Below are 136,846 nucleotides of genomic sequence, written 5' to 3'. Positions count from 1 at the left end.
TTCTACCCCCTACCCTGGGCAGGGACACTGTCCACTATCCCAGGGTGCTCCAAGCCCTGTCCAACCGGGCCTTGGACACTTCCAGGGATGGGGCAGCCCCAGCTTTTCACACACCCCCTCACGGCATTTGAGGAGATTCCATCTGCAGTTTCCTCCTTGTGCCTCCCAGGGCCAGAGCTGCTCCTGCAGACACCGTGGCTGTGGCTGTCCCCATCCTGGGGACACTGCTGTGCCCTGAGCTCCTAAGGGAGGTACTGAGGGATCTGCTGTCTGCACCTGCCAGCACCATCCCATGCCAACATCTCCTGCCCCAAAACATCAGAGAGGAGTTCTCTGAGTCCTGCCTTGTCCTCAGATGACTCCTGTCTCCCTCTGTCTTTCTTTCACCATCTCCCTCTGACCAGATCTGCTCTGCAGGGTCGAGTTCCAGTGCTGTATTAGGGGAAAAAAACCCTTGAAGGGCTTAGGGAAAGGCACAGGAATTTAAACAAATAGAAACTTCCCAGCCAAGCTGGCTAAATCTAGTTATTCCACACTTTGGTAACTTACGAGGCCTTGGTTAGAGGGTGCGAAAAAGTCACTCTAAAGGAAGAAAGACACAACTGGAAAAGGAGAAACCTCCAACGTTGGGCACACAGTGGTGGGCAAGATGCAATGAAAAAAGAAAACTCCTAGAAAAAAGGACCAGGAGCAGCTCCTGTCCCAGAGATGCTCTGCCCAGCAGTACCACCCCAGGCATGGAATCGTGGAATGGTGTGGGTTGGAAGGGACTGGAAGATCATCATGGTCCAATGCCAGCCTGTGACAGCTCCAAAATGAGCAAAAACGGGTTTTCCACCCAACATGTAAGCGGGGACTCAGTGCCACAGGACACTGCAGGTGCTGGCAGCTGACAGAAATCCGAGACTGATCCACTGACATCTATTAAATTCAAACTCTCTTTCTCCTGGGAAAGCTCTGGTGCTCCAAAAGAAGGCAGGACCTCAGTGAGTGAGGGGTGTGCAGCACTCAGAGCAGCCCCATGATCCAGGGGTGGAGGAATGCTCCGTTCTGCCACCAGGATTTTAAACTCTCCATTGCTGAGAGGTCTGGGCTGGGGTCAGGGTGAGGCAAAGGATCTCCCAAGCTGGGCACATCCGTGGAAAGGCATCATGTCCCCATGTGGGCTTTGTGAGCTGAGATCAGACAGAATCTGGAGGCCAAGGGGGAAAACCCCAAATCCTCAGGCCAGGACACCTCCCTGGCCCCCTTGAACACCACCTCCTTTGTCCCGCAGCAAAATGCTTGGACAAGAAGGTTGGCCAAGGATCATTTGGACAATGCTCTCGGGCACCAGGTGGGATTCCTGGGGCTGTCCTGTGCAGGGCCAGGAAGTGGACTTGATAATCTTTGTGGGTGCCTTCCATCTCAGGATATTCCGTGATCCTGTGGCCTGTGAAAGTGTTTGGCCCAGCAAGTGAGAGGTGATGTGTACTTAGGAGCTTCAGGAAGCAGCTCTCCTGCTGCCCCCAGATCTCCCGCAGCACACGGTGGCTCCTCACTGCACCAGAGACTCTGGCCTGGTTCACACAGCCAAGGCCACACAGAATATTGCAGAGCACTTTATTTTTGCTATTTTGTGGCAAGGAAGCAGCCCTGTCACACGGGACCTCTGAGAGACACTGCTGGTGCAACTGCAGCACTGAAAACACCAACTGCAGCACTTTTAGTCCAGGGACCAAAGCCACTTTTGACACCAGCCTGGCACTGGAACACCATCCCTGCAGGGATCCCTGGTGAAAGCTGTCACTGGGCAGCCTGCCCTCTGCATGAAGCCAGCAGCTCTACCTGCTTTCACAGGGCAGTGGCAAGAAAGGAAATTAAAGGAAGGAAGTGCTGCTGCCGTGCCCATCCTGCAGCAGAGCCAGCTCTGTCACGGTGCTGCAGCCTGCTCACAGCCATCACCCAAGGGACGCCAGGGAAAACACCCTGCTCCTGGCCTGGCTTGTGGCTGGGGACATGCCACAAGGATCCAGCCTCCATCTGGGGGCAGCTCTGGGCACCGCAATATGAGGAAGATCTAAAGCTGTTAGGGAGTGTCCAAAGGTGGGACACAAGGATGGAAAAGGCCCAGAGGGACCACACCAGGAGCAGCTGGGGGCACTTGGCCTGTCCAGCTGGAGCAGAGGAGGCTGAGGTCAGAGCTCCCCAGGGGCTGCAGCTCCTCCTGAGGGGCAGCTCCGATCTCTGCCCCCTGGGACCGGGGACAGGACCCAGGGAATGGCTGGAGCTGTGTCAGGGGAGGTTTAATCTGGATATCAGGAAAAGGTTCTTCCCCCAGAGGGTGCTGGGCATTGCCCAGGCTCCCATGGAATGGGCACAGCCCCAGGGCTGCCAGAGCTCCAGGAGCATTTGGACAATGCTCTCAGGCATGGGATGGGATTGTTGGGGTGTCTGTGCAGGAGCTGGACTGGATGATCCTTATGGGTCCCATCAAACCCAGGATATTCCATGAGTCCTTGTTCTCCTGATCTCAGCAAGGACTGCAGTGTTTGCAGGTTACTGGAGACAGAGTTGATTTTGCACACATCCTGGTTGGAGGTGCCGTGGTGCTGGTCCACAGAGGTGCCTTGCTGGGATTTTTTATGCATCTAAAATCTCCCAGCATCATGTGTGACTTCTTGTTTCCTCTGCTTGAGGGAATAACAGCAAACAGGGACAGAGAGACTGTCAATCAAGACACGATCTGGAAAAGCAAATTGTTAGCCTGAGGAAGGCCAGGGAGGACAATGGGGGCAGTTTCAATCCTGCCACTTGTTGGCTGTGCAGAGGCACTGGGTGGCACTGGGCAGCACTGGGCTCTCTGTTCCCAGGTGAGCTCAGATGTTGCAGGTGTTCACAGGAGGCCACAGAGATGTTTTGAGGGCTGGAGCCCCTGTGCTCTGGAGCCAGGCTGGGAGTGCTGGGGGTGTTCACCTGGAGAAGAGAAGGCTCCAGGGAGAGCTGAGAGCCCCTGCCAGGGCCTAGAGGGGCTCCGAGAGTGACAGGACAAGGGGAAATGACTTCCCACTGCCAGAGATCAGTGTTAGATGGGATACTGGGGAGAAATTCTTCCCTCTGAAGGTGGTGAGGCTCTGGCACAGGGTGCCCAGAGGAGCTGTGGCTGCCCCATCCCTGGAAGTGTCCAGGGCCAGGTTGGACGGGGCTTGGAGCACCCTGGGATAGTGGAAGGTGTCCCTGTCCATGGCAGGAGTTGGGAATGGGATGAACTTTAAGGTCCCTTTCCACCCTAACCATTCCATGGTTCGAAAATTCTATGAAACCTCATTCCTGGAGTTTAGACTCGCCTCTTGGACCATTACCACAGCTCTGCTCCAAACAGAAGTGAGACAAAAATATCGCAGGTGTTGGTGTGCTGAGGGGAGAACTGAAAGCCAGGCCAGGCTCTGTGGCAGAAGAGCCACCAACTTGGCTCTCCTCTTGGGGACCTGCAAGAAGGTGTCCGGGGAGCCAGGCAGCCCATCCACCACATGAAGAGCCAACCAGAGCAAGTCAGTGAAGCCCGGCTGGAAGGGGGAAAGCTTTATCCCAGTGCTGGAGGAGGAAGGGATTCACTTGATGTTTTAGCCAGCCTTTGTGTTTACGAAGCAAACAACACGCTGGCTGTATCCACAGGCCCTCCTGGGGCTGGGAACGCTGGCCAGATGGTTTGCTGGGGTTTCTAAGGTACCACTGAAACAAGCACCTCCCTGCCAGGCCCTTCCTCCTGCTCTCTGGGCTTGAGGATGCTTGAGCTGTGTCCACAGAAGGGCAGCAGAGCACAGGCCTGATGAGGAGCAGCTGAGGGAGCTTGGGGGGCTCAGCCTGAAGAAAAGGAGACTCGGGGTGTCTTGTGGGGGACCTTCTCTCTCCACACCTCCCTGACAGGAGGGTGCAGCCAGGTGGGGGGTGCGCTCTGCTCCCAGGGAACAAGGGACAGGACAAAGAGAAATGGCCTCAAGTCAGCACTTCTGGAGGAGCTTTATGCTGGATATTAGGGAAAATCTCTTGACCCACAAGGGCTGCCAAGCACTGGCCTAGGCTTCCCAGGGCAGAGATGGAGTCTCCATCCCTGAAGGGAATGAAAAGAGGTGTGCTCTTGGGGACATGGGTTACTGGTGCCCTTGGCAGTTCTGGGGAAATAGTTGGATTTGATGGTCTCAGGGGTCTTTTCCAACCTAAATGATTCTTTAATTCTATGATTTTAGTTAAATGTGAATCGTGAGAATGTCTGAATCAAGATCCTTGTGCTGTAAGCCTGTGACAGCCTCCAGAGACCCTGGCAATGTGGGTCTGTGGGGATTGTCAGGGTCTCCTGGAACCCAGGGGCATTCCTGGACAAAAAACAATGGGACCCTGAATATGTTCTGGACAATAATTCCCTTTCCCAGATGGTATCTACCTAGTTTGGCTCCACAGAGGCCACGGGTGACCATGCTGAGGGCTTTACTGAAGTGAAGGTTCTCCCCTCATCCCTATAGCCAGTTTTCTTGTCATTCCAGGTAGCTGGGTCCATCAGATGTGATGTGAAATCCCTGAGGGCTGTTCCTGTCTCATCCTTCAGGTGTTTGGCAGGGATTGCTGGGAGGATTTGCTCCATCACTTTCCCAGGGTCAGAGGTGACATTGAGCAGGCTGCAGTTCACCTCCTCAAAGCTGGGTGTGAGGTTTCCTTCTGTCACTCACCAGGAACCTCCTGATTGCTACAACATTCCAAAGAGATCAGAGAGGATCCTTGCCAGGGCACCGTCAATCTCCCTCAGCATGCTTGAGTGTATCCCACCTGCTCCTATGGGCTTGCATTTGTGTCTCTAATCCATGTTCTTCCAGGATGGAAATACCATTCCACTGCTTGGAACAAGGAACTGGAAGTCTTGAGGGCCTCACTGGCCACCAAGAGCTTGGCTGCAGGAAGCCCCTGCTGTGTTGCCAGCACTCATGGGCACTGCTTCCCCACCCGGCATCTCCTGGAAATGTGTGGGGTGGGAGCATCCAGGGCACAGTGAGTCACCTTCGGCGAGATGGAACTCAAGTCTGTTCTGCCCCTGGCTACCTGCTGAGCCGAATCAATGCAGTCTTTGAAATCTACTCCCCTTGAGGCATTAAATATCAATAAATTCTGCTTTCCTTCCTCATTCCAGTTCCATTCAGACCATGTCCTGGCATATTTGGGAATTTCCAGGACATGCAAGCTCATGGATATTGAAACCTGGCCCAGCCACCAGTGCCTGGATTTCCTGTGGACTAAGAGACCTCACGGATGCCCTGCGTGGGAAAGCTCTGGCACTCTACAGGCTGCCCGCAGCTGCCAGAGCTTCTTTCATTTTCACTTTTCTCCGCAGCTCCACCCGTGGCTCCAGAAGCCTGTACGTCTCAGAGGCTCCGGGAGTGTGTCTGCAGCAGCCTCTGGAAGGAGCCCCGGCTGCCCAGGCGGGAGCGCAGAGCCCGGGAACCGCAGCGCAGGGACCCCGGGGCTGGCGGCCGGGAACCGCTCCGGTGAGTGCGGCCAGAGCAGTGACAGCCCTGTGGCTGCGGAGCAGGGCGGGCTGGCATCCCCTTGGGAGCGGGGTGACCAGCCGGGCTCTGTCTTGCCGAGCCCATCTGGGCACAGGGGACAGCCCTAAGGTGGGAAGCGCAGGGGAGCCTCCCCAAAGGGCCGGGTGCTTCGGGGCGCTCAGCGAGTGCTGGGCGCACGCATCCTCCTGATCCGCTCTTATCCGCCCCTACAGCGCTGCCGTGGGTGCTGAGGACCAGCTGCTGCTCTGGGCGCTGGGGACAGGCTGCTGCCGAGCCCGCTCTCCGCCGCAGATGTCCCGGGAGCCGCGGCAGCGCTGTGCCCCGCTGATCCCGCAGGCCCGCGGCGGGCGGGCGCAGCGCGCCGTGTACCTGCTGCTGGCGCTCTGCGCCGGGGCGCTGCTCCTCGCCGGGCAGCCCCTCGTGTCCACCGCCCGCAGCCTCACCTTCCACTTCGCCACCCTGCAGATCGGGGCGCTGCTCAAGGGCACCTGCTACCTGGCCGAGGAGATCTTTCACCTCGACTCCAGGTGAGCCTGGAGCTGGCTGCCGGCGGCGCTCCTGGGACCACCCCGGGGCCGAGGGCGTCGCACCCTCGGGGTGTGCTGGGGTTTGCTCCTGGTCTTTCTGCCCGCACGTGCCCTCTGTGGCAATGATGTGCTGTGCCCAGCAGCACATGCTGCCCTCTGTCACACTCCTGTCCCTCTCATCTTTTGCTCCTTCTCCCCACCCTCTCCCCACCTGCTCAGCTCCCCCATGGATGTCTCCTATCCATGGGAACTCCCTGGTGTGCCCTTCTCCTGAGGAACAGATCTTGGCCCCCAGCCTTTCCCCACCACACAGTGCTGGAGAGCAGGGGGCTGTTGTCTCCCTTTGCTGTCCAGGGTGACATTCCATCTGCTCCCTCTGAGTCCCACGGGTGCTGAAAAGGACCCAAGCCCTCTCCTGGCTGGGGGCACTGGGGTGTGCTGGGCAGGGTCCCACACAGCTCTGTAGTGCTCTGGAAGGTTGGTGGCACTGGCCAGGAGATGGGAGCAGCCCTGGCCACGGCTGCTGAGTGTGGGTGGGTGGCCTGACTCCTGTCTCCCTGTCCCACCCAGGCACCACGGCAGCTTCTGGAGGGCCCTGAGCACCTGCTTCCCCCTGCGCTGGCACGGGGCCATGCTGCTCGTCTGTGGCTCAGCCTACGTGGCTCTCCTCGGTGATGGGCAGCCACTCGGCCTCCACCTCATCCTGGCCAGTCTGTGCCAGCTCCTCATCCTTGCCCTGGGGCTCCAGGTGAGGTTCCCAAACCTCCAGCCTGGCTGGCTGCCCAGGGAGCCCTTCAGCCCTGAGCAGCTGAGGGGGCACGTAGGCAGCTCTACATGGCCTCTGCATGTCCAGCCCACCCAGAGTCAGCCTGGTGGGAGGAACACTCAGCTCAGCCCTGCAGAGCTGCTCTCCCTGGCCCCGTGCTGCCAGGGGTGTTGGCAGGAGGGCCAGGCTGCCTCCTAATGAGCACAACTCCTCCAGGGGCTGGCACAGCCCCCCCGACATGAAAAACGGGTATTTTAAATCTGTCAGTCAGGCTGGCCCCTGAGGGGAGAGCAGAGCCTGTGTGTTCTCAATTATCAGTGTGGTGTGGGGGCAGAGCCAAGCCCCAGGAGCCTCTGCAGGGGCTCTGCAGTGCTCCAGCGGTGCTGGAAGGGTCACACAGGCTGCAGAAGGTGCTTCTCTCAGGTGGCTGTGGGACAGGACACCCATCTCCACCTAAGTGCACACACAGAGCAGGCAGAGGCCATTGGGAATCCCACCATCAGGCACTGGGGTGTCTCCTCTCCTGGAAGCACTGGGCAGATGCACAAGTTGCACTGGGACACACAATCCCAGTGGAAGGTGCAGCCAGGGAAATGCCTGGCTCACTCCAGCCCCAGTGCCCTCCTCTGTCGGGGCTGTCAGGTGCTCTGCCCTGCTGCTCTGCACAGGGGCAAGGAGCTGGTGGGGTTGTTCACTCTCCAGATCTCTTTGGACTTGTCCAATCCCTGTGGAGAACTGACTGTTGCAGAAGGGCCCAAGTGGCTGCTGTCTTCACCTGCCTGTCTGTCCTTCCCTCCACAGAAGCCCTCAGCAGTGGAGATGTCTGAGATGTCTGAGAGGTCCAAGCAGAACGTTGCTCATGGACTTGCCTGGTCCTATTATGTTGGATACCTAAAAATAGTCCTGCCACGTACGTAGCTGTTTCCCTGCATTCTCCTGCCTACAGACAGAAATAGCTCCTAATAACAATCCTCCCATTTTTACAGTGTTAGCAGGGAAATGGGGAGCAAGGCAGAATGCAGCTGTACTCACACCAGGCACCTCTGCCTGATGCTCTCTTCCACCAGGGATGAAAAAGTCCATGGAGGAATTCAGCAGAGCAAATCCCAACCTGCTGGCATGCAGGAAGACCTGGAAGCTCCACATCTTGGTCCCTCTGAGCTGTGATGTCTATGATGAGCTGGAGAAAGCTGACAGCAACATCCAGTACGTGACAGACCTCACTGAAACCACTCTGGCCCGAGCTGGCACCAAGAAGAGGGTCTACAAACACAGCCTCTATGCAATCAGGGATGAAGAAAACCAGGTATGCTGAGAGCAGCATTGGGAGCATCATCCCAAAAGTCTTGCTGGCCCTAGAAGTGGTCGTAAGGACAGGAGATTGTCACCTCTCCTATTAGATACTCCCAGCTTTCACCAGGCTTCCACGAGATGGAGAGATCCCATTCCTGTAGCCCTTCCCGCTGGCTGCTTCCTTCCAGGCTCAGCTGCACAGATGGTGGGTTTGCTTAACCCCTCCTGGAGCTGATTGAAGTCCAGAGAACAGTAGAAAACTGAGCAGAAAAAAGCAGATGTGGACTACAGAGCATCCCTTCCCACAGGATGAATGTTTCCTTGTGTTGCGAAGAGGTGCTTGAAGATGTCTGTGTGAGTCATTATTTGACTCCCTCCTTTCCCCCAGTCACCCCTTTTCTAGGTTGGTGAGCCCTAAATCTCTCCATCTCACATTGCATTAATCTCCTCCCACATCTCCTGGCAGACTGACCCCTGTCCCTTCCCCCTGGAGGAGGGAACACCCTGGTGCAGTGGATGGAGACATCGGCAGAGCTCTGCTCCTCCTCTGGGTCCCCTGCTTTGCCCTTTGGCAGTGGCTGGGCTCTGTGCTGCAGTTTTTAAAGCCCTGCCTGAAGGGACCCCGAGCCTCTCCTGGCACTGCTCCGGGGGAAGCACAGTCAGCTGTGGGTTTTCCCCGCTGTGCTGCACACACTCATGCCGTGTTCCATCTGCAGGCTCCTGCTGAGTCACTCTGCTCCCTGGGAGCTCCAGCAGCTCTCAGCCTGGACCTGGCCTTCCAGCAATATTTGCCCCTCAACTTCCTGCACCTCACAGTGACGCAGGGCCCATGGAAGGCACCTGCCCCAGGGCACAGCAGAAACTGCCTGCCAAGGCTGGGAACTTCCTGCTTCTCTGCATTTACCTGGGACCACGTCCCTCTTCCTTCTAATCCACTCCATTAAACTTTCCAGTTTGCCCAGTGTAAGACTTACTGGTAACACTGCTCCTCCTTGGCATGTTTACGGCTTTATCAGATTTCTCCTTGTTTCTTTGCTCAGCCTCCTTCCAGCTGTGCCTCCACCTTTCCAGTGTTTATGCTCTGCCCTCCAGCTCACTGTTAGGATGCTCAGAATAATGGAATCACAAAATGTGCTGTGTTTGAAGGGACCCACAAAGATTATCAAGTCCAACCCCTGTCCCTGCACAGACACCCCAGCAATCCCACCCTGTGCCTGAGAGTGTCCAAACACTCCTGGAGCTCTGGCAGCCTTCGGGCTGTGACCGCTCCCTGGAGAACCTCAGTATCCTCTGGGGGAAGAACCTTTTCACGATATCCAACCTAACCCTGACCTGACACTGCTCCAGCCATTCCCTGGGTCCTGTCACTAGTCACAGAGAGCAAAGATGGATGCTGTCCCTCCACTTTCCTTTGTATAGCAGAAAGCCACCAAGAAGGTGTGATCACAGGGAAGAGATGTCTCCCTAGGGGACCAAATTCCATGGGGAGCACTGACAAAGCCAGTGGCTGCCCCCCATGGGCAAAGGCAGCTCCCTGAGCCCACCTGGCAGAGGGGACACCTGGACCTGTCAGGCCAGCTGCTCTTTCCCTGCTCTGCAGAAGGCAGAGGGACACTGGGGCCAGACCCAGTATCCCTGTCCCAGTGTTCCCAGTGCAAGGCAGGCCAAGGAGCCACTGAGGAGTTCTAAGTGCTCTGCCCAGTCTCAGGGTCTCCCAGCAGCTGTTTTCCCACCCCTCCTGTCCCCATGTCTTCTCCTTCCACCCCTGCAGCTCTGGCACTGTGCTGTGGAATATGCCACCCCGCTGCAGTCCCTCTACGCCATGTCCCAGGATGAGTGTGCTGCCTTCAGCCGGGAGGAGCGCCTGGAGCAGGCCAAGCTTTTCTACAGGACCTTGGAGGAGATCCTGAAAGGCTCCAAGGAGTGTGCAGATGCCTACAGGCTCATTGCCTATGAGGGTGAGTGAGGGGAAAGGGCTTGGGGTGCCCAGGGCAGTGGCTGTGCTCTTCTAACCCCGAGTGACCTCAGATCAGTGTCTGTGCTGATGTCTCCAGTCAGGGGGCCATGGTGGCCCCTGCTGCCATAGGAGGAAGGGAGGGGCTGCATTCCCACGTGAAATAGGAATGTCACTGAGCATGGCATCACTGGCTGGGTGAGGGAGGGCATTGTCCCACTCTGCTCTGGGGTGGGGTGGCCTCACCTCGAGCCCTGGGGCAGCTCTGGGAACCACAATATGAGGAAGTTCTAAAGCTGTTAGGGACTGTCCAAACGAGTGATGTGGGGGTGGTGAAGGGCCCAGAGGGGCCACACAAGGAGCAGCTGGGGGCACTTGGCCTGTCCAGCTGGAGCAGAGGAGGCTGAGGTCAGACCTCCCTGGGGGCTGCAGCTCCTCCTGAGGGGCAGCTCTGATCTCTGCCCCCTGGGACCGGGGACAGGACCCAGGGAATGGCTGGAGCTGTGTCAGGGGGATTTAGTCTGGATATCAGGAAAAGGTTCTTCCCCCAGAGAGTACTGGGGGGCACTGCCCAGGCTCCTCAGGGCATGGGCACAGCCCCAGGGCTGCCAGAGCTCCAGGAGCGTTTGGACAATGCTCTGGGACACGGTGTCTGTGTGGAGCCAGGAGTTGGACTGGATGATCCTTGTGGATCTTTTCCAACTCAGGGTATTCCATGATTCCATAATTCTAAGGACTTCTTGCTGTGGGTCTGAGGAGCAGGGAAGGTGGTGGCAGTACTGGTTGTCCCAGCTGAAGTCAAGGGGACAAACCTGAGACAAGCTGTCTACTGCAAGGAGTAAGTATAACAGCAGGCACCCAGGGGAAGCAGCAGCTCCCCTCACTGTTGATGTTCCTGGAAGAAGTTGCTGGGGCTGTCAAGCCCTCCCCAGCAGTGGGATGAGTGTGTGCTGGCTCAGTGCCATTCCTACTGACAGGGGATGGGAGGGAGGGAGGCTTTCCCTATTCCCATCATCTTTTCATCTCCCATCTCCTCACCTTCACGAGGACAAAATCAGCATCTTGCTGTAATGAATGTTGGTTTTTTCAGAGGAAACTCAGCAGTCTAATGAGGAGAAGCATTTCTATCCAGTGAGCCAGTTCCTATCACAAGCACTATTGGGAATCCACAGTGCCTGTCATTTTACACTCCTCACCACACTCGGCATTTGAATTTTTCCCTCTGCCATGCTGAAAGTGGGAAGTAAAAGCTGTATTTTGACTGTGCAGGAAATTTTGCATATTTGGGGGCATCTCACAGAGACTTTGCTCCCTGCCCAGAGCTCTGCCTCAAGACAACCAGTGAAGGAAGGTTTTGTCTTTCTTCTGTTCCAGAGCCAAGAGAAGCAGAGACCCACTTTCTGTCCAGAGAGATCGCGTGGCACTTGCGGCAGGAGCATCACGAGGAGATCGCCGTGCTCGAGGGAAGTCACACGCACACCCCATCCACGGCCCTGGACTCAGCAGACCTCAACCTCCAGATCAGTGTGTCAGACCTGCCACAGCCACTGCGCACTGATGGCTTCTAACACACCTCCTCACCACGCCCTGGGGCTCGGGTCACCTCTCCCCAACCCCCTTCCCCTTGGAGCATGTGCTACGCATGGCTGCAACCCCCAGCTCCCACCCAAACCTCCAGGGCACCACGGTTACTGGAGCAGCTGACTCAGCCCACAGCCCTGTGACATGCTTCCCATTTTCTTTGTTATGTTCAGCTCATATGTTCTTCTGTGGGTGTATTGTTTCTTTTTATCTGCCTTCATTTGTGTCATATAAAGCACTTTCCTCTCTGGGACAAGTTGCACTATCCTAAATTTTGGGCACGATGTGCAGTCTTGCCCACATGGGATAGGAAAAGGTTTTTCTCTCAGAGGGTGGTCAGGCACTGAACAGGATCCTCAGGTAATGGTCATGGCTCTAAGGCTGCCAGAGCTCCAGGGGTGCTTGGATGACGCTCTCAGGGACAGGGTGGGATTGTTGGGGGTGTCTTTGCGGGGCCAGGAGTTGGACTGGATGATCCTTGTGGGTCCCTTCCAACCCAGGATATTCCATGATTCTGTGATATGCTGTGGTGTTGGATGACTTTGGAAATGCCAGCCACAAGTGTGCGTGTGTGTGCTGGGACAAACACACTCAGGCCACGTGGGGACACTCCTGGGGCAGCTTCTGCAGGCACAGGGAGCATGTGCAGGACTTCAGGGGAGCCTCCATCCTGACTGAAAGTGTTGGTGGCAGAGCAGGCTCACCCAGGATGGGGAGATGCTGGGCAGGTGCAGGCTGGAGCTGAGACAACAGCCTTGCTCCTGCCTTTGGCTGCCCAGCTCCTTTTGAAATCACAGAACCCTGGAGTCACCAAGGCTGGAAAAGCCCTCTAAGGTCATTGTGTCCAACCATTAACCCAGAACTGCTAAGGCTATCACTAACACATGTCCCCAGGTGCCACATCCTGTGGTTTTTTTAATATTTCCAGGGGACAGTGACTGTCCTGCACAGCCCATTTCAGTGCCTGACAACACTTTCAGTGAGTAAATTCTTCCTGACGTGCAAACCAAGCCTCCCTTGGGGCAGTTTGAGGCCTTTCCCTCTGGTTCTGTCCCCTGTTGTCTGGGAGTGGAGCCCCACCTGGCTGTTAAGGGGTTGTAGAGAGGGAGATGGTGCTGCCTGAGCCTCCATTTCTCCAGGCTGAGCCCGCCCTCAGCTCCCTCAGATGCTCCTCATCTTGTGCTTCAGACTTTTCCCCAGCTCCACTCCCTTCACTGGACATGCTCCTGCCCCTCAATGTCTTTCCTGTCATGAGGGGCCCAGAACTGGACACAGGATTCCAGGTGCCTCACCTGGGCTATATATGTAGCACTCCACCTTTCATGCATGTGGGAGAACATGGTAGGAGATTTCTCCCTAGCTCCAGCCCAGTGAGCTTTCAGGAGAGATTTGGCTGCATGTTTGTCCTGCTGGGACTGGGAATTGGAACCCATTTCAGGATGCAGTAAAACCTTAATCTGCAGCCTAATCTCTGGGTACTGCATCTGTGCAAAAATGGCAAAAATGGCAGATGAAAGGGCTGTGAAGGGGTTGGGACAGCAAAGGCCACTGCAAAGAGACAGCTGGTTCACAGAGGTATCAGGAATCTCTGCCGAGGCCTCTGGGATGTGCCAAGTGCCTGGTGCTGGACTGACTGGAGAGGGAAGACAGCAGGTGAGGGACCTGGCAGGAGACACCCTGAGTGCAGGGAGCAGAATGGGGGTCTGGCCCTGGGGTGTGGGCAGGACGTGGGTCCTGGTCACCTGAGCAGCACTCCCAACGGCACAGAGCAAATGCTGTGGGCACCTGCTGAGATGGCAGGGAAATGCATCAGGGCTGAGCTCAGCAACAAGGGAACAGCCAGCACAGCTGTGTGAGCAGCAAAGCCACTGCAGTTCCCCAGGGCTCGCACCCTCAAACCCATCCTTTGGGGCACAACTCCGTGTCCTCCTCGATGCCCTGCTCCTTTCTCATGTGGCAGCTCCTTATCTCGCCCATCACTGCAGCCAGCCTGGGCTGGAGATGCCGATAAGCTCAGGCCACATTAGAAGGGGACAGGTTGAAAGACAGGCACAAGCCCAGAGGAAATCTGACAGCACAACCTTGTTCCAGCAGCAGCCGTGCTGCCAGCCAAAGGCTCAGCTCCTGCCACTGCTCAAGGGCACAGCCAGGGCCAAGGTGAAAGCCTTTGCTGGCAGTGGGAACCGGAGGCAGGGCTGGATCAGAGGCAGGAAAATCAAACCTCAGAAGTGGCAGCTTGCTGCTAAGCTGGCAAACATAGGATAACCAGTTTCCCCTTGAGCTCTCCAACAGCACAAATATCTCCGTTTTAGTGCTAATCACAGCACCGCACAGCAGGTCTGACTCAGACTCAGGACTCTGGCTTGGAGGCAGACCCATCCTAATCCATGGGGAGCAGCAATGCCACCACACCTCAGCAAGGTGAGCTGAGCGGGTCCAGGGGCCACCACGATCCAGCAGGTCCCAGGTGCAGCAGGGAGGGAGGTTCACGGCCAGGATCCTGCTGAGCAAGGCACAGAATGGCTGTATGCTCCCTCCAGCCAGGGCTGGGGCCAGGGCTCAGCATGGACAGGGCTTCTCCCAGCCCTCCCTCACATCCCAGGTGTTTTTCCACCAGAAATCCCAGGAACCACCAGCAGTGACCCACTGGTGCTGCTCCACACAGCACAGAGCCTTAGTGTGTAACCTCGGGGGGCTCAGAGCTGAGTTCCCTCACAGACCCTCTGAGGAAAAGTGCTCAGCTTCTGCCATGACCTAGAAAAAGTGATCTTCAAGGAATCCCAGAATGGGTTGGGTTGAAAGGGACCTTAAAGCTCATCTCATTCCACTCCCTGCCATGGGCAGGGACAGCTTCCACTATCCCAGGGTGCTCCAAGCCCCGTCCAACATGGCCTTGGATGCTTCCAGGGATGGGGCAGCCACAGCTCCTCTGGGCACCCTGTGCCAGGGCCTCACCACCCTCACAGGGAACAATTCCTTCCCAGTGCCAGTATAAACCTACTCTCTGCCATGTTGTCCTGCAGCTGGTGAGGATGGAAATGGGTTCACCCCTCTGGACGTGAGCGCAGTGACTGATCACAGGGCTCTGCTGCCCTCATATGTTTTGTACCAATTACCCAAATTTTCCAAGTCAGCCTTGCACTAAGTGGCACTTTTCAAGTGTGAAAGGCCCTCGCACTCACTCACATAGTTTAATTTAATTTCATTTCATTTCATTTCGTTTTGTTTTATTTAGTTTCGTTTCGTTTCATCCTTTCATGAAGTAAAAATCCTGCTGGAAGAGTGGCTGGTTTGAGGTGGCTGAGGAAAATGTCAGGTTCACTAAGTCCACACCTGCCTCTGGATAAAGTTTGGAATCCTGCAAAGCAAGGAAACAGCAGCTCAGCACTCAGCCTTCAGCAATGGTTGGACTAAAACTGGCTATTAATATTAATAACAATATTAATGCTTCTTTTTTAGGCTGCACCTGCCACTGCTTCCCGAGTCCCTTTCCTTTTCCCAGCGCTCAGTGGGAGCAGTGTAATACGCACTGGGAATGGATCTAAATTAACTTGGAGAGCAGCAGCCCGACAGCCCAGAAGGCTTCACAGAGCTGCTGCTGTGCTGGCGTAGCACCCACGAGAGTAACACATACATAACCCCCAGCACCACAGGTTTTAATTAAATTGTGCCAAGCGCCTGAAAGCAACATTTCCCACAGTTCCTCCGTTTTGCCTGCAGTTCTGCAGTGCCTCTTTTCCAAGCTGGAAGTGCTGCAGTGGGGGTTTCAGTGGCTGTGTCAGCTGGAGCGTGGCCCCAGCACAGCTCTGTGGGGCTTTGGGCTCACACAAGAGTGGAACAGCCCCAGGTTGTGCCAGGGACTGGGTATTCAGGAGAATTTCTTCACTGAAAGGTGGCCAAGCACTGAGAGTCTGCCCTGGGTGATGGAGACACGGTCCCTGGGTGATGGAACACCCTAGGAGTGTTCAAAACACGTGTGGGTGTGGCTCTTGCGAGTTGGTAGCTTTTTAATGCTTTTTTGGCTTGGCTGAAACATGGCAGGGCTCTGTTGTTGGTTGGATTGGATGATCACAGAATCATTTAGGTTGGAAAAGAACTCCAAAGTAATTTTTTATTCGTTCCTTATTCTGTTATTTCTGGGAGTGTATGTGGAAATTCCTCCCTGGAGCTGAGGAGTGCCCATTGGAGTAATTGCTCAAGGCTGAGTGAGAGATCTGCCCCAGGCACTGAGGTGAAAAGCATCAATGTCTGTTCAGTAACTACTTTACTACCTTTAATATCATTTAGTATCAATATTGCTTCAAAAATATTGCACTGCACTAGTAGCTAGAACTACCTACACTGTGCATTAAAATAATTCTGAAGATCTTTTAGTGTAATCCTTACAATCATTAATTTAAATATTTTATTTATATAAATATTTTTGGGTTCCCATCCTTAATCCTGAAGGTCACATAAAAGCTCAGTTGCACTGCTTTAGACATATACCACCAGCCAAGCCTGGATCAGACTCCTCACGGAGGAAGAGCCCTGGGAAGCTGTCCCAAGGGGCGGGACGGTGGCTGTGTGGTGGAAGCCCTGACCGCGGTGAGGGGCGGCCATGAGCTCTGTCAGCCTGGCCCGGGGCAGCCCCGGAGGTGCCGGCGCCCTGCGGGGCCGGTACCGCACTAAGGCCGGGCCGGGACACAGGAAGAAACACCGCCCCGCCAAGATGGCGCCCGCCGGGACGCGTGAGGGGAGCTGCTTCTGTCACGTGACTCCGCTCCACCCAATCAGCGTCGGGTGACGCCTCCGTGGCGGGAAGGGGCGCGCGGGAGGAGTCGCTGCCTCCGTGACAACCAATCAGCCGCGGCTTGGCGGCGGGGCCGGAGGGGGAGGTGTCACGTGCCTCCTCGCCAGCCAATCAGCGGCGGGCGGCGGCGGCGCCAAGATGGCGGACGATAAGGTGAGTGAGGAGGGCCGGGGCTGAGGAGCCGCCGGGTCTCTGGGGAGGTCGCGCCGGTTCCTCCCGTGGAGGGGCGGGAATCACCTCCGTGTCTCCCGCAGGACTCGCCGCCTAAGCTGAAGGACCTTGCCTTCCTGAAGGGGCAGCTGGAGAGCCTTCAGCGCAGGGTGGAGGACGAGGTGCAGGCCGGCGTGGGGCAGGTAACGTGCGGGCTCGGGGCGGGCCGGCCGGCCACCCCCTTTGAGAGGGACTGGTGGGGGAATAAACTAATCCCCGGGAAAAAATAACCCACAACTCATTCCTGGGGCACGTCCTGTGTGGCCTCCTTCCCGATCCTTCCCGGCCGTGCCTCACTGTGCTCTCCCCTCAGGACGGATCGCTGCTGGCATCGCCCTTACTCAAAGGCTTCCTGGCGGGATACCTGGTGGCCAAGCTCCGCTTCTCCGCTGTCCTGGGCTTCGTGGCCGGCACCTGCACGGGGATTTACGCTGCCCAGAACTACGCCGTGCCCAACGTTGAGAAGACGATTCGGGACTATGTGAATTCACTGAAAAAAGGTCGGGACTAGCGAAGAGGAGGCTGGAGGCAGCAGGGACTGCAGAAATGGTGCTCCTTAGGTAGCAGGCACAGAGCATCCCCAGGGCTCTGCGAGGCACATCATCTGCACCTTTCTTTTCCCTGGAAAAGGGCTTTGCACCACATCACTGCGACACATCGGGGGGCTGGTGATGGGTGTTGGTTGGGCATCGTGGCAGCAGTGATCACTGCACTAACCCACAGCAGCTTGAGAGCACTGAGGGGCTGCCAGCTGCCTTTTCCCTTCGCCTTTCCCTGTGCCCCTGTGGACGGAGGGGCTGCTGCGCCCAGTCACCCGTGTGCCCTGTGACCCGTGTGCCCTGCCACCCAGCCCACGGTGTGCCCTGGCAATGTGCTTTGTGTGGCTTCTCAGGAAGGCTCATAGTTCTCCTAACGAGAGACAACACCCTGCTCTCCTGCTGCATCACAAATGTTGCAGGGAACATCCTGCTTGAATCAGGCTCATTAAATTCTTGGTATTTGGTCTCTTCAGTGTTGCAGGGTGAGAGTCTGTCTGGCCTCTCTACGCTGACAGCAGCTCGCTCGTGCTGGCTCTCGCCTGGAAATGGGGATGTTTGGGAACGCTGCTGGCTCTGCCAACAGGCTGCTCCAGAGGGGGCTGTGGGCACTGATGCTGCTGCTGTCTGTGGCCATCTACGGCTCCCACGCCCCCCTCCTGACCCTCTGCAAGGTGGACGGGGCCATCCCCTTCAGCTCCACGTCTGTGGTGGTCCTGGTGGAGCTGGCCAAGCTGGTGCTGTCCCTGCTGTTCCTGCTGGCGGGGCCGCGGGAGCCGCGGGCAGCGGCCGTGTCCTGGCGTCACGCCGCGCCCTTCGCGCTCTCGGCCCTGCTCTACGCTGCCAACAACAACCTGGTGGTGCACATGCAGCTCTTCATGGACCCCAGCACGTTCCAGGTGCTCAGTAACCTGAAGATCGTCAGCACGGCGCTGCTCTACAGCCTGCTGCTGCGGCGGCGCCTGGGGACGCGCCGCTGGCTGGCCCTGCTGCTGCTGCTGGCCGCTGGGGTCGCCTACAGCTGCGGGGGGCTGCGGGGGCCCGGCCAGCCCGGCGGGATGCGCCTGCACGTCACGCCCGTGGGGCTGCTGCTGCTCTCCGTCTACTGCCTCATCTCCGGCCTCTCTGCTGTCTACACCGAAGCCATCCTGAAAAGCCAGGCGCTGCCCCTCAGCCTCCAGAACATCTTCCTGTACTTCTTTGGGGTCTTGCTCAACCTGATGGGCTCCGTGTGGAGCGGCACGGAGGGCGGGTTCCTGGAGGGCTTCTCCCCCTGGGTGCTGCTGGTCGTGCTCAGCCAGGCTCTGAATGGCCTCATCATGTCCGTGGTGATGAAGCACAGCAGCAACATCACCAGGCTCTTCGTCATCTCCTGCTCCATCCTGGTCAACGCTCTCCTCTCTGTTGCCCTCTTCAACCTGCAGCTCACCCTCCTCTTCTTCGCGGCCGTGGCGTGCATTGGCCTGGCTGTGCACCTGTACTACGGCGTCACGTAGTCACTGCCTTCCTGCCACATGTCCGGGCAGCCCCAGCCCTTCCTCAGGGCTGGAATCACTCCTGGTGAGTGCCTGCACGGCTCCAAGGATCCCCCAAGGAGGAGTGCCGAGGGGGAGAGCACCCTGTCCCTGCTTCCACAGGGAAACTGCGCCCTGCTCCAGTCCAGCCAGGCTCTGTGCCATGGGGCTCCCGTGGGACCAGCCTTAGGGGGGTCCTGAACCCCTTGTGCATGTCTCATAGCCTCAAGGTGTGCCAGGGGAGGTTCAGGTTGGACCTTAGGAGTAATTTCTTCACAGAAGCGGTGATTAAACATTGGAAAGGGCTGCCCAGGAAGGTGGAGCAGTCACCATCACTGGCGGGGTTAAAGGACTGGATGTGGCACTTAATGCCATGGTTGAGTTGACAGGGTGATGTTGGGTTACAGGTTTGACTCGATGATCTCGGAGGTCTTTTCCCACCTAAATGATTCTGGGACTCTGTCTCAAGTCCTCAAGCTGCTTCCCCGTACCACAGTGGCCTGGGAGTGCCCTGGCACTAATTGGCCCTGCTGCACCTCCTGCCAGCCCAGCATGGGACTGGTGCTGTTTCAGCTCCCATGGATGCTGCTTGGTCCCTGCCATTCCTGGTGCTGCTTCCCTGGGCCTCTCTCACCTCCACGGCTTTCCAGCCTAGCCCCTGCCTGGAGCCCTGCAGTCCTCAGGCCCCTTTTCCCCTTCCTGGGCACAGTGTCTCTGCAGAGCAGACAGGGACTGGGGCATATGGGAACTTTCACCCGCCCCCCCAAATTGGTACCAAGTTTCTGGCAGGCAGAGGCCACGCGGGGTATTAAAGCTGCGGTTCAACAGTGTCCGTGTGTCTGTCCAGTGTCTGCCGCCCTGTGGGACAGTGGCTGTGCCCCTTGGGACAGGTTTGGGGGCCAGGGGTGTGTCTGAGCCTGAAACACTCATGGGTGAGGGGCACCCACTTTATTCCATGTGGCTGCAGCTGAGCCTGTGCTCCCACAGGCAGGTTCCCAGCAGAGCAGGGTTTTCCCTCGGGAGCAGCAGGCAGGAGGGGAGGCTGTGTGTGGGATAACTCGTGTGACTGGGGCTGGGTGCAGGATGGCTGGGTGCAGGGAGGGGCCCGCAGGGACGCAGTCCTGCCAGGCCAGCTGTCCCCACGCCTGGGCGTGGCTCAGGGGCTCTGTGTGGTGGCGTTGGCCGTGCCTGCCCGTCGGGCGTCCCGCAGGTGCTGGTTGTGCTCGGCGAGTTCCACAGCGTCCCGGAGCACCTCCTGCAGCAGCGCCCGCTGCCGGCGCTCCAGGGCCTCCCGCTGCTCGTCTGCCAGGCGCTGCTGGTCCCGGAGCACCTGCGGGATGCCCGGGGCGGTCTGGCACAGCCCTGGCACAGCCAGAAGAGGTGTCCCCAGCCCTGCGTGCCCACCTGCAGCAGGTGCTGTCTGCAGGCCTGCATCTCCTGGTGGTGACTGTGCAGCAGGGCCTCCAGCTCCCACTCGGCCGCCTCCCGCTCCCGCAGCGCTGCTTCCAGGCTCAGGCCCAGCGCGGTCACCTCCCGCTGCCAGCGCTCTGTGTCCCACTGTGGGGGACAGGGACAAGGTCAGGGCAGCTCCAGGGTGTCCCTGCTCCCTTGGGCTGCACTAGGGAGAGCAGTGCCAGGGGAGGAGAGGCTGGAGCTCGCAGTGCTGGGCTCTGCCCGTGCCCACCTCCCCGCTGTGCTCCTGGGCTGGCACAGCGCTGGCCCTGAGCTCTTGCTGGAGCTGCCGGCAGTGCTGAGCCCGCAGCCGCTGCCGCTGTGCCCTGGCCAGGGCGCGCTGCACCTCCAGGGATGGGCACGGCTGGCACCGTTTCCCTGCCTGGAGGAGAGCAGAGCGGGCGGGGATGGCACCAGGGGCCGGTGCTGGCAGTGCAGAGCTGGCTCTGTGCACAGACCCTGCAGGCTGCACTCACGCTGTCACATGCAGGCTGTGGCTGTGACACTTTGCTCTGGGATGGCTCCTCCTGCCGCCCCTGCCCTGCGCTGGCCAGAGCTCGGCTGCCCCCTCCCTGGCTTCTGCTGTCACCCCGTCCTGCTGTGTGGGGACAGGGGAGGAGGATGAGTGTGATGTGGGGGGCTGAGGAAGGACGTTCAGATGGAGAGTGAGGCCTTTCCCACCTTGTAAAGCCATGCTCTGTGCCCACGTATCCTTCACCCAGGTGTGGGATGCATGCCTGGCCCCACGCTCCGGCTCTGCTGGCTCCAGGCTGGCACTGGCCGGGGGTGTCTGGGTCCCAGGCCGCTGGCCTGGTGCTCTATTCCCTGCAGAAACCTGGTCCTGTCAGAGAAGGAGATGTTACAGGGTCACAGGGCTTTTCCTGCACCAGACTGCGCCTGGGTGAGGGGGCCTGGCCTGACCTCTGCCCACCTCAGCACTGGGCTGGTGCATCTCACTTGTCCCAAGCACCTCGGCCACCGCCTGCTTTTTCTCCCACCTTTGATTCTTCAGCACCTGGAAAAGGGGATCTGGAGGTCCTTGCTGGGTTGTTTCAGACCTCCAGGCCCGGCATGGCTCCAGGGACACATCTCACTCCTGGGGCAGCTTCAGCCCCTGCCCTCAGTGCTGGACAAGGATCTCGACACCAGGATGGGTCAAGAGCCTGCGCCTTACCCAGCCCAGGGAATGAGTGCCATCCCAATTCCATGGATCCAGGGGCATTCCCCACCTGCAGCTCCCTCAGGGCTCTCTGCAGCTGGGTCACAGCTGCCCTCTGCTCAGGGAGGCCAGATCCAGCCAGCAGCTCCATCCGCAGCCCTCGGATCTCCCTCCGGCGCACTGCCAGCTCCTCCTCAGGGTCCCAGAGTGTGGCAGAGATGGTCTTGGCCACTCCCTTCACCCTCTCAGCCAGTCCCAGAGCTCCCAGGATCTCCTCTCTGGAGGTGTCTGGGAGAACAGCAAGCCCTGGGCAGGGGCCATGGGGGGCCACCAGCACAGGGGGTCCAGGTGCGATGGAGATGAGCGGAGCTGGTGTCCAGCTTCCAAGGACTGCAGGTGTCCCCGGGCAGCAGCCAGGGACAGAGTGCCAGGTGTGGGACAGGATGGGGGGAATCCTCAGGGAGAGGGCATCCAGAGTGTGTCCCAGTCCCAGGGGCTACCTGGCAGCGACACACAGAGCAGCAGGAAGGTCAGGCTGTTCCCCTCCAGCAGCCGCTCCACGATCCAGGGCAGGCAGACAGCTCCAGGTTCCCTGCACTCCCTGCACAAGAGGAGACACCCCAGGAGAGGGCTGGCTCTCACAGCGTCAGCCAGGCTGAACCCCGACCCACAGAAACCCAGGCACGGGTTTTCCAGGGAGTGGTGACACCCCCTTGCCACGGGCTCCCACTGGGGTGTCCCTCCTGCTTCACCTCCAGGATGGAATTCCCTGACCCACAGCAGGCACACGGGTGTGCTGGAGTGGGAACAGAGCTGAGCCCCGTACGTACGGCCTGGGGCAGGGCCTGGTGGCTCCTGGGGACACCAGGATCCTGAGGGCTGAGCGCTGGCGCCTGCCACCCTCCAGCTCTCGCTCCACGGTGAGAGTGAAGAGGCTGCCGGCCCTGGGGAGAGGCCGGTGTGGGAGTGGGGCTGCAGCGGAGCCAGCTCCAGCACCCCATGGCCCAATCCTTCCCAACCTGTGGGATCTGGGCCAAATCCCTCACCCCTGCACAGCTGAGTGCCCGTCGGCAAGGGGCTGCTGAGCGCACCCCTGGAACAGCGCCGGGATGGCACCCAGCCCCCTGGCATAGGCACTGATGGCAGCCCGGGCATCGGGCACGGCCAGTTCTGTGGCCTCCTCCACCATCCTGGAAGCAGAGGGAGACAAGACCAAGTGAGGAGGGTCACACCCACCCCCTGGCCTCACAGAGGAACAGGAACACCCCCGGCTGTGCTGTGGCTGGGCACCGTGCTCCCTGCCCAGCCCCACTCCTGGTGTTGGGGTACCAGCCCCCAGGAGCATCTGCTCAGCCGTGGGGCATCAGGTACCTACAGGCCCAGGGGTGCCACGTCCATCACTTGCAGGGCTCGGCCGTCGGGACGGAGCAGGTCCCAGGCCTTGTCATGGGTGCTGACCTGGAATGAGGGGGCTGCATTAGGCAGGGGATCAGGAAAAGCAGGGTGCTGGCAGCCCACACTCGCCGAGGGCCCAGACTGCTTGTGGCCATGCACAGGTGAGGGTTGAGAAAGGCTGATTCTGGGGTAACTCCCAGCTTTTCCAGCCCTGGCACCAGGGAAGGGCAGAGCCCTGTGTGGAGTTTATCAGATCCCTGGCAGCATCCCAGAGCCAAAGGGCAGGACCCAGCCCAGTGGCAGGAGCTGGCAGCACTCCTGTGCCCATCAAAGCCACAGTGGAGGGACCTTGAGGCCACAGGGAGCAGTGACTGGCCCGGAGAGCCCAGCTGTGATGGGTGCAGGAAGGGGTTAGAGAGCTCCCCTGATCCCACCATGCTGCTGGAGCCTGGGAGGTGCTCTGTGGGCAGCTAAGGCTTCCCACATCTGAGAAGTGCAGGAAAGAAGTGAGAACACCTGGCATCCAAAGGTCTCCAGACCCTCTGGATGAGGGGACCGGATGCCAGTACAGGGAAATGTGTGCTTTTGGCACAGCAGGGTCTGGGGCAGTGGCAGAGAGGGAATGGGACCCTCATCCCTGTTCATCTTGCCCTGCTCCTGCCCTACCTGGACCAGACTGACGGTCTGCAGGCTCTGTGTGTCATCCCCCAAGGCCTCCAGTTCTTGGAAGACGGTGTCGATCACCTGTGGATGAGCTGCGAGTTGTTGGTTCCCTGCCCCAGTGGGATCGGGGTCTGTTGGGTGACCCAGGAGCCCAGCACTGCACAGCTGTGCTGTCCCCTCTCCCTGCCACCTGTCCCCTGTGCCCTCACCTGCCAGACAACGCTCTGGAAGGGCAGCTGTGTCCCAGGGCCATGGGGGTCCCACAGCAGCAGGGACACGCTGTAGCCAAGGGGAACCAGCGCCAGCTGGGGTCTTGCCAGCTCCAGGACTTTCTCCTGATAGGAGAGACAAATCCAGCAGGGCAGGGACAGCATGGCACAGCCACGGCACAGCCACAGCATGGTGCAGATGGCCCTGGCTCGTGTGGCTGGGGACAGGCTACAGAGAAGGACTTGGGGCTCTCGGTACCTGTCCTGCATCCAAGTGGAAAACACCATCGACAGTCAGGGAGCTCTCCTGGTGTGAGGGAGGGGGATAATGTTCGGCTTTCCCCTATCCCAGCATGACCAGGGCAGGGCAAAGGAGGGACTGGGTGCACTGGGATAGACATGGCAGGGGTGGCACAGAGGGCCTGGCACGGGCAGTGGTGAGGAGAGATCCCCTCCCTTCCCCTGCTCTCTGGGAATCCCAAAAATCCCCTACAAGGGGGGGGTCCATAGGGGTGTAGGGCAAGATCAGCCCAAGACCTCAGCCCCCCTCAGGGTCCCAGGGGTGGCAGGTGGTGGGACAGAGCCCCTGCTCCCTCCTGGTTCCCCAGGGACTGTCATAGCCTGGATGTCCCTGCCCTGCAGCTCTCACCTGGGGCTCCTTCCCAGCAAAGAGGAGCTGCAGGGGGTCCTTGCTGCCATCCACCCAGCTTTCTCCTGGCCCTGAAAACACCGAGTGTGGGATGGTGTGGGGGGTCACCCCCACCGGTCCCAGCCCTGTCCTGCCCCCCTTGCAGCCTGGAGCCACATCCCAGGGCTCCACATCACTCCCGAGCCCTCCCGCCGTGACTCAGAGCCACCAGGATGGGGAGGACACCCTGACCCTGCCAGCCCCACCCAGACCAGCTTGGCCACTGCTGCCGGTGCCACCACAGCTGTGGCTGCCACCCTGTCCCTTCGTTCCCTGGCCTGGGGTTCAGGTGAAGGCTCTGGCACGTCCTGAGCTCGACCTGCTGCCTGGTGCAGTCCCAGAGCGGCTCGCACGCTGACATCCTGCTCAGCCTGCCGGGACAGAGGGGCGGGGAGCCAGGCACTCAGCACCACCGGGAGCTGGATGGGACCCCAGGGCTCTGGGCAGCCCCTGGCAGACCCCTCCAAGCCAGCCTGGGCTATTCCCCACCACGGAACTCACCTCGTCCATGGGCAGCGTGGCAGCAGCGCTGTGAGCTGCTGTTTGGCAGGGCAGGGATGGGATCAGTTACCTGGGGGATCCAGTTCTGCTGCATTATTGATGGATGTGGGCAGAGCCAGAGCCAGCCTGGAGGCAGGTGGGTGCCTGGAGCCACTCACAGCACTCACCCCCGCTCCAGGAGCGACATCCCTGTCAGCCGTGGCTGGGAAATGAGGGACCTTGGGCAGCCATGAAGTGACCACAAACCGCAGAATCACTGGAGATCAGCCGCAGCCAGAGGGCACAGCAGGAAATGCCAGTGCTGAGGATCCCTGTTCTCTGTGGAAATGCAGATGGTGGGGCCAGGAGCGAGCCCAGGACAGTCCCAGCCCTGCTTTGGACAGGACCAGGAGGAGCAGATGCACACGTGTCCCTCTGACTGCCTGTTCCCTGTGTGGAACGAGAGCAGTGCCCCTGCCCACCCAAAACCCCCTTAGCTGTGCCTCAGGTGTGAGGCTGATGCCACCTGGGCACAGATGGGACAGGCAGCACTGGGGGCTCCATCAGGAGCAGGGCAGGGACAATAGGGGCATGGTGGGGCTTGGGGGGCTGGAGGTGGCCAGAAGGAATATTCCTTGGGAGGGTGGAGCCCTGGTACAGAGCAGGGCACAGGGTTTGAGGGGTTCCCCAGCACATGGCTGGGCACAGCCAGAGTGGGATAATGCTGGGGGAAAGCCCTGCTCCAGACTGGCACTCCAGGAGCCCCTCCCCAGCACCTGGGGGTCCTGTGAGCCTTCCCAGGGAGCCCCTGTGGGAATGGTCACACAAACCCCTCACATGGCAGGGGCTGGCCCTGACCCGGCAGACAGCCCCGTGTGGGAGCTCCCAAGGGACAGCACAGCCCAGGATTCAGGAGACAGGGATTTCTCCTTCCTCATCCATCAGCCAGCAAGGAGCTGCTGCTCCCTGTTCCACGTCCAGCCAGCCCAGCACCCCAGGGTGCAGGGGAACTGTCTTGTACACCCTGGTGAACACCAGCAGAGCCTTCCCCAGCGCCCTCAGCCACCAACCACCCTCCCACAGCCCGGGGCACGGCCCCACCCTCCCCTCAGGCTGCTCAGGGCTGGTGGCACAGCTCCACAGCCCCTCCACGCCGGGCAGGGGCACACGACACACCCTGGACGTGCCCCAGACCATCAGGATCCACGCCTGGACCCTGTTCAGCCGCTCTCCAGCTCCAGCCTTGGTCCTTCCCACACCCTGTCTCCCCTGATCCCCAGCCAGCAGGGCTGTGTTTGCCTGCAGGTCATGTGTACCTGTGCCCAAACAGAGAGAGGGAGGGACACAGGAACACCCAGGCACAGCCTTAATGCAGGGACAGGCCAGGCCCTGGGGAAGAGGAGCAGGGCTGGGCCAGGTGAGCGCTGCCTGCCTGGCACCAGCCCCTTCTTTGTGCAAGGATATGGAGTGAGACCATGAAGGAATGGCTTCCCACTGCCAGAGGGAAGGGTTAGATGGGATGCTGGGAAGAAATTCCTCCCTGTGAGGGGGATGAGGCCCTGGCACAGGGTGCCCAGAGCAGCTGTGGCTGTCTCATCCCTGGAAGTGTCCAAGGCCAGGTTGGACGGGGCTTGGAGCACTCTGGGACAGTGGAAGGTGTCTCTGTCCATGGCAGGGTGTGGAATGAGATGAGCTTTAAGGTCCCTTTCAACTGAAAGCACCTTGTGATTCTATGATTCTCCCCATCCCCATTTTCCCATGCCTGTCCTTCCCCCACCCAGCCCTTTGCTCTGAATATTCCCCAGCCCTGCATTCTCAAGCTCTCCCTCAGCATCCCATAATCCATTTTCTCCTTACTATGAGAACTTCTCTGAATAACCCAGAACCCAGGATAAACCCATTTTCCTCTTATCACTTAAAAAGTTTCAGGTTGAACCGGGACTCATCCGCCAGTGCCTCAGGTCGAGGTACAAGGAGCTGCTCCAGCTCATTAGCATTTGCGTGCAGGAGTGTTTAATTTACTCAATTTCCTCTTTTGTGGTTTCTCGGTTTTTCTCTTAGGCTGAAGGGCGGCCAAGCAGCATCCTGCCAAAGCTGACATCCCGGCCCAGCCGTGGCCTGAGCTGGAGAGGGACGATCAGCACATGGAGGCTCCAAGGACGGCGGGAGCTGAGAGGCGTGGGGGGCTCTGGGGCCTGGGGCCTCTGAGTGCAGCCAGTGGGAACATGACGGAGCTGAACTCCTCTTGTCCAGGGCAGGTGACAAGGCAGGGACAGGCTGGGGAGCTGGAGCTGGCCGCAGGGAAATCCCCTGTGGGAGGGTGCGGCTCTGGGACACGGCACAGGGCTGGGAGCGAGGGCTGCCGCAAACCTCGGCTGGGCGCAGCCAGAGCGGGACAACCCTGCGGAGAGCCCTGCTCCACCGAGAGCCCCGCACCGGCACCGGGACCCGGGAGCCTCCCAAGGGCCCCGGTGCCCCTCAGGCTCTGCGGCAATGCCCGGCCCTGACCACGCAGACGGCCACGGCCGCGCCGAGCAGGGCCAGGGCCACGCAGAGCGGGGCCAGCACGGCGGCCCGGTGACAGCGCAGCGCCGACACGGGCACCCGTGCCACCGGCCAGCCCTGGTACTGAGCTGGGGAGTGGCACCTGTAGTCCCCGGGCCAGCCCTGCCCCAGGCGCCCCGAGGCCGCCAGCGCCTGCAGCCCCCCGGCCCCCGAGCACGAGCAGCTGAAGGGATTGCCGGCCACAGCCACGTCCTGCAGGCGCTCCAGGAGCTGCAGCTCATCCCTCGGCAGCTCCGAAATGGAGTTGTTGTCCAGGTGGAGGGTGTCCAGCGCGGGGTAGTTCCTGAGGGAGGGGACGGCCTGCAGCAGGTTTTGATTCAGGAAGAGTTTCTTCAGGGAGCTGAGGGAGATGTCTACAGCGCGGAGATGGTTGTGGCTCACGTCCAACACCTCGAGGCTGGGAGGCAGCGGTGTCGGCACTTCATCCAAACCAGTGCTGGACAGGTTGAAATGCCGGAGGGACGCCGGCCACCGGCAGGAGGAGGAGGACGGGTCTGCCACGAGCTGGTTGTGGCTGAGATCGAGGTGCCGGAGCTCCGGCAGCAGCTGCACGCCCTCACACGCGGCGTGGTAGGAGCTCAGGTTGTTGTGGTGCAGACTCAGCTCCCGGAGCTGGGGGAAAGCTCCCTGGCAGAAGGCGGGGGTGAGGCTCCCATCGCTGAGGCTGTTCTGTGCCAGGTTCAGGGAGCGCAGAGCCCTGAACGCCTTCCCGATGGCACAGGGCAGGCTGCTGACGCGGGAGCCGGTGACAGCCAGCTCCTCCAGGGTCTCCAGCCACCTGCTCAGGCTGGAGAAGGCCTGTTCGTGGCCCGTCAGCGGGGCAGACGTCACGTTGTGGAAGCTCAGGGACACTATGGGCAGGTTCTGGCCGTCCATGTCGCTCCAGTCGCCCGTGCCCTGGAAAATGCAACTCCCAAAGGCCAGGTCCTGCACGTGGGTGTAGGAGAAGAACTTCAGCGCACGGGCGAGGAGTATCTCAGGCACCAGGACATTTTCAATAATTACTTTCTGGATGACAAGGGAGCCCAGAGTTTCAATGACGGAGGGGTCCGGGTCCCTGATGGGGAAGGCCATGTATTTCTCCACATCTCCGCCCTGAAACTCCACCACGGTTGCTGGGAGGCACTGGATGATGCTGCCGACGGTCTCCTCGGACAGGTTGTAGCACACGCAGAACTCCTGGGTGCGGTTGAAGTAACACCTGTTTGTTCTGCCTTCGGCCGCCAGCAGCCCCAGCCCCAGGAGCACAGCCGCACTCATGGCGAACAGCCCGAAAACTGGAGGAGAAAAGGTGAACGGCAGCTGAGGGGAGCGCTGTGACCCACACTGGAGGCACGGCTTGGGCAGGCTCAGCCCTGCAGAGGAACCCCTCGGGGACAGGGCACTGCCCTCATCCTCCTGCACCCGCCCAGACACTGAGCCGGGACTCGGGCCGGCAGCCAAACAGCCCGGAGCTGTGCCCTGTGCCACCCTTCCCTCGGCAGGGAGGCTCTGCACTGTCCTGCCCGGGCTGCCTCGCTGCAGGCTCCCGCTCCTAAAGGATCAGGAAATGCCTGGAGACACTACACGTGGAGTTACAGACAGCAAAGGATGTATCAGTCTGGCCAGGGAGAGAGTCCCGGCTCTGTTTGTTCCTCTGTAATCTGGGGCAGGAAATTGCAACAGAGGGCTTCATGTTTTCTCCTTCCTCAGCAATTTGATTTTCTTCTACCACCCAAAAGGGGTGGTAGAAAACGACCCCTGAGGGTGTGAACACATCCCTGTCAGCACCAGAGGCTGGTCGGCTGAGAGAGTCGGATCTCCGATCACAAAAGGAGCGAGCAAAGATTAAAGGCTCCTAAATATGTGCTGACTCGGCTCAGAGGGGGTCTTCGGGGGTCCCCAGCCCCGCCTCCTGCTCTGAGCGGTTCTGCCGCTGGCACCAGCCCTGATCAGCCGCAGCTTTCCTTGGCCACATCCCAAAGCCCACCGAGGACGGAGCTCTCCCTACCTGTCCTGCCCATGCGGGGCTGCACCACCCTCCCGAGGAGCAGCTCTGCTGCGGCACCTGCCCCGAGCGCCCCTCGCTGCGGCTTTGCCCAGTGACTCACCCAGCTCACACCGAAACCTTTCCCTGGCCATTTCTGCTTCCTCCAGCCGCTGCCAAATCCCGGCCTGAGGTGCCAAAGGCTCCGGGCGCTCGGCTCCGACCCTGCGCAGCCTCCCGCAGGATGAGCCCCGGCGCTCCAGGTGTGTTCCAGCTGCCGCTGCCGCTGCCGCTGCCGGCGCTGCCCGGGTCGGGGCCCCACGCCCGGGGCTGGGCAGACACCCCGTGCCCGGCTCCTTGGCACAGCCCTCGCTCCCGCAGTGTGACTTCCTGGACGGCTCGGAGACACCCAAGGCGCTTCTGTTTTGCTTCCCTGCGGCCGCGGGCTGGGAAAGGTTGTGGCCGGAGTGTCAGCGCTGCTCACTTTCCCAGGAAAGGTGACAGAACAGAGCGCCGCCGAGATTCCCCCAGCGCCCTTTCGGGATCAGCCCTTCCAGATGCTCTGGTATTGCCGTGCCTCGAGGCTGCCCGGGTGCTGAGCACCCTGCAGGCAAAGCAGGAGGGCACAGGACTGTCATGCCTGGCATCCAGACCCTGCCCAGGTGCCTGTGTTCTGTGTAGGATGGGGATGGCACAATTCCCAGCCGCTGTCCAGGCAGCCCGAAGCTGCACAGGGCATCCTTTCACCAGAAGGAGACAGAAGTGTTCCAGAAGCAGCTGGATGTGGCACTGAGTGCTCTGGTCTGGTTGACAAGGTGGTGATCAAAGGCTGGAGTGGATGATCTTGGAGATCTTTTCCAAGCTAAATGGTTCTGTCATTCCATGATCTCTCAGGAATTTGTTTTCTTCCCCAGAGATTTCTCTGCCTATGCTGGATGCAGAAGGGGCTTCAGAAAGGTAATGGAACTGCCTGGCTGGACAATGCAACTCCCAGATCGCTGTTGCTAATGTGGCACTACAGCTGGGCTGGGGTCCCTCGCTCTCTGGGACTCTTGTGCAGAGGTGCTCAGCAGTTCCATGAGTCCTCTTCTACATCCTCGGGTTACATGAAATTCCTCAGCACAAGAAGGATGTGGAGCTGCTGGAGCAAGTCCAGAAGAGACCATGGAAATGCTCCAAGGGCTGGAGCCGCTGAGCCCCAGATTACAGAGGAACAGGCTGGGAGATGGGGCTGTTCAGCCTGGAGAAGGCTCAGGGAAGACCTCAGAGTCCCTGACAGTGCCTAAAGGGAGTCCAGGAGAGGGACTTTGGACAAGAGCCTGGAGTGACAGGACACAGGGAATGGCTTCCCACTGCCAGAGGGCAGGATGTTGGGAAGAAATTCCTTCCTGTGAGGGTGGGGAAGTACAGAGGAGTTGTGGCTACTCCATCCCTGGAAGCGTCCAAGGCCAGGTTGGACGGGGCTTGGAGAAAGCTGGGAGAGTGAAGGTGTCCCTGCCCATAGTGGAGGAGTGGGAATGGGATGAGCTTTAAGGTCTCTTCCCATCCAAATGGGTCTGGAACTCCATGAAACTGCCGCTGAGTGCATGATGGAAAAGCCTCACCTGCTCTCTGCGTTCTCCACCCGGCCCCTTTAGACGAGCCCTGCCCGGGGCTGGAACCTTGAATTTCTGCCCTCCGGCTGCAAGTTCCCCAAACACCTCCCCGGGGAAGCACGAACTCCTCTGCCCCTCTGTCCCCATCACCGCGGCGGAAGGTCCGGGGGCACCGAGCCGCCTGATTTCATATTTCTGCCGAATCTCTGGGGGCTTTTTTCGGCCTCAGCACAACCCGCACCCATCCCTGCGCGCTCCCGGCCGCCCGTGCCCGCAGCGGCGGGGCGCTCCGCTCGCCAGCGGGGCTGGGATCGCCTTTTCCCCGCCCCGGTCCCGCCCCGGGCCCGGCCTTTTCCTGCTGCTGCTGCTCCGTGTGCGGCCGCTCTCCGCCATGTGGGGCCGGCGGCGGGCCCGGCGCGGCGGGCGCAGCGCCCAGGAGCTGCGGCTGCGGCGGCGGGAGCGAGAGGCAGGTCCGGCGGGCACGGCGGGCACAGCGGGCACAGCCCCGGGGGTTTTGGGGTCCCCCGTGGGTGGCAGGGACCCCCCCGGCTCAGCCCTTGCCGTGCCCATCGCCGCCCCGCCCGGGTGATGCGCGCCGCTGCCCGCTCGGGGATGCGTTTTGCGGCTTCGCGGTTTGACCCACGGGGTTTCTGCCGTGAATCCGCTTTCCTCCAACAACCCCCCCGCTGTTTGGGTTTTGCGAGGTCTCGCCTAGGTCTTAGCCTGGAGAAAAGGAGGTTCAGGGGAGCCTTGTGTCTCTGCACAGCTCCTGACAGGAGGGGACAGCCGGGGGGGTCGGGCTGTGCTCCCCGGAACAGGGACAGGAGCAGAGGGAACGGCCTCAGGCTGGGCCAGGGGAGGCTCAGGGTGGATATCATGGAACATTTCTTCATCACAAGGGTGGTGGGGCGTTGGAACGGGCGGCCCTGGGCGGTGGTGGAGTCACCATTGCCGGGGATGTGCTCCAGACACGCGGAGATGGGGCACTCGGGGCATGGCTCAGTGGCCGTGCTGGTGTTCAGCCCAAGGCTGGAGTTGATGACCTTGCAGCTCTTTTCCAGCTTGAATGATTTGATGATCCTGTGTGAAATCCACCTCAGGCCCCTCCAGGTGCCCCTCGGGGCTCTGTCCTGTGTTCCTGTCCATCATCCCAGCAGTGGCTGCGCACTGTGCCCGAGCCTCGAGTGCAGTCCCTGCTCCTGCATCCCTTCCAGGCTGGCACAAGGAGGGGTGGGCAGTTCCTCCCAGGATTAAGGGAGGGATGAGGCTCTCGGGTGGGCTGGGATGGGGTGGGATGTCCTGTCCCGGGCGGGAGGTGACGTGTCCCATGCGGTGGCAGCTCTCAGGAAGGCGAGGCGGCAGGAGCAGCTGGTCAGCAAGCGCCTTCTGCGGGAGGACAGCGCGGCCCAGGAGGGCGGCCAGGATGGAGCAGACGTCGTGCCAGACCCACTCTCAGAGGATGAGGTGAAGGATCTGATGTTCTCCGTGGCAGTGGGGGTCCCGGGGGTCTTCCCCAGACTGGGCGGGGCTGGCTTTCGGAATGGTTCTGATTCACTGCCAAATGAAGTTAAGGTTCCTTGTGCCCATCTTTATGCCCTGGGTTCCTTTGCCTCGAGGATTAACGGGGCAAAATCGTAATGCTGGCAGTGCTGGAAGCTCACCCAGCGTTTAATTCCCTGGCCAGGTTCTGGAGCTGCTCAGGGGCGTGCAGAGAGGTTCAGAGGACAGGAAGCGATGGCTCGGCCGCCTCCGCTGGGCTCTGCAGAACGAGGAGACTCAGCAGAAGTTTGTCAGGTCAGCCCAGGCCTGCTGTGCCCGTTACCAAGGGCATGTCCCTGTGTCCCCGTGTCCCTGTGGCTGGGTGAGCTGGCCTGTGGCCCCGGCTGGGAGGTGACAGCAGCCTTTGGATCCCCCAGGCTGGACGGCAGCATCCGGACGCTCACTGGGCTCTTCACCAGCAGCCTGGCTGAGCTGCAGCTGGAGGCTGCTCGCTGTCTGCACGAGCTGTCCCACTCCAGTGTCCCCGCGGTGGCCGAGGTGTGTCTGCCCGTCACCTCCTACCTGCTCACCTACCTGTCGGGACACAGCCTGGAGCTCACGGTGAGATCCACGTCTGCCGGGCTCTGCCGCCTGGGAATGCTTTGGTGTGGTTGGCATTGACCTCTGCTGGCCACCTTCACGTGGGAGTGCTGCTGAGAAGGGGCCCTCTGGAAGCCTCTGGAGGCAAAAATCTTTTGGCATCACAGCCTTGCCCTGGGAGCAGAGCTGTTCCCAGAGCCCAGGTGTAATGGAGTAACTGAGTTCTTGTTAATCACGGATCCCTTGGGTTGGATTAGAGTGGGTCACACTGAATGACCCATCTTTATGTGCATATATATGTATATATATATATATATGTATGGTAGGTTTATTTTGGAACCGTTTGGTTGCAATGGAAAGGAGGTACGGCAGCAATAGGAAGGAGGTGTTTTGGCTGTTATCTATAGAAATGAAACTATATAAAAGTACAAAGATATCACTTAAGAAAATAAATAAGGAAAATACAGGGTAATACTATATAGTAGAGTGCCCGTGGCTCCATGCTGTGCAGGTTGATCTGGGAGAGGAGCAAACATTTGGAGCAGCTCTGGGATGCCCACGTGTTTTCCAGCTGCCCCACTGGGAAGCAGACAGGCTCAGAGCCAAGGAGCAGGGTGGGCAGTGACCCCAGGTGCTGATCCCATTTGGATGCAGCACACAGGCAGGCTCCAGGAGAACCAGAGGGGTCTCAGGGAAACGTCATCCTGAAAATTAGAAGCCTGAAAAAACTGCAAAGTGGGAATGATCAGATCCCAGCTTCAGCCAGATAGAAGAATGAACTGATGCTGCTTGAGCTGGGAGTGGGGTGGCTGGAGGGTCCAGCAGATCCATCTGTGTTTCCCTCTCCAAGGCCAGCTCCTGCCCTGCTCAGGGCAGTGTCTGGGACCTTTGCTGGCTGCCCACGGGGTCACCTCTGCTCTGCTGTGTTGTTGCAGGAGCTGTGTTTGTACACCCTGGGGAACCTCGTAGTAGAAAGCGAGGCTGTGAGGAAGCAGCTGCTGCCTCAGGGCATTATTCCAGTGCTGGCATCCTGCATCCAGGTGGGTGAAACAGCTCAGCCATGTTTCTGCTGTGCCCTAGAGAGACTTTTCTGGCTGACAGCCCTGGGTCTCCAGCCCTCCTCCCAGTGTGGGGGAGCTCTGCAGGGAGCTGTTCCCTTGAGCATGTGGGTCACTTGTGGGCTCTCCTGTGCTCATGGGCTCAGCTCACCACCTTGTGCTCTTCTCCAGCTCAATCTCCCCCATCCAGTGGCTGCTTAGTACAGTGTAGCACAGGGAGCCCTGTCCCCTCTGGCCTGGGTCCAGCAGAGCTGTGGTTTGCAGGTCCAAATGCTCAGACCAGGACTTTTACTGCCTTTGGGCTAAGCCCAGTGAATGTGGGGAGGGGGACAGCTCAGCTCAGGTGTGGCCACAGGCTCCTGTGTCCCTGCTGGTCCCCTCTGTGCCCCCTGTTCTCCAGGCACAGCTGGGTTTGGCCGGCGCCCTGCGGCCCTGGCTGTGTGTGGAGGGCTCAGCTCTGCTCTCTCGGTTGCAGTCCCCGCACGAGGCGGTGCTGGAAGGCGTGGGTTATGTCCTCTCACAGCTCCTGCAAGCCAAGGAAGCGCCCACAGAGATCATCCCGTGAGTGTGAGCCTCTGAACCCTGCCCAGGATGTGGTATCTGTGTGCCTCCCCATCCCAGTGACATTAACAGTTCAGGGCAGAATCCTTCCAGCACTGTGGAAGTTTTGATGTAGATCAGGGAGCGGGGCTTGGCTCCTTTCCCTCGGTCTCATCTGAGCAGGCAGCTCTGGTATTTCAGTAAAGGCCAGCATGGAGCAGGGGAGGCTCACAGGGAATTGATAGTCCCCAGTGCCAAAAATGTGACCCCAGACAAAGTGTCCTGAGTGTCCCCAGGCCCTGCCCTGGACAGGGAGAGCCCAGGGTCGCAGCCCTTGGCTCAGAGTCCCTTCCAGGTGTGTTTGGACCCTGTGGCCCCCAGTGTGGGGAGTAGCAGCCCCCTGCTCAGTGGCCAGGGTTTGTGTCTCCCTGTTGGTGTCCTGCCTATGCTCCAGCCCTGCATTAACTCTGCTCTCTGACCCCAGCCTGCTCCTGGACTCGCCTCTCCCCCAGCACATGCTGCCACTGGTTTGCTCCGGCCTCAAGGCTGGCATGGGAGCGGCCGTGGAGTTTGCGTGGTGTCTCCACTACATCATTTGTAGGTAAATGCATTTTCCTCCTCTTTTTGAGCTCCCTGGGGACAGCCAAACAGCGGCATGAAGGCTCATGGATGGTCCTGTGAGGGGGTCTGGATTGCCTCCCCTTTTCCATTAGGAAAGCAATTCCCCAGCCATCCTGGGCATCCTAGCTCTCCTATCTGAGCACATGTGCTGTTTGCAGGATCACTGAGCTCTTTTACGGGGTGGTAACGGGTGATAAACCTGAGGAGGCTGTTTCTAGTCCTCTGAAATGCCCCAAATTGCTTCCCCATGCCTGGTGCTGTCCCCCACACTCGCCAAGGCAAGCTCCCTGAATCCTCACACTTGTGGGGTTGGCTCAGGGCCACGCATCTGGGCAGTGCCAGCAATCCCTGCCTGCCAATGATTGTTAGATACTCAAGGGTCAGGACTCATTTCCAGACCCACACAGATAATTCCAGTGAATCTGTTTATCATGGGCTTTTGCTCGTAAGCTCAGAAAAACAATCTGCTATTCCAGTGTGAAAGAAGCCACTGTTCCAACAGGAAATAAGCCCTGTGGTGGTCCAGGAGAGCACTCTGAATTTCCAGGTGCTGTTGTTTGGTGAGGGGATGTGGCAGTTTCCCCTCTCCAAGCTCCAGGGCCGCCGCACTGTCCCTCCCTTTGCAGGCACACAGACAACGCGGTGCTGCTGGAGCTGGGGGCCGTGCCTGCCCTCACCTCGCTGCTGCTCGACCTGGCTTCCCAAATCTCCCAGGGCGCTCCCGAGGGCCTGGAGCTGGTGAGAGGTGGGCAGGGTGCTGGCTGTTCTCAGGATGGCTGTGGGGACACTGCTCAGCCAAAGGGATTGGTGTGTCCCTGTGTCACAGCTCGTGTGCCCCGTGCTGCGGAGTCTCAGTAACCTGCTGGCACAGACAGGCTGCCAGGGCCAGGACGGGCGCCTGCTCATCGCCCTCTTCCTCATCCTGCAGTGCTTCCTGCAGCAGCACCCCTTCCTCGTCCAGGAGTGCCTGTGGCTGCTCAACAACCTCACGGGTGAGTGTCCCATGGGGCACAGCCGGACGCTGCTGGGACCCGCCCTGCTTTTGTTCACGTGTTCCTTTCTGCCCACCCCAGCGGATGATCCCTTCTTCTGCTCTGCTCTGCTGTCCCTGGACCTGCTCCCGGCCCTGCTGCAGCTGCTGACGTGTTCCCAGATGGCCACAGTGCTGGTAAACCTTGTCCCGTGCACTGGGAGTGGTGGGGAAGCGCTGGAGTTTCAGGAACGTGAATCCCACGCAGGCAGTGCTGCAGCTGGAGGGTGGATGGGGCAGCAGTGACAGCTGGGCAGAAGGTCTCGTGCGGTGGCAGTCACCAGCCACCTCCCCTGAAGCCACTCCAGCTGTATCTACCCTTGGCAGAGCCTTGTCCAGCACTAGAGTGGTCCCAAGGGAGATGTTAACTTGGGGCCAGCCCCTGGAGCAGGCCTGGGAAGGCTCCTGCCACTTCCCTTTGAAAGGCCCCAAAGCTTTAGGAGGCTGGGGACGCTGCCAGGGGTGCGTGGCAAGGCTGGGTCTGCCTGGCACGGGGATGAACAGTGCCTTGGGGTAGGTGTGGAGGAGGCATTCCAAATCCAGTGGCTCAGTGGCACTTGGCTGTGGGCAAGCACCTGGGTGGAGAGGGACTTTGGGCAAGGGCACGAGTGAGGAGACAACAGGGAATGGTTTCACATTGACAGAGGGCAAGGTCAGATGGGATACTGGGAAGGTTCTTCTCTGTTAGAGTGGTGGAGCTCTGGCACAGATTGTCCAGGGAAGGGACAGGGTTTGGAATGCTTTGGGATAGTGGAAAGTACCCCTGGCCGTGGCAGGAGTTGGACTGCATGAGCTTTAAGGTCCCTTCCAACCCAAACCATTCCACAATTCCATGGCCTGGGGAGTGGTTGGGAGCCCTCCCAAGCCTGTCAGGAATCTGCCCACGGAGCATTCACTGCTCGCTCCCTGTCCCTCCCCAGGTCCTGACCGTGCTGTGCAACATCGCAGAGAAGGGAGCGCTGCAGTGCCGGCGGCTGCTCCAGCAGCCCCTCCTGCCCCAGCTCCTGCCCCTCCTCACCCTGCCCCACCCCGAGGCCGTGGGGCAGTGCCTGGAGCTGCTGCACCTCCTCTTCCTGCACTGCCCGGAGGTGAGAGCGGGAGAGCTCAGGGCGCAGGTTTGTAAAGGGGATGGGGAGCGATGATTGTGGGGGTTGTTGTTATTGTGCCCTCCGTGAGTGCTGCACTGCCCTCCACCCCTGAGCAGCCAGGCCCCGTCCCACAGGGACACTGTGATGCAGAGGGTGGAAGCCCTTCTTGTGTCTGCAGAGTTCCTTTCTGACTGGCAAGCACTGCTCTTTGGGCACATTGTTTCTACCCCCAGTTTTCTTTGGTCCTGCTGAGGTTGCTTCACTTGCTGCAGATCACAGGAATGAATTGTTCCCTGTCAGGGTGGGCAGGCCCTGGCACAGAGGAGCTGTGGTTGCCCCTGGATCCCTGGGTGTTCAAGGCCAGGCTGGACGGGGTTTGGAGCTGATCTGGTGGAAGGTGTCCCTGCCCATGGCAGAGGGTGGAATGAGATGGGCTTTAAGGTCCCTCCCAACAAACCACCAGCACAGTGGGATTGAGCTGGATGGGAATGCAGTGTCTGGGAGGGGAATTCCTTCAGCTCCATTCTCTGTGATGTGGGGGCTTGGGCACTTGGGCAGAGGTGATCAGCTGTAGCACCCAGCCAGCTCTCCCCCTCTCCTCTCACACAGGCTGCTGCTGATTTCACCAGGCGAGGTGGGCACCAGGCCCTGGAGCAGCACCGGAGCACTCCAGAGCTGCAGGAGCGGGCACAGGCACTGCTGGACACGGTCAGGCAGCCCCCAGGAGCCCCCAGTGCCTGCCAGGCCACACTGGCTGCCTTCTCCTAGGCCTCGCCCCCTCCCTTCCCTCCCCTGAACTGCCAGGGGAGGAATAAACTGTTCACCCTGTGCCCGGCTCCCCAAGGGCTGCTCAGGGCTCTGCTGTGCCCAGTGCTGGCTGCACAGGGGGCTGGTCCTTGTCACCACCTGGCAGCCACCGGCCCGGTGCCCCCCAGAGCCTGGAGCAGGGGCAGAGCTGAGCTGCAGCCCAGGCACACTCTCCTGTGCCAGGGAGGGGTGAACGGCTGCATCAGCCATTCCTTGGGCTCTCAGCCACCACCAAGCTCAAGGTAAGCACATTGTTTATGAATTGATAAATTAAAGATACATCTCTGACATTAAAGATAATCAGTCAAGTCTCCAGCACGTGTGTTGTTTCCCGTCTGTCGTCACGCGTGGCTTTTCACAACGCTCTCCAGGGCCTTGCCCACTTCATCCACACTTAGGTTGTTCAGTGGGATGCTCTTCTCCTTCCCAAACTCTGTGGGAAAACAGACAGGGTCAGAGGGAGCAGGTGTGTGGGGCCTCTCCTGGTGCAGGGGCACTGATGTCACAGCCCAGGCTCCCATCACCACCCCCCCACACCCGCCACATCCCAGTGTCCCTCCATGTGCCTGAGGGACACTTCCACCTCCTTATTCTCCTTTCCCCTGGAAAGAACTCAAAGCAGCTCAACACCTTTCCCAGTGTCCTTTTGTTAGCTCTGGCTGGCCAGAGACACATCCAGGAGCAGCCCTGTGTCCTTCAGGCTCATCCCAGCAAGGTGCTCCCCTCAGGAAAGCAGCCTGAAACCTCTGATCCTACACTGCCCCAGCCTGGGCTGATCCAGGGCTCCGTTTCCCTGCCACTCCCACCCAGACACACCAGACTGCCCTGGTCTGTGCGCTCACACTGCGAAACTGATGCTTCAAGAGTCACTGCATCTTTTCAAAAGTTTCTAAATTAATTTCTTCCAGCCCAGGTAACCCTTGAGGAAAACACATCTGTTCCAGAGGGCTTTTTCTGCTCCTTTAGTTCCGCTGAGAATGCAGTGAAAATAAAGGAAAAACATTTAATGTAGTGAAAGGGATGAGGGTGAGCCATGGAAAGCCCCTGCTGAGCACCGGGCTGGTTCTGCTTCCCCCGGATCACTTCCCTGACCCCACGCCCTGCCCCGAGGGCAGTTCCCTGTCCCCCCTGAGCAGCCAGCGCTGCAATTCCTCCCTGGGCCGGTGCTGAGGTCCTGGCACGGGTTTTCCAGGGGAGCTGTGGCCGCTCCGCCCTGGCAGTGCCCAGGACCAGGCTGGACGGGGCTGGGAGCAGTCGGGTCCCGGGGAAGGGTCCCTGCCCACGGCAGGAGGCGGCAGCGGAGGAGCTTTAATATAGCTTCTAACGCGACCAGCCTATGACTCTCCCCATCCCCGTCTGCCCCGGCGCGTCCTTCCCCTCCCTCTGATCCTTCCCATAAATGCTGATGGTCCCAGAAGTCCTTCCAACACAAACCATTCCATAATTCCGTGGTGCTTCCCCTTACTTACCGTACCGAGCCCAGAGCTTGGGCTCGATACCGGAGCACTCGCGGATCAGGATGGGGAAGTTGGGATTCGCTTTCTTCAGAGTCACATAGTGCTTCTCGATAAATTCCCTGCGGAGGGAAGGACAGCGGGTTCCTGTGGGTCAGCCCGGGGGTGTCTCGCTCCCCTGGAGGAGCCCCCCCGGCCCGGCCCGTCCCCGCGCTGACCTGACACCGCGGCTGCCAGCGGAGCGCTGGCACAGGTGGATGCGGAGCTCCCTCAGCGCATTGCCCAGCCCGCCCCCGATGCTCTTCACAGCGGCCGCCGCCATCTTCCCAGCCCGGACAACAGAGCGGGGGCGGGACCGCGGCTTCTCCGCCAATAGGAGCGCTCGTCGCGACCCATCCACCAATGGGAGCGCTCGCCGTGATCACAACCGCCAATGGGAGGCGCTCGCCGTGATCGCAGCGACCAATGGGAGCGCCCGCCGCGGGGTGCGCTGGGAGGGCAGCGCTGAGCGGAAGGGCCGCGCAGCGGAGCTGGGGGCGCAGCGATGCCGGACCGCGACAGTGAGTCTGGGGGCACGGGACACGGGGCATTCCCGGGCAACCCTGGAGCCGCGGCACTTGGCCCGCGCGGGGGCTGTCGCGGCGCTTGGGGCGGGTGGCAGCGGCCCGGTGAGCGGGGGTGCGGTGTAGGCCTAACCTGCGCTGGGGAGCGGAGGGACCCTCGGGGACACCTGGCCCGGTGTTCAGGACAGCGCTGCGAGGGAACGGGGTGCGGTCACAGCCTGCGGAGCCGGGGCACGGCACCTCGCGGGCTGGGAGGCTGGTTCGCCCAGGGGCGAGGAGCTGCGTGGGGCTGCGGTGGGGCTGAGTCTGATTGCGGGGATTACACCGGGTGTGCCCCGAGAGCGGGGCCGTGGGGTGTTTCGGTTCCTTGAGAGGATGCAGGGGCAGTCCCGGGGTGTGAGGCCCTCGGGGACGCCCTGGGACCCCCCCCTGGAAGGTGCAGAGCCGCGGGGCTGGGGGCGGTGGGTCTCGCAGTGGCTCCGGGACCCCCGTGTGCTGTGCAGGCCGGCGGGGCCGGCCCGGGTGACGGCGGGCTGGGATCCATCTCGGAGCTGGAGGCCGACTCTGTTCCCTTTGCGGTTCCTGGGAGGCCGTGAAGCTGTGCAGGCAGTGTCTGAGCTCTCTCTCTCTCTCATCCCCTAGATGAGCCGTTCTCCAACCCCCTGGCCCCCGATGGCCACGATGTGGACGACTCGCACTCCTTCCACCAGTGAGTACTGGGGCTGGGCCAGCACGGTGGCACCCCAGGCTGGTTCCCATTGACAAGATGGAAGTCACTGGTGCACTCCAGCCTTTGGGCCCCTCCATGGGCACCTGGTGTCCATCTCGGTCACACAGGACCTGCTCCTCCTCCAGAGCTCTTTGGGAACTATGATTTCTGTTCCTTCCCTCTCTTGTAGGTCCAAGCTGACCAATGAAGACTTCAGGAAGCTTCTTATGACCCCGCGGGCTGCGCCAACATCTGCGCCACCCTCCAAATCTCGCCACCATGAGTGAGTAGGGCTCTGATTTCCTGGTCCATGTGACATGGGACAATCCAGTCCCCTCTCTGGGGCGCTGTGCCCAGCTGAGCCTCTCCCTTGCACTCTGCAGTGGAGTATCTACAGGGGCTTTTGCCAATGAGTGTGGGAATGGAGAGGCATGTGCATTGGGGCTGCTGTAAATAAAAGAGTGAGGCTTCACGGCTGTTAAGACACTTTGTGCAGGAGGCAGATGTGGTTTGGTGAAAATTGTTCCTTTCCCTTCCTCTCCCTGCTGATGGTGTGGAATTAGGGGGAAATTAAGGGTGGGGGGCAGTTCTGTTCCATCTCTGAGCAGCTCAGGGCTCTGCTATGTCTTGAGGGGCTGTTCTGTCCACCTGTCACCCACGTGGCTCTGCAGACTGTTACATGTGTTTTTTCACCCTTTTCCAGGATGCCCCGGGAGTACAATGAGGATGAAGATCCAGCTGCTCGCAGGAGGAAGAAGAAAAGGTAAGTGGGGAAAGAGATGCAGCAGGACTTATCATTATATATGTCCTGCCCATGGAAGCAGTTCTGATCTCTTGGGTTCTGAAGAGGGCCTCGAGTGGATAATTTAAGAGCTTTGGAGAAGAGCTCAGGCTGAGGAGCTGTCACTGCTTGTGGGAGCAGCCGTGGGAGGGCAGCACCTCCAGAAGAAGCGGGAGAGGCCCTGTGGGTGTGTGGGAGGGCAGGGCAGTGGTGGGACATTGCACTGATCACTGTGTGCTTTGGGGCCCATCTGCATGGCAGGACTGCACTGAACCTCTTCCCTTTGGAAGGGAGGATGGAGCTCCTCCTTAGCTGGCCTCAGTACAGCAGTTTCCTCCAGGCCTGTTGTGTCCCGTGGTGCTCTAGTGTGTTTTTGGGGAAGGGGTTGGGAGCAGAATTGGGTGTGTGTGAGGCCTCAGGGGCTGTTGCCTGACCTCAAAACCATGAACAGGTCGCTCTTAACCCTGAGCTGCTTTCCACCCCAGTTACTATGCGAAGCTGCGGCAGCAGGAGATCGAGCGCGAGAGGGAACTGGCCGAGAAGTACCGGGATCGAGCCAAGGAGAGGAGAGATGGAGTGAACAAGGACTACGAGGAAACAGAGCTGATCAGCACCACTGCCAACTACAGGGCTGTGGGGCCCACAGCTGAGGCGTACGTGGGCTGTGCTGGGGCACAGTTTATTTGCACTCTTATTTACAGCAGCTCAGCGGGCTGATGCAGCGGGGCTGGCCCTTATCCCGCTCCGTTCTCCTTGCACAGGGATAAATCTGCTGCGGAGAAGAGGAGACAGTTGATCCAGGAGTCCAAGTTCTTGGGTGGTGACATGGAGCACACTCACTTGGTGAAGGGTCTGGACTTTGCACTGTTGCAGAAGGTGAGTGCAGATATCACTGTGCCGCTCTTGCCCTGTCCTCTCCCACTGACACAGGGTGGGTGATGCTGCTTGCTCTTGGCAGCGTGCATTTCCCTTCCTGGGAAGGGTTGCTGCAGGGCTGGGGATCTGATGGGGCTCACAGATGGGCAGCAGTGGTATGGCTTGCGCTGTAATGTGTGGGTTTACTCTACATCCAGGTACGGGCTGAGATTGCCAGCAAGGAGAAGGAAGAGGAGGAAATGATGGAGAAGCCCCAGAAAGAAACTAAGTGAGTGGCTGAGTATTTTGCATCCTGAGCACAGCTGCTTGCCAGAGAGGAGGATGCAGAGGAGCCATTCACTTGGCTCTAATACTTCTGGTTTCTGTTTCTCTTTAGGAAAGATGAAGATCCTGAGAACAAAATTGAATTTAAGACCCGGCTAGGTAAGACTGTGTGGATGTGCCTGTTCCCCACCTTGTCTGTGCTGTGAATGTGGGAGAAATCCTGGAGGGTGAATGGAGGAATGAAAACCATTGGAGGGGAGAATCCTGCATTTGAAGACTGGAGGAAGTGTGTCCTTTGGAGGCAATTCTCATGTTGCTGATAAACTTAACACGCTTCACTTTGGTTTTGTCCTCTGCTTTCCCACACTTTTCCTTCTGTCCAGGCCGCAACATTTACCGCATCCTGTTCAAGAACAAGACCTACGAGCGGAATGAACTGTTCCTGCCAGGCAGGATGGCCTACGTGGTAGATCTGGACGATGAATATGCCGACACCGATATCCCCACCACGCTGATCCGCAGCAAGGCTGACTGCCCCACCATGGAGGTACCCAGCTGGTCTCCAGCCTGCTTCACCTCACTGCTCTGAATCGGCCAGAGAAGGTTTTTCTGGGAGGTGTTCCTTGTCAAGGGAGTGGGATGCTTCACTGTGGATATCCCTTTCAGGCACAGACCACGCTGACCACCAACGACATCGTCATCAGCAAGCTCACGCAGATCCTCTCCTATCTCAGGCAAGGCACCCGCAACAAGAAGCTCAAGAAGAAAGACAAAGGTAGGAGGTGAAAGGAACCAAGTAATAGGATTTTAGTGCTTGGAGCATATCCCAAGGGAATGGGATGTGTTTTGGTTTGTGGTATTCCCCTGTGCCATGAGACAGTGGCCTTGGAGAACTGTGATTTCCTGAGTGCTGTGCCCTGAAGGCAGGAGCACATGGGACAGGCTCCTGCGAAATTAGAGCTGTGAGGGCACCTTGTGATGCTCTGCTCTTCCTGATGAAGGCCCAGTTCCTTGGGGAAATGCTGCCTCTTGGGCAGGGACACAGTGGCTTCCAGGGGGGCTGGGTATGGTGTGATGTCTTCCAGGCTTGCCACTCGTGCAGCGTGGAATCAGACGGGAGCAGCACAGGGGACAGAGTGGGTGATGTGCCTCTCACTGCTGTTGTGTCCTTGCAGGGAAGCTGGATGAGAAGAAGCCTCCTGAAGCTGATATGAAGTAAGTGCCTGCCTGCCCTCAGGGGTCACACCTCTGTCCCTTAGGGAATGGCTTTTTGGCCCACCACATTTAGAGAGGGCTGAGTTTGGAGCTTTGGGACCTGCAGTTTGTAGGAGAAGGCTGGAGGCCAGCTCTAGTTTAAATTTTAGGCTTGAGGCAGGTGAGGGCTCACTGTTGCCTTGGACCACAAGACTCAGATCCTGCAGCAGAAGGGAGCAGAAGTGCAGTAATACCTGTAACAGATGTGGAAACCGCTTCCATATCTGGTGTCCTTAGCTCTCAGTGCTGGTCCTGTGTGCTGGTCCACAGGTCACAAGGGCGTGGTTGTGGCCTCTCTTCCTGCAGCACATGTAACTCCAGACTCTTTTCCACTTACAGCATCTTTGAAGACATTGGGGATTATGTGCCCTCCACTGCCAAGATGCCACGGGACAAGGAACGGGAGAGGTACCGGGAGAGAGAGCGTGACCGGGAGCGAGACCGGGACCGAGAACGTGACAGGGACCGGGAGCGCGAGAGGGACAGGGAGCGTGACCGGGAGGAGGAGAAGAAAAGGCACAGCTACTTTGAGAAGCCCAAGGCTGATGATGAGGTGAGTCTCTGCTCGTGAAGGACTGTCCCACCTCAGCTGTGCCCTTTGTGGGGTTGGGGGGCTTTGGGTGTCTCCGGTTGTGCCCCTACACGTGCTGCCATCAGCTCTTGCTGAGCTCTGCCTGTCCCCAGGGCTGGCTGGGTGCTTGTCCTGTCCCTCAGCAAGTGAGGCAGCACCAGCACCAGCCTGTTGTGTTTGTGGTTCAGCTCTGTGTCATTGACACTGTCTCTCCCTCTTCTTTGCAGCCCACAGACATTGACAAAGGTGAGTCAAGTGGTGTGGGTACCTGAGAGGGACAGGACAAGGGGGAATGGTTTTAAGCTAAAAGAAGAGAGATGTAGATTTGATATTAGGAAGAAGTTCTTCCCTGTGAGGGTGGTGAGGCCCTGGCACAGGCTGCCCAGAGAAATTGTGGCTGCCCTGGAAGCGTTCAAGGCCAGGTTGGACAGGGCTTGGAGAAACCCGGGATAGTGGAAGGTGCCCCTGCCCATGGCAGGCAGTTGGAACAAGGCGGGTATCAAGATCCCTTCCAACACAAACTGTTGTAAGATTCCAGGTCTCCTGGGATCAGCTGACCCCATCAGTGCCAAACTGGTTTCCTCTTCCTCTCATACCCCCTGTACAGCTTATCCTGCCTGTTACTGTGTCCCAAAGGGACTCTGCCCAACCCCAGTGTTCTGCAGTGAGCTTGTTTCCGCCCCCCCAAATTTAACCTGCTGCTTTCCCTACCCCAGGACCCGGCTCAGCCAAGGAGCTCATCAAGTCCATCAATGAGAAGTTTGCTGGAGCTGCTGGCTGGGAGGGAACTGAGACATATCCTTTACTGTCAGTGCCAGCCTGGCTGGCTGTGGGGCTGGGCTGCCCTTGCAGGCACAAGCACTTCTCAGGGGCTCTCCTGCCTCACCTGGTAGCAGGAGAATACTGCCCAAGCCTTGCTTCTCCCGCACCAAATAAAAGCTTCACGCCCCAGTTTTGGTTGTGTTGGGGCAGCAGGCTGTACCCAGCCTGCAGCTGTAATGCTCAGCTCTTGTGGTGCTTTCCTTAACTGCTGCCACTTTGAAGAAGCCAGAAGACAAGAAGCAGCTGGGAGATTTCTTTGGCATGTCCAACAGCTATGCCGAGTGCTACCCTGCCACGTAAGGAGAAGGGGGGAGCTGTGGGGTGGGAGCAGGGTGTGCTGAGGGCAGCAAGAACTTGAACATCAGCCCCACTGCTTGTTGAGGGAGCAGGCCTGGCCTTGTTTGTGGGAACAGCTGACTGGTAAAACCATCCCAAGCCCTTGGTTCAAGCTCTTCTTAGCTGCTCTCTGCTCTAAGTGGCTGTCTGGAGCCTGCTGCCTCTCAGAACCAGGGGGAGGCCGAGATGGCTGGGAATCTGCTGCATTCCATGTTAATCCATGTGGTTGTGAAGCTCTGGCCTCCCTCATTGGAAGAGGAACATTTTTCAGCCTGCAGAGTCATCTTGGAAGTGTTTCCAACCTTGGATGCCCTGTGGTACAGGTCACCTGCAGGGCTTGCAGCTGGGGCCACTTCCCTCTGATCCAGAAACTGAGTGTGTTTGGTCTGAGGTCATCAGACATGACTCCCACCAACTCCAAGGTCCTGATCTATCTCATGGACCCACTCTGAACCCTTTCCTTGCTTTTTTTCTCCCCAGAATGGATGATATGGCTGTGGACAGCGATGAGGAGGTGGACTACAGCAAAATGGATCAGGTATGTTGGCACCAGCCTTTAGGAGCAGCCAACAAAGTAGGCACCAGTGCCAGCTGAGAGGGTCCCATGGGAAAAAAGCAGCACTGGAGCTGGGTGCTGAGTGAGCTTTGGGGTTTGCTGATCAGCTCCCCGTTGTGTCAGGGAGCAAACAGGTGTCACTGGCACTTGACCTAGAGGTGTTGGCAGGCGTGCAACTCTGTTCCCATTCCCTTTTCCATGGAATCTCCTGTCTGGAGCTCCCTGGAGAGGGGATCTGGAGCCAAGGCCGTTGATCTGGGGCTGGTGGGAGATGGAGCCTTGTGGCTGGGTGTGCAGGGCTGTATGGTGTGCTGAGATGCCCTCCCAGCAGCAACTGAGGAGCTGCTCTGAGTCGTTCTCTCCCTGCAGGGTAACAAGAAGGGGCCTCTGGGCCGCTGGGACTTTGACACTCAGGAGGAGTACAGCGAGTACATGAACAACAAAGAGGCTCTGCCCAAGTGAGTGCAGCCCTCAGGAAGGGCCGAGTGAGGGTTCTGGGTGGGATGGCCATGCTGTCCAAGTCTGGGTGCTGGGGTAGCTTAAAGCAAGCTGAGAGCTCCTCTGTGAGAACCTGAGGAGGAGAGGTGGGTCCTGGGCACGGTGGTTTGTTTTTGCTCTTGGTGTCACTCTTGAGGACTCCAGCCCAGGTGCTGGTTTCGAGGGCTCAGGCCAACTCTGGAGCACATGCTCATGGCTGGGGAGATGTGTCCCTTCCTCTGGCACGCTGTGGATCCCCTGGGAGTGCTGAGCCATGCCTTGCTCCTTCTCCAGGGCAGCCTTCCAGTACGGCATCAAGATGTCTGAGGGACGCAAGACGCGCCGCTTCAAGGAGACGAACGACAAGGCGGAGCTGGACCGGCAGTGGAAGAAGATCAGCGCTGTGAGTGCCTGAGCTGGGCTGGGGCTGCTGGGCCTGGAGCTGCCAGCCTGCCCCGGGACAGCTCCCACCCCGTCCTGTCCTCGCTGTCCCAGCCAGAGCCAGTGTGTGTGAGCACCAGAGCTGGCTCTACCAGCTGGATTTGCTCCTTGCAGGAGCATCAGCCAAATGCTTGGGGCTTCGATATTGCAGAGGAGTCTGGTGCTCTGTTTGGAACTGTTGTCCTGGGAGCAGCCCCAGTCAAGGGCCTTTTGTTCTGGGCTGTGCAGCAGATGAATGTGCCCAAAGCCATTGGTCTGGAGCCATCCAAAGGGGGTTGGAGGGGACAGGGCATATTTAGTGGCTCTCTGCCAGCTGGCAGAGCTGGGGGTTGTCCTGGCAGGGTGAGCAGTATGGGATAGGCTGGGGAAGGTGAGTACAAATGATCTGTGGTAGCCAGAAAGGAGCAAAAGACAAACAGCTTCTCCAACTATAGCTCATCTCAGCTCACTCTGGCCTGGCTGCAGCTCACCCCAGCGGTCTCTGGCACCCTTCAGCCCCTCTGCTAGTTGTGAGCAGCCAGATTCCCTGAGGGTAACAGGACTTTGTGCTTTCTCTGCAGATCATCGAGAAGAGGAAGAAGTTGGAGGCTGATGGGTAAGTACAAGAGTCTCTGCTTGTGCCTCAGCTGCAGAGGCCATTGCCCCCAACTCCTGCACCTTGTGTGGTGTGAAAGTGTGGATGGGAGGGTGGTGGAGCTGTCTGTCCTGCATCCTCACTACTCTCCTGCCCCTCTCTCTCTCTTCCAGGGTTGAGGTGAAACGTCCCAAGTACTGATGCCTCCCGTGTTTCTTCCTCCCTCTCCTGGAGGCCTGGCCTGCTGGGAGCTGCCTTCCTGGAGCGTTTTGGTGTGCTCTCCTTGCCCCCCCACACACCGTCCACACTGCTCAGGGCTGGGGGCTCTTCCCTCCCTCTGTTCTTTGCTGTAGAACCTGTGCTTTGTAAATGTTGTAGTCTTAATAAAACCACATTAAATTTGTGTGTGGACATCTGTTTGTGTAAAGAGGAGGTGTCTGGGCACATTCCGGCCTCCTTTGGAGCAGCAGGGGTGCTAGGGCTCTTCTACTTTCCAGGCATGCTTGGGGCTGACAGGGCAAACTGTGGCTCAGTGGCTGTAGGGTGAGAGCCTTTTGGTCTGGGGGCAGCATCCTTGCATAAAATTAACAATTCTATTTGGGGGCAGTAATCCCAGCTGAACCTTCTGTGCCTCAGGGCAGGGGGAAGAAATGGGACCCTGAGCTCGGGTACACCAAGTGCAATGGCCTGAAGCAGAGGAGGTACAAGCTGCTCTGAGCACTGGCAGAGGGCTGCTGTGGGTGTGTGTGATGGGGCCAGCACCAGGCAAAGTTTGTTCCCCCAGGGCAGGACCAGCAGTGAGCTGGTCTGGCTTCTCGGGCAGGGGCCCTGCTGGTGGTCCCTGGCTGGGCTGGGGTCTCTAGGGGAGCCCTGCAGGCCCCAGACCCTGCAAGGGGCCGAGGTGCCGCCTGGTTGCGGGCCACCCTCTGCCCTGGGAGCCGAGAGAGGAGGTGATGGGTGTGAATTAGGGAGCCTGGGGAGCTCCCAGTGGTGAAGCGCTAAAGAGCAGGAAAACATGAGCGGATGGGGAGGGACCTGGTGAAACGGGGCCATGGGCGGCGGCAGGGTGCCGCCCCGAGCCGGTGCCGCTCCAAGCCGGGTCACGCTGGGCGGCCCCATGTAAACAAAGGGGCGGGGCTTATGCAAACGAAGGCGTGGCCATGCAAATTGCGGGAGCCATGGCGGCCGCCATGGAGGAGGTGAGCACGCGTGGGGCTGCGGGACCCCGGAGCCCCCGGCCCCGGTCCCACGGCCCCGCTCTCCCCAGGAGCCCCCGGAGTCCCCGGAGCCGGCGGCGCGGCAGCCGCGAGTGCGGGACACCCCCGAGGACATTTGTCTGGAGGCCACGGCCAACGCCATCGCGCTGCACCCGGCGCGGCCGCTGCTGGCCGCGGGGGACGTGGACGGCGACGTGTACCTGTGAGTGGGGCCGGGGCTGGGGAGGGGGTCCCGGCTCTGGGACCCGCTGGGCACCGGCGGCGGGGCTCCCCGGCCGCCCGCGGGTCCCGGCGAGCACTCCCGCTGCTGGCAGGTACTCGTACTCCTGCACCGAGGGGGAGAACCGGCAGCTCTGGTCCTCGGGACATCACCTCAAGTCGTGCCGGGACGTGGCGTTCTCCCAGGACGGGCAGAGTGAGTGCGGGGGACGTGGGGTGGAACGGGGGGACGCCGGGCGGGGGACACTAACGCGGCTCTCCAGAGCTTTTCACTGTGTCCAAGGATAAGTCCATCCACATTCTGACAGCGGAGGAGGGCCGGCTGGAAACGCGCTTCCCCAAGGCCCACGAGTAAGTCCATACAGGCAGCTCACTCTGGGCAGAACGGCTGGGGCACTGTCCCCTTCTCTCCCACGGCAGGGCCACACAGCCCAGGGCCAGGCAGGGAGAGCCTGGAGCGTTGCTCCGGGAGCCGTGACCGTGGGGCCGGGGTCTCTGCAGATCGGCCCTCAACTGCGTGCTGCCCATCGACAACCACATCTTTGCCACGGGTGACGACGGCGGGGCAGTGAAGGTGTGGGACCTGCGCAAGGGCAGTGCCATCCTGGAGGCACGGCAGCAGGAGGAGTACATCAGTGCCATGACCGTGGATGGCAACGGGAAGCTCTTACTGACAGCCAGGTACTGGAGGGGTTTCACGGTCTGGGTCGGGCTCCCCATGTCCCCATGTCTGGAGTGCCATGTCCCGTGCTCACAACATGTCCCTTCTGCCTACCACAGTGGTGATGGCACCCTGGGCGTCTTCAACGTGAAGAGACGGCGCTTTGAGCTGCTCTCAGAGCCGCAGAACGGGGACCTGACATCTGTGGTCCTGATGAAGGTTGGCACTGCTCCCCAACTTGGAGCAAGATCCCATAGCTCCCTGTTCTTGCTCCGAGTTTTTTTGTTCTGCCTCTGCCTCACTGCCCTCCCTTGTGCCTAGAGGGGGAGGAAGGTGGCGTGTGGCTCCAGCGAAGGCACCATCTACCTCTTCAACTGGGATGGCTTCGGGGCTGCTAGCGACCGCTTTGCGCTCAGGACAGAGACCATTGACTGCATGGTGCCCATCACGGACAGCATCGTGTGCGTGGGGTCCCTGGATGGAGTCATCAGGTCAGGGGGCTGCAGTGGGGAGGGAGGGGGAGCTGTGGGATGGGGTGAGGGGGAACGGAGAGGGATGGAAGGGCGTGGGATCAGGAGGGGTTGTGGAGAGTGAGATGGGATAGGGAGGGAATGGGGAGGTGTGGGATGGGGAAGGGGTGGAACGAGGAGGGTGTGGGACGGGATCAGCCTTGCCCAGGACACAGGATAGGGCAGATGGTCCCCGGGCGCTGCAGGGCCCTCAGTGCCCCCGTGCCGTGCTCAGGGCGGTGAACGTGCTGCCGAACCGCGTGCTGGGCTGTGTGGGACAGCACCTGGGCGAGCCCATCGAGCAGCTGGCCGTGACCGCGGACGGGAAGCTCCTGGCCAGCAGCGGCCACGACCAGAAGGTGAAGTTCTGGGACGTGTCGGCGCTCGGGTCGATGGTGGTCGACGATTACCGCCGGAAGAAGAAGAAGGGCGGGCCGCTGCGCGCCCTCAGCAGCAAGGCGCTGGGCAGCGGGGAGGATTTCTTCGCCGACCTGCGGGACGAGGCCGAGCCGGAGGCGGCGGGGGAGGGCGGTGACAGCGGCGACAGCGATAGCGACAGCGACTGAGCGGCCGCGCGGGGGCGGGAGCGCAGCGGCCCCCTCAGCGCCGCGCCCCCTCAGCGCTGCCGCCCCCTCAGCGCTGCCGCCCCGCCCGTCGCCAATCAGAGCCGCAGCCCCTGGAGTGCCCGCCCACGGGGGCCCGGCCTCGCCCCGTGTTGCGGGGGGGAAACGACGACATTGGCGTTCTGATTGGCTGCTGGGGCTGCCACTCAAACGGCTGCAGGCACGGCCTGAAAGGGGCGGGACGTCTCGGAGCGGGTGGGGGTCCCGTAGGGGGCAGCGGTTATGGGGGGCCGGGGCCCCGTGAGGAGCCGGGGGTGGCCCCGGGATAGGGGGACAGGCTGGGGATGGTGGGGCTGAGGGCCCTGCCAGAGGGGGTGGCCCTGACATCAGAGGCCCTGGTGCAGGGGAGGCTCTTAGAGGTAGGGACACGTGGCTGGGATGACAGGGACTGGGAAGGGTCCCGGACTGCGGTCTGTGATGGATGGTGTGGCTCTGAGATGGGGGGACATGGCTGGGGGCTCTGCTCAGGGATGGGGGTGACCACTGGTGTCCCTGGTGTGGGGAATGCAGGGATGGGGGGACATGAACCTCCCTGGTGAATGAGGGCTCTGATATGGGGGGGACAAAGCTGGGTGTCCCTGGCGGGACAGAGTTGGGGGTCTCTGGTGGATGAGAGGGTGCTGAGATGTGGGAGGACAGGACTGGGGGGGTCTCTTGTGGGGGATGCAGCACTGGGAGGGCATTGGGTCGTGCTGGGGTTTGCTGGTGTATTTGGGGGTCCTGGGATGGAGAAGAAGCAGGGCATTTCTCAGGAGGGGTGAGAGGGTGACATGGGATCCCGGGGTGCCTGGCCAGGGCACAAAAGTTTGTCATTGTGCTGCCCTGCTGTCCCAGCAGGTCAATTACCCTTTGTTAATTAAGACTTTAGCTCTGTTAGAAATAAACTCAGTGCCTTTCACTTCCCAGCGCCTTGTGCTGATGGTTTGGCTCATCCTCATGAGGCAAGGACTCCTGGCAAACCCCAGGAGGGACAGACAGATATCCAGGGAGTGCAGGAAAAAACTTAAGAGTGCATCAAAAGGCTCTTGGAGGATCCTCAGGATCTCTAAAAGGAAGAGGGATGGGACTTGGGTGCTGCCCAAGGGACATTGCAGGTCACTGCATGACAGTGTGGCATTACTGGGGAGGGGGAGAGGGGCAGGGATCCCTCCTGGGATGGGTCTTTCCCTGGGGATGAGCAGTGGGCAGCAGCTGCAGGGCCTGGAACAGCATCAGCTATGGCCAGACACTGCAGCCAAGGCCCCTGAAGGACCCCTGTGCCTGCTGGGGAATGGGGAGGATCTGGTGCAGTTTTGCCATGATTTCTACACCTGGCTGTGGCTTACATCCCCAAGCCAATTCCCAGCACTGCCTGGGACCCCTGGGACCACCCACTGCAGCCCCCAGATGCTGCTGGCCCAAGGGTTTGTGCTGCACCTGCTGGGGGGGATGGGACATGGCCAGAGGCATTCCTGGAGCTGGGGATGGGCCATCTACAATAGTGAGACACCTGGGGTCCCTGGAGAGCGTAAAGGGGTGAAAGGCGGGTGGGGTGCCTGCTAAGGAAGGCAGGAGCCCGAGGGGTATCAAAAGCTGGTCAGAAAAAACCCAGTGAGTAGAAGACAACAAAGATCAAGGTGCCAGGGAATGCTGCTTCCCACACAACGGCCCAGTAAGACTCTGAAGGCTCTATATCCCACCCTGTCCCTTCCCTTGCCTTCCCTGGTGTGTGGGGAGAGCACTGAGATGCACTGGACATGCAGGGAGCTGAGGATGGGGGAGGAAAAGATGACATGACACAGCTGATGCTATCAGAACTCTTTGATCCCAAAAGAACAACATGCAGCTAGATTTCCAACTCGCAAGGATGACCACTCGCAAAGAATTCTTCACTACAGAAACACGTTACAGGCAGCTCCACCACTCCAGAGACTTGTGGCCACTGGGACACTTCGTAGCCAGACTTCTCACTCTCAAGGACGACCACTTGTGAGGAATCATTCATGGACAGCTTCGAACCCCACAGCTGTTTCCTCACTATACAAACATTTATAGGCACTGCTCTCCCCACACAGCAGCTCCACCAGCGCACAGAACTGTGACCACTGGGACACTCCCAAAAGAACAACATGTAGCTAGATTTCACACTTGCAAGGACGACCACTCGCGAGGAACTATTCATGGACAGCTGCTAACCCCATAGCTGTTTCCTCCCTCTACAAATACATTATAGGAAGCTCCACCACCCCACAGAACTGACCACTGGGACACTCCCAAAGGAAAAACATGTAGCTAGATTTCCTACTCGCAAGGACAACCACTTGCAAGGAATTCTTCACTATACAAACACGTTATAGGAAGCTCCACCACCACATAGAACTGACCACTGGAACATTCTCAAAAGAACATGTAACTACATTTCCTACTCGCAAGGACGATCACTCGCGAGGAATTATGAACAGACAGCTGGGAACCCACAGCTGTTTCCTCCTTATACACACACGTTGCAGGCACTGCTCTCCCCACACAGCATCTCCACCAGCGCACAGAACTTCGACCACTGGGACAATCCCTGTCTGTGGCCTTGTCCTCCCCTGAGGCTGTTCCTCAGGTACCAGGCATGCCAGTGGAGAAATTCTCTCCATCATACTGGCATCCAGTGCTGGCAAGAGCTCCTGCTTCTTCATGATCTGCCCCTCCAACACAACACAAACTGGCTTAACAGAACCCGAACTTGGCAGGAAAACTAACAACCCAAAACCAGAACCAACTCAAGGGCTGTCCGAGGACAGGGTGGCTGCCATGGACCAGGACAGCAGTCCTCATCCTCGAGATCCAGCTCTCAAAACCGATGCAAACAACCTGAAGGGAAGCTGGAAGAGCGTCGGGACCCCAGCAGGGCTCAGGCTCTATCATGGCTCCAGCATAGCGGCTGCCTATGTCAGCTAGCACCCTGCAGTGGAGAGAGAAGCGTCAGGCTCTGCCCTTACCCTCAAACCCCCTCCTCTTGCATCCTGTGCTTCCAAACAGAAATCCCACCCGCAGGTGACACCCATGTCAGAGGTGTTTCAGCCAGCCTGGGTCCCTCCCTGCCCCATCCCACCCTGCCCCAGAAGTGCCATAGCTCCATGCTTCCAGGAGACTCTTCAAGACTTTGGGAAAGGCAGGGAGTTGGCTGTGCAAGGACTCACCTAACACCTGGAGAATGTGCAGGGCCGCCACCACCTTGGCCTTCTCCTGCTTGCTCTGGCCCTTCCTATCCGGTGAGACCCATGTGAAGCCACTGATGGGCACATGGTATCCCGGGATCACCACCTGGTACCAGAACTTCTGCCATCCGTTGGGGTTCACCTGGACACACCTGGTGATGATCAGGGGTGTCCTCAGGCGATGCTTCCAGCACACCACATTCAGGCACTCCAGCACATCCTGCAGTGACAGAGACAGGGACCCTGGCCTGGGCACTGCCAGGCTCTTGCCTCCCTGTACCCAGCTGGACAATGGCTCCTCCTCACAGGGCTGCAGCTTCTTCTTCAGTTGGGGGTCCAGCCAGTCCACCCTCATCCCTTCTTTCCCGAGCCTCAGGTTCCCTAGGAGACAGGAGATGCTCACCATCCCATCCCATCCCATCCCATCCCATCCCATCCCATCCCATCCCATCCCATCCCATCCCATCCCATCCCATCCCATCCCATCCTTACAGTGATCTCCAGGATTTTAGGGGCAGCTTGGATTTAGGGCCAAAGTGAACAGATACCAAAGGCAAATGCTGGGGCAGAAATGAGTATAAGCGAGGACTTTGGAGGTCCTGGTTGGATGTCTGGGAAGCGTGTCCCATCAGGGTGTTGCAATCGTGGGATGGGGCTCAGAGGGATTGAGCAGCTCCACTGGGAATGTTTAAGGGACACTGAGGGGCTGGGCAGCGCCACTGGAAAGGTTTGATTACCTGGTTAATGTTCTTGATGCCCTGAAATGGTACTGGTGATGCTCCTGCTCTGAGCAGGGAGCTCCCTGGAGACCTCCAGCAGCCCTTTCATCCCAGCCCCAGTAGGACTGCCAGAAATCAACTGCACCAAGGGCAGCTGCCATCCCACAGGACACAGGGAGAGCAAGGGGCTGAAGTCACCTTGCAGCCAAGCCTGAAGGTGGGAGACCCCAGGAAGAGCAGCCCAAGCAGCATCCCTCAGCACCACTCACCTTCCATCAGGGCTTTCTTGGCCAGGGCAGCAGCTCTGTGCGACTTGTAGTTCAGCACGGCGAGCTTGGCCTGCCTCTGGCAGGGGCTGGCGTACAGGGAGACACTGCGGATCCCCTCAGTGACCATCCGCAGCCCGGCCTCCAGCTCCTGCCGGCTCACCGAGGCGGGCAGGCCGCTCACGACGAGCTCGCGTTTCTGCGTGCTCCAGCACACCACGATGGCACAGCCCTCGCGCAGCTGGAAGCGATGGAAGGTGGCGATGGCTCTCTGGGCGTCCCGCAGGGAGCCGTACCGGGCGTAGGCGAAGCCGCGGTTGAGCCCGCTGAAGGTCATCATGAGGCGGAACTCGTAGAGCTTCCCCACGCTCTCGAACAGCGGGATCAGGGTGTTCTCGTAGATGTCCTGCGGCAGCCTGGCAATGTACACCTCGGTGCCGGCCGGCGGCGGGCCGCCCTCCCAGCCTGCGGGACACGGGGACACGGTGCCAGTGGTGAGTGCCACTGCGCTCCCGGGGCCCCGCGGCCGAGCTGCTCCCCTGACATACCTGGGGGGGGTGCTCCATAGTGCCTCTGCCCGTTGATTTGCACCAGCTCGATGCCGGTCTCCTTCTCCCAGGCGAGCAGGGCCATCTTAGCAGCCTCGTTGATTCCGTTGGTCAGCGTCTGAAGAAGATGATAATGGTGACTGGGTGAGCAAAGAGATTTTTAGCCTCCCAGCTGGGAGCATCCCAAACCCATGAGGGAACTGCAAGATCCATTGCCCGACAGCATGCGGAGGGAAAAATGTATCCCCATGCTCTCAGGGAACCTGAGGAGCCTCCCAACACTCCCATCCTAAGGACTGTCCAAGCCTGCTCCACATGACACAAAGTCCAGCAACTTTGTCAGAGGCCGAAGTCAACAACAGCTTCCTACAGCCCTGCGAGGGCTTGGAAAGCCAAAACACAGGCAGAAGCTGCTTGGTGCTGCCAGAGGGAGCTGAAGCACAGAGCCAAGGTGACCCATTGCATCATGACAGCTTTAAAGTGAAAGACAGTGAATATTGGGAAGAAAATCATCCCTGTGAAGGTGGTGAAGCGCTGGCAGAGGTTGCCCAGAGAAGCTGTGGCTGCCCCATCCTGCAAGTGCTGAAGGCCAGGTTGAATGGGGCTTGGAGCACCCTGGGATAGTGGAAGGTTACCTGCCAGTACAGAAAAGATAATACTAAAGAGAACAAGAACTGACAACTGAACTGGAAAGCAGGAAAACAGCTGAGTTATTACTGTCCTTAAAAACAGAACAGCTGAAGAGACAGTTACAGGAGCACAGAAAGGAAAACCAGAGTTGGAGGGAAAAGTTTAGCTAATGCTTATGCAGGCTCCAGGTGCCCCTGACATTGTGCAGATTAGAAAATTAACTGCATCTCCTGGAGATTGGCCAAATCCTTGGCCTTGTTACAAAACGAGATGAAATTAGAAAAGACACAGCCTTTAATGAACAATTGGCCAGGAGTGTTACTGAAATTTTAAAAAGGGAAATCCCCACCTGTGCAACACTAATTGCATGCATTTTTTGGTATCACCACGAAAATCACTCCATCCTACATCTCATTAATATGGGTGAGACATGGGATGGAGTGATTTTCGTGGTGGTACCAAGAATTCTACGTGTAATGTCAGACTAAATGACCATTCCCAAGAACTAAGATTTACAGGCTGTCCCCCAAGAAAAGAGATGTGGAAAGAATGATATAATCAAGCATTATTTTCAAGAATTCCAAAAACTGCCATTTTCTTCCTCTGGGGCAAAGATGAAAGAAACCCCTGACTAAAGCTGGTAAAAAAAGCTGTATAATTTCCAACAGGAGCAGTACACCCCCACGATCCTGTTACAGTAGGATGGGATTTTATTGAGTATAGCACCTAAATGTAACTTGCTTCAAACCTGTCCTGACAGAGGTACCTTCACGATTTAGTTCGACTGCATTTCAGGAGACAGAACAGAGATGTTCTGAATAGGAAGAGAGAATTTTATCTCTAGTCTGAGCAGTGGAACCAGCTCACGTTTTCCATATAAGTAGGTACAACGGACCAAAAAGGCAGAATTCAATGGGTTCTCCACACCCCATACTGCCCCAATCAAATGGAGGCACAGAATGGGCTAATGGCCTATTGAAAAGAGCCTGAAGCTACCTACACACGAATGAGGGGGATACTCAGGATACTTTACAGGAACTAAATTATCGCTGGGGCTGCGTGAGCATTTTATGCAAATCCTTTTACGGATGAGATGCTTATTTTATGAATGAGGTGCTCCACCTTCCATTCACGGGGATCATCTGACAGCTTTACAATTAGGACAACCTGAGGTAAAAGTAATGCAAATTAAAACTGCCCATGCCTGACTAAACCTCGGGGCACACTTCCTCGGGAAACTACGGGATAGCAGTGGTACAAACCACAGAATTAGTGCACACTAGATTTATCCGGTTTTTAATGGGATAATAACCTGTCCGGCCAAACCTCGCTGAGACTTATTTTGCTTTTTCAGAAAATGATACTGGAAATGATGCCAGCACGTCTCCACTGAAAACCAAGTTAGTCACTGAAGGACTGCTTATTCCCCTCACAGAAGGAATCAGCACCAAAATGAACCAGACTGAGCAGAAAAATCACCAAACCTGACCCACTGGATAGAAACCTTCACTTTTTCCATCTGTAATGGTCACTGTGGTAAATGGTTGTAACCATGCTTAAGCCTGAATGCATTTCAATAGCCATTGCTAATGAATAAGCCATAATTACACAAATTTAGGAGCTCAGCCTAATAACATGAATTTGGCAGAGGGAAATAGAAGAGTAATACGTGAAGCACAACTTTCAACCAAAAAGGGGGAGATTTATTTAGTCATCTTCCAATACTGACACAGAACATGAAAAGGAAGCTTTAGTGGAGATATAATGTATCCACAACTGTAAGTAGGTAATACATAATGGCACAACAAAAACGAATTTAAACCTCACAATGCATTCTACTACCTCCCAGGCTCCTGATAAGATCGGTGAAATCTTATCTCCACAGATTTCTAAAATTGGACGCTATGCCATCAAATATGCCAGCCACAATTAGTGCTATTTAATCCTTCGTGGTCCTCAAAGCAGTGGAATTATCAGTGCAGGTTAACATCTCTGCAATTAAACCTGCCCTTTCTGTCTCGTCCCTGTGCACGGTGGTCGGCAGGGTCGCATGGACGGGCCCTGACCCTTCCAAAACCACCAGCCGGAGAGCGAGAGCTATCGTGGGGACAGAATTGGGAGTACCATTGGCTCCTAGCAAACCAAATAAATCCAGTAACAAGTGATTTATACCAATTGAAAGATCCATGACGAGCTTCCTTATCAGCACCAGGAACTAGCTAACAGCCCTTATCAGATACCTCAACGGGAAAGGATCGAGGTGTAAGATCACCAGCTAATAGTGAATGCCACCAGGTGGTAGCACTTCTCCACCTCCGAGGGATTTTACATTTCATGAGGACTTAAAAATTTCGGACGAGTGTGGGGACCGTCACTGGGGAAATACGTGCTCACAGCGGGATGAAAGACCAGCCCCATTCCCTCCTCAGAGCCTCATGGCCCGGCCCCGTGGCTCCCGGGATGGGTCCCAGCCCAGGGAACCGGCCCGAGGCGTGCCTGGGCTGTGCGGAGGGGCAGGGCCCGGCTCTCCTCGCACAGCCCCGGTGCTAACGGGGGTCCCGAGCACGCCCGGCCCCGGCTGACCCCGGGGGAGCGGCGGCTCCGCGCTGGGACCGGGAGCGGGACCGGGAGCAGCCCCGTCTGCGCTCCCAGCCGCGCTCCGGGCCTCCCCGAGCTGAGCCGTGCCCGCACCGGCGCTCCCCCGCCGCCCCGACAGCGCTCACCATCTCGTCCATGGCCGGCATGCCTCGTGGTGCTGCTCTTAGCGCCCTTCCCGCTCTTCTCGCACCCGCTGTCCGGGCCGGGAAAGGGTAAGACCCAGCACCGCCCCCCGCACCGCTCCACCCCGGACCGACCCCCCGGCAGCACCCGCCCGCCCCGTCGGGGGTCTGGCCTTGCTGCGCCTCTCCTTCAACTTGTCTTCTTGTATGCAAGGCAAGGGAGGCGAAGGGAAGGTGAGGAGTTGCTTTAAGGGCTACAGCAACACAACCAAACTCTCGTAGCAGAAGCGTCAAGGTCGGAAGAGACCTTCAAGACCATCTAGTCCAATCATCAGTGCAATTACACGTCAGATAACAACGTCCCGAAGACAGGCCGGGTTTGAACCTATTCATACTTGCAGAGCTGGAAGGCTTCGTGCTGCTTTTTATAATACGTGCTAACAAAGGCGAATTTTTTTTTTTTTTTTTTTTTTTTTTTTTTTTTTTGGGGAGGGGGGGTCAGAAATATCTACTGAAGGAAATCCTTCAAACAATGTGTGATGCACAGGAGAGTGCATTGTCCTAAATCTCCACTGCATGACGAACTGCACCCGTACGAGAGACTGAAATGTTAGTGGTCCATTTGTGCAGACACCCGGTGCTTCGGCGGCGCCGGTTCAGGGTGAGGAGCAGACGTTTTGAGGGCGTGGTGGCGAAACCTGATCTGCTTGAGACAGAGGGGGTGCACACACAGCGCCAGAGGCTCCTGTTTGAGCCGGGTGAGGGGGGAAGCCAGACAGACCATGGTGCTTGTTTTGACGCCCACGTCCTCCCCCCTGCCCCAAGGAAGGGTGACGTTCACACGGGACATTCACCCACTTGGGGCTGAAGGCTATTTTCCCTTGTGATAGGGCATAACTGGCTCAACTTTGCTCAAGTGAGAGGCAGGGGCCATGACATAAAAAGGGTCATAAACTCTCAAAGACCCTTCAGACAGTGCAAAATTCCCGTCCCCAGAGGAGGTACCCACGTGTTCCACCTAAACCTAAATGTGTATTAACCCACTCATCCTGGTGTTTCTTGGGCTTCCTTCCACCCCTGATGGGTCAAGATTGTGACCACCACTCAAACCACCAGCCATCAAATCAAATCTAATTACTGGATCCACAGGCAGTGAGAGCTTCATCTCTGCTTTCCACTGCTTCTAAGTGGTTCTAAAATAGACCCTACATATTTTTATTTACAAACACCACTCATTCAATGTAATTGCACCTCTAATGCTCCCCAGTGGATCTATTAACAAGAACTCTGGTTACTCCTGCTGTGGCAGCTCAGCACTTCTGGCCCAGGAATGCAGCCCCCCTGTTCCAAAGAAAATTCCAAACCCTCCACAGCATTGTCGCTTGCCAGGCTATACTCACTTATTCCACAAGGCCCCAAAGCAGCACAATAGGATCTCACAGGTTCAAATAATGACCAGTATCTCACAAAACTGTGAGAAGAGAGGGGAAAAAAAAAAATCGTACTATAAACCTTGAAATGCAGACACCCACAAAAAAAAAAAAAAATTTAAAAAATTGAATACAAAAATAGAATGATTAAAAAGAAGTTTAAAAGTTTTGGTTTTTCTCCTTAGGAAGGAAGAAATAACTTGTCCAGATAGTCTGCCTCGAGCTGTCCTTTATATTTTTAGAGATAAACTGCTTGACTGTACCATTGTCTTGGTAAAAATCCAAGAGTAAGTAGAAAGGGAAATGAATGATTCATATTCACTGTTGGGAGTTAGGCTTCTTTCCTTTTCTTCCTTTTTACTTACAGATTTTTTTTTCCACATAACTAGCTAGGAAGCACATCTGGGCACTTAAGAAACAAAAGAAGTGATGAAGCCCAGAGGAGGAGGGCATCTGGTTGCACTTCTCATCTGGGAGTTCTCTCTGAGGGGCAGGGATACGAGGAGAATGTCGAAGGTAAAGGGTGGGGCTGGGGAAGCTGCTGGCTCTCTGTCTCTGTCTTTCTCTGTCTCTCCTTCAGACGAGGAGGGCCAGAACTGCTGCTTGAGGAAGGGAATTCGCTGCTGCCATAGCCCAGCCCAGAGGTGCTGCTTCTGCCGTGGGGTGAGCCTCGTGAGAGCAGCCACTGAACTGGGCCTTATTGACACCTGCCTCACTAAAAGACGGACCTATCCCCATCTGCTCAGGTGCCTGGGACCCTGAGGTCGCCTCACCCTGCTCAGGTGCCTGGGACCCTGAGCTCGCCTCACCCTGCTCAGGTGCCTGGGACCCTGAGCTCGCCTCACCCTGCCCTGCTCAGAGCCAGGCCGCCGCTGTCCCGGCCCTGCCGCTCCTTCAGCCCTGCTCTGAGCATTCACTGCACTGCAGCCTCGCACCCCTATCTGCCAAGACAGCCACAGCTCCGGAGCTCCTGGTACATCTCGTCCACCGGCCCGGGAGTCCTGCTCATTCCTGCCGGCCCAGCTCGGTGTTTCTCACTGTCCTGCAGGGGCACGGGGCTCGGCTGGCCCAGGGTGTTAGCGAAGCGAGGCCTCTCCTCCATCGCTCCCCGTCTCGCCCGAGCCGCCATTAGCGCGTGCTCCCTGAGGTCACGCCGCAGCGCCCCCTGCAGGCGCGGGGGGCATCACCGTGCCCGCCCTGCCCAGCCGGGGGCCAGCAGCGCCCCTGGCGGCCGTGGGCGGAACTGCACCCCGCGTTTGTGGCTCTGCTCGTGTGTAACGCCGCGCGTGCTGTTTGTTTGTTTGTTTGTTTGTTTGTTTGTTTGCTTTATTCTACACACTAGCAAAGAACTGTCATTCCTACTCTCACGGCTTTGCCTGAGAGCCCCTTAACTTCAGAATGATAATCATTCGGAGGGAAGGAGTTTACATTTTCCATTCCAAGGGAGGCTCCTGTCTTCCTTGGCAGATAACTCTCTCTCATACCAAGACATCCACAAGGAAAAAGTCACTAGTGATCCAGATTCATAAAGACACGATGAAACACTGGACTACTGAAATAGGCTCTGCTCACCTAAGTACATGCAAATGAAAATCCATTTTAGCAATGTTCCTATTTGTGCAGTGCTGCTATAAAATGTTAATAGGCTTCTTAATATTTTAAGTAGAAAAATGACTGATTTTTCCAAAGAATTAGTAACTCATACCCACCTCTAGCTCATGCCAGTTTGCTTTTCCGAAATGCATCTCAGCCAGCCAAAGTGTTGCCACTAGATGGCAAAATGAGACTGAATCTTCTCTCCTACCCCGTCTCAAATTTTGTTGGCTGGAGATAAAAGAGAAAAACATTAATATATTTTCATCCATTTTAATCCTCTGATATTTGTCTGCAAAACAGTAGTTGCAGGTATTCTATTATGTGAATGGGAAGGTATGATTGAGGTGAGATCCTACTCTGGTGTTACTTTAATCCACATCTCAGAGAAGAGCCCTGACAGATCAGGGACAAGTACTTTTGGCCTGTGCTGGCCCTCCTTCATAATAAGCCAGGGGATAAAAGGAATTGTCTTAAGTCCACTCATAGTACAATACATGTGTACAATTAAAAGTAAATGTAAAATGCTTCTTTATTAAAAAAAAGTCTCTTATGAATACGCTGTATTTTGAACATGACAATGAGAAGTTGAAAAGCATAGGGTGTTCAACAATTCAGCTCCCTGGAAACTCTAAGCCAGTCATAGAGAGGAACATAAAGATTGAAAACAAAACCAACATTAAAAGCAAAACTATACCCAAGATGATGTTGAGTAGCAGCAGTTTTCTCCGAGTCACCTGTGTATTTTCTGGTCTGTGAAATACACCCTTGAAAACTTTCAGGACTGACAAAATCTTTTCTTGAGAAGGTCTGAAATGAGTATGTGTCAGTGGAAAAGCTGTAGAAGCTTTTTTATTTTTCACAGCATTTCCAAATCACAAGTGCTCTTCTTACTGGTCAGCAAGCTGAAATATTTAGAGAATTGGAAATCTATTAGGATCAGAATCCAGTTATGAGTTTGTGTATGGGCAGGAACATTGCAACTGCAACAATGACCAAGATCCCATGTTGGCAACCAGTTTACAGTATAAACTCTGCAAGTTTCTGTAGAGTTGAAGCTACAAAGTAGCTTTGTTTAGGTTAGAAAAAAGACTGCCTGACTGAATAAAAGATCACTTAGAAACAATGTCAGAGCCAATAAGCTGCTGATGGGTGTCAGTAATTCATTTGATTAAAATAGCAAAATGGGTTGAGTTAAAATAATCATCATTAGCTGTCAGAATAGTTGGGGGGACTCGAAATACTGCTGTTTAAAAAACTTAAATGAAACAAAAATCAAAACTTTTGTTCCAGCATCATTGCTGAAAGAGAACAATTTTGGGGTTTTTTTAATAAACCTGTACAAGAAAAAACCCCTACCAAAACCCGAAAGAAGGCAAAGCAAATGGAAAGCCTGTTATTGAACAGGGATCCCTTAGGCTTCAGTTCCATCCAGGGACAGCAGCTCCCACAGACTCTGGTTTCCAGTGGAGCTGGGAGGTTCCCCAGCACAGCCCAATCCTGCAGTGCTGCAGAGGGGACAGGAGGGGTCGGAGCAGGAGCAGGAGCTATTCTGGCAAAATGGAGCTGGGCTGGTGGAAAAAACCCTTGGGGGTCACTGGAGCCTTGCAGAACCAAGGTTTCAGCAGCTCCCCCTGGGCAGCAGGCTGGCTGGAGCTGGGGCAGGAAATCTGTGCTTTTTCACAGTGCAGGGGGAAAGGGTTTGAGCAGTTAGCCCAGACTAAAGGGTGTGTTTTAACTTGCTTCATCTTTTCCTTAAGCTCCAATGGCTCCATCAAACTGGAGACCTCAGGTACAAGACCAGTGTGTTCACTGGCAGAGTTCTGTACCTGGAAGACACTGTTAGTACAGAAGGGTCATGTCCAAAACAGAACACCATTTCCAGGTGTCCTTTTGGCCCCTTGTGTGTCACAGTACAGCTGACCCTGTTTGGCAGCTCCTGAACCGAGCTGCTGAACTGCACTGAGCAGCCTAAATACTGGAGGAGAGATCTTCAGTCCCCAATTCCTCCTTCTCAGGCTTGCAGCAGCTTTTCTTGCTTGCAGAGCCCTTCACAGGTCACGAGAACAGCTGACTACTATCATCCAAAGTCACAAAGTTTATCTCCTTTTTTCCTTCCCTCATCTTCAACTTCCCTTTCTCAGACTTAGCAAACTGGTTTTTTTTTTTTTTTTTTTTTTGGTATTTCCTCAGTAGACAGCTCTGTTGAGGTCTCCTAAGTGTTCTCTGCATTTGTGTGCAGCATTTCTGGACTAACAAGACACAAACAGAGCGGTATAAAACATGTACCTGAGCAAACTGCTCTTGCTAGAATATCTCTAGGTACTTGCCTTATTTTTTACAGTACTTTAGTAAATATTTGATTCTCTTTGGTTTCTAAATAGAGTCCAGCTGCACTCTACAGTGGTTGTGCTTTAGGATTTCAGGCCTTTTGGAATTGCCTAAACTCCATCTTGGCAACTGCTCAGAGTAACACTATTCACTGGCAATGGAAAAGGTGCTTCTTGAAGTACGCATTTTTTTTTTTCCCATCCAGGAAAATCTTTGCTGAGGACTGAGTTCCTATAGAGAACACATTTTTGTTTGTTTGTTTGTTTGTTTGTTTGTTTGTTTGGTGTGAAATTGGATTTGAAGCCAGCATCTCAGACAGTTTTATTCAAGCCATCCATCCCAGAGGCAGGTAGGTTGGTTAGCAATTAGCTCAGCTGCTGTTCCCATTAAAGTGTCAGATTCAGGGTCCATCCATCCCTGCTCTTACACCTGGCAGTCACCAGTTCGGGGCTGGGTGGGGAGGAAGCCTCGAGATTCCATTCCTGCAAACTGCTTTTTCAAATCGGCCTAGATGTGAATGTGAATATCCTGATGCTTTCCCCGGGGGGAGATTTACACCTGAGCCAGGTGTGTAAGGGAGGACATTGACATGGTAAAAAAAGCATTATCCACCTCACGGGGTCCTGCTTATCTCCCTTATCTCCCTTATCTGGCTCTGAACCCAGTTCGTTGCTAAGCAAAGATCAGTTTGTTGTGCTCATCCTCTCGAGGTGGGTGATGAAAGTATCTGAAATTTCAGAAAATATCGGAATCCCCTTGGCACCAGGGCTGTTCTTATGATCAGAGGTTTGTCCACCACACATCCAAATCCTCTCCTTCCCTTCCATCTGGCCTCAGCAAAGCACCGAATTAACGCTGACATTCCAGTCTCTCACAGTTACAGCTGGGTGATGCAGCCTGGGAATCGGACATGTCATGTTAAAAAGGGAACTATAAGCTGTCTAGGGTAAAAATTTCCAGGGCAAAAGGAAGAACCTATCCCAGTCTTTTAAAAACAAATTTGGGCAGGACAAACATAAACCACTCCATAAAGATCCACTTCTCTTTGGGAGTGAGGTGAACATGAAGACGAAATTCTTACAAGGTTTGAACTTTTTTTTTGTTTGGCTCTAGGGATATGGACACGTAACCTGAGTTACTCTTTAAGACTAAACCCTTCTGAAAGTGGTTCAAAGCCCTTGACTCCACTTAAAACAGGGACAGAGGGCCACCAGAGAGAGGTGAGAGAAAATCGAAAATGTTGCTGCTCTTTGAAGGCAGCAAAATGTCAGCGGTGTGAATTTCCTCCCTGTATTGCCTAAAATGGTTTGAGCCTCACATTTTCAAACAGGCTATAAAATACCTATGGAACACCTAGCTCTTTTAAAAAGAGGGAGAAAAAGTCTCAGTAGAAAAACATGCACCTGATAATAGCAGTAAAGCCAGTGTTTCTCAGCTTTTGAAAATCTAAGAGCTTAAAATCCATCTCATGGGGTTGCCGACTGCTGTAGGAGTATATCTGAAAATTCAGATACAGAAAATATAAAGTGGTGTTTCCTCAGCAAGCCTCACTGGGGCACCATATCTGATGTGTTTATGATGTTACAAAAGAAGTTGTAGAGAAAGACAGAGCTCAAGTTCATGTGCAGCTGGGTTTTGCAAAAAGTGCATGAAATCTGCACGTAGCTATGATGTACTCAGTGCCACAGACAGGATGCGAGCAAATAATAATAGATACATGTGTTAGAATTTCTGTGTTAGCTGCTCTTGAGAGTGGGAGATCAATTTTAGAGGTCACTGATCCTCCTTTCTCAGCATCAGAATAAATGATACTGACATTCTCCTATGACACCACCAGCATAAATTTTGACCAGACTAATTAGTTTCATATTAATACAAATAAGGAGTAACACAATTGCAATTAGATCTGCTACACTGGATTTGGAATAGAAACCAGATTAGAAAGTAATGAAACACATCTTAGAAAAAGCAATTAGAAATTTAACACAGGCTTCTTCCTGAAATCCAGGGGGTGTGATGGGATGTTTGAGGTGTAGTTCTGTAACCTCCCCTTTACCACTGCTGACAATGTACCAGCAAAGCAGCTTTTCCTTTGGGCATTCTTTGTCACCAGTTCATTTAGTCCTATTTCATCCCCTGACCTAGAGGTGATAATATTTCTGTGATAATGTCAGGACATGCCTCAGATGATTCACACAGGTAATTTCAAGTAAGAACCCAGAAAACACAGCTATAGCATGTATTTGATAAATGCTACTCTGCTTAGAACAGCTGTGACAGCAGTTTAATTTCAGAGAGTTTTAAATACCATGTTGTCATAATTTAGCAGAATTTCTCCAGGAAAAAACCAAGCTACTCTACATCAGACTCTGAATTTCAAAAGGAAAGCTCTTACTGTGAAGACTTGTAGGTTTTTCAAATACAAGCACTCATATGCAACACCTGCAGATTGCAGACACGAGATTGGGAGGTTGTCAGTGACTGGAGACAAGAGGGATGCATTTCATTTCTCCATAAAAAGAAGAGGAACTTTCCTTCCCAGTGCTTTAGAACTATGCACCTATTTTACTAGTCTGGCAAGCTCAGAAATCGCCACCTTTTATGCAGTCTAAGGGAGGAGTGAGCCCAAGGATTCATACCAACACGGTTTTGGGAGATGTTCCACAACAAGAAAAGGGAGAATGGGTATGCTGGCTGTTTTTAAAAATAGACACACTTGGAATCAATGTAATCTCAGCAAAGGGACCTGCTTGATATGAGGGTGTCTGAATTGGTTGTGCAGGACAGATAAAAGTCTATCAATTGGCCATGCAGGACACATAGAAGTCTATCATGTCCCTGTGGTAATATTATGGTTTTATGGGTTCTTTTTCAGGTACAAAAATCCTTGTAAAAATTAGCCAAAAAATGAACTATTTATACAATGGTAACATAATAATTTGTCATCTAAACTTGTACATTTTTAGTTTAATTGAGTGATTCTTTATTGGAAGCAATGCTGGCTGTAATTCCATTGTTAATTCATTAGTTCCTCATACAGCTCTGACAATAACCTTTAATTGTATAAAGAAGGATATTTCAGGTACTGAGGTAAATTAATGAAGTTTCTCTTAAGTGAACATTTTGTTTTTTTGGGGGGGGGCTTACCTGGGCTAGACTTGCACAGAAGAGAACCCCACACCTATGCAGATAATATGCAAATAACTTTACACATGTATAATGTGAATAAATACATATTTATGTGTGCAGTTACAAGCAGTTAGGGTCCATAGGCACTTATTCTATGTAGCAGGCAGAGCATTTTCAACCCTCTGCTGTGCTTCCTTGTTTACTTATTTATATTCAGAGAAAGGAAGTGGTAAGGCTGACTAGCTGAAACTTTTCTGAGAAGAGACCATTTTGTACCAGAGGAAGCAGCGTCTCTCTGGAACGAACTCGCAACTTAATTTATATTGACCAGAAGAGCTCCTTGACAGAAGCAGCTGAAGGCTGGGCAAGGAATTCCTTGGAGGTGGCCACACAGAGGGAATCCATGGCTGTGTCATTGGCAGCACGGCTATGAACGCTCCGTGACTGCCTTGGGGAGAAACCAACCATGGACCTGAGGAACGTCCCCTACCGCTCCGACGTGCTCACCTGGGACCCAGATGACTTAGCAGAATATTTCAGGACGGTGAGTTTGGCCGCGCTTTGTCTTTATCTGATGGAGGAGCAAACAGTTGTAATATGGATTGGGCTAAATTCAGATATTTTATAGTGAGCAAAGTTCGCTGCAGAACTAAAAGCAAAACCGCTTTCAAATGAGAGGCTGAGCTCAACTGGTCAGCGAAAATGCATCTTGAAAGGGATTTTTAGATTGGATATAAGAGAAACTCATGGCTTAGTTAGAGAAAATAACCATGTTATTACAATGCTTGTTGGTGTAACGCACATTAACAGCTGAGGAAGGCACTAAGGTGTGAAGGTTACAAGTTTTCTGTTTCATCTTCAATGATTTTCAGAAGTGGTATTTTTTTCCAAATTGCTTGGTGTAACAAATGAACCTCTGAATGTCTTTGTTAATCATAACCATGGCTACACTTGAAAGCTTGGAACACCCTGGGTTGATTTTGAAATAACATGAAGTTTATTTTTTTCAATGGCTCCTGTAACTCCGTGAGAGTCTTATCTGGGGAGTTGAGGCAAGTTTGATAGTAGAATGCAGAAGTACTTAATAAAGATGAGCAGATCAAACACAGAGTCTCTGTGTCTATCAAATCTCCAGAGAAATGAAACTACCAACTACTTACAAGCCCCTAATTTTAGGGTGCAGGAGTTAGTGGCACAGGAAAGTGAAACCAAAAACTGGAGATGGAACAGATGAGATCATTATCAACACGTAACTTCAGACAAGTACAAAAAACATTACAACAACAGTGCAGGGGGAAGTTGGGCCACCATTTCCAAGAAATTAGGAAGGGGAAAACGGCTTTCTGAAAGATCCGATAATAATATTCTGAACAGTGATAAAAGGATCAACTGTAAATTCTACCATGAGTGAATGCACATTCATCTGTAGTGCCTCCCTTCTAGTGATCAAGATGCTCTCCAGAACAGAGATAATGGCATTCCACTCTTGGGGAGCTAAATCAGAGCAAAAGGAGTTTAAGCAATCTGAAAAATCAAGACAAGCGTGTCAGCCCAAGTCAGCCAGGGTACCTGTAACCAGATCTTGTCCCCAGATAAACTCAGAGAATGAATGAACTGATGAAGAACCAAATTTTAAAATAATATCTGAATTTGTTTGTTTGTTTAGAAAAAGCAAAGATGTTCATATCTGGGATATTCCAAGGTTTATTTTTAAATAGCTAAACAGCTTTTTTATCATTTACTTCAAGATTGAGATTAGATCACAATCACAGTGATGTGTTGCTTCCCTCTGCATACAGACTTGTGTTGGTAACATCATTATAGCACTCACTGTATGAAAGAAATTATTTACAGGTTTAAGTCCTCCACCTGCACAAAAGTTTTAATCTGTATTCTAAAATATTTACCAGAGTTAGGTCTGTTCCTTCATATGAACAACTGAAGGTGGCTCCTAAAAATATTCTCTCTGATGTTCGGTTGTTTCCAGGATCTGTTCTCACGTACACCAAGTTACAATGTTATGTCTTAAAATGAAAAAATGGGATAGAACTATAAAGGACATAAAGCTCCCTGTAAGAGCCTCTCTGCTTTAGGGGAGCTATCCCAGCAGCACAGGGTGATTCCTCTGCATAACTTTCGCTGACTAAAGTTTCAGACAGAATAAGAGTCATTCTTTTGTCTCAAAGCCTCCAAAAGTCACTTTGTCTGCCTGCTCTTTGGGCTCCTTCTGATATGGACCTGACCAACTTGAAACAGAAAAAATCCAGATCAAAAAAATAAATTGTGTTCTTATGTTATGCCATTACTGTTCAAATAATAATAATAATAATAATAAGGACAACTGTTGGAAATGTTTAAAAGTCATGTCTTGCTTTGTGGTCAACCTGTACATGAGCAACTTCTAAAGATCATATAACCTTGTTCTAAATGCTACTGGAAAACATAATACTGTGGAAAAGCCTTACAAATATTATCATTTCCAGCATTAACAAGTGAGATTTCCATCCAGAAATGAAAGCTTTTGGATCCCAACAATGAATTCTGTGACTGGGATCAGTCAGCTTTAGTATCCCTGGATAAAAGGGGTTTTGCTCTACTTCTGCAGCTGCTCATTCCAGTCAGGACCACAAAAATCCATTTTTTCAAATATTTCTTTGGGCCAGGCAGCTGTGAGGTGATTTGTAAATGTGAGGAATAACGTGTTCCTAAATAGATGAAAACCCTTAAGCCCACAGAAGGATGTAATAAAAATCCATGGTTATGGAACCAAAAGACCCATTTAGGCAGGCCATAGAATACAAAAAGGTATCTTGAAAGCATCTACTCAAAGCCAGCCATATGTTTGAGTATCTTTACTGATTCTTATAATTATGGGTGCAATAATCATCTTCTTCTCATTGACAGCTAAAGTATAAGGACTGTGAGAAAGTCGTGAGGAAGCACAGCATAAATGGACAAAGGTTTTTGGTAAGTGGAGTGGTAAAATGCCTTCCTGTAAAATTCCAACCAAGTGATGTTTTTGCCTCCTCCTTATTTTGCACTGGCAGATGAAGAGCCACATTCCAGGTATAAACATGGGAAGTAAATGCTTTTGTTAAAATTAGCTAGACAACTTGCTTTAAATATAGAATGCTGGGACCCCATGCATATTGTTCAATATTAATATTTTTTAGTATATTTTAAACTGTCAGGGAAGTTCTAAACCAATAATCTTGCCTTGAATTCTTCTCTTTATTTATAGGAAGTTCTTGTTTTCAAATATTAACTACAGAAACCCACATTTATTAATTATCCTCTCATACTAAAGAAGACACAGCCCTGCTCAGAATGACTGGCCTTTCATTGGAATATCTCCTTCATTCCTCTATAGAGAAAATTAAATTTCTTCTGTAGCAATACACAAAATCAATATAATTTTAGAGCATCAAAACTAGTAAGCAAAGTCCCAGTGTCTTTAAATCAACATTGTTCCAGGCTTGGCTTAATTTTAGAAAAAAGCTGATAACTTCCACCAACATAGCAGCTGTTTCCAGGTCTTAAATATACATCCATGGAGATGTGTAGGAGCTTTTAGTATTACTGCTTTTTACTTTTATTTTCAAATATTATTTCTGTTTCTCCAGAAGTAGTAATTTTGGTCTTCTGTTTAATTTGTCATAGTGGGGAGATCTCTGCATACCTCTTCTAAAGTTTTGTATTTTTCATTTACTTGTCCGAATATTCCATTTTTTTTACATTTCATTGAAACAAAACATAAAAATTTTCGAGCCTCAATGAGCCTCCCTCCTTCTGGAGAGTGCAGTCAGCATTATTCAGATGTTCCATGGGATTTGTCCTACCAGCCCCCAAGAGATCCTCCTCACCTCAAGCACTGAGGATCTCTGGCTGGAGTGAGAGTTCTGGCTGTGGAAGCAGAATGACATTCTGGTAATTTGTGAGGTGCAGATAGAAAGTGCAATAACTGTGTGATTTCTAAGTGCTTTTTTGTGATTTTCTATTGTTTCCAGAGTGTTTCTGTAATTAGCTCAGAGTGCAGCAGCTCTTCAGAGGCATCCCAGCAGATACGAAGGATGTTTTCTACTGAGCAAGCCCAGCAGCTGCTCACCTCTGCTCAGAATCTTTTTAAGCTTTTGAATTACTTGGCGATTGTATAATGAAAAAAAAAAAAAAAAAAAAAAAAAAAAGGAAAAGGTTCACTTGTTAAACAGAACCACAGAAAAAGAAATCTATGAATGGTTTTCCTAAGAAACATCTTCTTACATTTTGTGAGTGACTGGAATCTGCCAAATTACATTTGCACAGAAGCAGCTGCTCAGGCTGAGTGTTTGCTGGGTTTGTAGCTGTTGTCAGATTTACATGATAAACCTGGAGTAAAAGTGTTGCTCTAAAACTAATCAGAATAAATCCTGATTTCAGAGTCACCTTGCTGTGTCTACTGGCCACTACAAGGAAAGCCCTGTTGAGATGCAGTAGGAATAAAACCAAAGAGGTTCCATGTAACTTATTCTAATAAAATTCTCTATTATTTAAAACAGAAATGTGGCCCTTGTAAAAGAGTTTATACCTCTAATATTTGTCAGGTTTATCACCAGAACAGAACTCCAGAGAGAAGCTTAAAAATCCTTGAGAAAAACTACGATTCTTCAGGAAGTACTGCAGGACATTTCCATAAAAGCAGTACATTTTTCCTGTGTTTCACTCCTCCCAGAGGCAAAATAGTGTGGAAAAACACAAATAGGATTTGTTCTGTCCTGAGCATTGACACTGACAGCTTTGTGAACCAATGTGTAATTAAAAACCTATTACTGCTACCAGTAAAAAGACAAAAAGGACCAGACTATCATCTCTGTTCCAAAGAGGATCCATGAAGCTTGTGATTAACTGAACAAAACACCAAATCTATGAAATCCAAAGTGGTCATGATGCCTGAATCTGTCCTAACTGTGGATTTGCACATGCTGGAGGAAGAGATGGGATGACTCTGCAGGAGCATCAGGAAAGGTTTCCAGACAGCACATCTCAGTCAGGGGGGAACTCAGTCCAGTGGTTATGGTTGAGGGGGGAACAAACATCCTCCCCCATCCCTGTTTCTAGAAAGAGTTTTTTTACGCTACCAAGGCTGCTTTTTAAGTCCAGGGAGTTTTTTCTAGCTATGTGTTCCCTAGAACATGGGATGTTTTCGTGTACTCTGTTACAGATAAGGTTCTTATAACAAAACTCCAGCCAAAGGTTCTGTATTTTAAAATCTACAGTTCTACCCTGAAATTTTGCAATCACGCACAGTCTTGCCTAATTTCACTGTGCAGACACGAAGGAATTCAATATACCTGGCTTCTGAAGTCATGTAAATTCCACATGAATTCATGGCACATTTTTGAGTATATGCGTATGACTTGGCTAAGTCACAGGGTGCTCCATGGACAATTTTGTCACATATCCCATGTGTTTCCTTTCCAGAACATGTCTGAAAGTGATATTCAGAAATTTCCAAAGCTCAGAGTGCCGTGAGTAAAATCAAACTATTTTAATGTTAAAAGTTATTTTAGCTGTTTTGCAACAAAATCTCATAGAAAATATCAGGCAAGTGATTTGTAAGTGACTGGTTAGAGACTTGTTTATTGAAGTGTACTGAGAGAAAAAGAAGAATATTCCAAAATAAAATGAGTGTTGTCGTGACTGCTCAAGCAAAATGATACAATACAAGAAAATTATCTGGGGGATGTTCAAAAGAACTCGTGCATAAATTCTTTGACTGACAGCAGCTACACAAAGGTTAAACTTTCATGCAAGTATTACCTTTGAAGTACAACTTAACTGCTCACTGCTTAACTGTTGACTTTAACTTAAAGGGGAAAAAAAAAAACCCAAAAAAGTCAGTTATGTCCACAACAGCTGAGGCTTTGAAATTATTTTCATGTGCTTTTGCATTGGGTGGGTGTTCAAGAGAAATCAGTCTGGACCATGTGATTCAATATTCAATGGCTTTCCTCAGCTCCTGTGGATTAGGCCTTGAAAAAGTTTCCAATTCATCTGAATAGCTTCCGTAATTTCATAGAAGCTACTTAATGAATCCCATTAAGTCAATACTGAGTAAGAGAAATTGGCTTCTTCTAATATTTCATGGTGAGAAATGAAGGATTTGATTTTGCTATGAGTTCTCTGCTACATATTTAAGCTGGAGGTTGGAAGGTTTCCAACCATGAGACACGTGGAGCACTTCATGGTCTTCCAAACACAAGAGGGAGAAGAAAAGGGGAATTCAAGCTGTTCCAGCATGGCTGTGTCTTTGTTGTTCATTTCCCAGTTCCAGACTCCCTCCCTGCATGCATATCTTAATTTTGCTGCACAGGATAAAATTTGTTTTGCCTTTTCTGGTGCATCAGAGCTTGTGGAAGGTATTTTGGGGAAGATATGAATATTGCAAAGTTTTGTGCCCATGGGTGAGCTGGTGGGAAGAGCTGAGCTCAGCAGGACACCCTTGTTCAGACTAGATATGAAGGACTGAATTTGAAAGCCTTGGATGTGACTGATTTCTTACAATCACACCTATATTTTCACACAATAAATATCCTAATAATAGGGGTTGGTGGTGTACAATGTGTTAGTTAGGAGGTACAGATATTATTTTAAAAAGATGCTCTGATGTCTCAGAATTTCTGAACTCACTTTCAATTGAAAGAAACATTTAACAATGTTGATGATAGACCAGATTGTCTGCGACAGACTCAACTTACCATACTGTAGAACTTGTAATTCTCTCATATTTTGTCCCACCTTAGCAGTCCTTTGGCAGAATTACTTCTTGTTCTCATTGTCTGAGCACTTAATTTTGAGAACTTCTGGTGATTTCCTTTCAAATTTATGAGATGGTCTAATAAACTCAGACATACCAGAGATATTAATGCCATGTGAATCATTAAAATGAAATCTAACCATGTGGAGTTGCTCCTGCCTCCTTATTGAATCTATTGATACCTCAAAATTTGATTTTCACACCCTAGAAAAAGTGAACAGCCTTTTTTAGACAGGTCTTTTGGGTTTCTCACTTGTTACACCCCAGCAGAAACTGAACAGCCTTTTCACTCAGATCTTTTTGATTTCTCAAAAAGAGAATTTGAAATCAAGAGCTTTAAAAGAAGAATGAAGCTTGGTGCACAGCTTGAGGAGCTGAATAAATAAGTAGATATTTAAATTTCAAGGAAAGCTCTGAAACTAAGGCCTCTATTCTCAGACTTTTTCATACTTATAAACAAGCAAAATATTCACTGGAATATGGTGATTATACGTGCAGAAAGGTCCTCCATGTAATGCCACTGTTTAAAACAAGAATTTAGAGAATTTAACAGGGAAGAGGACTGATTCTCACTAAAAACAACCAAAAAAACCCCCCAAAACCTCCAACAACAACAATAAACCAAAAATCCACTTAACCCCAAAACATCCCTCCTGGATAGAATTAATGGGCAGAAGAATCTGCCATTTTTTTAAACAGAAACAGAATTTTTTAAACAGAATTTATTTCAGAATCTCCACACCCTCATCGAAACGCAAAATGCTGGCTGGTGACCTGCCAGAGCACGTTCACACTCTTCTTTTGTATCATAATGCAAACCTCAACTGGTTGTAGTGTTAGTATAATATGTAGAAGAGTTCTTCAACAAGCTGCAAGAGGCATTAACATATTATAGTTACACTACCTAATAGTTAATAGCAGTGCTAGAACCCGAGTGTATTTTGCAAAAAGCTTAATAGAAACAGCAGGTGTTACACTTCCAGCGTTGGCCAGTGGCGAAATGAATAAAAGATACATTCACAAGAGAGATTGCCCCTCAGCAAATTCAGCAGGAATATCCCAGCCTACACCTGGAATCACACAAGGTTTGCAAAGCACAGCCTGCATTCTGTACAGGACTCCTGAGCTGAGTGGGTGGGCTTGCTGAACATTTATCTCTGAGCAAACCCTCTGCTCAGGCTTGGAATATAACTGTGTCATTATCTGGGGATGACTCTGAGACTTTTCAAGAATCAAGTAGGTCACAAGTACAATTCAAGTAGGTCACAGTTGTCATGATAAGGTATGACATGTCATTTCCTGAATCTTATTATAAAACTCTATAACCTTCTGTTATTACTAATGAATTATTATTTTGAAAATGAATCTCCACCAGCCCTGTTACCGGTGAATGTCTTCATAAAACTTTTGGCTTCTTTATAGAAACCAAAAACCCCCATCAGATTTAAGCACTATTTTGAAAATTAAAATGCTTCTTAAAATCTTTAGCACTCTCCACTAGAAGGGCTGAACTCTTTCTGGAAAACTTTGCTACAAAAGTTAATATTAATAGCACTATGTTTAGATACACACCTGAATCCTCACAAAAAACACAGTGTCCTAAAAGAGATAAACTGCTGAGACTGGGAAGGGATTTGGTGTATTTTACACAGAACAGACACTGACCATCCACCCTAAATGAAACTCAGATCTAATCAGGAGGGCATTACTAACATTTTGATAATAAATCTTATGAAGCAAGAGGCCAATTTACAGCTTAAGAGAAAAACAGAGTTTTCCTACTGTTCATTAGCATTACTGCAAATCAAGAAGTTTTATACTTGTGGAGAACAAATTGGAGTCTTGCAAAATATTTTAAAGCATGTGCAACAGTGGTCAGAATTCAGAAACAGAAAAAGCAAAGATTTCATTACAAATAACGCTGGTGGTTGGTTGACACTGGAAGCATGATATAAACACTGGAATTAGTCTGTCACTCCTATTGTTTACTATCTTGAGAGAAAAGGGTTCCAAGTTTTCAGGACACTGTTGATCCTTCTGGCTATTCCAGGGATAGGTTCATGGCAAAACCGAGATTTGGAATTTCCAGCCTTGTGGAAAAATCTTAAGGCATATCCCACTCCAAAGTGTTTCCCATAGCACTGGCAGAAATTTCCAGAAGCAGAAAGCTCATCATTGCCCTCATGGCATCTGCCAGCTCAGTGTGACACAGCCAGAGCCTGCAAACATGGCACAGCCTGAAAGTCGTACTGCTTTCAGAAGAGTAAAAGTGCAAACATAAAAATTGAGAGCGTGCACAAAATCTGCACTTTCTCTATTAAAAAGATAAGCCTTGGGCAGATGTCAGTGCGTGTGCACACAGGCTCTCAGATGGGGTCTAAAGGCTGTTGCAAGGTTTGTAACATAACTGGTATTCAGTCCGTTTTGAAGTCAATAAAACAGCATTGCATCTGCCCAGCAGAGTCTTCTCAAAGGCCAAACCAAAGACTTGGATCACCAGCTATGCTCCTGACAATGCTCAGTATGCAACTGTGCAGCCTCCTGGCCCTGGAGGAACTTGTATTCCGCCTCTCTTACCCAACTGAAGCCCTTTGTCCCAATACTTGCAGAGTGGATTCTACTCATGTCAAGAGTATCTGCAGTTAAGTGAACAAAAGCCAGTTTTGGAGTCCTGCTTTGGGGGCTGGTTCTGTGGGTTTTTTAAAATTTCAGCTTCCTGCCAGTTTTAAGTTTAGCAACTGGTGGAGGAGGTAGAAAGAGAATGAGAAGTCTGAGTAACATTTTCTGCAAGTGCTGTTGCCTTATCCTCTCCTATCATCCACTCCCACAGCTCAGAGAGCAGTGTGGTTTTGGTACTTCCTTCCTCACATGGTGACAGGCTCAGCTGCTCGGTGCACCAATCTTCCCTAAGAACGTTGCTTGTAAAGTGCGACCCTCTTAAAATTTGCTTTCTTCTGATCAACCCATTGGTTTGAAGCATTTCAGATAAACTAGAAGTGAAGATTAGACACGGTATTTTAAGCATTATATGATTGATTTTTTGGCAGCAAGGTAAGACGATCAACTTCCTCCTGTCAGTTTTCCCTCAAAAACCAGTTGGTGTAAATCCTCATTGCAGCCAGCCCAGCTTTAGTCCAGAAAGCTTCCAAACACCCAGGTCTCATTCACAGCCAGGGAAGTGGAACTCTAAGAATTATTAGCTCCAAAACCGGAGGACTTCATTTTACTTCTTTAGCTGAAAAAAACCCCAAGACATTCTGAAAGATCCTCTGCCTCTTCTATATCAGGGAATAAGGCACAGACAAATTCCATAATCCACTTCTGGACCAAAGCACTGATTTGTGCAGAGCATTGCTCAGCCCAAGAAACTTCCTCATGTCTCACATGGAATTTATTATTCACTCAGCAACTTCCTTATCCCCTGCATCAAAAGGAAGTATCTTGTGCAGAACAGAGTTGGTTCCATAGGAAAGAAGAGCAAGAGCACTCCTGTGCCAATAACTTGGCGTTTCTCTTGCTTTATCCAACTTGCTTGGGTAACAATGTCAGATTTAGACAGCTGTAATCCTTCAGAAATTGTTAACACTTGTGCATGTGCTTATTTCAAAAAAGGGCAAGCATGGTAATATTGACTTCAAACCAGAAAATTGCAAAATACTGCCTTAAACAAGAAAACATAAACAATATTCTTTCTCTTTTCGTACTTGGATCCTTGAGTGCACATCCTTAACTTCACATCGGTTGTCATGGGCTTTCCCCGACATTCAGGTGGTTTTAGAGTCTTTTTGCCCTCTGCAAAGCTCTGTGCCAAACGGATGAAAGAGACGGAGTCTTCAGGTTCTGATTTTTCAAGGTTGCATGCTTCGTTTATTGTTTCTTATCTTACAATTTTCTCAGTGCCCAGCAAAATGTTTGCAGCTGCCTGGACATCTGACGACTCCTCCCGAACTGGGCTGTCGTTATCTTTTATACTAATTGCTACGTATTCTTTATTTATCATTACTTGCCACTACCTATCACTTACACTAAACACGTCATCTCTGCTTTGACCCAATCTTCTTAAACTACTTTGTGCCAATGTCACTGCTGAAATGGAGTGAGGGAAGAAGAAAGAAGAAGCAGGAGACAATGCCCCAAATTCTCCATCTTGCCCCCATTCACTTCAATGCTAGAAACCTAGATTTACTGTTTTTTCACCCTGTGATAAGCTAAACTCCTATTTTTCACACTCTTGTGGCCTGTAATTCATCTCTCAGTGTTGGAAGCCTCTCCCATGGACTGAGATCAAAGCCAATGTCCCTCTGAGATCCGGGCCGGGGTCCCAGACCCCCCTGTCCAGGTTCCTGACCCTCCAGGGCAGCCAAAGGAATGCCCTGGACTCCAACAACCGGTCATCTTCATCCTTTTCAGGCAGCACTATCACCCTGATCCATAAGAACTTCATTTTGTTGGCTTGTTTTTCATATTAGATGGCCTGAAAACCTGTCTTCCTCCAGTCCTGGCTCAGAAGAACAGTTAGACATGAAAGATGCACTAATTAGGTAGTTTGGAAAAAACTAGGGGATTGTTATTACTGAGTAGCAGAAAAAGACATGAAAGGAGAAGAAAAACAAAATAGGGTGGTAATTCCCTGGCCATAAACAAATATTTTACAAAATTGATATCAACTTTGATTGACCCAGTCTAAGATGTGTGGGGAAGAATTCTACATTAATAAACAAGATTTTACAGAATTTACAATCTGAGACAAACGGATACATTAAGTTCCTGATTTTTTACCTAATACTTATATTTCCACAATTGCTGTCTCTGATATACCTAAACAATACAAGCTGGAAGTAAAATGGGATATTTTGAACTTGATTTATGTAAACAATTTGCTTTGTTTGCCACAGGACTTTCTCAGTTGGATGTTCCTCGATAAGAAATCATGGCAATTCAGAATCAGATCATGGTTCATCCTAAGATTTCTTTGAAACAAAATAATCATAGAGGCAAACTTCATTAGCAGCAGAGCAGAGCTCTGGTCACTCAGTAGAATTAACCCTGTGAATCTCAGTACTGACTCTCCTCCACTTGGAAAGACCTCTCCAGGCATAAAATTATAGTCTTTTGATATCCCATGAATATTTCTGCCATGCCCTGAAAATGTATTGAAACATGGAATTAGATCAGCCTTTCCCTCTTTTCTGCTGCAGGGATTGTGGATGAGGGATGGCTTGGCTGCAGAGGAAGGAACATAAAAAGAATAGAGAAGAGTCTCAGGGAACATTTAATCCCTGCTTTTGCAGCCATAAACTCTGTTTTCCTGAAGTATTATTTGCTTTTTCTATGCAAAATCACACAAATGCCATGGCCCTCATTTGAAGCAGTGTGATGTCTACAGCACCCAAAGATCCTAAGGCTTGCTGGGTTTAATGTTTATTTTTAAACACAATCCAACAACATGGGGTTTTACCGAGGTAAAACCAGTCTAGTTTGCAGTTGGATGTGCTGTAGCACAACTTAGCAATAAGATGGTAAATTGAGTGGTTTCATCACATAGTAAATAATAATCATGAGATACCAGATTAAATTTAGCAAATACTGAGGTGTAATGGCAAAGAAAATGATTTAGCAGCTTTGACAAGTGATGATTGGGGTTTTTTAAAACTATTTGTGTTCTTCTTTCCAATAGAATTGTAAGTAAATTAAGCCAAGAAATAAACAAAAATGAAGGGAGGCTCTCTTTCCTTCCAAAATGGTGAGTAAGACAACTCAGCTTTCTTGTTCAAAGCTTTCAGAGAGATCTTTCCTGGACTGGTTTTCATTTGATCAATAATGCCTGGATCAGAAGTGCAACCTGGGGATTCTGTAAAATAAAGCTCTGTCTCATCAAGTCATCTGATATCGAATATCAAATCCTGAGCCCACGAACACCCCAGATACTTCTGCCATGTCCAGGACCATGTAACATTTGCACATTTCATGCAATTTTCCACCTGAGCACTCAGCCTTTAAGAAGGCCATGAAACATAGTCATATAATAAATAATCATTAATGCATTCCACAGATCTATACATCATTACATACTTTAATTCTTAATATTTGTCACTGAATATAATATTTGCAACGGAAGAGCAAAAATTGCCAGAACATTCTATGAGGAAAGAACAATTTATGACCTTACACAATGTAAACTAAGTCCAGTCTACATTACATGGTTTTGCATCATCTGATAACGTGATTTTACACCTTTCCATTCACTAGGATCCAAAACCAGAACTGAAAACCATAAAAACCTTATTTAACCTTACATTTATGAACTTGACTTTGAAGTTTCTGTTTTCAGGTCTGGTAAATGTATTTACTGAGTCCCCTTGCTTCAAACCACTTGAATTCTCTGACTTCAATTCTTCTTGAAACAGTTCAGGTTTTATTAGGATCCTATCAACTAATATCAGTATCAACTAATGTGTTTTTAGCATTTTGGGGAGAGTTAAAGTCATATATGCAAACTTCATTCTACTGTAACAGTTAACTATTGCCTTTATTTGCAAGAAGCATCAAACATTTAATAGAAAGAATTTATTATTTGTATCTTTGTTGCAGGGCCCAAACACAAAAAACTCCAGAAAACACAGGTAAGTATATACTGGCAGACCCTAACAACAAAAGGTGTTTAAAAATATTAAAAAGTTAAATTAATACTTGCAGAGCAGAGTCAACAGAGGGGAGCAGGGTAAGGAACCAAAATTCCAAAACAATAAATGAAAATATGGGAGTAAAAAGAAAAGCATAGATGCAGGACAATACGTAAGAACAAAAATGTTTTTAAAGAGAAAAGATGGTGAAGATGGAAGAGCAGAGACTTTTACCTGAGAATCATCAAAATGTCTTTCTTTAACCCAATAAACTGTGTCAGTGCTTATATATTTCTGTTCCAACATCTCCACCCCCTGCCATTCCTCCTAGCAGCACTAAATTAGAGAGGGAAGCTGAAATTTAAAAAAACCAAACCCTTCTTTTATGAAAGCTAAAATAGTCTTAAACAAGGAGCTAAGAAGTCTGGGCTCATTCTGAAAGAATTTTGTTTCAAATGATATAATTTAAATTGGAAGTGGGACAAACTTGAAGTGCCAGCACCTAGATTGTGTCACAATGGGCGGCTTTATCTCGGTTTTGAATCAGGATGTTACTCACGGTGACTGCCAGCCTGCCTCTGAAAGAACAGCTCAGCTGTGACTGAGCTTCAGAGCTCACCTGGGATTTGCTGGGGTTTTTCTGCCAAGTTATTACGTCTTTGACAAAGCTGCCCATGCTCAGGAACGTGTGGTTGTCTTTCCACAGGGTACGCTCAGGATGACGGTGGCTGGTCTTCATTTGTGAGTATTTGGGTTAAGAAAAGCCCCTGGCTCACGGGGGGCTGTCTCCTCCTGCACTGCCTGCCTGGGCAGCACGCCTGGGGGCAGCTGGGGCAGGAAAAGCAGGAATGATGAGAGTGGCTGCATAGAAATGTCCTCACTGAGAAAAGGTTCTCCCGCAGAAATACAGAATTGCCTTCCACAGAACCACAGCTGAATTTTACATGCCTGTTTCAAGCTCTTAAAGGAGGTATCTAGTAGATGCAAGCTTGCTGTGCTGTTCAATGGCAAATTCTTGCCGTTTTATTCTCTAGAGCCAATTTGTTGAACAGTAATTTTTTTTTTTTTTTTTTTTTTTTTTTTTTTTTTTTTTTTTTTTTAAGCCACTTAGACTGCAGAAGTTCCTTCTGCCTTTTGGCATAGGAAATGCCTTGACAAGGCCATTGGGTGAAACACACTCACCTCAGCTGCTGATGCACAGCCTGCGATTAAAGATCTCTGAGGCTGAGCAGTGCTAATGGCTTTTCTTCAAAAACAAAAGGAAGAGGCGTTTATAGAAAACACTTGTTACTAAGTTCGCGGGAGATTTGCAGCTATTCCGGGAGCACTGGAGATGAAAGTTACCACCTACAGAACACCTGGGCTCTGTGCCAGCGCAGGGGACTGGAAATTCCAGCTGTGGTACCAGTGATAAATGGAGTGTTCTTTTTCTCTCAAGCCTTGGCAGATTGCACAGATGTGCAGTGACCATATTGACACTGTCACCTTATGAGGTCCTGCAAACGAGGCTGGTTTGGATCAGGAGGACACAAAGACCCAAATCAAAGACCTCAGTTTCTATGAATAATTTTCAAATTTGGGTTGCATGTTGTAGAGGACATGTTAGAAAGCAAGGATGAATATCAGCAGCATCAACTGCTGCTCCACTGTGCTCCTAGGAACACTGGTTTGTTTGCTGGTGCCTTGTCTGTTCCCTTCATGCATTTCAGTAAACTTGCACCTTATCTTGACTTCTCACTGCTGCTCGCTGTCATCTAATGATATTTATTTCTTTTCTTAAACTCCCGAGTGCTCCATGCATTAGTGGAATGTTGCCTCCTTCCCCCATATTATTTCAACAGATTTTTTTCCCCCCTCAAACTGGTCGTAAAAATTTGGTATTTTCCAGAGTGAAAAATAGAACAGTGAAAGGCCACAAGGAAACTACTCTGAAGGGTTTAGTGTTCTCTTCCAGCATCCACTTTTTATGCTCGTTTGCCAGGATGATGATGATGATGATGACTACGAAAGCCCTGATGAAGACCAAGACAAGGAAGATGAGGCTGACTATGAATCACCAACAGAGGAGCCGGAGGAAGCAGAACATGACAGTGATGGCTATGAGCCACCTCCATCCAATAATGATGAAGCACATCACAATGTCATATTTCCTGCCAAGTCACTTCCAAGCACCACAGATTATATAGGTAATTACTGATAATTAAATCCTATTAATAATGTACAAATTAGATTTTCCCATGTTATCAGCCACTTTTTAGGCTGATAATGGAATACAGAAGGTTTTTCCTTGAAGGTAACAGTGTAGTTCATGAGCAAGATATAGTGATACAAACTCTGTGAGTCTGTGACTTTTAAAGTTACATTTTCTACTTTGGATAAGCTCTGTTGGAATAAAGATTAGTTTTGTGTCATGTGTGCATTATCTGGCCTTTGATTTGAGCCTGTATGAAGTTACACACTTGTACATGCTGCAGTAGCTTTAGCAGTGCAACCTTGGACAGAGCAAGTTGTCACAACAATGGCAAAAACCTCTAGTGAAACTTGGGAAAAGAACAATCAGCTGTCCCTGCCTGTCATTTTTGTTTTATGTCTGGTTCCTCAGCAGCCTGGAGGAGTCCATTCAGGAGCACAAAGCTGCCATTCAGACTGGCTGGTGTTTCACACACTGTGCTGCAGGGAAGGAAATAAATCCTGTGGCCAAGAGCCTGGCAGGGGAGTCACCTCCATAGGGACAGACCAGCCTGGACCTCCCAACACAGCACACTGATCCTAAAGCAGTCCAATCCAACAGCAATATCTTCATGATTTATTAACTTCAGTAACCAGGTTCTTCTAAGGGTTCTTTGCCATAAAGATAGAATGAGTACTAAATAACCAAACTCTGTGCAGTTGTTTAGTTTGGGATTTTTGTTTTCTTTAGACAGACCTTCAACAACCAGATCACCACATCAGCCTCCACATCAGCCTCCAGTACCGCCCCAGCGACCTAGCCCAGCCCCAGGACCAGCCTCATTTGGGGGAAGAAGTGCTACTGTAAGTTCCTTTCTTAATATCTCACCTATCTCCTATCCCAGGACCTCCTTAGGAGTCCAAGAGTAGGGCTATTTTTATTCACCTAGTGTATGAAGAGGAAATCATCAAAATAGATTTGAACTCTGTTACAAGGTGACCATTTTTCAAGGAACAATTAAATTTCATGGGAGAAATATATTCAATTATTTCGTATTACTTCATTGATTCTTACACTGGAAATATACACCTACTTGTGAATGCCTCTCCCACATAAATTATGCATTTGTAAGAGATGCCTCTGTTTTGAAAAAAGGTTATGTTTTTCCAAGCTATACTTTTAGCAGTTGCCCAGTTGAATTAGGACCATCAGAACATTGATGACCAAGATTTGATTCCTTTCTTTTTCCTGCTGTGAATACTTCAAATCTGAGAGCTCTTGTGCTGTTGACCGCTGGCACTATAGGTTCAGTGTCTGCCAGAATAGATGTACACCAAACATACCAATGTTGACAAAAGTAAAGGTTTAGGATGTCATGGAGGGACTTTTGGTCTGATGCAGTGTCACAGAGACACAACAGCATTGTTGAAGCTCCTGTTCCTTTCCTTTGACAATACACCCCCGCTCCTGAGGAGACATCCCACTGGGGTGTTGGGAGACACAACAGATGGAGGCAATTCTGCATCCAGCAAAACCCAACGGTGTAGGTCATGCCTCAGAGGGGCCCCTGGCTCCTGTCCTCCCTGCAGTGACAAGAGACCTCTCCTTGAGCTGTACCACACAGGACTGGCAGATGTGCGTGGTGGGGTTAATACACTCCAAACAGAAAGATGAAGCCACATTTTAACCACTTGTTAAATACTTGTTTTAGCTGCCAGCTTTCCCTCCTCCACCAAGCAACAACGACTTGAGTAGAGACAGAAACATGAAGCCTTTGAAACGTGAGTACAGCTGCTGTTCTCCTTCTAAAGCTTTTCCCACAGACTGTGCAGCACTTCTTCCTCTTTTCCCTCAGTTCCACTCTCTTCTGCTACTCATGCAAGAGTCTGAATTGTTATTTTAAGAACTAACACCGGTTCTAATCTATGCAAAATGAAGTTATATTGACCTATACCAGCAAATGACCTTACATAGTTGTTGTGTTTAGCCCCAGCTCCTTCTATAGACAGAAGCACAAAACCCCCTCTGGATCGCCTTGTTCCGCCATATGAAAGAGAAAGCCCAGGATCAGGTCAGTATTTATTTACATTAATATCACCGGGGTTACTTTAATTACTGAAAATCATCAGTTTGTATATAATTAATGCAAAAGAACAAAGCTCAACCAAATGTAATCAAAGTAATCTGTTTATGGATAAATGGCATGAGCAGAACTTACAAAGTGGGAGAGAAATTTCATCTAGAAAACACCAACCATGGGTCAGACAGGGGAACAGAAAGACATTACGAGAACCCTGTGCAATAAAGGTTTGATGTGCACTTAAGTGATAGAACAAGGAAATATTTAGTAGGTTAAAGGAGGAAATCACCTTTGCATACAAATGTAATGAAACTCTGCATATACTGCTGTAGGTAATGTGGCAACAGACTTAAAAGAAGGCTGAGAACTAGTAAGACCCAGAAAAAAATGGCATTTCCTTCAGACCTGAAAACCACATTATACAAAGTATCTACAGATATTACTCTACAATTTTATTATCTAAACTCTTATCTGTAATATAATTGCAAAAAAGTATCCAGTAGTTCAATGCTGAACCTTAGATTATGTGATTGTGACACATGCCATGTTGAAAATATTTAAATTTCCCTTCAGTAAGAGAGGTTGCAATTTTACCATCACTTGCAAAGCCAAGATATTTTTCTCAGGATGTGAGTTCTTCAGCCTCCAAGATTAACTTTCAAATTTATTTGAAACTCATTTATTTTATAGGAAGTTTAATTAATTAACTTAATTTTTTTTTTTCTAAATGTAAGCTTTTGTTGTTTTCAGGGAAGAAGCCATGCATTCCTGAAAAGGTAAATTTTTTTTCGTGATTACTGATAGTTTTTGCCTATTTTTCATATGCTTACACATTCTTTTAACTATTTCTTGTTGTTTTCCAGCCTCTGGTTTCACAGCTAAGGTAAGAATTTGTCCTCTGCAAATGATCCTCTCATTGCCAGTATTCCCCAGTTATTTCTTAATAAGCTAATTTTTGCCTTTATTTCATCATCTCACTCCTGTTTTAGATCTCTGGGAGAACAGTTAGCAATGATGCCAAAACCTCCTGTCCCACCGAGTGACAGATATGAAAGAGGCAATCCACCTCCTCTAAGGAAGCAAAGCCCTGGAAAGTAAGTCCTCATTTAATTGAAATTCAATAAATGAGAAAATAAATGTAACAAAAATAAGGACAAGCAACACAGCATGGTCTGATTTAGCGGTACTGCATGACAGCAGGGTCTGTGGATATCAAAGTTTTGGTTTATTAATATGCACAGGATGTTCTTGAAGCTGCAGAAAGGTGTGAATGCAGAAAAACTCTCTCCAGTCGTATCTGAAAGAGCCATTACACGGGGCATGACTCACTTCCAAGTTGGACAAAGATATATATGATCCATGTTTTTCCACCAGAGCAAGTTCTTGCTCTAGGGAACATTCTTCCATGAGTTCTGTTGCTATTGTTTTAGTGTGTTAGAAAAGGAAAGCTTTACTTTCATCCCATTGATTTTATTAGCCTGCAAAACTCCTTCTTAACAGCCAGCAGCATTTTCTAGCAGAACTGGATCATTCCCCAGCATTTTCCAGACAACCTGGGGGCTGAACTGACTGAGCTCAAAACAAGAGAAGAAATAACTGACATCTGCTAATCAGCCAGGATAATTTATCAGAGAAACAAAGCCTGTTGCTTATGATGTGCTCCAGCAGTGTTGTCAGATATTATAAATGAGTTCAAGGCTTGAAGACTAATGTTTCATCATTGTACAAACTTGTTTTAAGATCTAATCTTACAATCAATTAATCAGGCATTTTCCTTATAAGTAAAATCAAGATTGGCTAAGGACTAGAATAATGCCTTGGATTATGGCTGAAAATTAGAATCTTAGATGTTTTTATGAGGAAAAAATGTTTCTGCATTCAACAGTCTTTAAAACTTACTATAAATTCATGTTCTAGTTGAAAATATGGCCTAATGCACACAAAGTGAATGAGTATTATTTCTCCTATGATGAGTGTTTTGTTTTCATTTCAGGCAGAGTTGGCCACCACACAAGAAAAATGAAGTAAGTATAGTCTCAAAGCATATATTTAAAAGTATAGGGGTTACAGTAAAATTAAGTACCTATATAAACTAATAATGCTGGAAAAGGTAAACTTTCTTTTATAAATTATAAAGAATACTCATGGATCTTTCCTAGCATGTGGGGTGTTTTTAAACAGCTCTTCTGTGTCAAGCTCAGTTTGTCCCTGTTTATCTTGGATAACACCAAGAATAAGGCCAGGATTTCTTCTATGACATAGGAGAAGTGGTTTTGCTTAAATAAGATTTGGGTTTCTGGGTATTTTTTCAGCTGACCTGCAACCTGCACTTTCAGATAACTCTGAGAGTCTACACTTGAAGGGAAGTTTATATCTCCTGAGAGTTTCTGACTATTTTAGGTCAAGATGTGTTATGGGACATCCACCACACATCTTGTTTTAAATAATAGCTGCACTTTAGTGTGCCAACTTTAAAGATTATATAATAGATAATATTTTATATATAATATATATAATACAATATAATAATATATATAATAATATAATATATATAATAAAAACATTTTAGAGGGAAGTGGCAGTGTAAATATTAAGAGTCCTTGTCTACTCAAAATTCACCAATATCCAGATTTTGTTTTGTAATACACTCCAAAGAACTGTGGTATAATATGTCTTTTTTTTTTTTTTTTTGGTCTCCCCAGGAAGAGGAAGACAGTAAGTATTTCTACAGTGATTTTTCGAACTTAAAATCTTGCTTTGTCTTAGTTCTAAAAAAAAAAAAAAAAAAAGTAAAAAGGAAATTATTTCAGAGTTGTTTCCTTAGAGCCATTTCTAAAGTCAGGTGGTACCTTGATAGGCTGTAAAATTCTTATAAAGTGCCTCATGCAGATTTATATATCAAAGCCACAAACCCCAGGAAATCAATAACTAATAGCTTCCTTCAGTCAGCCAGTTACCAGGCAGCAGGATTTCTTTTTTTGAAATAGATGGCATTAGAGAGATTTGTGTTCTGCATACAGCATCAAACAGCTGGAAACAGAAACCTGGTGTGTCCCAGTCCTCAGCAAACCCTGCTGGCACCAGGCTCTGTGCAATGTTGGCTGCTTTTATGAACAGAAGCAGAACTTCTTCCATGGACCAAGAGTGTTTATAAATTACTGCAGAATGCTGGTTTCTGAAATTAAGTTGGTAAAGTGACTCCACAACAGAGGCAGGACATTTGGCCAAATCTCTATGAATTATCACTGCCTGTAAGCCTCCATAAAGAATATGGTTATTTAAGGTGTGCAGAGCACAGTTAACCTGTTCCACTCTTACTGCTAGTTCAGGTCTGAGGACACTGCAGAAAGAAAATGTTTCATTTCATGCTGGGAGAAATCTCAGAATGGTGTTCACAAAGGTGATACCAAATCTGCTATTTAGAAGCAACGTGACAGAAAATGTTGCTCTGCTGTAGTTAAGGTACCTGAATTGTGGCTTATCCAAAACAGAACTTAGAAAATGTAAATGTTGTCAAGCCAGTTCCGGTTTATTTTTAATTTTATTACCTAATTTTAAGTTCTCAGCTGACCATATGAGCTTCCAATCTGTTACTAACACATCAAGGGCTGTTTATTGCATTCTATTTATCTAATTAAACAGCAATAAGGTGACAGTGTTTCTTCATTGTACTTCATTTAAGAATATCTCACATAGGATTTAAGCTTCCTTCTCTTCCTCTCCACAGCTGCCCTCCAGAGACCAGTGCCCCAGCTGTCTTTGCCCCCATACAGCTCCAATGCATTCCCACCCAAATCTGTCAAGCCTCCACCTAAGCCGGGATCCAACAGCATTCCTGCTGCAGAAAGGTTTGTTTCACCATTATTGGTCATTCCTTTTGAACCTCAATCTCTTGAGAGTTCACTACTGGGACTGAGCTCTTGCATCTACAAAATGCTAATTAGTGCTGTTCCTACTATCTAGAAGAATCTATAGAACTGAAGCTCTGTATCAGTGGAGCAGACTGTACATCAGGCAACAAAGAAAAAAAACCATGAATCTCTCTGTTTTATAGCAAGGAAGTTTTTTAAACTGATGCCTTGGAGTGGCTACCGAGAGCAGAGGCTAGACAAGATTAAGAGTGTAAAAGCAGGTATTTCTTGAAGGCCTTCAGTAGGTGTACCTTGGGCAGTCAAAAGACTCCGAGGGGCTACACCCAAGGTGGATGATGGTCAGAGTTTTAAATTAAAAGTTTGGTTCATTTACACATCAGGGGTTAATCCTCTAATTACAGTTTCAGGTAATGAAGTCATTTACTCCAAATTTTTCTCCCCCTAAATCACTGTTGTTAACGTCTCTAAGGGCCTGGGACAGTGAGGTGTCCTTGAGTTCCAGGCCCGGAGAGGAATTGTTGTATCTGAATGAAAGGGGAGAACAGAAGCTGACAGGCTGTGGAGTTTTAAAGCAGGATCTGAAAAATATAAAAGTCAAATCCTAAGGCATCAAGGCCCTACACAGTACAAGGCTTCCATCCTTGAGACACCTCTCCCATTGCTTGCAGGATTCATAGGAATGACCAGTCCTTTGGGGAAGGGATTATCCCCCACAGACCTAGGCAGGATTCAGGACAAAGGGGTCCTGCACACTCTAGGAGCTTAAGTGTTAGAGCTGCAACTCCTCACTCTTCAAAACTAAAAAAAAAACCTCAACCCCCGTTGTTTGGAGTTGAATCTGAAAGAATTTCACCTCCCTTTTTACTAAATTTTACTCTAATGGTTGATAATTCCTATTTAAAATTGTGAACCTTGCTGCAATTTTTTTCCCAGCTTCAACTTACAAATATTTGATATGCCTTCATTTGCTAAACAGAAGAGTCCCTAATTAAATTTTGATTTCTGAGGTACCATGCAACAGACTTAGACTTTGATGACTTAGAGTGCGCTCCTTGAGTCTGATGCACATTTTCTAATCTCTGTATTTTTTTAATGGCTCTTTGATGAATTCCTCACATTTACCATCGTTCTCTGGAACTGCTGACACCCAAATAAAACAAATACTGCAGTAGCAATAGCAAGGTCATATGCAAATGGAACTATTCCTATGATGAACACTTCTGCTTATATTCAAAGAGCATTGCCAAATTTTGCTGTAGCAGAGGCTCCCAGTTTGACTGATTCTCTCCCATAAATCAAGTCATGATAGGGTGTTTTTGTTGTGCAAACAAAATTAGCATATTTATCTCAGAGCCTTTTCAACAGCTCCTTTAGGCAGAAGTGAAATATGAACAGTAAAGGAAAGGAGTGTAGGCCATTTGTTCTCAATTAGGTGAAGAAACAAAAAATAACAACAAAAAATTGAAGAGTGGGACTCCATTTCGAGCAGATTTTGGATGTAGGTTGGGGTTGGCAGAGATCTCTGGATGTCTTCTAGTCCAACTCCTTACTGAAGCAAGGTCACCTTGAGCAGGCTGCCTGGTACCCTGTCCAGATGGCATCTGAATGTCTCCAAGGAAAGAGAGAGATTCCACAGCAATCCCAGCGACATGCTCCAGTCCTTGGCTCCCCTCGCATTAAAAAATGTTTCCTGATGTTCAGAGGGAACTTCTGGTCTTGTCACTGGGCACCAGTGCAAAGAGCCTGGCTCTCCCTTCAGGTGCTTTAAAAGATCCCTCCTGAGCCCTGTCAGCTTCCAGCTCCCTCAGCCGTTCCTCAGGCTGGTGATGCCCCAGTCCCTGACGGTGTTGGCCCTTCCCAGCTTGCAACATAAATGTGAAGCTGCATCTTCATCAACAATGTTACAGAAGCCACAAGAAAAATAACCCTGTGAGTGGAACCCTGCAGCGAGCAAGGCCAGGAGAGCTGCTCCCTGTGCTTCCTGCTCCGGGGGAAGGACAGGGTCACTCCCTGAGAAAACTCCACAAGCTGAAGGATTTTCCTGCACTGATCCTGGTACAGAAGTCTCGGTGGCCTTTGCTGATTACCTTATGCCAGATACTGAGCTCCAAGTAAACTTAAAGGTGGATCCACTTACACGAAGAAAGAAGGAAAGAAAAACAAAATGAAGAAAAGAGAACGCTCTCCTCACCCTGCACAGGTCTCAAGGGGCTCTCACATTCTGTAAAACAGGCACAAAGTTCAGATCAGGTGATCAGAGCACGGAAATATTGTAGAGAAATGTATTTATACTGACTACTCTTTTTTTTTTTTTTTTTTTTTTTTTTTTTTTTTTTTTTTTTTTTTTTTTAAACAGTGCTAGAAACCTGTCTTCAACTGGCTCTTTACCACCACGCTTCCATCCAGGTTTGTATCCTGCATTCTTATATATATATTTTAAGTGGATGAAAGTTGAAAGGTAGTTTCAGTTTCAGTGCAGTCAATATAACAGCTTTTTTATTTTTCTATGGTTGTTTCTGTTTGGACTGTGAACAGAAAACTATCAAGCTCCCAAAAGGCATCTTGTATACCTTAGTTAGTCTGAATCAAAGATTTTGGGCTTTTTTTTTCCCATGAAGTTTGGGCTTCCTGACTAGTTAAACCAGTGTCACAGCTTACTATAACCATCCTTTTCTGTACAGTACTGAGAGCTGAGCTATGCAAATCACTGTGGTATGTTAATACTCCCCCAAAAGTTAGCAAATGCTTTTCATGTGAAATATGCTCCCTATTTGTCTTGTAAGAAAAAAAAAAAAAAAAATCTTAGACATCAATTGTTTTACCAGTAATTTTTTTGCACATGGTAACAGCTATCAATGACCTACAGTGACATTTTTTACTTTCTAATTGCTGAGAAGGCAAGAATTGCCAAGAGACAATATTACTTCTGTCTCTAAAGGAACCAAGATGCCCTCAAATGAGTAACTGCGGTAAAGAAACTGATAAAATGTCACCCCTATTTCAAGTTCATCTATTCTTATGGACATCTGAACTGCAAGAGCTCAGTTAAAGTCCCTGTGCACCAAGGATGGAATTATGTAAAGACCCTGGTTCTCACAGAGAATCTGGTTTCAAATAATTTCTAGATGTCTCAGTACTAGGATGATACAAATACTTCATGCTTCATAAAATCAAGATCCTACACCCTGGGTGCACAGATGAAATTATTTTCCTGTTTTTAACCTTGTTTTTCTACTTTTGTATCTCTGAAGGCAGCAACAGCAGATCTCCTTCAAGAGGCCCAGCTGACGCGAGACCCCCATTGCCAATTCCTAGCAGACAGACTGTTCACCACACAAACACAGAGGAAGATGAGGTACAAAACATGAACCATAACTGTAAAGACAGCGAGTTTTCTGGTTTTGAGAGAGAACACCTTTCAAAGTTGTTTTTCTAGTCAGTAGTCACTGTCAGGACACTACTGAGTACTTTCAGTTTCCTTTTCTGTGTCAAACTGCAGTGGCTTATTTTGTCTTCACCAAGAAAAACAATAATAGCTGAACCCCAGTAGAACAACAGAAGTAAAATACTTGTTTGCTGGATTAATTGTTTTGCACAACTGCCTTCAAGCAGCATCAGGTTTTCAGTTCTCCTTCCACAAAACTTTGATGAGTAGAGGACTCATTCCTTTAAGTGCATTTTTACTTCACATTTCCTTATATAAAACAAGTTTAGAGCAAACCACTCGTGGTGATAACACTGCTGGGCAACCATAAACAGTACATTCATAGGAAGTCTGCATTATTGTCTCAGATGATAGTTAGAAAACAAACAGACAAACAAAGCAAAGGATGCCTTTTTGCCTAGTGTCCAAGTAGACAAACGAGAACATGCTACTTTACTGAAAGTATTTGGAAATACCTGTTTTTTAGCTTACTTGCAGGGGCATTATAGCTAGATCTGTAATATTTTCAAATTTATCACCAAAAAGTGAGCAGGTAATTTAAACCAACTCAGCAGCACTTTCTATACCACAATAAGTAGCAGTGTGATCCGTGACACACACACCCCCAGAGATTCTGCACACAGACCCACATATCCCTCACATTGGGATCTTTCTCTCTCTCTCTTATTTGCACGTTGCCATTCCCTGGCAGCTGACCTTGTCCTTGTCCTGTCCCCCAGCCCCAGGGCTCTCTGAGGGATGAGTGGTACGTGGCTTTCGTCAGCCGGCCCGAGGCAGAGGCAGCGCTCCGCAAGATCAACAAGGTACCTGCAGAGGGCTGGGCATCCCAGCCTTTCCTAGGCCGTGGAGACCAGCAAAATGAAGTACAGGTTCAAACGAGGCTTATCTGGACATGCGGAAATAAATTAAAATCATGAAGATAAATGAAACTATTCCTGTGGGGGTTGTGGTTACCCTGTGCTGCCTCACAGCAGTTGTCATGAGCTGAAGATGGCACGTGCACCACACCAGTAACTTGCACCGAAGTCCAGCTCATGAGGCTCCACTCAGTGCCTTTAAGAAAGGGATTTCAATGGAAGACTTGTCAAAATAGATCTGAAATTAAGAAAAGCAGAGAGAGTGGTACAGTATCACTGCCTTTACCTAAATTACACAGACAATATCAATATTTTAAGCTGTCTATAAATACATCACATAGGAAACGTGACTGGTGCTTAGCGGAAATGAACTTCTCTTCTGGTTAAAGTGATGTGAGATTTGGTCTTTGATATTTTACTTCCTCCTTTAAAGGAATCTCTCCCTATGCAACACCATTCCTACCTTCCCTTAGAATCTGCTTTTGTAACAAAGAGGGAAGTTTGAAGTAGCAAACTGAAAGACAACACGTTTCTCAAAATACCTAAATGCTTTAATAGTGCAGTTTCTCTTAGCAGAAAGGAAAAAGATTTCAGAAAGAAAAAACACTTAAAAGCACAAGTGCTCTAGTGAAAGTTATTACACTGATCAAACCCAGAAGTGTCTGCTATTTGTCATCTTTCATTTTTTCATGTTTCAGGATGGAACATTCCTGGTGAGAGACAGCTCACGAAAAAGTGTTACTCACCCATACGTGCTGATGGTGCTGTACAGAGATAAAGTGTACAACATCCAGATCCGGTACCAGGAGCATGACAACTTATATTTGTTAGGAACCAGCTTAAAAGGAAAAGAGGTATTATGTGTTTCTCACACTACTTCTCTTCATTGTAAAGCATCTCCTGCCTCATTCCTCATTGTCAGGTGACTGTTCTCCTGGGTTGGAATTCTGCTTATTGTCTCAGAATTACTCACAGGAGAATATTGTTATTGCTGGAAGTAGAATCAGGTTATGCTGTTTGCACTCCAGGAATGAAGGGATGGCTTTAGAACACAGCCATTAGAAATCCACGTGCCTGGTTAGGGAATGTTTGTTTACCACTGAGATACCAGATAAGGGAAATGCAGAGCTGAGAGCTAATCCGTACCTGCCAAGTTTGCAGCTCTGCTCCCAGCCTGGTGGCTCAGCCCCAGCCTGCAGGACTGTGTGGATTTCCTGGCACCAGACAGGCTGATCAGCACATTCCTGGCAGTTCTGATTGAGACAGAGCCCCTGAACTGATCAGCCACCTCTGAACTCTCAGGTACAGTCATCACATCAAGCACACTGACAACAGCATGTATTAGACAGACCAAGACCATATAAATTAATTATACAACCTTGCAGCAGCTTGTACACAGAGCTACTGAGCTACAGATCATGGCAGGAATGAGAACGTTGATCTGGACCTTATATATATCTTTATAATACTGATAAATATTAATAATTTTTTAAAAAGCCTTTTGCTTCTGCTGGTTAGTAGTAATTCTGATATTTTGGCCTTAGCCTTCTCATTTTTTCCATCCCACAGGAATTTTCTTCTGTAGCAGACATCATTAACCACTTCCAAAGAACACCCCTTCTTCTGATTGATGGAAAAGACAGAGGTTCAAGAAACCAGTGCATGTTAAAATATGCTGCAGGATCTATTTAAATGAAACTTTAGAGAAGATCACATATGATTCTGAAACCTACTGAAGTTTCTAAGCTTCAAGGTATTTCCCTTTTCAGCAAACTAAAATAATGAAGTCATTAAAATTCCGTTTCAAAGAAAAAGGACTAGGTTATTTTTAAATTACCTCTTAAATACAGTACTCTATAAATATAATTTTCCTACTAAGTGTTTATTACTCTCCATTAATCATACAGCACATGATAATTTTTTATCTTCCAAGTTATGTATATCCTCTTGAAATTATTTCCACACCAAATTTGATGAACCATAAATAAATATCCTGCTTTCATAGGAGCTCTTTTTTTTTTTAGAACAGAATTGCAGCAGCAATTTTGTTATTTGAAGTGATACAGAGTAGACCCAAACATTGTCAAATCTGAGGAGTAGACAAAATAAAAGCCAATTTTTTCCTCAATAACTCTAATTCTGCTCCCTTCTATGAAAAGATCACCTCAGATCTGAAAGACACAAAAGTTTCAGTGGCACCAAAAATCCTCCAACCCTGGAAGTGCAGGTGCCTGTCAGGATCTGTGTCTGGGTTGCTCAGCTGTGAAACTCTTTGTTCCCAGTTTTCCAGGAAGCCACCACGCACAGCACATCCTCTGTGCTACAGCACTGGGGATTCCATGCCTCAGCCCTCAACTGGAATTTTGTATTTCCTACAATTCTCTAACCTCACTCAGAAAAAAGATTTTCTCCACATAGATCTCTCTTTAGCTGTGTCTTTCTGACTGAGTCAAGACTGCATTTTTACAGGGAACACATCAACAAAATTATCATCATTTGATCCTTAAGTGGCAGAACCTTCCCAAATCTCTTAGAAAGCACACACAGGCCAAACTTAGTTCCTCTTGCACAATTGCTTTCTGTTTTACTGTATTTTTTAAAGAAAAAAAGGGACACTCACCATTCAAAAATATAAACTGCAGCTGAGGAACACTGAAGCATCCTGCATCAAGAGTTTTTCCTCACCTTTGTTAAGTGGGATTTATCCAACACTTTACCATGGGTTTCAATTTCCTTTGTATTCTGACAAGATCTTGGTTTGATAATTATGACTCTGTCACACCTTTTCTCCTTTAAAGCCATTGTGTCTATATCAGTTAAAACCCTGGAACTAAAATTCAAGGTAGCAGATAACTTTCATACAATCTGTAAATCTTCCCAGATAACACAATCAGATTTCATAATCAGTTTTACTTATAGAGATATGTTTTGTAAATGTTCCTTTCCAAGATGTTTAGGTGAGAGCTGGACTTCAAAGTTAGCAAAGTTCATTTCCATGCAACTTTGAGTCAAAAAATGAAGATGACAAATAGAATTTAAAAAATTCTTCAGCTGACAAAATCTGCTTCTAGACCAATATTTTTAAAAATTGACTCCGAATTGGTGAAAGAAAAGTCACTTCTAATCTGTCTTTTTCAAAAACAGTTAAAATTAAGAACAACTTCCCCCAGATCACCACTGACACTTGTAAACTGTAATCTATCCCATTTCCCTGCCTTGAAAAATCTGACAATCCAGAAACACCTCCTATGGAATTGTGTTTTATTAATTTTAAATAATCTTACCAGTGAAAGTGAAATAAAATATAAACCAGAATAACAAATTCTAACACTGCATATTTTTAAAGTAGAATAAATTTCTATTTGATTATTCAGAGAAATATATTTGGTGTAAGAATAAAAATACATTGCAACATTCAAACATGTCCACAAATAAAGGATGATTGAATATTAATTGCAATGAACTACATGAAAATAGTGGCTGTGCAAATCTTGGGCCAAGAAGATTTCAGGATAGAGCATTGAAACCACAAACTCCTCCCTATTTTTGTAGCTGGTTGCATTAGAGAGACGTTACAGAAACTGCAATGAAAAGTACTTTTGGTTTTTCAGAAGTAATCTGCTCTTCAACCCGTTCCTCAGCAGTATTTTTCAGATGAGGAAAGAAGCTCAAAACACAAATTGCAGTTCCTCCTCCACTGACAGTTTCTTATCCTGTTTCCCTGAGCACAACTGACATAAGAGAGCAGTGACTTAAAGTAAATTTCAAATCTTTTCTTACTGTTCCAACATATCTTTGTTTAAAATAAGTAAGCCACATGAAAAACTTCATGCCCAGTTTCCTGACCTTTTTAATTAACTACATCAGTCTTTCCAGCCCTAGTGGGCTTAATTTGGGAAATGTGGGTTGAAAAACCCCTCTAAGAACCATTAACCTACTTTTTTTTTTTTTTTTTCCCCCATTCCACATGTTTAGCTTAAAATAAAAATAGTCTAACTGCAGGAAACCATGCTATCATTATACAGTTCAAACTTAATTGAAAGAAAGAAGATGAAGAAGAAAGAAGAAGAAGCAGCAGCAGCTTTAGCAGTATTAATAGAAGACAATACATGAAAACGGATGTTACTTAATCTGTCAAACTCCACGTCTTTTCTTCAGCTTCTCTTAAATCTTTGGCCTTCACAGGATGGTTGAAATTCAAAATCAGGTCACAAAGCAGTAGCTGGCTTTCCACTGAAAGACAAAGGGCAGTGTATCAGCATGGCATTTATTGAATGACGGTGAATGATAATCGACAGACAGCACTGTTTTTGTGTTCACCTATCAATTCTCTCAAAAAGTTGAAGGGTTGCCTTGTTTCTTTTGCTTCTAGACAGTTAAATTCAGTTGGTGTTAACATGTTAGTAATATTTGCTTTAGAAGACCCCCAGTGTTCCTAGAAAGGAATGACTGATCACCTAGGTTTCCCATGGCTAACTAACACGATTCTATTGCTCTCTAACTACTCTTCCATTAATTTTTCAAAACACAAGAGCAAAGCTATTGTTTCATCACATTAAAACCCAGAAAACCAGGCCATTCACAACTGCACACTCTTAGAAGAATGTCTCACACAGTTTTGTGTTTAACTGGATGGTGAAGTCAGAATTACCATTTATTTTCTTCAACTCATTGGACATTGTCTCAACGTTTTTAATCGCAGCCTCAAGGTTAAACTGTCCGTCAGAATTTTTGATCACCTGCATGAAGTAGGAACAAAACATGACTGGCAGGGCAAATATGATTCATAAACTCATTGATACAGATAATCATAATACTAATGACATTTTTTCTTATGTAATATTTTACTGAAACTTCCCCCAGTTTTTAATTATCCACCTCAACATGACTAATTACGGATATGGAAGGCGAGTACTAAACACTCAGGGTTGGAGTTTTTTTCCTGTCACTTTCTTCTTGTAGAAACAACCGCAGTGAAATTAATCATGGCTATGGATTCCTCTCCTCATCATTTTTCATGTTTGTTTCCGACCAACCTCTTCCTACAGGATCGAAAATTGATCGAGAATGATCATTCAGCCACAAGATGGAGCCACGGTGACATTAACGGGATGAACTCACCTGGTCGCTATTAACAGAGTGTTAATGACCCTCCCCAAACACGCCCAGAAACATTTGCAACGAGTTTATAATCAATATAAATCATATTCCCTGACTTGAACTTTTAATTAAAAACCAAGCAAAATCTAGACACAATTAAGACTATTGATCATTTGAAGTGAAGGATAATTTGAAATTTCAAATGTGTACTATACTCCTCTTTAGGAATTTTTTTCCTTATGAAAAATTTCAAAGAAAAGTGCACATAGCACAATTTCTGGCCTAGTTATAAGCTCTCTACTTATCATTCAGAAATTCTAAAAGTAAAATCTGGAAAAACTCTGGATTATTCATAAATAATGTTCCTTTTGTAGAAAATCTCAGCACGTTCAGAAGCATGATCAAAAAAATTAACATACATTTAACACAGATTCTTTGTCCAGGTCTCTTTTCCTTTCAGTCAGTGGCTTTATGCTGAGTTCATCAGTCATGACTGAGGCTTCTAAAAAGACAACCCCCAAATTATTAAGGATTAGAAAGTATAAAATATATAAATGTATATATCTCACATAAAATATATAATAACATTTAAAAATATGATGGCTAGACATTATTTTCACTAGTATTATTTGAAAGTAGAGTCTATGAGGTCAAACAGTTTTAATTCTTCTTGAGGAAGCATCAAAAGCTTGGATTTTATTTATTTTACTTTCTTTTAGGGACAGGGTTTCAGAACTTTTTAGGAGTTCGAGATGGAATTACTAACAGTGAATAAGTGTATGTGTAATGGTGATGAAGAATTCCTCAATTTTTTTAATTGAAAATTTTCTGAGAGATCTAAAAAGGCATTGCAATTGGTTTCTAACATCAATTTATGGAAGGAAAATCTAAAGCACACAAAAAAGTCTTGACTGTCTATGGCGGTGCATCTTCCCCCGGCCACACTGTGATCTTTAAGAGACTTTAAAACATTCTTTTTGGCACTGTCTGGTGGTCAGTAACAGAGCTGAGATTAAATACCAGATCCCTGGGCTTGTTCTTCCCCCATTCTTCCTGCTCGTCTCTCCTTACATGTCAGGACACCTTCAGGCAAGCTAAAGTGTGCTACAGTCACTGGAAAGCTCTTTCAACACTGAAAAAGGGGGAGAAGAAAGGGGAGGAGGGTTATTTCACCATGGGGTGTGTTTTCATGCAGTGACATGAGGCAGAGGGAGCTCAGCTCTGGGGCAGACAGTCAGTGTCCCCCTTGGAGTGCCCTCCAAAAAGGCCTCAGGGATGGCACAGCTCCTTTGGGCTCCTGTGGGTCACTGCCCTGCACAGGGTGAAGCCCATGCACAGGAGCCAGTCCTCCAAAACTTCTCCAGAATGAGCTGAAATATGGTTTATGTTGGAAGGCACCAGAGAGGTAGTCTGGTTCTGCCCCCCTGCCATGGGCTGGGACACCTTCCATGAGACCTTCCACGAGACCAGGTTGCTCCAAGCGCTGTCCAAGCTGGCCTGGAGGGGTGTGCAGGCAGCAGGAGCACAGCGAGGACACTGCTGCTGGCACAGGCAGGATGGGCTGCTCCCTGCAGCAGCCCCGAAGCAGGAGGATGTGCAGAGCCCCCCAGGGCAGCCCCAGGGCTCTGGTCCCTCCTGAGTCTCTCAGCAAGGAAAGCCCTGCGGTGTGTCCCTCTTCCAGCACATGCGAGGTCAGTGGGTTGCAAGAGTCCAGGGAAGTCCCAATTTTAGGTGTGGGTGGTAAAAAGCATCTGCAAATGCTGCGAGAGCTGAAGAAGAAATGGAGAAGAGAGGGCTGAGGTGTCAGCACGGGGTGGTGAAAGGCAAATGAATTTCCTGCTGGCCTTTGAGGCCCTGCCTGTGGAGAGCTTATTGCGTGTGCAGCAACTAATTTATAAACAGTCAGTTCCTTTTTGTCATCAATTCAAATTCATGTGGAGTAAATAAGTTATACTATTTGAGCAAAGCTTAATAATGAACCTGAATTTAAGGAAGCCAAGAGAAGCACTTTGTTAGACAGATTTATCCATTTAGACCATGCTCAGTGTTAATCTAGCAATGACCACTGCCCTCAGAAGCACATGCCTGACTTCAGATGGAATCAACAGAACCTGCTAACTAATGACCTGGGCTTGGGAACTGCTCATTTCTTCCCCAGTCCGTGCTGTAGTACTTAGATCCAGGGACACCAAGCAGGGGAATGGCTGTCAGCACTTTTCTTTAATTTACCGGAACCACTTTTCCTGCTGCTCAGCATTCATGTGTATTTTGAACTTGCTATTTGGCACCAGTGGAGAAGGAGTAACCAGCACCTCAGAGGAGAGTGGAATTGGATGTGCAGTAGAGAACAGATGGACAAGGTGTGCTTGGGATGTGCTTTCATGATATTCTTTAAAACAAAGCATTCTAAATGTGTTGGTTTATGACTGAATTGCAACTCAGAACAGCATTTTCTGCTATGGCACAATTAAACTGTGATTCAAAGAGAAAACATGATATGCTGCTTACATTTTGGGGCTTTCTGGAATTGAGAACTGCAGAGCAGGAAACCCTTCACACATGCACTAATTCCTGTACTACAGCCTTTCGGTTTACAACCTCTTGCCAGCACCCCAGTGCAAACAAGTTAACTGTGCCCTTTCTGTAGCCTCTAAGGAAAAAGTCCAGCGGAAGTTGCTGATTTCGCTGGTAGAATACAAAATAGAGCTGTGTACAAGAGAACACATAAGGTGGCTTTATATATATCTTCTAAATACAAAAGAACCTACAAAAGTTTATATAAATACAGAGACAAAAAGCAAAATGGCATCCTAGCAAGGTCATGAAAATACTTGTGTCAGTAGAAGGAGCAGTTATTTGCTTCACTAACCTGTAAAGCAGAATGCTTCAACTGGTAAACCCATTTCTGTCAGTTTATTTCTATATTTGAATGGTTTTTTCCACATCCTATAAATAATTATTCACACTGTACTTAAATTCTTCTGTAAACCAACAGTAGAAGGAGAACCAGGATATTGTAATGACCAGAAAATTTAGAGTCAAAATATGCACAATAAATTGAGTTCCCAGAACCAATCGGAACAAACCAGATAGATTGGTTCTTAAAAGCAGAGCCTTTCTAAAAATAATCTTCAATAATATGAGATATTAACCAGCAAGATGACTAACAGTGCAGGAGATTGACAGTACATAGCATTTTTTTTTTAAAAGCAAGAGAGTAAGAGAGTAAGAGGTATTTAATTTTTGCACTCAAACTTACTTGGAACAGAAACACTTTCTGGATTTTCTTTATAAGGCAATATTTCAAACTGAAACACTGAAATTACAGGTTTAAATTATTAAATTATACCTCTATGAGGAGAATTCTCGTAGGTGTTACTGGCAATTTCACATCAGCATTTCAGTTTATGAGCTGCAGTTTGCTCTTTGCCTGAAGTAAACCCTCAGGTTTATGTGCAAAGATACCCGGAGCTGAAGCTCTTTAATCACAGGCTGGTCTGCTCATGTGTGGTACTTTACACACAAAATCCCTCTGTCCCCAGAAGCTTTTGGAGAACACACTCACTTGTGGCAGGTGAAGCTGTTCAGACACTTTTATGAATCCCTGATAAAGACAGAATTACTACCAAACCAATTCTCTAAGGAGGGGAAAAGGTCAGGAGGACCAGAAATATATTTCAGGATGTAGAATTAGGGTTATGATGAGAATGAGCAAGCTCTACAGGCAGGTAAAGCAGGCAGATCACTCTACAGCACTGCCTTCCTCACCTCTGCAACAGAATTACCTTAGGTGGAACTTCAGAAAAAATAAAGCAGTCAAATGCATAACCACTGGACAGGAGAGTTTGGAAACAAAGGATATACAAAATTATTTTCCTGTGTAGTAAGAGATGAAGTAGAAAAAGAGAAACCACGATCTTGTACTGTATCTTATGGTTACAAAGATATTTTAAGGAAATTGTTGCAGGGGGAAGTAGAAAAAACTGTATTGACTTCAACCCAATATTTTAGTGAGCAGCTTAATAAACATTTAGAGAGTCTGCCTTTTAAGGAAGTAATATTTATGCCACTGCAGTAATAGATGAGACATAAGGAAATCACAGAATCACCAAGGTTGAAAGAGATCTTCAGGTACATCTAATCCTGCCGTCTACCACCATAATCTACCACCATCCTTAAACCATATCCCCATGTGCCTTATAAAGTTTTACTGAAAATATTACCAATTGCTCTTACTGTGAAGGTTTTAGCTTTCATAAAAAATTCCCTAGTGGGTCTGATAGGAGAGTTTAAAGTTTCAATGCATGTTATTAAACTTTCACAGGAAAAGCTTTGACAAAAGAGAAACTGATTTTTTTACCATCACCTGAGGATAAAAATTTTTAATCCAGATTGCAAGGAAAGTCAAATAGAAACCAAACCAACACACACAAAATACCACGCAACCTTGACAAATGACAGTAATTTCTGATAAAATAATGTATTTCATAAGCTCTGGAGCACATGTCAAATTTTAAGTGATGAAAACTGGTAAATGCCGAAGACCAAGAAAAGCCTGACCAGACCATGGTACAAAGACAATAAAGCAAAAGCTTTACTGTTTAAAAGTTACAGTCCAAGCAGCTGAGGCAAAGAGTGGTAGGTGGAAAAGAGTGCTAAACAAATGGCCTTGCCTTAAAACATGCTCATGAAATAGGAAGAGTAAACCCTGAGTTAAAATGTATGTTTGTGCCAGAGAATAATAGGTGAAATCTGTTTTAGTTAATAGGTGAAGTATAATGTTACAGTATATATGAAGTGTAATGTTATAGTATATTAGGTGAAACCTGTTTGCTTGAATTTTCAGCCAGAAAACTTCAAGAAATTATGTAGCACACAGTTACAGTATGTAACCCATAGTACAAATTTCTGAGACTGTTTTTATAATACCTGATTAAGAAAATATTAAAAACACTAGTGCTGCACCCACATAATGAAAACCATTGCAGCCTTTCACAGAAGAAATGTAATTATTTTTAAACAATAAATAGCATAAGCTTATACTCTGTAGATAGATTGGAAGATGTCCATTTGGTGATCTGGAAAGATTTTTTTATGTGTAGTAACATGTATATAAAATATGTGTAATTGGTTCTGAACTATAGTTTTAAAGTGGTTCTTAACTGTAGTATTTAAGGTAATTTTATGGCCTGTTAAAGATTGGAATATTCAATAACTGAAGATGAGTGCACATCTAATGCTAATACAGATGGAATTGTGTGCTGAAGCTGCTTAGTTGGTATAAATATCTTTTATGCAAAAACAGAGGTATGTTTCCTGCAGCTCATTCATATATTACACTTGTGCTACTCAATTTTTTAATAAAGTCAGGTAAATAGGAGCAGAGTTTCTTAAAAGATAAACAGTAAATACCAATTAGGTTCCGGTGGGATAATTTGGACAACTAATCATAAATGCTATTTTTAGTGGAACTTGGGGAGATTCACAAATGTTTTTGCTTTCTTCATAGTCCAAATATCAGGGAAAGGGAGAGCTACTGGTGAAAGCTTAGCGCACAAGGTCTGAGCCACTGGAATTTGGAAGCACAACTGATCTTGCAGTGGTTTTTAAAGTGAAATTCAGATACATTCATGAGTTGAGTGGAAGATTTTCAGGAAGAATTTAGAAATTCCTCATGCTTTCTGGATTTCACAAGAGAAGTATTTCTGATGCTATCAAATATCTTCCCAGCTCATCATAAAACCATGGAAATGACACAGGGCTTGACAGCAATTGTGAACCTTTACTTGTTCACAAGCAGCTGTTTAGAGCCATAGAAATGTGTCTGCTTCTAGTTCTCAGGGACATTCACATCTGCCTCTCTACAGCCTTTCACACCAGATGTCATTTAAAAAGATTTTGTTCATCCACCCAGGGAAAGTAAGTTTATAAAGCAAGGAATTGTGAAATTCTCTCAAGATCCTGATCAGTGAATCCAGTTTGTCTTTTGGAAAGCACTGAGCCCTTTTGACTGAGTGTCATTGTTTAACAGTTCTGTTTTTACAGATATTTCACCACTGCTCTTTTATCTTCCTAATTTTATAGCAGTAACTACATAGTGCCCGAAATACTGCAGAGAGAAATAAGGGAGTGTGCTAATACCAGTAAGTCAAGCTTATCATTTGCTACACAGCAAATTAGCCCTTCTTCATTTAAATGAATTCATTACCACAGACTGTAATGGTCAGAGACATGATGTACATACTACAGCTTCTATTAGCTGCTTCTATTGTAATTATCCACATTATTTTTCATTTGCCAGCTTGCATACATTACTACATGAAATACCCTATAAACAGTAGAGGTACACAAATGAGAACTGAACAAAATAATTTAATTCTTCTCAGGGAAATGGTATTATCATTTTGAAATTACAGGCTTGATTACTTTTGTTGCCTTATCAGAAGACTTCTTTTTGGTTAACTCATGACATGGCCAGGAGGAGGCACAACAAAACATCCTGAACCAATTCCTGTCTTGGCTGTTTGAATGGGAATTTCCCTGTAACTAGGGCTTTTTTTGCAAATTCTGTGTTTCATAAATAAAGGCTCCACCCTTGCAACACTGTTCACACTCCATAAATACAACAGTGTCACAAATTCCACCTAGCACACTCTCAGTATTACAGTCTCTGAAAAGATGGAAAGGTGGAACTGGAGAGCAACAAGAGAGAAGCCACTAGATGCCCTCGTTCCCACAATCAGCGTGTTAGGCTGAGGAAGCAGAAAGCAGAACATGCTTGTCTGGAAAGGCTGATGATTCAGCCCAAAAGTGAGAATGACAAATATCTAAGAGATGTCAGATCATTAATGCCACTGCCTTAATAGCACATAGTGTCAGCTTCCCAGTCAGGGATCCTGTGATCCCGGGGAAGGCTGCAGCAGGGGGAGGGAATACAAACACACATAGAGCTGGCTCACACTCTGCATTGTCAGTGATTATTCCACCCAGTGGCACCCACAGGAGGGAATTCAGGCGTATTCAAATAGCTCAAAAGGAAGCCTTTTCCTTTCTGCTGATGACAGTGACAGCTGAGAGACTGGACCTCCTCTTACTGAAGTTCACTGGTCTTCAACTCTGGCCTGTGCATTAATCTTGTGGAAAACCTCATGTTTGCATGTCTTGGCTGTGTCTGCACAAAACCCACCAGGGGTGTACCTGGCTGAGCTGCCATGCTGCACATGCAGACATGGAAAATTGCATTTTGTTCTGAATCAAATAAGCAAACTGAAATACTGGAGTATGGTTAGATTCTTTTAGCAGAAGGGACAATGTGTGAAATCAGTTATTTCAGCTGGAATTTAAGTTTTCCAACTAGGAGCAAGACTGCTCTGAAATAGCTATGACAGAAGTTAATCAGTTATTAGCTGTGATCATTTTGTGGCAGCTACTTAGCCTCAAAGACTAAGAGCTGTCACTGTCCCTGGAGGGATTTTACAGACATAGAGATGTGGCACTTGGGGACACGGTTTAGTGGTGGCCTTGGCAGTGCTGGGGAAATGATTTGACTTGATGGTCTTAGAAATTTTTCTTTCCTTAACAATTCTATGATTCTATGTTTTCAAAACTGGTAATCAGGCCCTTCTTCCCGTTGCTTCACCAAACCTGGTTAATAGCTAAGAAAGTCAATAAAAATTAATGCCAAAATTATGCTTCTTTTCAGGGTCTGTCCTATTCAGACAAATTTTACATATATACCATTGCTTTCATTTTTTATCTAATAAAAGTAATTTAAAATGTACAATGAAACTGTATGAGAAAAAGTAACCCAAAACTCCTCAAAAAGACAAAAAAGAGAATTTGGAAGACAGTTCCAGGAACAAGTCTGACAGTTGATAATTTCTCTTGTAAACTCTAAATGGGTGAAATCTCTTATGACATTACTAGGCTTCTTTGGAACCACAGAGGAATAATTTTATGACAAATTAGGAACATTTAAATGCAGCAAAATGTCTATAGTTATACATAATCCCCATTTCTCTGCATTCTGATCTATTAACAGTGACATTATTTCACAGAGAAATATTTCACAACCCTTTTTTATTGTGCTCATTTTTCAACCAGTTTGGAAGGTGGATAAATCATGGAAAGGGTCTGTGTGATTTGGTTATCAGACTGATGCTGCAGACACTCTGGAACAGCAGCACAGCACAAAGAAATGGGAGGTGCTTCCTGTTCCCACAAATAACACAGGAGATGGATTTAGTAGTAAATGAAGGAAGTCACTCCTAACATTTTCAAACTGCCTGGACAAGAAATAGCACTATGTGTACATTTCATGAAGAGGAATGTGGCTGTCAGGAGTTAATAACAGCTCAGAGTGTACTTACCTTACAGATCCAGACGCCTTTTCAGTGCCCTCACCTCCTTGTTTCCCTGCACATGATGGACCTGTGATCCCTCCAGCAGGGTAAGAAACAGCTTCCAGACATCACCAGGTACCAGGGAAGGCACATTTGCCATGCCAGCTGCCAGTCTGCTTTCTGTGCCTATGTCAGCTCTGTGCTGATACCAGTAAACTCCATGTTTTCTGCTGAGGGCACTACACAGCTGACATCAACGAGAGGTTCAATAAAATCTTTTTCTTCAGTTTCAAGTCCAGAGCTAATTAATACTTACACACTGTACCTTCTACTGTCATCACAGATAGTCTAAAATCCAGACTGTCTGGATCCTGTGCAGAATTGCATATTATCTAAGTGCTTGCAATCCAAATATCCTATTCCAGCCCAGCAGATGCTTTAGTTGCCCCTCAGCAGCAGACAAGACAATTTCTTGGACTTTTATAAACTTGCATCGTGAGGCCTTCTCCCTTAACATCCCAGGTATACCTTCTGGAAATGTGGCAAAATATTCAAATAAAAGGGTGCTCTCTTTGCTGTATTTTGCAGCCAGGCAAGAGTTGCTCCCCAAAATTAGTTTACTCAGTTCCAACCCTGAGCAGCAGCAGAAATGAACTCCCTGCACATCCCAGAACAGTGGATGTGGAGCTGTGCACCCCGAACATCTGCAGATCCAGGCACTCTGATGTGGCTGCAAGGGCTGAAATTACCTGGCCAAAGTTATCTCCTTTTCTGCTTGGCACCCACTGAAGGTGCAGAAATATCCTTGCAGCAAAGAGCTGTGGGTTCAGCCAGAGACAATATGTTTACAAAGCACTGGATTAAGCTCTGTACACACCAAGAAAATAAAAATGGCCCATTGGAAGTGGAGCTTTACAAGCTAATTTAATAGGTTAGTTTTGTTCCTACTTTCCTCAAGAACCTGAGGAATTTGATATAGAACAGCTGGTTTAACTTTGGAGAATTCATGCACACTCACAGATAACATTACTTGACAGGTATTACACCAATTTCCTAATCCATTCACATTATTCCTCTGCACAGTCCTCAGAAGGAACAAAATAAAGCAGGATTATTTCTTAAGGCTTAATACTGCTTAATATCTCTTTTGACATGTCTGGGACATGTAAATCACTACAAATTTCTTTCCAAAATTAAATGAGATATATTGGAATTAAGTAAAGTGAAAATGATAAAAATGTTCTGACATAAATTTCCAATATATGCATAATAATGCAGGTTTTTTGTTGCTGACAATTGTAAGACATAACTCTAAATAAGGTACCTAAAAAATTGAAAACTTCTTTACATGTGTAAATATTCACCTTTTCTGAGTGCACTTGTTTCAATATTTTATTCACACAATCCCTCCTGTAATTTTCATTTGAATTAATATTCCTCAAAGACATTTACTTTGAATTTATACTCTTGCAGTGGAGATGATAAGAAAAATGAGCAGCCACAAAATAAACTGTTCACTTCTTGTCAGACTCCTTGTTCATGGTTGTAATGAAACTGCAGGTTTCTGTTACAGAACTGCAGAGGTTACTGTGCCTCAGAAAGAGACCTCGAGGAATACTAAGGAGCTATCTCTGAACTAAAACCATGAGAGCACAAAAATGTTATTGAATCAGAAGTACAAAATTTTTCTTAGTGAGGATTTAAATCCAGCCAAAATTTGGCCTTGAAGGGTTCAAGTACAGTGTTATTTCAGCCACAGAACAGTAAAAATCTGTGTGTGGCTCTAATATCAAGGAAGAAAGTAGAGAGAATAAGATCACAGAATAAAAGGGCTCTGCTTTGATAATGACTTTGGTCTGTACCTTAGTAATTTACATGAGTGACTTTTACACCTCAGCATCTGATCATAACTTGGGGTCTTCGGAATCTTGGTTGATACCAACAACTGATTAAAGAAATTTAGGATCATTTGGGTGTTGCTGCTGTGTTCTCATCCTGACCTCACATTTAAAGGAAGCAATGTGGTTCCACTGGAAGTCATGAGAGCATTTATTTTCTGGAAAAATGATGACATTTTACTGCCCAAGCTTTTTATGACACCTAGGTTATATTGCTTCAGTGCCTGCTTTTTATAGGTTTCTCCTCTAGGAAGAACTTGAGGTGTAAATGTGTAGGAAATGTTTATAAAGAATCACAAGGAGAGGAATCTGGAAGTGTAAAATCCTACTCTGAATTACTTTGATCTCAGTATCTCATCAGGGGAACGTGCATTGTGTACATATAACAAATCCTAGCCTCTCTGGCAAATCAACCTTTGGTGACGCAAATATCCATCAGCTCTCTGATACTCAGTGTTTTATAAGCTACTCGATGGCTTTACTCTCAGGAAGGCCATCTTTTAACTGTTACAAGTTTGGTTTTGATGACTATACCACTGAAAAATAAAAGTACCACGAAAATATTCACAAATACATGTATGCAGTCATTCTAAAATAAGAAGGTCAAAATACTTCACCAAAATGATTCATGTAAGGTTGTTTTATTACCTTTTCCTCACCAGTTTCTCTGACACGAAGGTCTATCAGCTGCTGAATATCACTGGCCTCGGTCACTTATTGAAAAAGCTGCCAGAAGTAACTTTCATGTCATTGTTCATTAACACTTTGATCAGTTAGCAAGGATTTGTTGGCAACTGCTGGTGCAATAAAATTTAAAATGCTTTGGGTGTAGAGTCTGCTGTGCCTAACCAGGCTGGCATTGCCCACTTCTGAGAAGTGCTGCATGATTTACCACTTAGCCCAGGCACTCTTGTTTGATTAAATCCCTCTTTCCTTGCTGCTGGGAAGCAGAATTGGCAGCAATGAAGCATCTTTAATATTCTGTGTAGCGCACCTCTAGAGGTCTTTGAATATAAATAAGTTCAAATTTTTGTTTAAAAGCTCCTTAAATTTGATTTTACTTGGCTGCAAATAGGCAACCTGAAAATGAGCAAGTAAAATATTACAGCTGATGCTGACAAAAATTAAATTTCCACCTACCAATGCACTTCAGTCTAAGGTGAAGCTCAGTTGTGAGTCACTGGAGCATTCCCACCTTGTCTCTGTAGAGCTGCCCAATTAATGAATCTGTCACAGGTAACCCAGGGGCTACAGGATACAGCAGCTGGGAAGTGACATAAAGTCAATTTAAATAAAGCTCTGTACACCTGTCAGATAGTTAAAATTTTTGGACAGTGGACACAGCTCAGATGTGAAGGGCAATCTGGTTAATAGGCCTAGGAACAAGCCATTCAATTGTTTTCAGAAGGAATTAGATCTGAGCAACATCTGATTATTGCCAATAGCAGTTCCAGTGCTCCTGTTAGTTTGTCTGAGCATTGATGGTTTCACCAGTAAATGGAAGCACTTTGGACAAGATTGTTTAAGTGTTCACTGGACTGCATTCACTCCAACACTTCCATGAGGATAGCTGTGCAAGCAGTGAGATTTTGGTCTTTCCTAAGACTAGGAAGGCAAAAAGAAAATCTTTGGTCATTAAAATGACAGATTTCCCAAGCATGCAGTTAGAACAATGAAAAGCAAGGCACAATTCATAACAACCCATTTGCAAACAAAATGCTTTGTCTCAAAAATTGGTGACTACTGAAACCAATGTGTGGACATTTTTTCCAAACTGGAGTAAGTGCTGCAAGGAGAGCAACACCAGTGACCTTAAGAAACTTTGAGGTGGAGCAAGGTTGTTAGCAGGAACGTACCAGTAAAATGCTGTTGAGGAGCTGAAGTCTTATCTCACATTTTCCCCACCTTACATTATCTCCAGGGTTGTGGCTAGTACAGTCAGACCTAGGCTACTGTATTTTTTTTCCAGATTAACATCCTCCTGAAAACTTAGAGTGAAACACAGAATGCTTTGGGTTGGAAGTGACCTTGAAGATCATCTCGTTCCACTCCCCTGCCATGTGCAGGGACATCTTCCACTATCCCAGATTGCTCCAAGCCCCATCCAACCTGGTCTTGGACACTGCCAGGGATCCAGGGGCAGCCACAGCTTCTCTGGGCACCCTGTGCCAGGGCCTGTCCACTCTCACAGGGAACAATTTATTCCTCAAACTTCAGACGTTTCTGGAAAATGTGGTTATTTCATTTTTCTGCCATAATTTCTTCCTTTCCTTATAAAGTTTCCTGGCTCATTTTCCTATGGTTTTGGTAATGATATTTGTAAGGAAGCACTTGATAAGGACTTACTTCTCTGCTTGTCTTATTTAATGAATTTGAGAATTTGGGGTTTGCTCTGAAGAATAAATCAGTATTTTAAACTAACCAGAGTGGAACTTCAGTAGTTACACATAGCAGAATTCAGAGACACTTGCCCAGACATAGCTGGAAAATGAATCGTGACCTTACTTCTTCAAGCATTTAAAATATTTGAATTCTTCTAACCATTTTGCTTTTGAAACGAGGAAGATGAATAATTCAACAACTGCCCTCTTACCTCTGTCAGCCTGAGCAGATTGTTTAGGGCTCGTCGCTGAGGGGCCCAAGCAGTTGTGTGACCCTGTGCAATGCCAATGCAGAAGCAGCGTCTGACAGATCCTTTGCCACGGCTTCCAACACACCTCAAGCCTGGCTGCAGAGCTCTCCCTTCCCCACCTTTGCTATGATGATGAAATACCACCAGAACTTATCCAGCTGCATCCCATAAGATTTCTCTCCTGCCTACTCTGCCAGCACTTTGACAAGCAGGAATAGGAAAAAAGGCCATGTCTTGAATGGATATAATTTCTTCTTTAAATGTTGCTATGGGTCGTTTCCTTCTGCTGTAACCTTGTGCTGTGGTCTCAGGTGAAGGGACATCGGGGCAGAATTGGAGGACTGCAGGACGAAATGGCTTTTAAATCTTTTCAAATAGTCACAATTCCATAGGGCTCAGCCTGTAAGACAGACTGGGTGAGGAAGCAGAAGGCTGCAGCTGCTTTATAAAAGGGAAAATAAAGTATTTATGCGATCTTATTTTTCTTTCTCTTTCCTCCATTCTTAGCATCATGGGAGGCTTAGTCTGGATTTCTGACACCCTCACAATTCAGGATGTTCAGACAAGGAGTTTCTAGTCACTGTAGCAGGAACCTTCCATACTCTGCACTCAGGAAGACCTTCCATGGCTTCAAGGTTACAGCAACCTTTGCAGGCTGCTTTCTGAGGTGTGTTCTGATCTGGGGGGCACTGCAGAATACCACCACAAACCAGTATAAGGAGATGCTGGTAATGTGATTAAGGCACAGTAAGTGGGTGGCTGTTGCATTGATTTTTCTTCAACCATTTCAGTTTCAAGGAACACATGAAAGAGAATGCTAATTCTGTTGTTGCTGTTGTTTACTTTTATAGCTCTCTGTACAACATAAACTCAAAGGAATGAAAATGTGCTGTATATTTTTCTCATGTTCAACTCTATCCAAATCCCAGAGGATGTTTAAAAGAAGACATCAAAAATTGCAGGAGGGGTCTGTTGTTTCTCAACTATTTCCTCATCTCATATGCTCAGAGACATAACCTGATGTGAATTTGAGATGCAATTCAATTTGGGAACTCTTGCTTATCGGGATTTATCGTTGCAGCTCAATTTCTGCCTGTGCCTCCTCTGGAAGACTGTAATTTTTTTTTTCATTGCAAATGGATTGCCTGGGATAAATACCTGACACTTAGTTAGTAGGCAGGGAAGGTCAATAACAACCTTTATAGAATCTCCCCATAAAAGGTGATAATAAATAACACTTTAACCTCTAATCTATATTAACAGACTACCTTTATTTATTGTTTGACTTGTGCAGAGACAAAGACAGGTAATCCAAAAGGAGCAGTCACAATAGCAGGTAATGACCTTCTTTTACAAGAATGAGCAAAACCCATTTCACTTCAGCATCATGCACGAGGCTATTTTGCAAAGAAACACTGTGTGTTAGTTGTTGAAACTTTTTCATGCATTCCCCGAAACAAACTACACTATTCTGAATATTTTCTTCTCTGTGCAGTAAATAAGGTCTTTCATGTTGACAATGCTAATATTATATTTTAAAATAGATTTGCATTTGTGTTTTTTGTCATTTTTTATTGCATTTTATAAATCCCAGAGCAAAGACCCACTAAGCACACTGAGAAAGCCTCGTTTCTTGGGATAGCATCATGCAGTGGCACAGGTGATCAGGTGGGATTTCAGTGGGGAATTTGGATTTGTGGGGAACTGATTTCAACCAGAATCGTGGATAGAAGTTCGGAGTACAAGTCAGGACGTTTTCATTTAAGTGGCTTTTAAAACTGAATGGTTTCATATGACGGATTTTCAAGGGTAAATATTCATAACGCAAAGTAATCTTAATATATTTTAGTCCAATTAGTGCATTAAGCTATTAGAAAATTGTGGGAAAGATGGGAAGTGGGAGCAAGAAAATAATTTTCTCAGTACTTGTAATTCTGGGGTATAACAAGGCCCCTATGGCATTTGGGGGTAGAAGAAGAAATTACTAGTAAACGTTATTTTTAAGTTATGCACATGTTGTGTTCTATCTAATAAATATTTTCTAATGTATGAAAAAAATACATATAATTAAGTTGTTTTAACTTACTTTTACGTTTCAGTAATGCACAAGACAGGTAGCTCGAAAAAACTCTTCAACCTTAAATCGCATACCTGGAAAGAAGAAACGAATTTTTAGTTACAGGAAAATATCTGCTCGCTATTTAATTTGTTCTTAAATTACATCCTCTTGGTTTAAGAACATCTTAGAAGATCATTCAATTCATTTTTAGTCTCTTTTTTCACTAAGTGAAAGAATCGATTTCTAGATGATTTTTAAAGATTTTTTTCCTCCTCTTCCTACTTTATGAAGCTGTTTGTAACATCAAATGGCAAAAATCTCTCACACGAAGAAACTGAGGTGTCAGGTGAAGGATGATTAGAGTTGTAATTATGTGAGAGGGCTTTTTGAAAGCACTGAGTGTAATTGAATGTAAATTCTAGGACAGTTTGCCTCGTCTTACTGCAGGAAATATGAAAAGGAGCCACAACAGTTCTGAGAATGGAAGATTTTAATTTTCTTTTCAATTACTGAAGGAGTTTGATACCAGGTCTGTAAAGGTACAGAGCATGTTTGTTCGACTTATTCTGATTAATAAGAAATTGAACAGACCTCCTCAGCACTGTGGGAAAGGTTGGTGACAATTTTTGAAAAGAAGGCCTTGGAAACACACTGGCCTTCCAAAACAGTCATCCAAATTTCCCAATCTTATTTTCCTCCATTTTTGGTTTTGCAATTCAGCCTTGTGATTCCCCCGTTTTAATTATGTGCAGTATTGTGTGGATCCATTCTAATAAATTCTGTTATTTGGAACAATGAGGTTGAGCATGATTCAAATCCTGAATTAAATGCAAATCTAGCAGCAGAAAAATGGATTTAGTGGTATGATAGGATTGGCAATATAAATATATTGCATTAAGTATAAAGTTTAATTAAATAAAATATTGTAAGGACTGCCATTCAAGCTAGCATTGTATCTGTGACTAATTAAACGTGTCCACTGTAAGAGCAGTGTGGAGATCACACGTTGGTGCCTCTGGAAGCAACATACAATATATATTTTTGCTCAATTTTGGACAAATGGTCAAACTCTGCAGAAGAGAGATATCCTTTTCTCAGGGTCAGCAATGCTGCTTTCGATACCACAAGTATTTAACTGAAATTGTGAAGTCTTTCTCCTAAACGGATTTACTGCAGGACTATTGCATTATTTCTTTGAACTTCAAAACAGAAGAACAGATTTCAAATCATATCAGCAGCAGATAAGTGCAATCTTAATTGCAATATCGATATGGAACAACTTTAAAGCTTTATGGCTGTATGGTCTTTGTGCTAACATGGATCACAGTAACACACAAAGGAGCTGGGCTACAAACCCAGGATAATATTCCTACATTTCTGCTCAATAATGATTCTTAGCTGCAGGGGGGGAAAAAAGATGTTACTATTTTCCTATTCTTTTAATGGGGAAAGGGTGCGCTTTTTTTTTGTTGGTTTGGTTTTCTTTTCTTTTTTTTTTTTTTTTTCTTGTTTGTTTGGTTTTGTTTGCTTTTTGTGAGAAATACTACTTTGTACATACACAAGGGAATTCAAATAATTAACTGATGTTTAGAAACATGGAAGACCATTGTGATTTCTTTTCATTCCAAGTAAATAAATCCCATAGATACAGAAAATGTACCCCTGAGGAAACAAGTGTCCCATTTTCATTATGCCAAACAACTTTCTCGACAACTTGACATTTGCCGAACCAGATTTTGGCAACAGAATGCTTTAAAAGGCATTTTATAAGGCTACACAATTCAAACTATTTACATTTCTTAAGTGAAGTATTAGTAGCAACTAGGAAGTGAGGGAACAGGAGGGAAATGTTTCTTCTTCCCTTTGTTTCACTGCTGACAAAGAGAGCAGGCAGATTTGGGTTGCTGTGATTGCACACAAACAGCACCCGCCTCCATTCGCCACAGCCATATCAGAATTGGAGACAAAAATATAATTGCTCAACATTTTCAGAATCCATAGCAACAGGTCATGATTAAATACTACTCTCCTCTAATTTACACTCAAGGAGAGCCACACACTTGGATTTAAGTGCAAATTCAGACCTTTGAATTTAGCTTGTCTTTCTCCTAAGTAATTCTGGCAAATGTATTTTCTTTAACGATTCTTCTCAAGTAGCTATAGACACTGAAATCCAAACTGACTCACGGAGTCCTAGGGAAGGCAAGATTCTACTTATAGCATTTTAAAACTAATTAGAAAATTTCCTAAATATCAGTAACATTTCTAAAAGTGCTGAAGAGTTCTGCTGTGGGAAATAAATGTAACTATCTTGCTTTAAGCTCATCTGTCTTTCAAAGATATTTATCTGAAATTTTGGATAAATTTGCAGCCCCTAAGACAGACAAAATACTGATGACTGTCAAGGATTAGGTCATGCAAAACTAGACATGATTTTCTTTGAAGGTCATTAAAATTTTAATGTTGCAGATAAATAACATGACCCATTTCTTTATTTGAAATTAATTATAATATTTAACATATTCAGCATATACCACTAGAAAAGGTCATATGCTCTTTGGGTAGATGGTGTTCTCTGGAAACAAGAAATGTTAATAATGCTGATCCTAAAAAGAAATAGTTTCAAAAATGACACAACTGAAATTTGAAAATAAATGTGTTCAGGTTTCCACTTACATGCTGCAGTATTTCCTAATCACGCAACAGTGTCACTTCTGCACACAACAAGCCATCAACTCTTTTTATTTTGACCTGAGCCTTCACACAAACTATTAATTTACTTTGCAGCATAATGGAGCCAGTTCTGCTGTCACCACAGCGAGCTGCTGTGCACTGCATCAGAGAGATGACAGAAATTCCAGCAGCAGCAGAATTTAAATGTCTCGCCTGTAATTTTGTTCAGTAGCATCTTTGTACATCTGACATGTGAAATATGTCTTTAGCTTTTGAGACAACAAATGACATTTGGTTTTGCTAAGAAGGCTTAGCAAGGGAAAGGCACATTCAAAATGTCACTTGTGTTGCCACAGAGGTGTCCTCTGAAAATGAGCCTAAATATCTATGGAATATTTTAATACTTAGAGTTTTTTTCTGAAAATACCCTTAAACAATTCAAGTTTCTTCCTTATGGAAATGCAGGCAAGTGCTCTGACCTAGTTTTATGCATTTATTTCTCCACTATTTTTTTACCCCAGCCCTCCCAATTCAGTGGACTTTGAAAACGCTAAAACACGAACTGTTCTCTGAGAAGACAAGGAAGAGCACAGCAAAACCTGAGACTATTTCTATCCCATTCTATAGAGTGCTAAGTCTAGTGCATTTTGAATTTCCAAAAGTTAAACATCCTGTGGCATAGGAGAACTTATTTAAACATCAAAGACCGGTTTTGCTGAATTAAAAATGTAAACATAGTTGTTTGGAAAGACTAAAAGGTGTATTTTTTTCATTTATCAATGTGATAATAAGATTTCCTTAAAAACAGATGAACTTCATATGGCCTCATCATTAGCATGCTGGTATTTTCCAGCATTTGTATTTTCTGGCAACCTTTTTGTCCTTCCAGGAGAGAACACTTGCATTTATTTACACAAAACAAAGACAGCTTCACTTTAAGTTCAATATTTTGGGCAAGCAGCAATATACCAGTCTGCTAGCCAGTCTTAGCAGGAAACAGTCCTAGTGCTGATCACAATGAGATGACTCGTGGTCTCAGCTCATTTTGAGAAGTTTAGTAAACATCTTATCTCTAGCACAGGGCTGATGTAATGTTTATAATTTCGGCCTGTCCTCTTTTGCCATTGTTGGTGATACTCCTGTTACCAAAACAGCCTAAAAGTCTTTTCTTCATCAGAACCTTCTGAAGGTCACATACAGATGATGTTTCATCATGATCTAATATTTGAAATACTTTTTTAAAGAGAAACCCCCCATGCTGTCAAAACACCTCCCTGAATTTAAAACTTTAATTCTTATTTATAATAAAGCTTAAACACACTTGATACTGCAGAAAGCTTTTAACTCATCATCTGATCTGTATGTAAGTAAAATCCATTTCGTCTAAATAACAAATATGTCAGGTCATGCAGTGGGTTATCTATATGACTGCAAATATTTACTTAATGTTATGGTTAAATGAGCATCTGTATTTATTATCATAAGGATCAATACATGTCCTTCAGGACACTTGAGCTAAGGCTGACAAAATCACAACGGAAAAACTTTATGTATAAATTAGAAGGAAAGAGAAAAAGCCCTGCAGCCTGGATAACCTGCTTTGCCAAGGTTCTGACAAGGCATCGGGTTTGTTAATACTGTTTTTACACTCAACAGATTTCCCATTACAAACTGTCTTTAGAATGCCTTAATTGTGACTACGTTCATGTCACACACACTTTCTCCCTTTAATTTCTAGGCCTGTAGCCTATCAGTTTAAATGAACTGGGACCTCACTAGAAATGCTGCAATGGAAAATCAACCTAGCTCCTCAATCCTTAGCTGAGCCATGTCAGGGGGTATCGTTTTATCCAAGGTTCCTTTAGTCCTTCCTCACCTCCAATAAGAAGTTATAACTGAATGTGCACATCAGGAAGATCCGATGACTAGGGAAGTACAACTTTTAGTAATTTTCAGAATAAACCAGCTCTTCCAAATTTCTCAGCATTATACATGTATAGAATATTTACTGTATGGAAACTCACTACTGCTCTCATGCCTCAGTGCAGCAGGGATGAGTAAGAAGTCATAGGACAAGTTCTGTCTTCAAGATCTCAGCAACTTCTTTAATTACCTCCATAGACAGAAACTTCTTTCCAAGACAGACTTTCTTGGACTGTGCAAATGTCTTTGGTTTTTCCTACCTTTTGCCTGTGATTAAGGTCCTCAGGAACTTCCTTCAGGACTTCACTAGGAAGGCGCCCATGAGAACTTAAGGGAGAGCATCCAACACCTTTTATTTGCTACGTACACCATTTTTTATCATTTTTGCCTCAGCTGCTTCAAAAGCTGGGGCTCCAGGTCTATGTCTAAACCAACAGAACTTAGCTCTGTGTCTGATATCTAAACTGGTCAGAGTTGTGCCACTTCAGAAGCACTGAATATGCAGGAAGAGAAGGACACCAAGTAAAAAAAAAAAAAATGCTCCATTGCCAAGGAACAGAAAATGAGATGAAAATTTGTATAACTAACCATTATGAATTACATTTACCTAAGTATTACTGTACCAGCATAAAATATCTTATCTTAAACAAAGCCATAAAAACAGTTGCAGAAGAAATTTCAGTAATGCAATACTGGCTGCTTCCAAGCCTGCAATGTCTACAGACATTTCTACCATTTAGATCACCCAAATATGTGGCGAGCCCAGATAATCTGCTAAAGTCACATTACATTTTCTTTTCAGTTGCATACATCTTTGCAGAAATAGCACTGAAAATCAGAATTTTGCCTTCACAGAATCACTATATAACATTTCTGCAGAAAACATATTTGGCTCTGTTAAAATCAAATCTCTTTTTGTTCACTCTTATCAAATTCTGTGACAGAAACAACTGGTTACTAGTTAATAATGCAACTATACTGCATAATATTTGCTTCCTATTCTGACAGGTTTCTCTAGTTTGGATATAAAAATGCGAGCATAGAAAGATTTTAGATCTTCACTCTGTAGTACAGGGGTCAATATGCAAGTTTGTGATTAAATTGTACTTTAGTGAGAAATTTTTATTAATAATAACATTTTGCTTCCCAGATTGTTCAGTCTCAGCTCAGGAAAAAGAGTGTCCTGTCAACGACCATGTGCCCACTCTGAACCAGCAGTAAGTGTTATTATTGAAGGTCATTTCCTGCTTCTTCCCAGTTTGGTACCAACCTTGTTTAGCCTGAAATCAGAGAGAGTTCAGGGTCATATGACTTCAAGCAAAATGAATGGACTGAGCCAAGAAGATGAATGTTTTGCGTCATTTCAGTTTAAAAAGAAGTATAATAAGTAAAACAGCCCATTTTGCAGATGCTGAGTTCACAGCTGCTGCGTTTGTTTACTGTTGCATAGTTCTATTGCACACAAAAATTTGAGCTTTCCTGGTTCAGGAACACACTGGTTCAGGAAAATAAAATACAGGGGGGGTTAGAATAGAAGAGCTGAAATGTACCACACAAATAAACAGATACTCTACAGCTCCTCCTAAACCTGTGCTTAGGCTCACGCCAGACATGTGTCACCAGGTTATCAGCAGATATGGAAATGCAGTGTGCATGAGCAATGTTCATTTAATGTTAATTTGTCAAGAAAGGAAAGCCAGGAACTTTCTACGGCCTTCTGAAAACTCATAAAGCTGGTATGAAAAGTGCCTGACTCTCAACAGCACCTCTCCAACAGCTTTTGTACATGAGGTGTCTGAGCAAGTTTTCCCTTGGTGTCTACAGAAAATCTAAAAAGAGCTGCTCTACATTGCTCCAGAGGTTGCAGGAAAAATGCCAGCAAGAGTACTCTTGGCTTACAAAGTCACACATCAACACGTCTGCGTATACATGGCCTCAAAGAAATCTCTGGAAAACTGAGCTGCCACTGTGATATCAAATATAGAAGAGACATTTTAAAAATGCCCGTTTGTTACCAGTTGTCACCATGTCCCTAGTTCTGAGAGTTCCCAGAGAAATTTTGCTTTTTTCCTCATGGAAAGGGCTGTTGAAGGCTGGCACAGGCTGCCCAGGGCAGTGGTGGAGTCCCCTTTAGTTGAGGAATGTAACAGATATACAGATGTGGTACTTGGGAGCATGATTTAGTGGAGGCCTTGGCAGTGATGGGTTAATGCCTGGACTCACTGATCTCGGAGGTCTTGTCCAACATTAAGTATTCTATGATTCTTTTTATTTATTACTCCCCTCTATAGTAAACAGACATTTAAAAGGGATTATATGAGAGCAACGTCACAGGAGAGATGGGCAGCAGCTGAACACAATTCTCTATTCAGTATTTATTTTACTATAACTATGCACCAATATCCTAAGGCACAAGGATATATGTTAATATTTTCAATTTGCAGGTCTCTAAGAAGTTTGGAGCAACATGAGTGGAATGATCCTTCCAACCTAGTGAGCCAAAGTTGAAAGGCAGGAAAGCTGCTGAAGAGTCCCATGGCCTTGAGGAAAAAGGCAAAGCTATTCTGCATGAGGGAAAGGAAAGAGGTTGTACTCAGTTAAGTTCTTGTCAAAGAAACAAAAAAAGAGTTATGTTTGTGAAAAATAATAGTGTCAGTAAACAGGATTAATTTTCAAGAAGAATCTTATGCTTTTTGTTCCAGCAGACCTGCTTTTAAAACTATTTTAAAATACATTATTCCATATTGAAACAAAACTCAGTTAAGCTCTTGAGGTCTTTTGGGTTTGCATTTTTTGTGGGGCTTTTCCCTTGCTGAAGGCCTTATCAGGTCTTACACGCTGATCTATGGGAAACAAGCATTTGATCATTTAAAAGTAAATGTTCAGCTTTTCATGAGACAGTCAGTGAAAAAGGGAGGGTTTTTTCAGTCAGTTATAAACACTTCTAGATATTTTTTTGCTTGGATTTTTGCTTATATTTAGTGGCATTTACTCATTCCGTGTGCCTGTTTTTATAGAAGGACCCAAGAGTACTTGAAAAGCTGTATAAGGAAGTATAGTATGCAGGGGTCTGGAAATTTTGCATACAAAAAGACAGGCCAAGGAGGATTTATATCTACTGTTGAAAAAAATAAATACATGGGCCATTGCCAATTTTCCAGGAATTTTAGAAAGTACCAGAAAAGGACACTGGTTGCCTTTTTATATGATATTATGAATATCTATTTCTTCTATATTTAGTAACACTACTCCCTGCAATGGGGATGGTTTTGAGGTTCATTGGCATTAGTCACGCCATGGATATTTGCTCAGTGAAGTACAATTCCCAGTTTCTAGTCAAGGAAGGCAGACTGGAGCCCACGATTCCTGTTTGAGCAGCTGGAATGGAAAGTTCTTGTGCGAAGGGAGCACTGAGTGTGGCATTGCTATGCCAGGTGCCAGTCCTTCCTACCTTGCTGGCAGCCAGGAACTCTCTGCCAGCCTCGGCACCAGTGGGACAGAAGCTTCAGCTTCTGGCTCTGAAGCCACTCCTGACAGTACAGTTGGGGCTTGAAAGGGACCCTTGAGGACAGGCAGCAAGTATTCCAAAATGACATGAAAAAATGGAAAACTTTGCCTCTGGTCCAGGCAGTAGAGACTCTATTGGATTTCTAGCACCAGAAATCACTCCCAGCACACCTCTGCTTCTCTAGGATCCCCTTGGAATAGCACAGGCATGGGGGAGCAGAAGGAGAGAAGACAGATGGCTAAAATGTCCTCTCGTATCCTGTCAATTCAAGCCTTAACAGTGGCACAACACCACATGGGGCCTAACCAGCTCCTTCTTCTTTGTTCCAGTCTGTTTGTTTCTGATGAACACACTGTACTTTAAATTGATTCCCAGAACAATGAATAAAAAATGAGCAATTAGGCAACCTACTTCACCTAATCTTATTCCCAGTACTGTCCATCTGGTCTCATGCTAAACAATTCATTTAAGAGGGACTCTTGCACACAGCCACTCCAGTAACTTTCCTTTTTGATGTTACCTCCCTCCCCAACTATCAGAGGCAATTTCTGTCAGTGTCTCCCTCCTCTGTGCTTACACTTTGCATGTCCTTCACAGCACTTGTTCTAACCACCTGCATTCCTATCTTGCCAACATAGACACATGTAGTTCTCTTAAAGCAAACATTTCAAGTGAGACACTGCAGAGAGGAGAAATCACGAGGCAGCCAGAGCTCTGCAGTACAGGTTGGATCAGTCACTGTGTACTCTCCACTCTGGAGCAGCAGGACCATGACTGTGTCATGCAAGACAGCTGGTCAACACCATAGCACTGGAAACAGGATTCTTTCCATTTTGCAAATTAAATCTCTGTTCAAATCTAAACAGAACAATGTTGGGAAGAAAGCATCCCTATTTCTACCCCCAGCCCTTGGCTCTTCTGCACATGATCCTCTAAATATTTTGTGGAGTTAGGATTGAGAAATTGAGTCATTTACAAGGACTTGCATGGTCAATTCCTTTCGGAACATCCAAAACATGAAAATGGCTTTGAAATGCTCATGTCTAAGCTTTTATTTCCATAAGAAACAAATTTTCATTAAAATGTCATTTTCTTCCCAGTAACTGCATAAAAACCCCAAACAGGTTATGTACCCTCAAGAGGGCAGCATGGTATTCCAAAATTCACCTTAAAAGGGAATAATGCCTTAGCATAAGAGTGGGCTCTAATGAGAGCATGGAATTAATGTTGCTGTAAACATTAATTATAAAAAATTAGGCAAAAAAGAAGGTAAGTCTATGGCAGGGCCATTTGCTCACCTGTCCATGAGCTGCTGTTCATGCAGCACTCAGGCATTACAGAAGCAGCTGATGCAGGACTGCAGTTTCCACGGCAGTTATTGCTTAACCAATACCAGCTGTGAGCAATCTATTCAAAATTGTGGTGGCATTACGTATAGGGCAAGGAACAGCCAAGCTCTGTGATAATGAAATTTGTGCCTGCAAATGGTAATAACTCTATTTGTGCTTTCTAACAGTACAGAGAACTTAAGGATTAAAGGAACACTGACTACAAGGTGATCCTATATCCCATGAATAACTGAGTATGGCTGGCTTTCATGGCACTGCATCATTTTGTCCTTCCAAAGAGGTTTTGTTTCAACATGGAAGAATTCTTTCCCCTCTCTCCTTATATAAAAATTCCAGCACGGCTCTATCCTTCACCAATTTATATCTTCCGATTCTTGTGTCAGCATTATCAGTTAGCCCTTATATTGTTTCTGTTTTGTTTAATTAAATGTGTTTCTGTCTTTCATGCTATGAAAAAAAATCTTCCAATTCCTTGATCATTTTTAGTAAAAATTCTCTCTGCCTGTTCCCATGCAAATCTTGCCTGAGCAAAGATTTCACCTGCATTCCAGGTGAACAATCCCTGTCATTGTCTTTAAGACTTCTTCAAGTACTCTTCAATTATTTCTATTGGAAATTCATCATGTCACCTACCACATGTGCTTTTTCAAGCACTGATGACTTAGGGATGGCAATGGTAGCATGTATTTGGAAGACTTGGAGAAGGAACAAACTTGGGAGTAAGCCGCAGGTACAGGCTCAGATTCTGCCGTCACCGTGCAGCAGCTACAAACAAGATTGTATCTCCCATACCTCCGTTTAGATTGGTGATGATATCCACCATGCTAGCTAACTAGTACCACAGCTATAAAACTATATAGAAATATAATACCATACATTTAACTGGATACGGTTCAGCTCCTCTGAAATTCCCTCAGTGATGTCCAAGGTCAGCTAAGTGCTTTGATACTGGTATATCACTGCATAACCTATAGCTCGTCATGTATTAGGGGAATTTCTAATTGAATTTTCCAAAACAAAACTTCTCTTATTCCAGAAGAATGCTTACTTGAATTATTCCTTAAATTGCTGTGATTAATTTCATCATAAATCCTGTGTACTAAGGATAAAATTTCTAACAGCACTTCTCCAACTACTGCTACTTAACACCCTTCTACCACCCAAATGTAGTACATTGCAAAATAAAAATCAGCTTCTTCCTGATTTTCTGCAGGGTTTTTTTAATTGTTATTTTTGGATTTATTTCTGAGAAAGCATTTGACCTGAAACACAAAGGACTACTCCTGTCATCAGTCAAGTGTCCAGTAATTGCACAATGGAATAATCTGCAACATTTCTCATTTGGTCAGGATCTTATACATGATATCCATCCCAAATGTATCAAGTCTTCCCAGGTTATTTGTGCTCATCTCTCAGAATCTACAATTGCTTCTTCTCTATGTAGGAATTTGTCCTGCTCTCCTAAAGTTTATTGGGGAAAGCTGTTCTAAGACTTCTGCATTTCAAATAATACAATTAGACACTCTTAATTTTATAAGGTTTCTACACAGTCAATAAGTGATTTGATGAGAAATAAAGCAAACACTAAAAAGCTTTCAGAATGAATCACCTTAGAGCTGAAAAAAGATAAAAGACACCTGACCTGAAAAAGGAACAATATTTTCATGACTGACCTATACAAGTTGGCTCTGCAATTACATAATTTCTAGGAATTTAGGTAGCCCTTCTACATGCCTGAATCACTGATTCATTCTGGTACTGTTAATGCTCCTGGTAATGTACGGACTGTGGAGATGCAACCTACAGCCTTGTTGACATTTAGCTGACTCCTCTCAGATTCTGAGATCAGTTTCCTTACAGGGAAGGATGAGCACACTCCCATCTATGTATTAGTTCTCACAGCTTTTTTTATCTAGTTGAGAAAGGAAAAGAGAAAAAGTGACAGATGGTGACTCTTCAGAATAAATCTCTAACTCAGACCTGTAATACTAGAACAGCTCTTCTGATATGGCTCCATGCAGGTGGGGAAATTTCAGCTGGAAAAGGTTCTTTTTCTCTAGCTGACCTCTGTGTTTCATTGTCCCAGGTACACAGCAATATTCAGTTAACACAAGGGAGACACAAATTGTGCCATTTACACATGTGCAGTTATGGTAGTGAAAAACCATGAGGGTGGCATTACTCAGTACCAGGCACTGTCATCATCCATCCTGTTGAGAAGGTGCACACCATGAGCAGTTTCTAGTCCTGCACTTCTCTCATTCCCCAAACTCCTCCTGAGTCAGATTCAGCATGTAACCTGTTTTGTTTTGTTTTGTTTTGCTGCTTGCTAGGTGGCAAAGCTTAAAACTATATCCTCTGGAAAGAAATGGCAGAAAGACAGGATCCTAGTCATGTTTCCCTCCATCCCCAACACAAGTGCTGTACTGAGCTCAGCCTTCCCAGCTGCAAAATACAAAGTTCCTTCTCCTCAGTATGTGCTGCTCCAAACCTGCACTGGAAATAGTGCAAAGCCAAACCAGCTCCTTGTTTTCATTCTTCAATCCAAGTGCTCCACATCCATCTGCCCTCTTCTACTCCCAGCCCCAAGTTCTACATGACTGGACTCTTAGCTTTCCTGGCCGTTAGTTTTATACTGCATTATTTATTACCTTGAGAAAAATTGAAGGATCTTCACTGAAAAACATTAAGTAAGTAAGCCAGCAACAACAGCAAGAAAAATGAGCTTTCCACACTTAAGGCAGATATAGAATGACTTCCTTTATATATACATATGTTTGTGTGTGTGTTCTGATCTGAGAGCTCAGCGAAGTAATTTAATGGTGTCTACTGATTTCTGTTAAAGTGTTCTTGGTATTATTATTGGATAAAATTAACTCAAACAGAAGGCTTATATACAATGAAAAAGATCTCTGGCTGGAGTGTGAGAGAGATAATAAATGGTTTTTGCACTCTGTCTTCCAAATACTTAAAGGAACTTGTCAGCTCAAAACACTGCAATTGGGAGAGCATAATGGAAAAGGAGATGGAGAAAAGTAGGCTCCGAAAGGAAGATCATAGGGCAAAATAATACAGATTAACAAAAATTCTGTAGGAGTCCTATTTCTTAACATGTGTTGAGATTTCTATCATTGCAGATGTTAATAATTGACATGAAGTACAGTGGGAGTTAGATAACAGCAGGAACATTCAGGCCAGGACTCATTTCATTTTCCAGTGGTGTGAGGCACTGGGTAATGGGAAAATGCGCAACCATGTCAGAGATGATCTTGCTTCACTGAATTACACCTCAAGGAATTTTATTCTGTCTAGAAAAAGATTCCTGCTTGTGTCGTGCAACATGTGTGTTCTTCAGAGAAGTAAAAAGAACAGGAAGTTAATTTTGTGTGCATAAAAGTGAGGAATTAATAGCAAAGCCTAAAGTCGGATATAAGCTGCATGGGTATTGTGCAAGCCTCATCACACAGCGCTGCCATCTCACCTCAATTTATGATCTGGAACACAGCAACTTTTACAGCTTTTAGCTGGAACTGCAAGTCGTACCAAAGCATACAATGATTTTATAAATACAAGGGAAAGAGGTAAAAGCTCCAAATTGCTTTTGCTCTTTCACCTAGCTCAAGTATGAGTTGGACACATTCTGATGACACACTACACCTCCAGACTCTGCAGATGACACCTGCTGGTATTTGAGTTCAGGGTTTCAATACAGTCACTCCACATTCTCTGAACTCAGAATGTATGTGGAGGCCAAGATGAGCTTTCTAGCAGAAGCAAGTACAAATAAATGAGTAGGATCAACCTGAGCATGGGCATGAGCTGTGTGATTGTGTGGACAGGCCATATTTTAATTTTCAACGTCGAATCTGATAGGAGTCCTCACAGAGTGCCAGAAAATCTCGGCCCATGAGGTCAGTGTCCTCTGAGTGCAGCTTTCCAGCCCCCAGAATTCACCACAGAGAGGAAAATCAGGCTTTTGCTTATCTTTAAACTGCCAGAGTCCCTGCTTTCTAGTTCACACCACCAAAAGCCAGCTCAAACCAGAGGTGAATCTACTTCATGATACAACAAAAGGCTATCACTGTTACTTGTCCTGCATGTTCTTATCTCACAGTTTGCAATTAATCACCACCCTGGAAATCAAACACCAAGCTATTTGTACATTCTCTTTGAAAATACATTTCAATTTCCTTTTATTTGATCTGCCCTGTCCTTTGCCACACCTGCCGAGTGCATCAATGTGCACAGCACACACTGGATATACCTGAGGAGTCTGATGAGTGACTCGAGACAGAGGGAACATAATCACTCTAGAGAGAACACAAGACTGAAAAGTGTGATGCAATTACATACAGAGGGATGTGTGTTCATTAGCAAATAACCATATTTGCATAGTGAAGATAGTTACAGTATGTTGTGACTGAAGACAAGGTTCTGTTCTCAGAAGTTCTCTTCAGTGCATGACCTTATCAGCTACATGAGCACCAAGTCTGTGTTGAACACCAAAATCCTGTGCAGTAAAACTGTACATCTAATTCCATCTATCTGATAATATACAAATATTTTTGATGCATGTTAGTTTAGCCTTTGTGAAATCTAAGTTTATTCTATTCTGAGCTGCTGAAATCGATCCTGTTCTCTTCTGTGTGGAGAGATTTTGTACTTTGCAGAGAAGACAACTGGGAGAGGCTGATTTTATGGGAACAGCAGGGCTGGTCTGCTGTCTAACATTTATAGGGAAGGTTTCCCTGGTTTCAGCACAGCTCACAGGTGCAGTTGAAGGTACAGCTTATTTCTCTGTACTGTCATTCAGCTTAGAGTACTTGGCTTTAGAACAAATATCTTAGATTCCCAAAGCCATCCTTGTCCTAAATCTGTAACCTGCAGGGATGGCTGCCTTACCTCCCTCTGGTTTTGTATCTATTGATTTTATTCCTGAATGCTTTGATGGGTTTGTATCTATTGTTTTACTCCTGAAATATTTTTGCCACTCTGTGTTTTCACCATGAACGAATAATTTTGCAAATATTCAAACAGATGGCTCTGATGATTGCTAGGCTTCAATGTGTCTGAAGAACAGCCACATTATTGCTTGGAACAGTCTCTGCTCATTTGTTTAAAATAGTCTAATTTCTAAATAAAAAATAAAAAAGCCTTGAGCAAGTGGAAGTGTTGAAAGCATTACTCCAATCACTGCACATCCTGAGGCTGATTCAGTGAAGGTCTCGTCACAGATCAAACTCATGTCCAGTCTGAGGCATCTCTGTGTGATCACTCTCAAGTGAAAATAAGGTTAAAAATAAAGTTCTCTATTGTATTTCAGTCTTTGTTGTGAGTGAGCTAAAAGAGCACACATTTACAGCCTTACTTTCAAATATTACTTGCACTTGTTTGGTGTGAAATGCCACTTCTGAACCAATAGCTGGCCAAGCTCTGAGTCTGCTGAATCTGTGTTGTAAAGGAAGGAAAATGAACTAATATTTTATTCAAAGTTTTCCTGGCAGTTCATCTGTTCTGATGATTTAACTGTTATTTACACTGAAACCAACATGCAAGAAGATTGTAGTCTATGACTCCCAAGGGAGCAGCTATGGAATTTTTGCATTCTGCAGAATGTTATGGGTTGGCAACCTCTCCTGTGTGCTACACAGATCACTTCAATCCCCTGTGTTTATCCTATAAACAAGAAAGTGCTCTACACTGTTGTGCTAAAGAAAACAGCTGAAATCTAAAGCGGCTCAGTCCTGTTTAAGCTGTTCCCAGACACACTCCCTACCACGCGGGTTTGTTTTCCATTGATTTGTTAATGAAAGCTGGCAGCAAATGCTACACTTCTTCTGAGCACATTAATCATTGAAAGAAAACAGTATATCTTCAGTTTTGGCAATTCCCGTACTCCACATAAATAAGGCCTCCTGCTTCCCTGTTAACCCTGTACACAATGTAGGATCCCCTAAAGCATTTGGTTTCTTTGCAATGGTGGATTTCTGCTCTAAGCCTGGATGCCTGGTGTGGAGTCAATTAAGATCTGAAAACATCCATGTGGCTCCCAATTCAGAACTCCACTTGTGGCAAGAAGCACAAACACTGCGTGACTGGTGCTTGGATGCTTTTGAGAAATAAGAATGCAATCCTGGTGCAGCTTCTCATCTTCCCAGAACAGAGTAAGAGCAGCATCAGCTTAACACGACTGATTTCTGTCATTTACAGCTACCCTCCACCACTCACAGTGTGTGCTGAGTGCCTTAAGGCACCAGGGAATGCCTCGTGCCACAGATGCCCTTCCTAGGCTCTAGCACAGTAACTTCTCATCTTGTTGCAGGGTAACATGAGAGGGGTCTAAGAGCAGAGCCTACCAGAGACAGAATTAACCCTCAAACAGGCCTTTTCTTCTCCTCACCCCTAGCTGATGGGTTTCGTTACTAATGGTTCTCTTGAGGCAACGTTCTCCCTTGAGAACAAGCTACCCTGCACACATTGCCCTGAGAGAAACTGCTGACAGCTCAGTACTGGACCTGAAAGCTCCAAAAATTTAGTTTCATTGCACTAGTAATTTGCGTCATGCAGCACATGGCTCTCTTCTTGTGCGGACCTCTCCAGAAGGGAGGATGGCACTGTTTCAGTGAGATAATCGATCTTAATCCAGTGCAATAAATCATCGATACTCTACAGCAAAGCTGCATTATTGCAGATGATAATCACAACATTTGCACTGTCATATCCCCACACTCAAGGCTCTGACCAGGTTTCCAAGGATGAAGAGTAAATCAGAGATGCAGTTCATGCACCCGTGGAGGCACCAATCCAAGGCTGAGGGAGTAATCAAGTACAGGCTATTTAAAAAAACATTTCACTGATCAAATAACCCACTATTCACATATAGTTACTTTATCTCCTGTGATGGAAAATTCCCTGAGGTCGATTAAATGCAGTGGAGACATCGATGATGACTGTAATCATCCTTTTATTTCTATTATTTACACTCCAGCTTACACAGAAGGATGTACCTGCTTGGTGACCAAATCAATTGTGCTGCAGAATTCTGGACAATTATTGTTAAGAGTTGAGCATAAGAAAAGAGAGGAGAGGCAGTCTTTGGTGGGGGTTTGCACATGCTAGGCTACAAACAACAAAGTACCACCAAAATCTCTATAATACAGAATATTTTAGTGTCTTGAATTAGGTATAACTTTTTTTTTTGCCCCTCTAAGCCTCACTTACAAATTGCTTCCTTAAATCGGTCCTAGGAGAAATCATTTGATTGCACATCTTCATTAGTCTCTGGAATGAATTCAATGCAAATTATAATTATAACACATAAATTAGCTTTACTCTGGCCTACCTGGGGGCAGTTTTATTCACTTTTATTCATGATTTGGTCTTTGCTCATTCAAGTACAGTAGCAGTGCCAGCAGGAACATTGCAGCTCCTGTTCCTGCAGTTCCTGCAGTAGGCACGAATTTCAGTTCCTCAGTTTAGACACCTTGGCAATATAGAGTTCCTGACAGATGGAAAATGCAGCTCTTGTTACTTATGTGCTTGGTCTATATCTCTTCAGTAGACACTGCATTTTCCAGCATGAAACTGGTGTTTCCTAGTAAGAACTAGACTAATCCAGCTTGGGGTTTCCCTGAATTTGTGTGCAATCTCCAAGTTCATTATTCTTCAAGTTATCTTTTAGTTTTCTTCTGTCCTGCATGTTCACCCTAGAGGTGTAAGTTTATTTGGAACCATATTTATAATATGAAAGTGAGTGACAGTTGAAACCCTTAGAATGATTTCATTTTATTCCTCCTTTTGACATGAATGTTTTATGATTTATGTGATTGCAAAGAAGATATCCCAGAAAATATTGACGGAATACTGATTCTCTTCCTTTTTAGTTCCTGTGGTCTCTAGCACAAGAAAATAGTTAGAATAGCTAAAAACCTATTCCTTAAGAATTTTTAAACTAATTTTGCCTCATTTCCCACAGAAACCAAGCTGGTCCTGGTTTACTGTCCTAAAGAAATTCCTTCAAATCAGATCACCAAAAATTCTGTTGTTTGCCTAAACTGTTAGCTAAAAAACTCAACTATACTAGTGAAAAGGATTAAGAATAACATTTTTTTAAGCAATAACCTGTTTTTTTCTCAAATATATTGTTACAAACTGTTGACAGAGAAGAAACAGTAGACTACAAAGAAAGAAGATGGAATGGGAAAAGGACAAAAGGATGACCTGTGATGTATTTAATAACCTAGCATGACACAGGTTTGTGAGCCTGTGAGCACAGAAAATACATTTTACACACAGGGAACAAATCCATTCTAGCGAATAGAATTTATCCTCAGTCATTACTTCTGTAAAATCATTCTTTGATGTTGCCTCAGCAATAACACCCAACTTCTGAGTGACACTTAAAAGCAAGAGTGCCTTGAACCTTCTATGCCATAACCCCAAGAAAACGAATTGAAACAACTCTCAATTTGTAATTAGAACATAGAGCAGAATTATTTTTTACACACAGAATGATACCAAAGGCCTGAATTTCTGCCATGTGCACCCACAGAACCACACATTCTCACTTTTCCTGAACCTTTCCCCAAACATGGATGCTGGGGAATGGACTTTCAGAGGCTGCCTGTGTACAGATGGGTTAAGAGGAATGACTCAGCCTTTCTGCTTTAACTAAAAAAGAAACAAACTTGTAAAAACAGTGATTTTTACTGTATCAGACAAGGTTATTCAAATAAAACACAATAGCTCTGTGATATCACTAAAGCCAATGACACCTAAATAACCACACAGAGAGGTGTGATCTGTTCTCTGCCAGTTACTCGTTAACCAATCTTCATTAATCATAAAAAATGTTTTTACATGATTCTTGATTCTATAACTGCAATCTCCCAATCAGTGTTTTGCTCAGGTGGCCTTGGTCCAGCTACTATCCCTTCTTTTTTTACTAAGATATTTTGCAATAGCAACTGATGAGTTGCAGGTTCCAGGCTTTGTTTACAGATGAAATCTCTTGCAGTACAATCTCTATGTTTCTGGAGTTTTTTAGTCTTTACAAGAAAAGTTTTCATTTACCAACTAAGAAATCAAAATGTCTTTTATATATTTTTCATCAGAATATTTCAGCAGTTCATTACCTGTGGGAATATATTTTATAATATTCTCAGATAAATACAAAATAAAAAGAAACTAATTAAATATATTTCATTTGTTGTAAGGATTGGCAAACAAAAGTGAACAAAACCAAAAATCAAATTCTACATAAAGTTGTTTCCCTGCTTTTCAGACCTAATTCAAAGTCATTTACATCATATTCACGATAAATGGAAAAAATATTAATATTAAAAATGCAAGAATCAAAACTCATTCAATGTTAAACTGTTGACTGCAGTACCATTGTATCTATGGCCAGCATTCCAATCCTGTGCTAGGTTTCATTCCTTGCAGTCACATGATATTACTCAGAGCAGAACTTGACTTGTCAACATAATTGACTTGTATCAATCACTAATCACCTTGCATTAAGGCTGTTAATGAAGTTACAGTCGCATGGTGGTTTAAATAACACTGTCACGCACAGCTTTCCTTAGAGCTATTAAGAAAGCTGCACTACCAGCTCCATCGTACTCCTCAAACCCAACACCTGCAGTGTAAAAGCCATGATCTTTTCCCCCAAACACTCTTTGTCAAAAGCAGGAATACCAGAAGCTCAGCCTCCAAGTTGCTTAAATATCTTTTCTTCATTTGCTGCTCTTTACCTTGCAGATAGGCACAGATAACACAATGCTTATCTGACAGGCAGGAGGTCTGGCAAGCTGCTTTCCAGACTCAAAAACAAGCAGTCCTCTGTGGATTGGCCAGCAGGACGCTGGGGAGCATAAAGCTGGCTTGGGCCCTCCCTGTGTCCCAGTATATCAAGGTTTAAGCTTCATTGACTCTAGTATCGTGGCTTTAATCAAGATTTTTCATGCCTCAGAGAACAGTACAGCCGCTAAAACTTCTTTAATAAGGATTTTATAGCTGGGGAAGCTGAACAGGAATTAGCTGAAAAGAGATGACTTACTTCTGGCTTTATTAAGCAGCAATTTATTATAAGTCAGGCTGTAACATTGTTTTGCTCTAACATGAAAGAGGAATGTTGGCCAAAGTGGTTTAGTCAAGTCATTGATCCGGTTCCTGTCTTTTCCTGCATTTTCTCTTGCAGTATCCTTTAAATTCAGGAAGACCAATGCAGTGTGCAAGTCTCAGGAGAAAGTCCTACATTTCCAATTTTCCATCAGGTCAAGCAGATGCAGACATCTTCCCAGGACTTGGTGGCAATATTGCCTCTATAAAGCTTACTTTAGATTTCATAGCTTTTTTTTTTTTATTTGAATGAAACAATTTCCAATTACCTTATTGAGCCCATGTTGGCAATGTTAAGAGAGTATCCTGATAAAGAAAGCACTGGTATAAGGCAGGTCTTGCAAAATGGACACAGCCTGGAATTTCAATGAAGTGGACTGAAGATTCTTCAACAGAATATATTTTACCTTTGCAGACCAGTATTATTGTAGTAGATTAAAAAAATATATATATTCCGTTATTGAAGATCAATTTATCCATTTTTAAGTGGCCCATGTCTGGCCTTACCGTAATTCTCACAGCAATAGTCCCACAGGAAACATGATCAACACTGAGGTAACACTGAGCATATGGGGCATGGGATGGCTCCATGGGCACCTGCTCAGGCAAATAAACCCTGTTTTTCCTCCCTCTAGCCAGGACAAGGAGAAGCCCCTGCTGAAACAGAACTGAGAATTTTTTCCAGAATGGGACATTTTCACTTGGCGCTGGATGGGCAGCAGGACAAGATTGTGCAGAGGAGGCACATCCATGTGTTAAATCTTGAGGCACCTGGCTCCTCATGGAGAATGACTGCCAAGCATTCCTTTTGTTAGCTTAAAGTTGCTTGATGTTCTCAGCTTTTGACCCTTGGGATTAGGCCCCTGCCAGAGGCACGCTCCAGAAAAACAGCAGAGTATTATCCCCTTTTTACCTTCCCTTTCCTACTTTTCCCACACAAAGACAGACCAGGGATCAAGCTAAACTGATTCCCTGCCGCTGGCACCCACAGCAAGGTAAGAAATCCAACTATTGTACAGCAAATGTGTGCTCTGGAGACTCAATAGTCTGGGATTGAGGAAATATGAAGAAGTGTTAGAAGGTGTTGAAGATAACCTACATTTCCATCTGCCTCCTGTCTCAACTCTGAAAGGCTGCTGCTCATCTCCTCTCCACTGACTTCACAGGAGGAGAAGGGATCCTGTGAAATGGAAGTGCAAGACCATGTGCCATTCGGCAGAATCTCAGCACCAGGACCTGGAAGTTAATCACATTTCCTTTCTCCCAAGGCAAGAGATTTCCTCATGCACCACAGTTACTCTTACTATTTTTTTAGTAATTGCCTCAAAGCTTCCATTCAGGCCATGAAGTTAAAAATCTCAGAAAATCTCCCTATAATGAAAGTATATAAATCTTTCACTTGCAAACTGCTCATTAAGACTATTCTCACTGTTAGCAGAATCTATTGTTGGTGAATACTGGGTCAAAAAGCTAATTCCCCTTCAGTCCTTTTACTGTCTCCGTAATGATTACTGAGAGTCCGGAAATGAGAGCAAAAAGTATTTAATTCTTTATTCAACATGAAATTGTCTTGATTTATACTCTTGAAAAATTAATAAAATGCCTCTGAGACAACCTATCTCTGCTGCCAGGCTGCTTTATCTGCTGAGCTGTGCAGAACTGTAATAGAGAATAATACTTCTCCTTTCAGTGCTGCATTTACTGTAAATTTCCATTCTTCCAGGAAGGTTCTGACAGACATATTTAGCATCTCAGATCTGACTTGAAGAGGAGAACTTCACTATTATTTGTTCCACTACTACTTTTGAATAAAGACCTAGTAGTTGAATTTGGTGTCAGGACTGAAGACACAGATGGAACCTTTGCAAGTGGCTGGCAAAACCGACCCCTCCCGACCTCATAACAAAGGCATCACCCAGATGTTCCTTCTGTACCAGGGTTCCTCTTTCCACAAATCACAGCACCATCCCATGCAGACAACAGGATTCACATTCCAATACAAAGATTAGTTGGGTGTGGTCAGATTTAGCCAATTCTGCCTGACAAACAGCATCCTAATTATCCCATACTTCGTTACCTGCCACATATATTTAATTAAAACTAGATCAACATCTTGGTTATTCTCGGTGATGATTGCACACTTTGCCACCAGTCACAGTCTAAATGGCACCATGAACAGGATCCTTCACAAGGGTCTCAGGGAGGGAAAAAGTAGAACATGCTATTTTCAGGCTTTAAAACTTTATGTGTATTTTCTTGGCAAACCACTCATTTATTTCCCTGCAGTATCCTGTTTCCTTATGAACTTACTTTTGTCTCCTGTGAAACTCTACTCTGTCCTACCCAAGAGAAACATTGTCAAAACATGTACATCCACACAGTTTAGGAAGGAGAATTACATCCAAGGTAATATGAACAAAACTGGAAAGTCACTGTGTTTCTAATGTTAAAAACATTGAGGAGAATTAAATGTGTGCTCTGGGAGACGGGAGCTGCTGTTCTGATATTCCAATATCATATTATCGATAATTGTTTTCAGCTTCAGAAACAATCCTTGTTTGCTGACTTTCAAATAACCACTGAAGAAGTTAATAAGCAGCCAGAGCAAAACAGATTCCAGAAGTCAGTGACAGTGAAAAGGAAGTCAAGCACTGTTGCTGCAACACCTTTTTTCCTCTTACCTCTATAAAGCCTTAGCCCTTAAATCTAGAAATGCTCTTTGCTACTCTGTCATGACACAGCTCTACTGCTGAGTTAGAATTTCCATGCACTAAAAATGCTAAACAGACCCAAAATGAAAGAACAATTGGAAGGCAGTTAATGAGCAACGAACTTCTCTTACTTTACTACAAAGCTCATGAAAAGCTGTCCCTCCACTTGCCCACAAATCCAGATGCACTCATATGCACAATGCACACACAAGTTTAATCTGTTTGCATGTTTGCAGATCAGTTCAATACAGCACAATCTTTATCAGTGATATGATGACATGTCTTTGCAGACTTGCCTGTGACGCACTTCACAAGCAGCTGAAATAGTGTTCTGGTTGCCAGCAGGCTTTTACCTCTGACTAACACAGCAGAGAGTCTATTACCTGCATTTTTCACAGTTGGATCTTTTAGGTGTGATTTTGGGCAGCAAAGATACAAAGCAAATTCTTCTGTCTTTTTCATTCCTCTAAAATAAACCCATTCTCTCCTTGGAGCTTATCTGAAAGCTTAAAAATGACCTACTGAGCATCTCAGGAGGAAACACAAATTGGACAATAAAATGCATATACAAAAGGCTCTGAGCATCCTCACCCTAATGCATAATTCAAAGAAGTTGAAACGAAAAATCTTTAAACTCTTCCTCACTTACCTGCACTAATAAATATCAACAGATCATGCAACTTTGTTTCCGGTGCACCATCAGATGAGGAATTCTCTTCCAGTCTGAAGAAGGGATTTCAGAGAAGGCCTCTTGGCCAGCCCTGCTCTGAGCCAGCAGCCCTCAGGGCACCTCAGCTTCCAAAGGCCTTCGTGTGTCAGGAAGGTTTCACAATGTGCAGTGATCTCTAAAGAGAAAACAACAAAATATTTAATGCTGGCAATGCCTCATAACACTTCATTTCCCAATTTGCATTCAATTTAAGTCAGCAGCTTGCAGCATTTTCATCATCCTCCAGCACATGCAAACCCTGCGATCCCTGCTCTGCTTGAACGGGAAACAGAGTGAGAAGTGATTTAAAGAGTGCAGCAAATCCATAAATACCCTTGAACTTGAATGCAACAAAAAGCCAAGCTACAAAACATCTTTTTCCATATTTCATAAATATTAGATTGGGTACAAATAATA

General features: G+C 48.0%; 10 protein-coding genes and 2 long non-coding RNA genes across 13 annotated transcripts in view; 8 read left to right on the top strand and 4 right to left on the bottom strand.

Annotated features, from left to right (window-relative positions):
• The first annotated feature begins 5,432 nt into the window (after positions 1-5,432).
• Positions 5,433-12,036, top strand: STING1 (stimulator of interferon response cGAMP interactor 1). Its single transcript, XM_040078384.2, has 7 exons — positions 5,433-5,513; positions 5,747-6,061; positions 6,632-6,809; positions 7,629-7,737; positions 7,895-8,133; positions 9,892-10,078; positions 11,449-12,036. The coding sequence occupies exons 2-7, from the start codon at positions 5,826-5,828 to the stop codon at positions 11,640-11,642; spliced, it is 1,143 nt and encodes a 380-aa protein (XP_039934318.1). The 5' UTR covers positions 5,433-5,513; positions 5,747-5,825; the 3' UTR covers positions 11,643-12,036.
• Positions 12,037-16,541: 4,505 nt separating this feature from the next.
• On the top strand, positions 16,542-17,668 carry SLC35A4 (solute carrier family 35 member A4). Its single transcript, XM_040078576.1, has 3 exons — positions 16,542-16,600; positions 16,702-16,800; positions 16,971-17,668. Exons 1-3 carry the CDS (start codon positions 16,586-16,588, stop codon positions 17,166-17,168), a joined length of 312 nt encoding a protein of 103 aa, XP_039934510.1. The 5' UTR covers positions 16,542-16,585; the 3' UTR covers positions 17,169-17,668.
• A 73-nt stretch (positions 17,669-17,741) lies between these two features.
• Positions 17,742-19,537, top strand: LOC120759395 (probable UDP-sugar transporter protein SLC35A4). The gene has a single exon (XM_040078575.2). The coding sequence runs from the start codon at positions 17,742-17,744 to the stop codon at positions 18,687-18,689; it is 948 nt and encodes a 315-aa protein (XP_039934509.1). The 3' UTR covers positions 18,690-19,537.
• A 326-nt stretch (positions 19,538-19,863) lies between these two features.
• LOC120759367 (uncharacterized) lies at positions 19,864-29,576 on the bottom strand. Its single transcript, XM_040078549.1, has 18 exons — positions 29,409-29,576; positions 27,262-28,595; positions 24,593-24,644; positions 24,235-24,305; positions 23,845-23,892; positions 23,586-23,711; positions 23,380-23,457; positions 22,694-22,776; positions 22,365-22,508; positions 22,149-22,262; positions 21,819-21,919; positions 21,389-21,606; positions 21,091-21,174; positions 20,841-21,000; positions 20,636-20,757; positions 20,392-20,541; positions 20,112-20,264; positions 19,864-20,037 (listed from the first exon to the last, which is right to left on the bottom strand). The coding sequence occupies exons 1-18, from the start codon at positions 29,437-29,439 to the stop codon at positions 19,864-19,866; spliced, it is 3,243 nt and encodes a 1,080-aa protein (XP_039934483.1). The 5' UTR covers positions 29,440-29,576.
• Positions 29,577-31,256: 1,680 nt separating this feature from the next.
• On the top strand, positions 31,257-38,417 carry TMCO6 (transmembrane and coiled-coil domains 6). Of its 2 annotated transcripts, none has more exons than XM_040078595.1 (12): positions 31,257-31,349; positions 32,219-32,343; positions 32,564-32,673; positions 32,796-32,979; positions 33,894-33,998; positions 34,492-34,577; positions 35,041-35,157; positions 35,804-35,915; positions 36,004-36,169; positions 36,251-36,345; positions 37,128-37,295; positions 37,905-38,417. In XM_040078595.1, exons 1-12 carry the CDS (start codon positions 31,271-31,273, stop codon positions 38,061-38,063), a joined length of 1,506 nt encoding a protein of 501 aa, XP_039934529.1. In that variant the 5' UTR covers positions 31,257-31,270; the 3' UTR covers positions 38,064-38,417. The 2 variants fall into 2 exon arrangements, with proteins under 2 accessions (XP_039934529.1, XP_039934528.1); XM_040078594.1 differs by having other exon boundaries at positions 37,128-37,322.
• Positions 38,340-39,904, bottom strand: NDUFA2 (NADH:ubiquinone oxidoreductase subunit A2). The gene is made up of 3 exons (XM_040078596.1): positions 39,775-39,904; positions 39,572-39,678; positions 38,340-38,535 (listed from the first exon to the last, which is right to left on the bottom strand). The coding sequence occupies exons 1-3, from the start codon at positions 39,876-39,878 to the stop codon at positions 38,444-38,446; spliced, it is 303 nt and encodes a 100-aa protein (XP_039934530.1). The 5' UTR covers positions 39,879-39,904; the 3' UTR covers positions 38,340-38,443.
• A 97-nt stretch (positions 39,905-40,001) lies between these two features.
• On the top strand, positions 40,002-48,183 carry IK (IK cytokine). The gene is made up of 20 exons (XM_040078503.2): positions 40,002-40,116; positions 40,762-40,828; positions 41,019-41,111; positions 41,532-41,591; positions 42,095-42,262; positions 42,371-42,485; positions 42,683-42,753; positions 42,862-42,908; positions 43,133-43,296; positions 43,416-43,524; positions 43,925-43,964; positions 44,343-44,556; positions 44,802-44,820; positions 45,291-45,369; positions 45,612-45,692; positions 46,213-46,270; positions 46,658-46,746; positions 47,060-47,168; positions 47,767-47,801; positions 47,954-48,183. Exons 1-20 carry the CDS (start codon positions 40,101-40,103, stop codon positions 47,979-47,981), a joined length of 1,662 nt encoding a protein of 553 aa, XP_039934437.1. The 5' UTR covers positions 40,002-40,100; the 3' UTR covers positions 47,982-48,183.
• Positions 48,184-48,947: 764 nt separating this feature from the next.
• Positions 48,948-51,915, top strand: WDR55 (WD repeat domain 55). The gene is made up of 8 exons (XM_040078632.1): positions 48,948-48,979; positions 49,048-49,199; positions 49,312-49,412; positions 49,480-49,567; positions 49,718-49,897; positions 49,997-50,096; positions 50,199-50,368; positions 50,622-51,915. Exons 1-8 carry the CDS (start codon positions 48,959-48,961, stop codon positions 50,950-50,952), a joined length of 1,143 nt encoding a protein of 380 aa, XP_039934566.1. The 5' UTR covers positions 48,948-48,958; the 3' UTR covers positions 50,953-51,915.
• Positions 51,207-59,164, bottom strand: DND1 (DND microRNA-mediated repression inhibitor 1). The gene is made up of 5 exons (XM_040078633.2): positions 59,084-59,164; positions 55,731-55,848; positions 55,186-55,647; positions 54,180-54,578; positions 51,207-53,941 (listed from the first exon to the last, which is right to left on the bottom strand). The coding sequence occupies exons 1-5, from the start codon at positions 59,102-59,104 to the stop codon at positions 53,934-53,936; spliced, it is 1,008 nt and encodes a 335-aa protein (XP_039934567.1). The 5' UTR covers positions 59,105-59,164; the 3' UTR covers positions 51,207-53,933.
• Positions 59,165-67,917: 8,753 nt separating this feature from the next.
• LCP2 (lymphocyte cytosolic protein 2) lies at positions 67,918-97,486 on the top strand. Its single transcript, XM_040078358.2, has 22 exons — positions 67,918-68,107; positions 70,468-70,530; positions 73,021-73,067; positions 80,034-80,099; positions 80,948-80,979; positions 81,686-81,720; positions 82,961-83,165; positions 83,900-84,012; positions 84,861-84,930; positions 85,137-85,220; positions 85,980-86,005; positions 86,093-86,112; positions 86,219-86,323; positions 87,223-87,253; positions 87,932-87,944; positions 88,957-89,077; positions 91,458-91,507; positions 92,353-92,456; positions 93,266-93,349; positions 94,102-94,257; positions 94,973-95,156; positions 97,379-97,486. Exons 1-21 carry the CDS (start codon positions 68,030-68,032, stop codon positions 95,093-95,095), a joined length of 1,626 nt encoding a protein of 541 aa, XP_039934292.1. The 5' UTR covers positions 67,918-68,029; the 3' UTR covers positions 95,096-95,156; positions 97,379-97,486.
• Positions 97,487-112,999: 15,513 nt separating this feature from the next.
• LOC120759311 (uncharacterized) lies at positions 113,000-120,615 on the top strand. The gene is made up of 3 exons (XR_005703152.2): positions 113,000-113,043; positions 119,181-119,247; positions 120,475-120,615. It is a non-coding gene; the product is annotated as an uncharacterized LOC120759311 (long non-coding RNA).
• Positions 120,616-135,804: 15,189 nt separating this feature from the next.
• The window catches only part of LOC120759310 (uncharacterized), a 23,892-nt gene continuing 22,850 nt past the window's right edge, over positions 135,805-136,846 (bottom strand). Inside the window, exons 4-5 of the long non-coding RNA XR_005703150.2 lie at positions 136,370-136,565; positions 135,805-136,226 (exon numbers count right to left, since the gene is read on the bottom strand). This is a non-coding gene — a long non-coding RNA (uncharacterized LOC120759310). The remainder of the gene's footprint in view (positions 136,227-136,369; positions 136,566-136,846) is intronic.

The sequence above is a fragment of the Hirundo rustica genome, chromosome 14 (genome assembly GCF_015227805.2).
Source record: "Hirundo rustica isolate bHirRus1 chromosome 14, bHirRus1.pri.v3, whole genome shotgun sequence".
NCBI classification, from domain to species: domain Eukaryota; kingdom Metazoa; phylum Chordata; class Aves; order Passeriformes; family Hirundinidae; genus Hirundo; species Hirundo rustica.
This window is presented reverse-complemented; position numbering and strand designations above follow the sequence as displayed.

What these genes read in the sequence shown, in the direction of transcription:
- LCP2 (XM_040078358.2), top strand. Translation starts at nt 68,030, where the DNA reads ATGGACCTGAGGAACGTCCCCTACCGCTCCGACGTGCTCACCTGGGAC. An exon ending in TAAATGGACAAAGGTTTTTG is followed by an intron (nt 70,531 to 73,020) that starts GTAAGTGGAGTG and finishes TTTCCTTTCCAG; the next exon opens with AACATGTCTGAAAGTGATAT. An exon ending in AAGAGAAAGCCCAGGATCAG is followed by an intron (nt 85,221 to 85,979) that starts GTCAGTATTTAT and finishes TGTTGTTTTCAG; the next exon opens with GGAAGAAGCCATGCATTCCT.
- NDUFA2 (XM_040078596.1), bottom strand. Translation starts at nt 39,878, where the DNA reads ATGGCGGCGGCCGCTGTGAAGAGCATCGGGGGCGGGCTGGGCAATGCG. An exon ending in GCTGGCAGCCGCGGTGTCAG is followed by an intron (nt 39,679 to 39,774) that starts GTCAGCGCGGGG and finishes TTCCCTCCGCAG; the next exon opens with GGAATTTATCGAGAAGCACT. An exon ending in CAAGCTCTGGGCTCGGTACG is followed by an intron (nt 38,536 to 39,571) that starts GTAAGTAAGGGG and finishes GTTTTCCCACAG; the next exon opens with AGTTTGGGAAGGAGAAGAGC.
- STING1 (XM_040078384.2), top strand. Translation starts at nt 5,826, where the DNA reads ATGTCCCGGGAGCCGCGGCAGCGCTGTGCCCCGCTGATCCCGCAGGCC. An exon ending in CCTAAAAATAGTCCTGCCAC is followed by an intron (nt 7,738 to 7,894) that starts GTACGTAGCTGT and finishes CTCTTCCACCAG; the next exon opens with GGATGAAAAAGTCCATGGAG. An exon ending in CAGGCTCATTGCCTATGAGG is followed by an intron (nt 10,079 to 11,448) that starts GTGAGTGAGGGG and finishes CTTCTGTTCCAG; the next exon opens with AGCCAAGAGAAGCAGAGACC.
- IK (XM_040078503.2), top strand. An exon ending in CTGACTGCCCCACCATGGAG is followed by an intron (nt 43,297 to 43,415) that starts GTACCCAGCTGG and finishes TATCCCTTTCAG; the next exon opens with GCACAGACCACGCTGACCAC. An exon ending in GGCTGGGAGGGAACTGAGAC is followed by an intron (nt 45,370 to 45,611) that starts ATATCCTTTACT and finishes AACTGCTGCCAC; the next exon opens with TTTGAAGAAGCCAGAAGACA.
- TMCO6 (XM_040078594.1), top strand. Translation starts at nt 31,271, where the DNA reads ATGTGGGGCCGGCGGCGGGCCCGGCGCGGCGGGCGCAGCGCCCAGGAG. An exon ending in TGCTGGCATCCTGCATCCAG is followed by an intron (nt 33,999 to 34,491) that starts GTGGGTGAAACA and finishes TCTCGGTTGCAG; the next exon opens with TCCCCGCACGAGGCGGTGCT. An exon ending in CTCCACTACATCATTTGTAG is followed by an intron (nt 35,158 to 35,803) that starts GTAAATGCATTT and finishes CTCCCTTTGCAG; the next exon opens with GCACACAGACAACGCGGTGC.
- SLC35A4 (XM_040078576.1), top strand. An exon ending in TGCAGGCCGGCGTGGGGCAG is followed by an intron (nt 16,801 to 16,970) that starts GTAACGTGCGGG and finishes CTCTCCCCTCAG; the next exon opens with GACGGATCGCTGCTGGCATC.
- LOC120759395 (XM_040078575.2), top strand. Translation starts at nt 17,742, where the DNA reads ATGGGGATGTTTGGGAACGCTGCTGGCTCTGCCAACAGGCTGCTCCAG.
- WDR55 (XM_040078632.1), top strand. Translation starts at nt 48,959, where the DNA reads ATGGCGGCCGCCATGGAGGAG. An exon ending in CGCTTCCCCAAGGCCCACGA is followed by an intron (nt 49,568 to 49,717) that starts GTAAGTCCATAC and finishes GGGTCTCTGCAG; the next exon opens with ATCGGCCCTCAACTGCGTGC. An exon ending in TCCCTGGATGGAGTCATCAG is followed by an intron (nt 50,369 to 50,621) that starts GTCAGGGGGCTG and finishes TGCCGTGCTCAG; the next exon opens with GGCGGTGAACGTGCTGCCGA.
- LOC120759367 (XM_040078549.1), bottom strand. Translation starts at nt 29,439, where the DNA reads ATGGCCAGGGAAAGGTTTCGGTGTGAGCTGG. An exon ending in GGGACTGCACCAGGCAGCAG is followed by an intron (nt 24,306 to 24,592) that starts GTCGAGCTCAGG and finishes CGGTGTTTTCAG; the next exon opens with GGCCAGGAGAAAGCTGGGTG. An exon ending in GGGCACTCAGCTGTGCAGGG is followed by an intron (nt 22,263 to 22,364) that starts GTGAGGGATTTG and finishes GCCTCTCCCCAG; the next exon opens with GGCCGGCAGCCTCTTCACTC.
- DND1 (XM_040078633.2), bottom strand. Translation starts at nt 59,104, where the DNA reads ATGCCGGCCATGGACGAGATG. An exon ending in TGCCGGCCATGGACGAGATG is followed by an intron (nt 55,849 to 59,083) that starts GTGAGCGCTGTC and finishes CATCTTCTTCAG; the next exon opens with ACGCTGACCAACGGAATCAA. An exon ending in CAAGAAAGCCCTGATGGAAG is followed by an intron (nt 54,579 to 55,185) that starts GTGAGTGGTGCT and finishes CCTGTCTCCTAG; the next exon opens with GGAACCTGAGGCTCGGGAAA.